Here is a 144,179-nt window from a genome sequence, read left to right as displayed (position 1 = left end):
ATCTACCAAACCCCACTCCTATTACACCCTATGTTTACTTGGCCAATATAACTTGGGGTGTACCATCATAGTGTGGCCTCAAGATTTGACCATGTGACAAAAAATTGAGGTCCATGCTAAGGATCATCATACACATTCAAGGCCCATGTCAAGGCTATGGGTTTGAAGCTATTCAATCTGTATGTTTACTCAGTTAAGATAACATGGGTTGTACCAGTAGCCTCAAGATTCGACCACGTGTGGCAAAAACTTGAGGTCCAGGCCAAGGAGTGTTAGACCAAAACCTACATCCCTCTATGTACAGTAAGCACAAAATAAATATATGAAATTTATATACACATAGGCATGTAATTAAATATAGATATATGGGCATATATGCATTGACTAATGGAAGGATCTTTTTGAAATAAATAAGTAAATAAATATAGGTGTGTATATGTATGCGGACATACTGGCACATATGTATGCATACGCATACATACATTCATGCATATCATACTAGACTATACAATATTGATATTTATATAAATATATAGATATAAATAAATAAATACACACACATATGCAAAAACACATTCATTTCTACAGCTATGCACATTTACATATGTATTTTAGACACATATATGTATAAATATGTACACATACATGCATAGCATGCATAACACACACACACACATGTGTGTGTGTGTGTGTGTGTGTGTGTGTGTTTGCATATACATATCAAGGTGAAAACACACCTAATCTATGGTCCTTATATATATATATATATGTATGTATGTATGTATGTATGTATGTTCCTAAACGGTCACCTTTTGCCCAACACTGTCTCTTTAAATGTCTACATCAACATGAACTAGTGTGCGCTTTTGTCTTCTTGCAAAAATTTTAGCGCAAAAAACTTATTGTTTATGCTGCATACCAAAAGCCTCCCATTTTGTAGTAAGAAAATTGCTTGGGAACATCAAATCAATGCATTTATTGCACTTGATGATTATTAGGTCAATGATAGATCCATTTTTTTATCATGAGGAAGGTAGGAGAGCATTGTGCACGTGACCTAGCCCTATGTTGAACGGTGGACTCAAGTTGCAACGACCCCGTATCTAGTAATAGGAAAACCACTATATAAAGAGATGTGTGTGTGTGTGTGTGTGTGATTAATGAGGACTAGATATTTCTTGGGAATTGATGACTTTGAAATCAGGGAGTATGGGTCTTTTCACTTCTAATGAAACATGGAACTGTTTGAGGACAGATCAAACGGGCACCCAATTGGTCGGACACGTAGCCGGACGCCACATTTGTAGTTTATTATTTTGCCGAGCTAGTGTAGTAATACTCTGTGTAAATCCTAATTCCAGAGTAGCAGTCAATTCCCTGAGTTGTAATTCTGTCATGACAATTGTAAAGGTCCGTGTGAGCTAGCCAGGCTTATCTTTAGAAGAAGAAGGGAGCTCAAAAACGTACGCTCAAGCTACGAGCTGCTCCAAACTTGTAATCGACTTTTCTAATGATTGGGTAATCCATTTTCAAATCCAAAACTTGCATTGTGTTCCTCTCTCTTTGCTCTTTAAATTAAGTGTAAGTATTGTCAGTTTTGTTGTGGTTCGTGACTGCGTGTCTATGAGCTATAAGTGTAGATTTGAGTGCTTAAATCACTATTTTTAGTCGTTTTGGCCATAGGAGAGTGTTCCTAGACCATAGGGCGACCTTTTTGGTATGTTCTATTGTAGTTTTTAGGACCTTTTTCATGATGGATCGTGATTTTGGTACCTTGTCGGATTGCGTCAAGATTTGCTAGGATAGTGCCCCTAGGTGTCCTAGACCTCCTCCTAAAGTTTCGTTGCATTTCAAGTTCGTTCAAGTGCCTAAATGGCGTGATGACCTACAGCTGTGAGAAAGGATATAGACAGATTTCCCTAATCATTGAGTGTTGGTTTGCTTGTTGAGCTAGTGTGTTTGCTTGTTAAGGTTCATTTAGTGAGATTGACGATCTCATAGAGTCTCCGTGCCCCATCCGAGTCACTTTCCCTGAGTATTGACATTATGTTAGTGCCAGAAAGCTATGCTGCAGACGTCCATCACGGTGACCCGCTAACAATGGCGCCGCTGCCGGGGATATGATCCTTAGATGGTGAGTGACCTAGTGCGTATTTAGAGCGTTCTTTTTCTAAATATCTGTCCTTCCATTCCATTTACACTTTAGCAGTGAAGCAGCTAGACACGGGGTTTAGTGGTTGATAGAGTCTAGAAGTCGAGGACTTGCTAGATCTATTCTTGAGAAATAAAGAGGGCTATGAGTGAGGTAGCCAAAAGCATTTCATTCTTCGATTTTCTCTATGCTTTCAGAGTGCTGTATCGTTTTCCGTTTTGACTTTATTTTATACCATTTTATTTGTTTTTGTTTCATGTTTCATTTCAGTACTTAGGAGTAGGGTAAGTAGAAACTACCACCATCAAATTTGGGCTAAAAGATTGAGGGTAAAAAGGGTGAAAACCATATTTTGGCCAAAATAACAAGCTCTGAAATTCTGAACATTTGATGGTAGAGACTTCAAAAGTGATCCAAATTCAAAAATTTGTGGATCAAGGGCATCAACATACTCTCTAGAATCAATCTGGAAAGTTTGGCAAGAATCTGTGGAGGAACATGGATCGCGATCCATGTACCCCAAAAAACCATCATGAAAATTTTTGAAATTTCTTTGGCTGAGATTTGAGCAGTAGGTAGCTGAGACATAGACAAACACTTTGCCCAAAAGAACCAAATGCAAAAAAATTGTGAAAAGTGGTCCAAAGAGCCAAAAACAAAACATTCTCTAAACTGTCACAACAGACTGTAGAAGTCAGTTATGGTTGGGCAAAACTGATCCAAATCCAAAACTTTTTTTGGAGCAAGCTACAAACATCACAAGCTATTAGCACACCAAACTTTCAGATCCAAAAGTGGTGGAACATGGATCGCGATCCATGTACCCCTCAGAAAATTTTGGACATAAACTTTTCCAGCCTATAGCGGAGACTGTTGTGAGCAAGTCCCCAAAGAATTTTTGTCAAAAAAGCCAAAAAGTGGGTAAAAAGAGCCAAAAACAATTCAAAGAGGAAGACCCTAAAACATACCAGGGATTGACTTTTGCCTGACCTAAACAATTTCAAATCACACAAAAACCATGTTGTAGGGATCAATGGACCAAGGGGAAGCTGTGTGCCAAGTTTCAGTGCAATCTGACACATAGGTACATGATTTGCAATCCATGTTCCTTTGTCACAGACTGATACCAAACTTGCACCATAGCTAGAGTACATCACAAGGAGTCTAGTGGTCTTTTCAAAAGTGAATTTGGATATCAAAAACTTGTCCAAAAGCATAGAACTGTCAAGTACTCTGTGCAAGTGCTAGAACTGACCTAACTTTCAATCTAGAGGTCAATATTCAAAAAATTTGACACCATAGGATCTTCTAATCATGGTGAATTTGCTGATACCAAGAGAAGTCAATTTGGGCTCCAAACATGGATCGCGATCCATGTACCCATAATGACAGCTTGACTTGAAACTTTCTAGATCAGTAGTCCATACATAAAAAAACATATCCCCAAGTCCAGTTTTGAAAAAATGGAGAAAATCTAGGTCAAAATGGAGCAAAACAGGTGACACCATAGGACCTTCTAAGAATGGTGAATTTGATGATACCATGAGAAGTCAATTTGGGCTCCAAACATGGATCGCAATCCATGTACCCATAATAACAGCTTGACCTGAAACTTTCCAGATCAGTAGTCCATACATAGGAAACATATCTGCAAGTCCAGTTTTGAAAAAAATGGAGCAAATTTGGGTCAAAAGGGAACAAAACAGGTGACATAGTTGACTATTTGACCTATCAAACCAAGTCCAAATCCAAAAAGATTTGAGATTTAGCTTGTGGACATAGAGTGTAACAAGCTGCCAAGAGATCAAGTCCAGATGTGGCTGAACATGGATCACGATCCATGTACCCTCAACCTCAAAACTTGCTGAAAATTGGTATATAGCTTGCACATGACCTTGTCTACACACAGTCAAAATTTGGGAAAATTTGGAAAAAAAAAAATATGACAAGGAACATGGATTGCGATCCATGTACCTCTCAACATAGTGGGGGTATTTGACTTGGTGATCTTGTAGATATACTTGAGTACCTCCCAAATCTCAAGTTTGAGCTAAAAATACCTTCGGGAGGCCAAGATACAAGCCAAAGTTCCTATGTTTTGGTCTTGAGACTGTTTTAAGTGCTGTTTCAAGTGCAGTTCACTAAAAGTGCTCTAACTTTTGATAGACAACTCCAAATTGAGTCAGGTATAGCTAGGAAGAAAGCTTGCGGGCAACAGCACACACCTAGACCTGAATTTAGAGCTGAATTTTCCCAGGTTTTCTAAATCCAAACTTTTAGGGTACCCCAAGACTAGTTTCCAGAAACCAAAAAAGTCACAAATTCTTGACTTTTGAGAGACCTGACCAAGGGCAAAAAGAGATAAGTTACATCAAGCCAAAGTGAGCTTGTCAAGGACTATCTTGAGACTTTTGAGTGATCCTTAATCATGACAAATCATTCACCACCAGGGTTTTCTACTCCACTCAGAGACATGAAAAACATTGCAATGCGCACAACAGGGGGATTCAGAGAATACATAAAGGAGAGACATCCTCTGATCAACAAACCGAACATGAGATTCATCAAAGCCAATGAATCCTTGAAAGTGCTTACAAATTCTTCTCATGATGACTTATATAGATTCACAAACGAGGATCCATACATCTTCTACAGGTGTGTAGAGCCCAATGCTAGAGAGTTGACCACACATAAGAACCTCTATGCCTTCACATATACAGATGTCAGCGAAGTGCAAGTTTTGACGGTAGATAAGTATGGACAAGAGTACAAACTTGTCGATCCAATTGACTTAGAGAGATACACATACAAGGGTACTCCGATTCCTACTTACTTTCAACCAAAAATGATGCCAAAGCGCATATCAGAGAGGATTCCGCTAGGATTTTCTCCAAGAAGAGAGGATCAAACGAGAGATGTCTTTCCAAGAGACAAAAAATTGGGTAGATTAGTGACTAAACACCAACAATTAAGACCATATCAAGTGGCTCAATGTGTCAAGACAAAGTGCAGTGGGTCAGGGGATCCATATGCTCATGTCTCACTCTTCAAACAAGTTTTGAGAGCTAAACAGATTGCGGATTTTCATACTCAATATGAGGGATTTAGGTTGACATTGGAAGGAACAGCTTTGACTTGGTTCCAACCATTGCATAGGGATGATTTTCCCAACATAGCACAACTCTCACAAGAATTTGTAGAGGAGTTCTCAAAAAGGGGAATCAAACACAACACAGTGTCCCATATCTATGCTTTCAAACAAAAAGCGAATGAAAGAGTGAAGGAAGATTTGTTTCACTTCAAACAATACATCAAGAGATGTCTTACACGAGAGCTACCACAAGATGAGAGATTATCAGTTCTCTTCGTAGAGGGCTTGAGTAATGAAACTCTCAAAAAGGACCTACATTTGAAAGGATGCACGGCGTTTGAGCAAGTCATTAGAGAAGCTCTATATCTAGTTGACAATTGTAAGGACTACGAAGAGGTGACTGAAGATATAGACAGCATGAACAATAGTGTCTCATCTCCGAAGAGAAAATCAACAACAAATAGAGATGTTCAAACTTCTTGGGAACCAATCATTGATCAAGTGGTCGAGGGAGTGATTAGAAGAATAAACCAAGGCTACATACAGAACCCGATTGTATGACAACCTCAATTGAGGATATGTAATACTTGTGGAGGGGATCATCCCACTCCATGGTGTAGGACTCAACCAAATCCACAACGTGTGGTAGGGAAACAACCACCTCTTCTGAATAATGGTAGAGTGATAGTTAACTACACTCAGCCAATGTATGTGCCACAACCCATGAGAAATCAGTACTCCATGGATACGAATACGCTCATGTTCATATCCAATCATCATGAGTATGGGTCAAAGAACATTCTTACTAGGCAAGAACAACCATTGGCTGGATCACCGGCTATGAAACAAGAAGGTTCATGCTATGAATGTGGAGGTGACCATTGGACACAAAGTTGTCCAAACAAGGGTCCACAAATTGAATTATTTGTATTCTGTGAACGTTGTGGTATAGACCATCTACGCCAACACTGTGCTAAAAATCAAGACTACAAAGGGAAAGCAACAATGAATGTTGTAGGCGTGATGCCTTCTTTAAGCGGATCCGAGGTAGAACCCGCCATTCCTTTAAACTTGATGACTCGAGCTCAAGCTCAAGAAGCTGCCAAAAACAAACCAGCTGAAAAAGCCACATTGCTTGTTCAAACAATATTTGAGAGCAAATCAGTGAGAACCTTTGAAAGAAGATCATGGAAAGGCAGACGAGACAAAATGAAATTGAAGAGGCTGAAGGAGAAAGCGGATTTGGAAACTAAACTGAATCAAACAAGAGAGCAGCTTAGAAAAGAGCAAGAAAGGAACAAAAATGCAAAGGGACCTAAAGAGTCAAAGACTAACTCGGGAGGTTCAGTCTTGGTCGACAAAGTGTTTGAACCTTTGGATGCAATCTTGAAAGCTTATGAAGCTAGGTTAAAACCCAACCAAACCCAAGAGGATAGATGGCTGACGTATCCTCATCCGGGGTATGAAAAAGAGAGGTTGCAAATGTGCAAGGAGCTGATCCAGAAGGCCCAAGCTCTTATGGAACCAGTTCCAGATGCTCCCAAAATGGAGGTGCTAATCCGCGAAAAAGTCCAGGAAATGGAAAGCCAGGGTATTGTAAACAAAGACGAAGAGTCAAGAGTTGAGGCACCTTTAGATACAAGGGAAGTAGCCAATACCATAGATGGGGTGGGTTCATAAGTGGTAATGCCTATTCCGGAGCCTATTCCGGAGGTAGAAGAACCATGGCCACAATCCTTGTGGGAATCAATCAGAAACCAAAAAGATGGTAGTGCTACTTTACAATTAGCACCCATCCCTGAGATAAACATGGATCACGAACTTTTCCCAAGGGATATAAGATCTCTATATGGGGATGTTGGGTCTGTCACATCTAAAGAGAGTAAACCATGCTCCCTAAAGACGTTGCCATCTTTAATAGGAGAACTTGAAACAAAATTGGAGGTTAAAATGGTACCTTCTGAGTGGAAAGCCACACCAAAAATGATGGATACCAAGAGCTTGCATGAATTGATGTCTTCTCCTATACAATGCACACTTTATCTCTCAGAGCTACTAAAAATTAGACCACATCTATGGAGCCAAATGGGCAAACACCTGGAAAACATGGGGCTGAAAATCCCGTCACATGACCAACTTGCGGACAAAAACATGGATGGAACCTTGCCTAAGAAACCACAAACAAAGCCAGTACCAGTAAATAAGGTGGGTGACTACTATGAAGGAGAAGAAGGAAACACCACCTTACCACTTGAGTACAAAGGCGTAAAGATGGTTGCTATATTAGATAGTGGGGTAGGAACTGCCATTGCAACCAAAGAGATATGGAAAAAATGGGGAAGCCTCGTCTTAGGAAAACTCGAATGAAACTGCAACTAGCGGATGGATACACGGAGAAACCAATTGGAATATTAGAACAAATCATTGTATCCTCGTGTGGCATCGAGTATGAGCACACCTTTGCCATAATGAATTTTGACAAGAGTATCAACTTTGATATCATATTGGGAAGACCATTCATCCGTCAACTCAAAATGGTACAAGATTGGGGCTATGAATATATCTACTTGAGACACAAGGATGTCACTATGAAGATCAGTGTCATGAATCATAGTTATAGAGATGTAGTATGAACCCCGGGGGAAGACTTAAACTCCACAACCAATTTGGAAAGCAAAGTGCATATTTGGATGTACGGAGATCCTGAGAGTGGAAGTCTTAGAAAGAAAGATTTCATCCTAGAGCATTCAGTAGAAGATGAGGCGTATGTAACAGAGCCATTTCTAGAGGAGTTATTTGAACCCTTTGGATGGGATCAAATACTGGCGACTCTTGATGTCTGCGTGAATGAGGTGACCCTTACTAAGTTTTGCGATGAAGATGGGTATGATGTAACTCCCTTATTTACGATAAAGGTGTTGAAGGAAGCTAACGAAGTTTGTGAGTGTGAAAGCAGAAAAGGTGAAACAGATAGCTAAGTTATGGAGCATGATGCCAAAGTGCACATGAAGAAAATAGAGCATCACTGACATACCTGAAGAATCACCAGAAGCTGTTTCAAAGAAGTCGACTACAAAAAAAGTGCAAAGAAAAGCAGATGAAGGAGCAAAGTTTTCAAGTTCAACGTCAAATGTTCAACAAAGGCAAGATCAAAAGAAGAACAGGGACAAGGAAGAAGATCGATTGTCTCCTACGACGATCAAATTTGGCATATGCGAAGAAACAGGACTCAAAATAACATGTTCAGCTGTGATAGATCCAGAAGCAACAAAGAATCTAATCACGGAGCTAGCGGAGATCATGTACACAAGTTCTAACATGTTCAGCTATGATAGATCCAGAAGCAACAAAGAATCTAATCACGGAGCTAGCGGAGATCATGTACACAAGTTCAAAAATTCCAATTCCTAGCTTCGGAGTGGCACAAGCCATACTCAAATTGAGTACCGGGTAGTATAAAGATACTTTCCACATAATCGACTCCCATCATATCAAAGAGAGTTTGATCCTGACAGAAAGCTGGAGGAACATCTTCTTTCAACAACCAGAAGGAAAATATTTAGCAACAACACCATCAAAAACCCCAAAAGCACCTCAAGTCAATGCAAAAAAGGAGCAATTAAGCATTGTAGAAAAAGGTAAAGCTAAGGTAAAAATTGAAGTATACCAACCTCGCAAGACGATTTTACCTTCAACGAGCCTACATCAAACTTCCTGCGAGGCTTCTACATCAAGAGCCAAACCATCAACAATGCAATGGAAACCAAAGCAGAAAGTCTATCAACCAAAGTTTCCATCACAAAAAGAATACAGAAGAAACCGAAGAATGTCAACCAAGTGTTGGTATCCAAAGAGCACATTAAAGTCAAAGACCCAGTTTGGATACATGAAGCACAAGTTCAACCACAACAACAAAAGGTGACAGGGTGGGTAGCATCAAATGAGTCAATCATTGCTCAGGGCTGCTTCCAAGGAAACGCTAATGTTTGGGCCAAAAAGCCTAAAGTAACAGCCTGGATCTACTCGCCTCAACCAAAGAGTTCCACAAAGAGCAAGACGAGCTATAAATGCAAGACAAACAACTCAACCAGGAGAAAGAACTACCACAAAAGGAAAAAGTAAAAATCAAAGCAGCATGGAATGCGATAAGTTTGGGTACCAAAGTCACTCTCTAGTCAAATTACCCAACGCAAATAGGTGAATCAGCAAATGATTCCAGTTAAGCTACAAGCTTCTACCCAAAGGCAAGCGATGATAACCAACAGTCACTCAACAGAAGCCAATTGCAACCCAGGCTGCTACAATCTCTAGATGTATACCTCATCATCAACTCCAAAATCAAGGCTTCTACAAAGGAAATAATCAACTATGGATATCGAATTCTAGTGTCCATCAAGTTATCGATAAAAAGAAGAAAATACCAAAGACTGTTACACAAGGACCAAACACAAGGTGGGTTCCAAAATTGCCAGTAGAAACTCAATCACAAAAAACCCACACATCTCGACAACCGCTTCTCAAGCAAGATAAAGCAAAGGCTACATCAGTCACTCGACAAGCAAGTCAAGAGGAGCCAAATTATGCCAACCTACTCGGAAAAATGGTGGCATCCAAAGACCAACACAATGGAAGAGGCCTAAATTTCCAGAACTTATGGAATTAAGTTTCTGGCCTTGAATTGGTAAGTCCAAGTCGCCATTAAAAATACATGGCATAAAAGTCAAAGTTGGGCAGCTAATAAGCCACTAAATGAGCGAGACGTTAGTCCCAAACCTTCATGTAATATTCTCTGTGGTCTAAGCGTCTTAGTTATTTTAGGTATTGCTCAAGCTGGAAGAGTTGAGTATAATTATGTTGTGTCGCTCATGCTGGTATAGGTGAGCATAAGAGTCAAAGTCATCGTAGTATAGTGGTAAGTGAAGGAGGAGGTCCAAAAGACACTCACGGACTTAGCACAGTGAGGAATGAGTGGAGAAGCTTCTACATCTAAAACCCTTCTTGCAAATGTGGAAGCTATTGAGACGTCTTTTGATGTCACATGTGCTACATTTGTTCCTTGAAGCACCCATCAACTTCATCTCTTACACTGCATGCTTTTGTTTGAAAATTTTCATATGCATATAGAGTGTCCCATAATTATGTTACCATATACATGTGGCAGTGATGTGTGTGAACACACTAGGACCGCCGGGGCATTTTTTCGCTCTTTAGGAGGTTTTTTCCCCCGTGCATTGTATATACGCCCATCACTCTAGGGCTATCTATTTTTCCATTGCACACTAAGTAACACACTCTCTATTGTGTGCCTTGAGCTTCCTTCATCTTCTCCAAGATGTGTGTGTTTCTCTGCAACCCTAATTCCAACAATTGGTATCAGAACAGGTCACGTCCTCCCGGGCTTAGTCGCCAGCTGCTCCAGCACACGCCTGCTCACTTTGTCCGATTTCAGTGAGCTTTGGTAAGTGTTCGCAGGTCAACAAATATTTTGGGTAAGCTCGAAGAGCTTGGTCTGCACAGAATTTTGATTTGGGCTCATTTCGGCCTCCGTTTCCACTACAGGTAGTACTACACAGACTATTTCGTCATTTTGTGCAGAATTTCTGTCAGTGCCGTTTTCTGCATAACAGGTGTCTTACAGTCTTCTACGGTTTGTGCTATATAGCACAGGTTGTTCCTGCTCCGTTTCTCCTATTTTCGGGCAGTTTTCACATCAGGCAACATTTACCATGGCTGACAACAACAACACAGATGTGTTCAAGATGTTTGCTGCTGAGGACAGGTTGGATGGTGACAACTACCCTATGTGGGCTTATATGATGCAACATGTTCTTGTGTCAAAGGGTCTCTGGAACATTGTGCAGGGCATTGATGTACGTCCTGGTTCTGAGGATGTAGGCGATGTTGAGGATGTTGCAGGTCTTGCTGCAAGGATTGCATCTGGTAGAGTTGTTTTGCCTACGACAGAACAAGCTCATTGGGATGTTCAGGATAATGCATTGGTTGCGTTTTCTGTGAAGCGCACCATTGTTCCTCACATCCGTTCAACAAAATCTGCAAAACAGACTTGGGATATTCTAGCAGGTCTTTATGCAAGCCGCAATGAGGCTAAAATTGCTTTGCTGCGTAAACAACTGGAGTCGAAGATTATGCATGAGGAAGATGATATGGACACTTTCCTTGCTAGTGTCAAGGATATCAATGAGCAACTTATTTTTGCAGGTGAAGTCATTTCAGACAGTTCCCTTGTGCAGACTGTTCTTGATGCCTTACCAGATTCCTACCAGACTTTTGCTAGTACTTGGAGACTTATGACCCAAGGAAATCCAGAAGTTGTCAAGTTTGATGCATTATGCACATTGCTGTTGCAAGAGTCACTTTCCAGAAAAAACAGGACTAGGCAGTGTGCAGTTGAACAGGCTTTTATTGCTTCTCAAAGAAAGGGTGGTAACAGCAATGCAGCCACTTCTTATGGTTCTGCTGCGAGTGGCAAAAGGCAGCAATTCGTTTGGAAATTCTGGTGATAAGGGCAAAAAGAAGATGCGTTGCCATTATTGTAAAGCTAATGATCACTTGATCAAGTCATGTCCTAAGTTGAAGGCCAAAGAGGCTAAGAAGAAAGAGGGTGGTTCCATTGCAAATGCTGGTTCCACTACAAATGCAACCATTGTTGAGTCTTCTATGGAAGGAGACTGTGATGCTGATGTTGATGCAGAATGGGCTTTTAGCGTAGAGTGCACTTACAATCTTGTTGTCCATGACTGCATTGCATTTATACGCCCGTATAACAAAAATTATACGTATAAAACGTCAATATACGCCGTATCTCCGAATAATTACCGAATAGCTGTATAAAACATTTTTCGATCGAAAAAAAGTATATATATACAATCGTCGCCGTATTCGATCGAAAAGCATTGTGGACTTTCTTGGGGTTTGGAGAGCTTGGAGCTTCTGAGAGTTTGCCAGATAGAGACAGCGACTTTGATTTACAGCGGTTTTCAAGTATATTTTTTAAATTTTCAATAAATCTTAACTTTTTTTTTTGTGTTGTGCCAGACTTGTGTGGTGCAGTAGTTTCGACTCTCACCACAAAATTGGCTTGCAGGTCGTAGACCACTTCGTGGTGTGTAGCCATAGGCCCATATGGCTCACTCCAGAGGTGTATAGAATATAGTTTTCTTTCCCGTGGTGTGTAGTTATATAACTCACTCCAGGGAAGGCTTAGGGTAAATTTTCGTATGGTGTAGTAGTATATCTCTCACCATAGAGATGAGTTAGGATTAGAGGTTGACTCGTGGAGTGTAGTAGGCATGATGCTACACCTCTCACTTCAGAGTGGCCTATAAAATTTACAATCTTAAAGTAAATCATTATTGATTATTCTACATAGAAGTACAAAAATTAACGTTCGTCATTTTAAGAGTGTAGAGATGCATACTTTATGCCCTCTTCATCTTAATAAGACTTTCATTATTTTTGTGCTTCTATTTGTGTAGTAACATCATTGTTCATCAGCACATGACTTGGTGTTACTCTGAACGTAGATATATACAACAATTGATTTACATTTGAGATTGTTGAGTTGTTTGCTGATGGTTGTGTTGTGCGTGCCACACACTCCATTAGAAATAGCTTATAAAGTTTACAATTTTAGATTAAGTTTTTCTGTCATATGTGTTACATAGAAACACAAGCGTTACCACTCGTTATATTAAGAGTGAAGATATGCATATTTTCATGCCCTCTTCATCTTAATGTGACATACTGGTTACTCGTGTGTTTCATATTCCAAAAGTACATCATTTTTCATCATTAAATGACTTGGTGTTGTTTTGGAAGTAAACACATACGATAGGTAACTTACATCTGCAATTGTTAATTTATCCGCTGATAGTTGTGTTGTGAGTTCCACACACTTTATCAGGGATTAGATTGATAAAAACTATTAATCTATTTTACAACAGCATCCAGGACTTGTGCTGAGAATATCTCACACTAGCTGAGCTGTTCACATATACGATTTTCCAACCCTTTAGATGTAATTTCTTTCATCATCTCACACTTCTGCACATAGCAGGGTCCAGTTCTTGTGCTGAGAGCATCTCACACTCCTGGCCTGTTTCTCTCTCTCTCTCTCTCTCTCTCTCTCTCTCTCTCTCTCTCTCTCTCTCTCTCTCTCTCTCTCTCTAAATTAATTTTCATGGTCGATTCGCACAATGTGGTTTGTAATCATAAGATTTTCTCTTTAATTTGCAATAATTTAGTATTGTTTAATAAATTTGAATCATCATTTAATATATATAGGGTTAACACTCATTATATAATAACTATGTTACTATGGTGTACAATCATTTCGTAAGATTCTTAATTTATAATTTTGTCATACAGATATGGCAGACACGAAGCTAGCGAAACATCAACAAAAGTTCGTCTCCGAAGTGATTGTGAGACACTTCCATTACTCGTCAGAGGCAGAGATTAGGCGTTGTTTAAACCCTGTCGTCCGGAGCATTTTTATCAGCTTACACAGACTCTAACCAAGTCTGTGTTTGAGCAGCTCCAGGCAGAGTTTGCACCAGCTATTTTTGACATAGCCCTCCTGACATCAGGTGCTTTAGTAAACATGGTCAAACAAACCATTGGACAGATCATGAAAACCTTTCAAGAACTGAAAAATCCTGCAATTACTTCCTTGCCAAACATAGCTGAGCGCATACATCTTGTGCAACAGCTTTACACGGAGTTCAAGAGCAAGGAAAAGTTAGAAAGAGTAGCAAAGCGTGCAAGAGTGGAAGCCAGCTCTTCTGAAGCTGCTGTTGAACCAGAAATCATTCTTAGAACAGAGCCTGCAACGTCATCCGTTGCTACATTAGACCTCTCTCAACTACCACCTATTTTACACCTTTTACCCGACACAGCCATCTTCAATATCCAAGCTCCACAGCTAGGAGAGGGAAGATAGGCACATGTGAAGCGTGTGGGTGTCACACATCCCGCTTTCAAAGATCAAGTGTATGCTGCAAAAGTGTTCAAAGTACACTTACATGGGCCCACCATGGAGCAACAGGTCAAAGACGAAGCAACAATTTTGGATATTTCACATCGAGGTATTATCTACCCTCTTGCCATGGTGCGCCACGTGGAGCGACAATGCTCATTTCACGATTTTGGAATGGCGGCCATGTGGAGCAATGGATCAAAGAATGCACTACAGACGGCAGCCAACCTGTCATCCGTGATTATGTACTCACTGCAGGAACAATAGAGCTATTCCAGGAGAATATTTTGCAGATCATCAATGCTCTCCTCCAAACTCTAAAGTATATACATTCGCATAACTACCTCCACAATGATCTACACTCTCGGAATATGATACTGCATTTTGGCGAAAAAGGTGTTTATGCCAGCATTGTGGATTGGGGTTCATGCACCAAAACAAATACCACAGTCGGTTTTCCTCCTCTACGCGATATGCAGATAGAAACTAGAAAACAATATGAGAGAGATTATCCATGGGTAGCCCCCGAATGTATATCTAGTAATCCTCCCTCCTGGACCAAAGCTATGGATATTTATTCCATGTGTCATACATGTAAACGCATTTCACTACAAGAGGCTATTCATATTAGCGACGCTCAAAAAAAAATTTGCCGGCATCGCTATGAGCGTCGCAAATTTCTTTGTAAATTTGCGACGCTCATAGCGACGCCGATTGGGCTAAAAAAATAACAGAGAGCGCCCAAAAACTCAGATCTCAGATCTGAGTTTTTCGGCGCCCTCAAGCAAGGAGCAGGTAACACTCTCCCTCTCTCTCTCTCTCTCTCTCTTTCTTCTCCACACACACACACACACACACACACAAGGAGAGGAAGGAGAGCCAGGTATGCTCCTTCCCTCTCCTCACTCTCATGTTCCCTTCCCCTCTTTCTCTCTCCCTCTCTCTCTCTCACACACACACACATACACACACACACACACATAGTGTTTTTGAGAGAGAGAGAGAGAGAGAGAGAGAGAGAGAGAGAGAGAGAGAGAGAGAGAGAGAGAGTACAAACATAAACAAAAACGCACACACACATACATAAACAAAGAATGCACACACACATTGAGAGAGGAAAAGAGAGAGAGAGAGAGCATGCATAAACAAAAAACGCACACATTGAGAGAGGAAAAGAGAGAGAGAACATGCATAAATAAAAAGCGCACACATTGAGAGAGGAAAAGAGAGAGAAAACATGCATAAACAAAAAAACGCACACACATTGAGAGAGAAAGAGAGAGAAACTAATTTAACGTCGTAGGAAACTAATTAAAATTAAAAGACCTAAAGATCTAGCCGACGAGGAGTTGAACTCAAGACCTATTATTCAAGAGGGAAATGGCATAACCAATCTATCATACTTGGCATGGGTGATAGAAAGGTTATACCATTTATCTCTTTATATTCGCACACACATCCACACACACGCACACACACAAGAAGAAGAGAGTTATAACGTCGTAGGAAACTGTCCTAAAAGACGTTAAAGATTAGGTTAGATGTAGACTTATGTTAAATTAGATTTAGGTTTATTTAATTTAAATTAGATTAGATTTAGGTTTATTTTTAATTAGATTTACGTTTATTTACGCTAGATTTAGATTTACGTTATATTAGATTAGATTTAGGTCTCCATAGACTGCGATGCCTGCATGAAGCGGGTGAAGAAAGCCCTCAATGGAATATAGGGTATTGCTGCCTTCACTCATGGTGGGCCCCGTCGATCCAAAAGTACTGGTGAAATGTCTTCAGAAGATAGGGAAGAAGGTGGATCTTCAGGGCGGCAAGAGTCACTACATCCCCGACACAATGACCATCTAGACAACCTCTAGTCATTCAACAGCAACTTCAAAGTTAGTAACAAGAGCAAGAACGGTCTAAAGGGCCAATTGCTGTCGTCAGATGTGGATGGAGATGAGGTAGCGTCACCGCCGGAAGTTAACTCTCACATCTTTAGTGATGAGAATGCCAACTCTTTCCGAGTTATGTGAAAAATTATGTGTTAAATCAGTTTTAAGGTTCATATAATCCCTGTTAGTTTAGTTCTTTGTTTTTAATCTAACATAATTTACGTTAGATTTAGATTTATGTTATATTAGATTAGACTTAGGTTTATTTAGGTTTACCCACACACACACACACACACACACAAAAGAAGAAGAGAGTTTTAACGTCGTAGGAAACTATCCCAAAAGACGTTAAAGATTAGGTTAGATGTAGACTTACGTTAAATTAGATTTAGGTTTATTTTTAGTTAGATTTATGTTTATTTAGATTTACGCTTATTTACGTTAGATCGAGTCCACGCAAGAATTACTTACGGTTTAGGGTTTAGAGTTAGACGAACAGTGAAAAGATCTGCTGTGAAAAGATGTTAAGATGCTGTGAAGTGCTACAGCTAGAGAAGAGGCAAAGGGGTTTTGTCCACTACATGCAGTATCATGTAGACGTGGGTCTGTAGATTTCTTGTACCCACAAATATAGGTATTGACCAATAAAGACGAGATTATAACCCGGTGGTTCTGATCTCCGTGCACCTCTAGACCGAGGTGTGCGGGGATTGGACATGACTAGAGAATGTGAGGTAAAGAGAGAGAGAGAGAGAGAGAGAGAGAGAGAGAGAGAGAGAGAGAGAGAGAGAGAGAGAGAGAGAGAGAGATAAGACGAAGAATGCCAATAGAATATTAAATTTGTTGTCCAGGTTATAAGATTTTTATCCTCATTATGAGTAGTGACAAGGATGTGGGACCGTCCAACCGAAACACCTATCTCTCAACGAGGGTCTTATGTCCTTGTAATCAATGCAAGCATGTTGTGCGACGGACAAGACGTGTTTCTTTGCAGCACGTTCGCGAATTTGGCGAGTTCGATCCATCTATTATAGATCGAGTTGTTGCCAATTATAACTCGTCGGACTCTGACGCTGGCCAACAAGCAGCAATCTTGCAACCCAATAGACGTGTTCGCAGGCGCTTTGGTCAAGCAGCATATGTGAGGCCACAAGATGTAGCCTCTGACAGCTCGGGGGATGATCATGCAGAGCACATTCCCAACGAGGCAATGTTTGATCCCGAGATTGATGAAATGATCGAGACGATCATGGATTCAAAAAGGCTTATCTATGATGATATGAAAAGTGAAGCCGATACGCCATTGTATAATGGATCACGTATGTCTAGATTGAAAGCACTCCTGGTTCTTCTCAACATGCAGGCAAAGTTTGGATGGAGTGACACTAGCGTCACAGCGCTTTTCAGGTGATCTATTACAATTAGTTTACTTTAATAAAACTCTAAATGTATAATGATCTGATAGATTTTTACACGACTGTATCGTATTTTTATGTTGTGTAGATTGCTTAAAGAGCACATACTACCAGCTGACAATGTGATGCCAGATTCCCGAGATGAAGCAAGAAAGATTTTGCGAAACTTGGGGATGGATTACAATTCTATCCATGCTTGCCCTAATGACTGCATTCTTTTCAGAGGGGAATACATAGACATGGAGAAGTGTCCGAAATGTGATTCCGAAAGATATCGAGTAGATCTCCACGGGACAAAAATTCCACAAAAGGTTTTGCGACATTTTCCTCTGCTTCCTCGCATCAAGCATTTCTTCGAATGTAAGTCCATGGCCGCCCTAGCATCATGGCATGAGGAGAATAAATCTTCGGATGGTGTGCTACGAATTCCTGCAGATTGCGCAGCCTGGAAACATATCGATGGAACATGGTCGGATTTTGCCAGGGAAGCTCGAAATTTGCGCTTAGGCCTGGCTATGGATTGCGTAAATCCATTTGGTCAAAGATCAACATCTTACAGTGTATGGCCAGTTGTCATCGTCAACTACAACATTCCCCCGTGGTTGACTGCGAAGAAGGGGCACCTATGGCTAAGCTTGATTGTGCCAGGGCGATATAAAGTGGGGAATATGGATGTGTATCTTCGTCCACTATTGGAAGAGCTACAACAATTGTGGATTGGCATAGAGGTGGTGGATATGAGCCGACACACAGGACGACGGAATGCTTTGATAAGAGGCATTCTAATGTGGACCATGCATGACTATCCCGGGCTAACAGAATGCTCAGGTGATCTATTGACACTCCTCACTCAGACACTGTAAATCTTGTTTTTTCCCATAGTTGATCTATTATCATGTGTATACATGCAGGGCTTCAAACAAGCGGATATAGAGCATGTGTCACATGTGGACCTAGATTGAATGCACGTAGGGCGCCCTCACTGAAGAAGAAAATCTACTAAGGTCATCAAGCGTATCTTCCAGAGAATCATGTGTTACGCGACGGCTTTTTGGGAAGAGAGCCACCAAGGATGTCTGCACAAGCATGGTTAGAGTAGAAGGAGATGTGCGATGACGGATTGCCTCCAGGGATGAAGAGACTATCTCTATGGTACGAGTTACCATACTGGCCCCGACTCATGATCAATCACTTGCTCGATCCAATGCACATATTTAAGAATGTGGGTAATCTACTATGGGACTCCGCCATCGGTGGCGGTTGTTGTGGGGATTCCGCCACTGATGCCTCCACACCGCCTCGTGTTCGACGAGGCTCTTTACCCTCCCCTTCTTTGCCCGCCCCCACACCAGCCACAGCATCGCCATACACCAGGTTTTTCACGGCTGACTGTTCCTAGCAGCTACACACCTCTACCTACTCCGCCAGGAGCCACCCCACTCGACACTCCTCGCTTTGGGACCCAGACGCCGGTGGAGACACCTGACGTCCGTACCCCCATCGACACGCCGCTAGAGACCCCTGCCGGGACACCCATGTTCACGCGTCACCGGCCAGAGGGCTTGCCTTACTCCGTCGACTTCAGCGGCGGCATCATCATGGATGATGACGGCAAGAAGGTGATCTCGAGCATGCGTGGTCTTTGCTCTCAGTTGTTTAGACACTACATACTAAACAAATGGAGTGAAGTACCAAGTGATTTAAAAAATAGAGTCTTCAGCATACTTCATGATGAGTTTCCCATTCCAACACGGGATCAACGCTTCAATGAAGACCTGATGAAGATTCAAATGCACGAATACTGCAAACACAAGTGTTCCGAAGTGCAAAAAGCAATCAAGCATGGGTGGAGCAGGCCAGATTGGCTGGCCAAAGAAGATTGGAAGAATGCGAAGAAAGCAGCGCGCGAGAATCCCGACAAGTGGAAGCAACAAAAGGATGCATCCAGAGCGCGAGTAGAGGCAGGGAGCTCGCACCACTTGGGGAGCGGTGGATGGGCATCATTTGAGGCCGATTTTGTAAGTGTTTTCGCATTGCTCTTTATGTTCGATAGTTTAGGGTTTATGAGTTTTTTAATTCTAACATAATGAATTCTTTGTATGTTTTGACAGTGGTCGATGACAGGACGTGATCCCACACCGTACGAGCGCGAGTACGCAGGCAGGAAGGGCTTAAATGCCCTGATGGACATTCTCAGTTCTCGCGGCGGCATGGTTAGTATTAGGGTTTACTCTTTTATATTTTTTGTATTGTTTTATAAATGTCATTATATGTTTATACTTACTGAAAGCTGTCTTATTGTCTTTTTTTGCAGAATCCGACAGATACGCCGCTTGGACGCGATGAGACGTCTGACTAGACGACGTCAGTTTAGCTGTAGCTAGATAGCATTAGTTTAGGGTTTCTCATAGCTTATGTATCATGAGATAAATTTTATACGTCTTTTTGAACCATGTATATTATTACATTTGTCACCGCAGTTCATTTTGCCAATCAATTCTTTATGCCTATGATGTTGTACAATTGTCATTATTACATTTTCCAATCAATTCATTTTGCCTATGATGTGTACAATTGTCAATTTTACGCTTGTCAATTTTGCAAACAATGCGTCTTGTGGGTGACTATTTTGGGTCTATTATCTACCCTTGCACTTTTTTTAAAAAGTGAATCAAGTACAATATGGTTGATGGGTGGCAGGGCATTCAATGCCCTGTCACCAAAAAAAATTCTCTCGGGCGTCGCTATATCCGTCGCTATTTATGGCTCTGGAGCGTCGCTATAAGCGTCGCTATAGACTTCTGTGTAAACGTCGCTATAACCGTCGCTATGACCGTCGCTATATAGTGACAGTTATAGCGACGCATATAGCGACGCTCTCGTAGCAACGCTATTAGCGACGGTTTTAGCGACGCCGGGGGTTATAAAAACCCAGTGTATTTCTGTCGCTAACAGCGTCACAAGAGCACACAACCTCTTGTAGTGTTTTGAAGTGCTTACCAGAGCCCCAAGAACAAAGCAAGAGACATTTTTTGAGTAATGTACTTGCTCATCTTGAAACCGGCAAGTGCCTAAACCCCAAAACCCGGCCTAACGCTTTTGACCTCTCCTTATGTCTAAATGGTGCCCATAGAGTGGGTTACAACATTGTAATGACATCTGGCTTACGACCAGCTGATGATTAATGAAAACACAAGTGTCATGATTTCATCATTGTTTTACTTTTGGTGTCAGATTTAATTGTATGTTTAATTGAACAAAATATCTATGTTTGTCATTTGATATATTGTCCAATGTCAAATTAATTGAATGGGTATTTAAAAGTAATGACATGTTCACCTAATATGTAGATATGGAAGAAGAACTCAACCACGCTGAAGCTCAGGAAATTTTTAAAGAAGAACAAGTTAGATGTGGACAAGCAGATCTTTCTACTATTGAGAACATTGAAGAAGATGAATCTGAGCTGCGGGGCGAACCACTAACCCTTAAAGAGTGCAAAAAGCTTTGCCCTAATCACTTTGTACGCCATCAACTATTTCAAATAAGTGGCAATGCAAAAGATACAGCTCCGTTAAAGCTCTCTGATTTGCAACATAAAGGATTGGCACGTGTATTGCTGCAAAGGTTTATACGACAAGAGAGATGCCTACCAAACAACAACCAAGTAGCAATTTACTTTATCCAACAATGCTATGTTCGATATGTTTTGCTGAAGAGAGTGGATTGGTCAGATCGTCCAGGCACCGCTGGCGTTGGACGTGGACGCATTGCAGAAAAGGTGGTACGCAATGCAAATAATCCAATGCCTCCTCGCAAGCGTCCTATTGTTTTACTTCCTGAAGAGTCAGAAACACTGACTGAATTAGCCAGCCAAGGACAAGACCTTGCCAGCCAAGGAGAAACACCGGACATGCTTCGTGGCTGTATTCTTGAGCTTGAAATAGAGTTAAGTGATGCACAAGCAAAGCTTCAATGATATGAATCATTGTATGGACCTTTGTCAGATGATACTACCACTTCACATAAAGATGGTGCTCAACCATCCCCTGAGCTAGGAATTACAGATTTTACCATAGACCATCTTATAGCAAATCTATCAAACTCATAAGTCACTCACAAGCTTTTTGTAATCTCAAAATTATATCAAACTCTTGTCGATTGAGTAATTTCCCAGAACCTTGTTGTAATTTCAAACCTACATCGACTTTATGTAGTTTTTATTCGACAAGATATTATCGGCAATTTATATTTGTGTGTGAGTAAATATGTGCGTATGAGAGAGAGAAAGAGAGGTTTTGATGTGAACGACAACGAGATACCACTTTCTTTCATCATATGCAAAAAGTTGTTAAGTATTACAATGGTACTCTCACAAATCATCTCCATCTTCAAAAACTGCAACCATATCATCTACTTCGTCCATATCTGAGCATTCTGAAACTATCTCCCATTCCATATCATCTTCATCATCAACTTTTGCAGAAATAGCTTCATGCGTTTGAAAGACTCCATATTGCTTTTGAGCGGCTCTAGTTGCAATGTTTTGAGGCTTATAAATAAGTCTCATATTGCAAAAAACATACACCAAATCAGCAGCCCGTTTAGTATGAGGTCTGTTTCGCTTTTTCGTGTGCACAAAGTCGAATGCTGACCAATTTCGTTCACAACTTCCACTTGATGCAGCTACTGATAAAACTCTAACTGCAATGTGTTGCAACTCCACTTTCTCTCCACCATAAAGGTGCACTTGTTTTGCCAATGGCATCTATATGCCACGGATCCTGAAACATACCAGTTCTGTTGGCATAATCTACTCGCTGATGAAAAGCTGTTTTTCCATCTTCGTGCCTTAAGAGTTGGGAGCACACTGTTTTGAAGTCGGACATAACTTCTTTGTTGGCAGATTGCTGATGCATTTGAAACTTAGGATCCAATACAAAAGATGCACCATGCAATGGCGTATGCAATTGTACCCAACACTTGTTAACAATTGTAATCATGGTAGCTTTATCCTTTGCACCAAAACTGACATTTTCTCTTAGCTTGCGTATAGCCTCTGACATATACCAGTAGACCCGAACAAAAATAAAAGAATCTGTGTCAACTGCTCTCAAAAGATCTACAAATGGCTTAGACACAGTTACTATTCTTTCTACATTACGCCAAAAGACTAGCGAGTTTACTATTTGTGCACATCAACCAGCTGCTTCCTGATAACTTGGATACTTGTTGAGCCATCCATCCCATCTTCTGTCTGCTAAGGTTTCCATCAATGCAGGCTTCAACTCTTGCAAAGCAGCAAGAACATAGTATGTCGTAGCAAACCTTGTTGCGCAAAATATTTGCAGAGCTTTATTTGGTGACTTGGTTCGAAAAAGAGCATACGAAAATTGATGCTCTCTAATGAATTTCACCACATGATTTGCATCCAATAAAGTTTGCTTCACACATGCCATTTTACCAATATCTTTTAAAAGCAAATTTAAAGTGTGAGCTGCACATTGTAGACATGTAGTAGTGTTAGTGTATATACGCGCTTCACCAGGGGCACTTTTCTCCCACTGGGTTTTTCCCCCTGGACATCTGGTGTGAAAGGACACCTTATCTCTTAGGGTCTCATATAAGCTTTGTAGCTCTGAGTTTGTATATACTCTATTATTCTAATACAGAGAGATAGACTACAGAGATCTCGTACACAAGCTCTGTGTCTTCTCCTTCTCCATCTTCTTCCTACTCTAAGTTGCTGTCTTCCTTCTGTTTCCTGCTTCATCATCTTCAACAATTGGTATCAGAGCTTGGTGATTTCCAGAGCCTCTACTTGCGTTTTCGCGTCCGCGCGCGCAATATCAGTTTTCAGGCAGTTTTCGGAAAATTTGCTCGTGAGAGCATCCTCGACGTTCCGGGAGTATTCTGAATAGGTGACCTGAGGTTTTACCCCCCTTTCGAAGCCGTTCGAGCCCTCAAAATTTTTTTCTGAGCAGCGTAGCAGAAGTTACTTTTCGGAGGCGTTTAGATCAAGAGGGTGTGCGTTTTGATAGATTTTCTTCAGGTAAACAGTTATTTTGGGAAGCAGCTTGTCTTAGCTTTGTGCTGAGATTTTGTGTAGGGTTTTGCTTACATTGGAGAGGAGATTTTTGAATCTCTTGGAGGTTCTTTTGCTCTCTTGTGTGCATCCACAGTATGGCTCAATCTACGGAGAAAGAGATTTTTGGTGCGTTTACATCCGGAGACAAATTGGATGGTACCAACTATTCTCTTTGGTCTTTTATGGCCAAAAATGTTTTGGTTGGTAAAGGATTGTGGGATTATGTATCTGGAGATGAAGTTCATCCAGGTAGCATTGCACCTGCCACGCCTGGTCGTGGTGCAGCTGTTGGTGCAGGACCCTCACAAGTCACTCCAGAGCAAAAGAGATGGGATACTAAAGATGCACAAGCTATGGCTGTGATTGCCTTAACCATAAAGAGGACAATCACACCACATATCAGATATTGCAAAATTTTTGAGAATTCTTGGAACACTCTGCAAGCTATGTTTGGAGGAAGAAACGCTTCCAGAATAGAGTTTTTGAAGAAACAACTTGACAAAATACAGATGGACGAAGGTGACGATATTGTCGAGCATCTTACAAAAATCAGGGATCTTAAAGAGCAATTGCTTAGCATTGATGAAGTGATTCCAGAGAAGGACTTGGTTTCCAAAACACTAAATTCACTACCACCATCTTATCTGACTTTTCAGACTTCTTTGACTCTATCTTTGCGAGCTAATCCTGAGCCTCTTCATTTTGAAGAGTTAGTGGCTTTGCTTTTGCAGGAGGATCAATCACGTAAGAACAAGTCTTTACAGGTGGATGGTATGAATCATGCTATTGTTGTACATAACAAAAACAAGGGTAAAGAGAGTGCTCATTACTCCAAGTCTGGTGCAGGACAGTCTTCAGAGAAGTCTAAAGGTGATTCCGACAAGTCCAAGAAGAAAGGTAAATGTCACTACTGCAAGAAACCTGGTCACTACATTAGTGAGTGTAAAAAGCGAATTGCTAAAGAAAAGAAGAAAGAGTCAAGTTTGGTTGTTTCAGCTTCTGGTGATTCTTCTACAGCTAAAGAAGAGTCTGCAAACTTTGTGCAGGATTCTTATGCTTTTGTAGTATGTTCAGATTTTTCTGCTTACAGTGTTGACGAGACACAAATGATTTGGTACTTTGATAGTGGTGCATCCAGGCATATTACTTCAAGGAAGGATTTGTTTTGTTCATTGGATGCAGCTCCAGCAGGAAAGAAGGTGACATGTGCAAATAATGCTTCTTATCCAATCAAAGGCGTTGGTAAGATTTTGATTACCATTTCAGAAGGTTCAGATTTATGCTTGCCAGATGTCTTATATGTTCCAGGGATCAAGAAGAATTTGTTGTCTGTATCCTCTCTTGCAAAAAATGGTCTTCGGGTCATTTTTGAGGATGACAGATGTGTTGTACGAGATCGAGAGAATGGTTATTCTCTTATCACTATAGGTACGCTAGAAAATGGACTATTTGTGCTAGATCGTTATGAAAAGCAGATTCAGGTATGTATTGCAGAAACAAAGACTCAGGCCATGTAGGATGCTGAGTTGTGGCATGCTAGATTTGGGCATGTTAGTTATGGCAGTTTGATGACTTTACAACGTCATAATATGGTGCATGATTTTTCTTTATTGGAGATGCCACCAAGACATGTATGTGAAGGTTGCGTTCTTGGAAAGATGCACAGATTTGCATTTTCGCAGGATGGTTCAGTTAGAGGGACACGAAAGTTGCAGCTTGTACACAATGATGTATGTGGTCCTATGAGGACGTCATCTATAGGAAATAGCCTTTATTTTGTGACCTTCATTGATGACTTTTCCAGGTTTTGTTGGGTGTATCCACTCAAAGCAAAGTCAGATGTGTTTGCAATTTTTCAACATTATGTCGCCATGGTTGAAAATGAAACAGGTTGCAAAGTACAGACTCTTTGTACCGATCGAGGAGGTGAATACATGTCAGGTGCATTTAAGGATTTTTTGGGAAAGAAAGGCATTAAACACCAATGCACTATGCCATACACACCACAACAGAATGGTGTTGCAGAAAGGAAGAACAGGTCCTTAATGGAGACGGCTAGATGTATGCTCAAGGCTAAGAGTTTGCCTCATAAGCTATGGATGGAGGCAGTTGCTTGTGCAGCACATGTTTTGAACAGGTGTCCTACTCGTGCCTTGAAGACCATTACTCCATATGAAGCTTGGTATGACAGAAAACCTTCAGTCAGTTATCTTCGTGTTTTTGGTTGTCTTGCTTATGCTCACATCCCTCAGCAGTTACGTGGGAACCTTGATGATAAGGCAATCAAATGTATATTTGTGGGGTATAGTAGTGGAAGTAAAGGTTATAGACTTTACAATCCTGCTACAAACAAGATTTTTGAAAGTCGTGATGTAATTTTTGCAGAAACTACTGCTCAACCTATGGTTGCTTTTGATGTACCTCATATGCAGACACATGATGTATTTGAAGGTTTGCTTCCTTCTTTTGTGGAGAATCAAGAATCACAACAGGTTGATAATCTTGATCAATCTTTTGATCATCATGTGACACCTCATGATGTAGAGGAAATTATGCGTGAAGAGCAAGAAGTTCTCAAGGAAGAAAGAACCTTGCCTAAATGGGTTCAGAAAACTTTGCAGGATAGAAAGTTGGATGCACCGTTGCCACGAAAAACACGTGCTGGTACTACTTTTGGCAGAGAGCAAGTAGATTTGGCTTGCTTTAGGACTCTTTGTGATGCAGATGAACTTGATTCATTTGAACAAGCTTTAGAGTGTGTTCAGTGGAAAGATGCTATGCAGCAAGAAATTGATTCTATTCATAAGAATCATACATGGGATCTAGTGGACTTGCCTACAGGTAAAAAGACTATTGGTACAAAGTGGGTTTTTAAGGTAAAAAGGAAACAAGATGGTACTATTGACAGGTACAAAGCAAGGCTTGTGGCAAAAGGCTATGCACAATAGAAAGGCATAGATTATGATGAAACCTTTCCTCCTACTTCTCGTGCGTCCACAGTTAGATTACTAGTTGCAATTGCTGCTCATCATGGTTGGAAAGTGCATCAGTTGGATATCAAAACTGCTTTTTTGAATGGTGATTTGCAGGAAGAAGTTTATGTAAGTCAACCAAGTGGTTTTGTTGTAAAAGGTCAAGAGCAAAAGTTATGTAGATTGCGTAAAGCTTTGTATGGTCTCAAACAGGCTCCAAGAGCATGGTATGAGAAGATACATACTTATTTGATTGGCCAGGGATTTCAGAATAGTCCAACAGAAAGTACTTTGTATGTCAAAAAGAGAGATGGAGTTCTCATTATGCTAACACTTTATGTGGATGATATGCTTCTTACAGGCAATAATGCAAATGAAATTGAAGCGTTTAAAGATGCTTTGAGAAAAACCTTTGAGATGTCTGATCTTGGTTTGCTACATTATTACTTGGGTATTCAGTTTGTGCAATCAGAGGATGGAATATACATGTTGCAGGCAAAATATTTGCATAAAATTTTGGACAAGTTTGGTATGCAAAATTGTAAACCAATCTCTACACCCGTAGAAACTGGATCAAAGTTGAGCATGCACGATGCTGGAGAACCTTTTGATGTACATACTTATGCATCAGCAGTTGGTTGCTTGATATATTTGGCAGGCAACACTCGTCCAGACATTCAATTTGGGGTTTCACAAGCAAGCAGATTTATGCACAGTCCAGGTATGCATCATTGGCAGGCTGTGAAGCGCATACTTCGTTACCTTTCAGGTACCCCTAATCTTGCCATGTTCTTTCCAAGGGGGGATATGTATGGAAAGCACAGTTCTATGCAGCTTCTTGGTTACAGCGATTCAGATTGGGCTGGTGATTTTGACACACGACATTCCGGAAACAAGTGGCAATTGTTTTTTCTTAGGAAATGCATGTATATCTTGGCTAAGCAAGAAGCAACCCACAGTGGCTACATCAACTTGTGAAGCTGAGTACAGGGCAGCTTTCATGGCAACAATTGATTGTGTATGGATACGCAGGTTATTGGTAGATCTTTGTGAGTGTCAATAGGCACCCACTACCATTTTCACTGACAGTCAGAGTGCTATGGCAGTTGCAAGGAATCCAGTATTTCATGCAAGAACAAAGCACATAGAGGTTCACTACCACTATGTCAGGGAAAGGCTACATGCAGGGGAGATCACACTAACTTACTGTCCTACACAGGATAACATTGCAGATCTATTTACAAAGGCGTTATCACGAGAAAAGATTGAAGCTTTCCGAAAAGATTTGGGCTTACTCTCATACACATGATGATCTGCTACCTTGTACGGATTCACACTATCACTAGAGGGGGGATTTGTAGACATGTAGTAGTGTTAGTATGTATACACGCTTCACCAGGGGCACTTTTCTCCCACTGGGTTTTTCCCCCTGGACATCTGGTGTGAAAGGACACCTTATCTCTTAGGGTCTCATATAAGCTTTGTAGCTCTGAGTTTGTATATACTCTATTATTCTAATACAGAGAGATAGACTACAGAGATCTCGTACACAAGCTCTATGTATTCTCCTTCTCCATCTTCTTCCTAATCTGAGTTGCTGTCTTCCTTTTGTTTCCTGTTTCATCATCTTCAACACACATGGTACCCAAGAAATCTCCGGATACTTGACTTGAATAGATCTTCCTGCTCCTTTGTAGTTGGCCGAATTATCTGTGACAATAGCAGTCACATTCTTTGGTCCACCTGCCTTTGCAATTGCACACTCATACACCCCTGCTAGGTAGGTGATAGTCTTCTCTTTCAATGAGCTGTCAATTGCTTCCACGAACATAGCCCCTCTAGGGTTAATAAGCATTACATTGATTAAAGGTTTTTTTTACAGTTAGTCCATCCATCCAATGCTATGGTGCATCCATATGCTAGAACAAACTCTAGGACTGTGCGTTTGAGAATGGCTTCAGTACTGTCTTTGACTTTATCAAGATATTCAGTTCCCATCTTGTTATAGTCAGGAAGCACAAATCCTTTTTTGGCTATACTCATCAAAGCATCTTGAAATATTGGATTGCACATAACATTGAACGATATGCCACACGCAACAAATGCTTGTGTCCATTTTAAATGCAACTCAAGCAACCATTGTTTACCTAATGCTTCAGGCATTGTCTGTCCATTGGATGACGCTCTGCCAGATTTGCTTGTGCTAGGAACTCCTCCTGATGTAGAAGCATGTCCATGAAGAGGGTTCAATTGAGAACTTTGATCATTTACTTCAGTGGTACACACCTCTTCTGTTGCCTCATTGCATACACTGTGGTTCAATATTCGCATGAATATCTTTAGAAACATCACCTTTATGTTTAGCTGCAAGAATCAACTTTACTTTGCGAGAATACATGGCAAATTTTTCATGAATATCTTTTGGTGGTGCCCCGCACTTTTCAACATTGCCAGGGACTTTAAACAAATGCTCTTTAATTCTGGTTGCATTACCACTGAACTCGTGGCCACAAGATTTACATTTAAGTCGAGATGTATTTCTCCCAGCTTTCAACTCATGCACATAACTCCACTCTTGTCCTTTCACCATGATGCACAAAAATAGTTTTCTAGTAAAAACAAAGTCAATGATCATTTTCATAATCAAAATCAATTAAAACATTAAATTAATTTAACTAACAATGATTGAACGAAATTAAAATAATTAAAAACAATGATTGAACAAAAATACAATAATAAAAAACAATACCATTGGATTACATATAAATTGCATCGATTTATCTAAAGTGTAAGCTTGTATCTTTAACACATTACGATAATCAATAATTACAATTAAATCAAGTATTAAAATGATTATCATTATAAATTACTATACATACAAGAGCTATAAGTGACATTTTTAAATGTCAAAACGATAATCACTTACAATACTTGATAATTATCGTATCTATGTAAAGTGCGAACAAAAAGTTCTTACACTTTACCATAGATTTTTAAGCGATTATCTATCTACAATGCGAGCATATGTATGCTCTCACACAGTACGGTAGATTTTGCAGTCCAAATAAAGATAACAGAATATCATTATTTTTGGACATGTTTTTCTTAAATTTTTACTCTAGTGAGAGCATAGCAGTGTGAATAGCTCTACACAAAACGTAAAAATATAATTTTGTTTCATTATATTCATTTTGAAGTGAGAGAAAATCTCTACACATCAAAATCGAACTTTAAATTACATAAAATTAATTTTTATGTAAATATATTTTTAAACTAATTATCTCATGTGAGAGTACACTCTACACACAACGATAATATCTTACTTTTTTTTTATTAGTCACTTTCAAGTGTCAATTAATTGAACACATTGACAAGTGATTCTTATAATTACAGTTTGTATCAGGTGAGAGATTAAACTCTTCACAAAATACAAACTTTCAACTATTTACTAAGTTTTTCAAAACATATTCATATATTTGAATCACAAAACTTAAAATTCTATTGAATTTTAATTTTTATTGCATTCAAATTGTTTTATTTTTTTACAAATTACATTTTTTGATCGTTTGGTGAGAGTACTCACATGGAAAACACTGACTTTGAAAGCTGGTATGAGACCTTTCGTGTGTTGCTATATATACTAACATATTCGATCGTTATAATTTTAGATCGAAAATACTTTCGTTCAAAAAGTTTTTCGATCGAAAAATTAAGAATTTATACGATTGGCCGTTTCTGTTGATGTGGCGCCGTATAATACGGCCGTATAATTTAGATAAACAAATAATACGCCCATTATTCGCGTATTATACGTCTCCCGAATAACGAATAATGAAACTTAGGTCCATGATTCATGCTTGTCAATTGCTACAGATTCACATGTGTGGTATTTCAACAGTGGTGCTACAAAGCACAGTATCTCACATCGTGAATTGTTTACCTCTCTCGAGTCTGTCCCTCATGGGAATTCAGTCACTTGTGCCAACAACGCCTCTTATCCAGTTCTCACTGCTGCTAATGGCAGTTCCTTCACACTTGTTGATGCACTTTATGTACCTAGGATCAAGAAGAATCTCTTGTCTGTATCCGCACTTGCTAGACTTGGACTTGTAGTCAAATTTGTGGATGAAAAATGTACAATTCATGATCTCAATTTTGGTGATGAAATTGTTGCATCTGGGCTTTTGTGCCGTGGGATGTATAAGCTCACTTTGTATGACAAGTGTGGACAAAATTTTTCAAATGCTATTGTAGATTCAAGGGCTATTTCAGATGCAAAACTTTGGCATGCACGTTTTGGTCATCTGAATTTTGCCAGTTGCTGCGTTTGCAGAAATCTAATATGGTTGCTTCTTTGCCACCTCTTGAAGCACCTGTCAAACATGTTTGTGAAGGCTGTATTTTGGGTAAGATGAAATGTTCTAAATTTCCAAAGTATGGTTCAATTCAGGCCACATGCAGGTTGCAGCTTGTGCATAGTGATGTTTGTGGGCCCATGCAAACTCCGTCCTTGGGCAATTACCTGTACTTCGTGAGTTTCATTGATGATTACTCCAGGCATGCATGGGTATTTCCTCTTAAAGCGAAGTCCGAAGTTTTTATGAGCTTCAAACAATTTCTGGCTATGGTTGAAAATGTCTCGAAATGTGCTATGGTCACCCTCCATTCCGATCGAGGGGGGGAGTATATGTCTCATGAATTTAATGCATTTTTGGCTAGTCGTGGGATAAAACACCGATGTAAAGTGTCTTATACACCTCAACAAAATGGTGTTGCTGAGAGGAAAAACAGGTCACTTACGGAAATGGCACGATGTATGGTCAAAAGTCAAGCTTTGTCGCATTCTTTTTGGCTTGAGGCCATCATGTGTGCCACTTATGTACTTAACAGGTGTCCTACGAAAGCTTTGCAGTCTATTACTCCATATGAATCATGGCATGATAGAAAGCCTTCTATTGAGCACATGCGTGTTTTTGGTTGTTTGGCATATGCTTTGGTGCCACAAGTGCAACGCAAAAAATTGGATGATAAGGCTGTCAAATGTATTTTTGTTGATTATAGTACTGAAAGCAAAGGTTATAGGTTGTATCATCTGCAAACAAAACGTATTCTGGTTTCTCGGGATGTAGTGTTTGTGGAAGATTCTGTTCAGCCCTTGCTGTCATGTACTAGAGACAGTAATGTAAGCTCACAAGACATTTATGACACTTTGTTGCCTCTTTTCAGTGGTGGAAATACGAATGTAAGTTCCAATGAGGCAAATGTACAGCCTATGGGGGTTGCATAGATTATGAAGAGACTTTTGCTCCCACTTGTCGTATGACTATTGTACGTTTTCTATGTGCATTGGCAGCTCATTTTGGTTGGGATGTACATCAATCAGACATTGTTACTGCTTTCTTGAATGGTGACATATTTGAGGAAGTTTATGTAACGCAGCCTCACGGTTTTGTCATAAAAGGACAAGAGGACAAAGTGTGCAGATGTAAGAAGGCTTTGTATGGGTTGAAGCAATCTCCTCGTGCTTGGTATGAGATAGCTGACACTCATTTGGTTAAAAGAGGCTTTCGTGAATAGTCCAACAGAAAGCACATTGTATGTAGAGCGTGAGGGTGATGTACTTCTCATTGTGGTTCTTTATGTTGATGATTTGTTGATCACTGGACCAAATGAGAGACATATTGCTGAATTTAAGGCCGATTTGAATGCTACTTTCAAGATGAAAGATTTGGGGCTGTTGCATCGTTACTTGGGTATACAGTTTAAGCAGTGTGATGGTGGTATTGCCTTGTGTCAGAAAAGTTGCATAGAGACATTGCTATGTAAGTTTGGACTTGAGGATTGCAAACCTATTGCCACTCCCATGGAAACAGGTTTGAAGTTGAGTCTACATGATGCTGGCGATCCTGCTGATGTCACTCTTTACCAAACTGTTGTTGGCTGCCTCATTTATGTATGCAATACGAGGCCGGATATTCAGTTTGCAGTCTCACAGGTCAGCAGATTTATGCATAGCCCAGGGTCTAAGCATTTGCAGGCTGTCAAGAGGATTTTCCGCTACCTTAGTGGCACTTTACATCTTGGCTTGTTTTATCCCAAGGGGGGATCATTGCCGCCAGACTTACATGCTTTTTCGGACTCAGATTGGGCTGGTTGTTTTGACATGAGAGTGTCCACAAGTGGTTTTTGTTTCATGCTTGGCAGTTCATGTATATCATGGTTGAGCAAGAAGCAACCTACTGTGGCCACTTCGAGTTGTGAGGCTGAGTACAGGGCAGTCTTCATAGCTACGGTTGAGTGTGTATGGCTCAGACGCCTTATGGATGATTTGGGTGTTGGATAGGACATTGCCAACACTATCTACACAGACAGTCAGAGCGCATTGGCAGTTGCGAGGAACCCAGTTTTTCATGCTCACACAAAGCACATTGAGGTGCATTACCATTATGTTAGGGAGAGGCTCTCAGCAGGAGAGATCAGCTTGGTTTATGTGCCAACACAGGACAACCTTGCAGATCTTTTCACAAAGGCATTGTCTCATGAGAAGCTTGAATCTTTCCGCAAAGCTTTGGGCTTACTCCCCTTTGTGGACTGATCATGTCCTCAGGGCATGGAACTTCCCTTTACTCATGTGCCAGCTCTCGTTCACCGCATCACTCCAGGGGGGATTTGTTACCATATACATGTGGTAGTAATGTGTGTAAACACACTAGGACCGCCGGGGCATTTTTTCCTTCTTTAGGAGGTTTTTTCCCCCGTGCATTGTATATACGCCCATCACTCTAGGGCTATCTATTTTTCCATTGCACACTAAGTAACACACTCTCTATTGTGTGCCTTGAGCTTCCTTCGTCTTCTCCAAGCTGTGTGTGTTTCTTTGCAACCCTAATTCCAACAAATTAGCACTTGCATTAGGCACTCTTCCTTTGTTTCTCCCAAGCACTCACCTTGCATGACAGTTACTTCAAGTCCAAATGCTCAACTACAATAAGAGCGTTACCAAAGGCACTGGTTTTTCCCTTTGGTCATCCAGGTTTTAAGACCCTAATCTAGAAACCCTCATCATCAACTTCTTGTATATATTCCTTCTACATCAACAATAAGGAATTAGCTACCCAAATCAATCGTCAACAACTTAGAGCAAACATAGCAAGTCTCCATATGCTTATCAAGAGCATCTTCTATCTTCAAGGATGACAACAAAGCTCCATCAAACAATGGCAAGTCAAAGAATGGCCTACAATGACAAGCAATGAAAAATTCAACAAGCGAGCTATCCACAACAACCATACGTAGCTCACACAGTGCTTCAACATTGGCTACCTATCGTGGAAAACTCAAATTGCAGTGGACCTTGAAAGAAAATCCATCGTAAAGTCCATGCAACAAAGCGGACCGATTCTACAAGCTCAGACACATCAACTTCCATCTCTACGGCGACTCAAATTGGCAACGAAGCGGCGAATGCGCAACAAGAAGAAAAGTGGCCGCAACAATCAAGCTCAAATCACGAATCAAGAACACAACAGATATGAATCATTCAAGGAAGGGGGAAGCGTCATAAAAAACAAAGCGCTTCCCAAGCTGAAGACCAACCTTGAAGACAAATCTGAAGATAACCCTATGAGACTGCACAAGGTCATGTCAAGGGATGACACGAATTAGGAAGGGGGAAATGTTTGAGGATAGATCAAACGGGCACCCAATTGATCGGACATGTAGCCAGACACCACATATGTAGTTTATTATTTTGCCAAGCTAGTGTAGTAATACTCTGTGTAAATCCTAATTCCAGAGTAGCAATCAATTCCCTGAGTTGTAATTCTGTCATGACAATTGTAAAGGTTCGTGTGAGCCGGCCACTGGTCATTTAGAATACCCTAGGTATAAAGGTTAATAACTTTAATGTGAAAGGAAGACTTATCTTTAGAAGAAGAAGGGAGCTCAAAAAATGTACACTCAAGCTACGAGCTACTCCAAACTTGTAATTGACTTTTCTAATGATTGGGTAATTCGTTTTCAAATCCAAAACTTGCATTGTGTTCCTCTCTCTTTGCTCTTTAAATTAAGTGTAAGTATGTCAGTTTTGTTGTGGTTCGTGACTACGTGTCTGTGAGGTGTAAATGCAGATTTGAGTGCTTAAATCACTGTTTTTAGTCGTTTTGACCATAGGAGAGTGTTCCTAGACCATAGCGACCTTTCTGGTATGTTCTGTTTGAGTTTTCAGGACCTTTTTCATGATGGATCGTGATTTTGGTACCTTGTTGGATTGCGTCCAGATTTGCTAGGATAGTGCCCCTAGGTGTCTTAGACCTCCTGTGAAAGTTTCATTGCATTTCGAGTCCGTTCGAGTGCCGAAACGACATGATGACCTAGAGCTGTGAGAAAGGACATATACAGATTTCCTTGATCATTGAGTGTTGGTTTGCTTGTTGAGCTAGTGTGTTTGCTTGTTAAGGTTCACTTCGTGAGATTGACGATCTCATAGAGTCTCCGTGCCCCATTCGAGTCACTTTCCCTGCGTATTGACATTAATTTAGTGCTAGAAAGTTATGCTGCAGATGTCCATCACAGCGTGTTGGACGGATATGCCGTGACGGACGTCAGCATAACGAGAACTCACCTAACATATAATGTCAATTGAAGACAGAGCTCGACCCGCAGGCACGTGGAAGCAAGCATAGGGTGTCAATCTACACTCGACCGACTCCTGACTAATTCCTACAGAGGTCTCTACCCAATGTCTAAGCTACAACCTTCAAGAGTTCTTAAGAAGAGATTTCCTCCAACACTTACAAGAGCCAAACACCCATCAAACAGTCTTAAAACGCCACAGAACGTGAAGGAGACCCTACTAACACCAATAGGTCGCTCTCCCTAAGGTCCATGAACCAAAATCTCAACCCAAAACACCCGATGGAAAATCGCGTAGGATGTCTGGCCGAAATTTTTAGGTCGTCGTTTCCGAAAACTAAAGTGCCTAATGTGTAGCTCTACTCAATGCAAACGCGTGGATATGCTGAAATGCAGAAATGGACAACGTATGCTCATTGAATCACCAGATGAAGCTCGTAGATGGAGCTCGCAAAACTAGACCGTACGCGTGCAACCTAGGTATTGGCGCGTAGCTCTCGTCGGGGGCAACACGCTACACTTCTCCGCACTCGATTCCGACCACTGGTACGCGCGTAGGGAAGCTCTCACTCTCTCTCGTACATAGTACGCTCACTCACAGACAATAGATCAGATTATTAGAAGTCCCCTTACAAAGCTTTAGGTTTTGGCTTATATACTAAGCCTTAGAAAACCTAATGTCCGACCAAATTGACCTTATTTGTCCCTAAGCTTCTATAGAGATTAATTACAACACCGTGAGCTGGCTTTGCTCATTATATTCATTTTGAAGTGAGAGAAAATCTCTACACATCAAAATCGAACTTTAAATTACATAAAATTAATTTTTATGTAAATATATTTTTAAACTAATTATCTCATGTGAGAGTACACTCTACACACAACGATAATATCTTACTTTTTTTTTATTAGTCACTTTCAAGTGTCAATTAATTGAACACATTGACAAGTGATTCTTATAATTACAGTTTGTATCAGGTGAGAGATTAAACTCTTCACAAAATACAAACTTTCAACTATTTACTAAGTTTTTCAAAACATATTCATATATTTGAATCACAAAACTTAAAATTCTATTGAATTTTAATTTTTATTGCATTCAAATTGTTTTATTTTTTTACAAATTACATTTTTTGATCGTTTGGTGAGAGTACTCACATGGAAAACACTGACTTTGAAAGCTGGTATGAGACCTTTCGTGTGTTGCTATATATACTAACATATTCGATCGTTATAATTTTAGATCGAAAATACTTTCGTTCAAAAAGTTTTTCGATCGAAAAATTAAGAAGTTATACGATTGGCCGTTTCTGTTGATGTGGCGCCGTATAATACGGCCGTATAATTTAGATAAACAAATAATACGCCCATTATTCGCGTATTATACGTCTCCCGAATAACGAATAATGAAACTTAGGTCCATGATTCATGCTTGTCAATTGCTACAGATTCACATGTGTGGTATTTCAACAGTGGTGCTACAAAGCACAGTATCTCACATCGTGAATTGTTTACCTCTCTCGAGTCTGTCCCTCATGGGAATTCAGTCACTTGTGCCAACAACGCCTCTTATCCAGTTCTCACTGCTGCTAATGGCAGTTCCTTCACACTTGTTGATGCACTTTATGTACCTAGGATCAAGAAGAATCTCTTGTCTGTATCCGCACTTGCTAGACTTGGACTTGTAGTCAAATTTGTGGATGAAAAATGTACAATTCATGATCTCAATTTTGGTGATGAAATTGTTGCATCTGGGCTTTTGTGCCGTGGGATGTATAAGCTCACTTTGTATGACAAGTGTGGACAAAATTTTTCAAATGCTATTGTAGATTCAAGGGCTATTTCAGATGCAAAACTTTGGCATGCACGTTTTGGTCATCTGAATTTTGCCAGTTGCTGCGTTTGCAGAAATCTAATATGGTTGCTTCTTTGCCACCTCTTGAAGCACCTGTCAAACATGTTTGTGAAGGCTGTATTTTGGGTAAGATGAAATGTTCTAAATTTCCAAAGTATGGTTCAATTCAGGCCACATGCAGGTTGCAGCTTGTGCATAGTGATGTTTGTGGGCCCATGCAAACTCCGTCCTTGGGCAATTACCTGTACTTCGTGAGTTTCATTGATGATTACTCCAGGCATGCATGGGTATTTCCTCTTAAAGCGAAGTCCGAAGTTTTTATGAGCTTCAAACAATTTTTGGCTATGGTTGAAAATGTCTCGAAATGTGCTATGGTCACCCTCCATTCCGATCGAGGGGGGGAGTATATGTCTCATGAATTTAATGCATTTTTGGCTAGTCGTGGGATAAAACACCGATGTAAAGTGCCTTATACACCTCAACAAAATGGTGTTGCTGAGAGGAAAAACAGGTCACTTACGAAAATGGCACAATGTATGGTCAAAAGTCAAGCTTTGTCGCATTCTTTTTGGCTTGAGGCCATCATGTGTGCCACTTATGTACTTAACAGGTGTCCTACGAAAGCTTTGCAGTCTATTACTCCATATGAATCATGGCATGATAGAAAGCCTTCTATTGAGCACATGCGTGTTTTTGGTTGTTTGGCATATGCTTTGGTGCCACAAGTGCAACGCAAAAAACTGGATGATAAGGCTGTCAAATGTATTTTTGTTGATTATAGTACTGAAAGCAAAGGTTATAGGTTGTATCATCTGCAAACAAAACGTATTCTGGTTTCTCGGGATGTAGTGTTTGTGGAAGATTCTGTTCAGCCCTTGCTGTCATGTACTGAAGACAGTAATGTAAGCTCACAAGACATTTATGACACTTTGTTGCCTCTTTTCAGTGGTGGAAATACGAATGTAAGTTCCAATGAGGCAAATGTACAGCCTATGGGGGTTGCATAGATTATGAAGAGACTTTTGCTCCCACTTGTCGTATGACTATTGTACGTTTTCTATGTGCATTGGCAGCTCATTTTGGTTGGGATGTACATCAATCAGACATTGTTACTGCTTTCTTGAATGGTGACATATTTGAGAAAGTTTATGTAACGCAGCCTCGCGGTTTTGTCATAAAAGGACAAGAGGACAAAGTGTGCAGATGTAAGAAGGCTTTGTATGGGTTGAAGCAATCTCCTCGTGCTTGGTATGAGAAAGCTGACACTCATTTGGTTAAAAGAGGCTTTCGCGAATAGTCCAACAGAAAGCACATTGTATGTAGAGCGTGAGGGTGATGTACTTCTCATTGTGGTTCTTTATGTTGATGATTTGTTGATCACTGGACCAAATGAGAGACATATTGCTGAATTTAAGGCCGATTTGAATGCTACTTTCAAGATGAAAGATTTGGGGCTGTTGCATCGTTACTTGGGTATACAGTTTAAGCAGTGTGATGGTGGTATTGCCTTGTGTCAGAAAAGTTGCATAGAGACATTGCTATGTAAGTTTGGACTTGAGGATTGCAAACCTATTGCCACTCCCATGGAAACAGGTTTGAAGTTGAGTCTACATGATGCTGGCGATCCTGCTGATGTCACTCTTTACCAAACTGTTGTTGGCTGCCTCATTTATGTATGCAATACGAGGCCGGATATTCAGTTTGCAGTCTCACAGGTCAGCAGATTTATGCATAGCCCAGGGTCTAAGCATTTGCAGGCTGTCAAGAGGATTTTCCGCTACCTTAGTGGCACTTTACATCTTGGCTTGTTTTATCCCAAGGGGGGATCATTGCCGCCAGACTTACATGCTTTTTCGGACTCAGATTGGGCTGGTTGTTTTGACATGAGAGTGTCCACAAGTGGTTTTTGTTTCATGCTTGGCAGTTCATGTATATCATGGTTGAGCAAGAAGCAACCTACTGTGGCCACTTCGAGTTGTGAGGCTGAGTACAGGGCAGTCTTCATAGCTATGGTTGAGTGTGTATGGCTCAGACGCCTTATGGATGATTTGGGTGTTGGATAGGACATTGCCAACACTATCTACACAGACAGTCAGAGCGCATTGGCAGTTGCGAGGAACCCAGTTTTTCATGCTCACACAAAGCACATTGAGGTGCATTACCATTATGTTAGGGAGAGGCTCTCAGCAGGAGAGATCAGCTTGGTTTATGTGCCAACACAGGACAACCTTGCAGATCTTTTCACAAAGGCATTGTCTCATGAGAAGCTTGAATCTTTCCGCAAAGCTTTGGGCTTACTCCCCTTTGTGGACTGATCATGTCCTCAGGGCATGGAACTTCCCTTTACTCATGTGCCAGCTCTCGTTCACCGCATCACTCCAGGGGGGATTTGTTACCATATACATGTGGTAGTAATGTGTGTAAACACACTAGGACCGCCGGGGCATTTTTTCCTTCTTTAGGAGGTTTTTTCCCCCGTGCATTGTATATACGCCCATCACTCTAGGGCTATCTATTTTTCCATTGCACACTAAGTAACACACTCTCTATTGTGTGCCTTGAGCTTCCTTCGTCTTCTCCAAGCTGTGTGTGTTTCTTTGCAACCCTAATTCCAACAAATTAGCACTTGCATTAGGCACTCTTCCTTTGTTTCTCCCAAGCACTCACCTTGCATGACAGTTACTTCAAGTCCAAATGCTCAACTACAATAAGAGCGTTACCAAAGGCACTGGTTTTTCCCTTTGGTCATCCAGGTTTTAAGACCCTAATCTAGAAACCCTCATCATCAACTTCTTGTATATATTCCTTCTACATCAACAATAAGGAATTAGCTACCCAAATCAATCGTCAACAACTTAGAGCAAACATAGCAAGTCTCCATATGCTTATCAAGAGCATCTTCTATCTTCAAGGATGACAACAAAGCTCCATCAAACAATGGCAAGTCAAAGAATGGCCTACAATGACAAGCAATGAAAAATTCAACAAGCGAGCTATCCACAACAACCATACGTAGCTCACACAGTGCTTCAACATTGGCTACCTATCGTGGAAAACTCAAATTGCAGTGGACCTTGAAAGAAAATCCATCGTAAAGTCCATGCAACAAAGCGGACCGATTCTACAAGCTCAGACACATCAACTTCCATCTCTACGGCGACTCAAATTGGCAACGAAGCGGCGAATGCGCAACAAGAAGAAAAGTGGCCGCAACAATCAAGCTCAAATCACGAATCAAGAACACAACAGATATGAATCATTCAAGGAAGGGGGAAGCGTCATAAAAAACAAAGCGCTTCCCAAGCTGAAGACCAACCTTGAAGACAAATCTGAAGATAACCCTATGAGACTGCACAAGGTCATGTCAAGGGATGACACGAATTAGGAAGGGGGAAATGTTTGAGGATAGATCAAACGGGCACCCAATTGATCGGACATGTAGCCAGACACCACATATGTAGTTTATTATTTTGCCAAGCTAGTGTAGTAATACTCTGTGTAAATCCTAATTCCAGAGTAGCAATCAATTCCCTGAGTTGTAATTCTGTCATGACAATTGTAAAGGTTCGTGTGAGCCGGCCACTGGTCATTTAGAATACCCTAGGTATAAAGGTTAATAACTTTAATGTGAAAGGAAGACTTATCTTTAGAAGAAGAAGGGAGCTCAAAAAATGTACACTCAAGCTACGAGCTACTCCAAACTTGTAATTGACTTTTCTAATGATTGGGTAATTCGTTTTCAAATCCAAAACTTGCATTGTGTTCCTCTCTCTTTGCTCTTTAAATTAAGTGTAAGTATGTCAGTTTTGTTGTGGTTCGTGACTACGTGTCTGTGAGGTGTAAATGCAGATTTGAGTGCTTAAATCACTGTTTTTAGTCGTTTTGACCATAGGAGAGTGTTCCTAGACCATAGCGACCTTTCTGGTATGTTCTGTTTGAGTTTTCAGGACCTTTTTCATGATGGATCGTGATTTTGGTACCTTGTTGGATTGCGTCCAGATTTGCTAGGATAGTGCCCCTAGGTGTCTTAGACCTCCTGTGAAAGTTTCATTGCATTTCGAGTCCGTTCGAGTGCCGAAACGACATGATGACCTAGAGCTGTGAGAAAGGACATATACAGATTTCCTTGATCATTGAGTGTTGGTTTGCTTGTTGAGCTAGTGTGTTTGCTTGTTAAGGTTCACTTCGTGAGATTGACGATCTCATAGAGTCTCCGTGCCCCATTCGAGTCACTTTCCCTGCGTATTGACATTAATTTAGTGCTAGAAAGTTATGCTGCAGATGTCCATCACAGCGTGTTGGACGGATATGCCGTGACGGACGTCAGCATAACGAGAACTCACCTAACATATAATGTCAATTGAAGACAGAGCTCGACCCGCAGGCACGTGGAAGCAAGCATAGGGTGTCAATCTACACTCGACCGACTCCTAACTAATTCCTACAGAGGTCTCTACCCAATGTCTAAGCTACAACCTTCAAGAGTTCTTAAGAAGAGATTTCCTCCAACACTTACAAGAGCCAAACACCCATCAAACAGTCTTAAAACGCCACAGAACGTGAAGGAGACCCTACTAACACCAATAGGTCGCTCTCCCTAAGGTCCATGAACCAAAATCTCAACCCAAAACACCCGATGGAAAATCGCGTAGGATGTCTGGCCGAAATTTTTAGGTCGTCGTTTCCGAAAACTAAAGTGCCTAATGTGTAGCTCTACTCAATGCAAACGCGTGGATATGCTGAAATGCAGAAATGGACAACGTATGCTCACTGAATCACCAGATGAAGCTTGTAGATGGAGCTCGCAAAACTGGACCGTACGCGTGCAACCTAGGTATTGGCGCGTAGCTCTTGTCGGGGGCAACACGCTACACTTCTCCGCACTCGATTCCGACCACTGGTACGCGCGTAGGGAAGCTCTCACTCTCTCTCGTACATAGTACGCTCACTCACAGACAATAGATCAGATTATTAGAAGTCCCCTTACAAAGCTTTAGGTTTTGGCTTATATACTAAGCCTTAGAAAAACTAATGTCCGACCAAATTGACCTTATTTGTCCCTAAGCTTCTATAGAGATTAATTACAACACCGTGAGCTGGCTTTGCTCATTTAACAAGCATCAGTGGCCAAAATACAATTGCCGACTTAAAATATGAAGTTCCCGTAAACATTACAAAAGTGGCCGTAATGGCTCAAAATAATAATAACAGGATATTCGATGATGTCCATGAGCTTGTATCTTCACATTACAACATTCATCTTCGTCTTCATCACTTCATCAGCATCTTTATTTGAAATATTTGAGGAATATTCATGGAATCTTTGTGGAAGCGTTGTTGAAAGGTTGACATGTCAACAGTCTCCCCCTTCGAAGTCTTGTCGTTCCCGACAAGACCCTATGTTTGCAGTGGCCTTGACAAGTGCTTCATGTTTTGGTGTTGGTTGAAGCTTTTCTTGTTTGAGTTGCTTCTATTAGATGCTTTGTATGTTGTAGAGTTACCTTTTTCTTGTACATGTAGTGTAGTTGAAGCCATAGCTCTTCTCCTCCGATTGGTTGTTGTAGCGTGAATAGGTTGAGTGAGGTTTGTTGTTGCAGCAAGTCATTATCTTGGCAGCTCTGTATTGTTTGTTCTTTGGGTGTCATCCTGCATGTGTACCTGTAATCTTGAAGCCTTTTTAAATTTTTTCTAGGCCGTTCCCCTTTGATCTTCTAGTTGATGAGCATGTAGTTGTTTGGGGATGTCGTTGGTCTGCTTTTCTGTGTTTTTATAAGAAAAATGAAATAGTAAAAATAAAATGTGGCGTATATTACAAAATGAAGGTCTTGGATACCTAGATAGGACTAAAGGGAAAAACCGAGTGGGAAAAAAATGCCTTTAGTCACAATTAATGTGAGGCTATATGTACTTATGTTTTGATGTAACCAAGTTTTGTTGAGTTAATACCGCTTCGTCATCGTCATTTTGTTGTGTAAGTGCATGGGTGGAACACAAATTGTGTCAAATGCAAATGTCCAATGATGGGACATTGTATATGCTTGCACAGATAGATGCATGGGAAACAATATGCTGTGCGAGAAGAGTTTGAATGGGTGCTTCCAGGAGTGAACGTAGCTAGAGAAGCAAAAATATATTTGACTTCAAGAGCTACCATTATTCACAGGAAGGGTTTTGGTCGACGAGTTTTTTTTCACTCTCCTCACTGTGTTCATGTGCGTGGGTGTTTTCTGGACTACTCCGCCACTCCACCATTTAAAATAGTAGACTTTGACTCTTATGCTCACCTCTTCCAGCATGAGTGACATGACTTTATGTACGCTCAACTCTCTAGCTTGAGCTTATATCTATTAGCTAGACTCATAGACCACAGAGAAAATATTAGAATTGAAGCTTGGGTCTGACACTTTGCTCATTTAGTGGCTCAGCTGCCCGATTCTAGACTCTTATGCCATGTATTTTTAATGGCAACTTGGACTTACCTGATCACGTCCTGAAATCCAATTCCATATGCTATTGAGGTTTAGGCCATTCTCTTTGGTTTGATTTTGTGATGCCATTTTGTCAAATACATTGACAAATACCTGCTCTTCATGCTTTGGTAGCACACTGATGTTGCGTGGTGAGATAGGTTTTGTGGTTGAAGCAATGGTTGATGAAGTCTTCTTCCAGAATGTGTTCTTTAAAACTATGACTTCTTCTTGTATCCCTGCTTTACCTTTGTTGATAAGAGGCTGTAGACTAGTTGTGGGCCTCTGTTGTTGAGTTCTGGCTATAGGTTTTGGAATCCAAGTTTTCCTTGGTCCTTGTGTGACCTGCTTTTCCACTTGCCTTGTTGCTTGTTTGAATTGATGGTCCTTTGGCTTCAGTGTCCAAATATTGCTGTTACCTTTGTAAAAGCCTTGCTCCTGTAGTAAATGACGAGGGATCCACCTTGGAGTGGTAGCAGTCATGGTTGCGTAGTTGGGTTGTCGTTGTTGGGCATGTTGTGCTACATGAGTTTTCTTCATGATCTTAGGGGAAGCTTTAATCTTTGGCAACCAAATTTGAGTGTTACCTGTATAGTATCCTTGTGCTTCCAGTAGCTTGACTAGGATCATTCGTTGCACTGCTTGCTGTGTGACCTTAGCTTAACTTTGTGGGGTATTTTCATCGCAGAGCTCTGACTTTGGTACCCACAACTGCTTCAATGTTTGTTGCTTGGAAGGTCTTTGCTTCTTCTTCCTGTACCTGTTTTTACTCCTGTATGAACAGTTAGAACTGCGCTTGATGCCCTGTTGATCTTGTTGTGAAGAGATACCACATGTTGGGTATGTCCAAGCTGTTACCTTTGGTTTTTTGACCCATACTTTGATGTTCTTGTCATAGTAGCCTTGAGCAGTGATTGAACTGTTTGATGCTATCCAACCTGTGACTTTTTCTTGTCGTGGTTCTTTTGATGTTGGTACCCAAATTGGATCTTTGTCCTTGATGTACTCCTTGGATACTAACACTTGGTTGACCTGTTTCTTTCTTTTGTGGAGGCTTTGTTGCGATGGAAACTTTGGTTGATAGACTTTGCGCTTTGGTTTCCATTGTGTTGTCGAGGGTTTGGCTTTTGATGTAGAGGCTTCTTCGTGTACGTGAATTGGATGGGCTAAAAACTTTGACTGAAGTGAAGGATTTGGGTTGCAGAACACTGTTTCACTTGCTTTAGCTTTTTCTTTGTCGATAGTGGCCGAAGATCTTTGAGTTGTCGTAGTCTTAACCACCGTTGAAGATTCAGGTTCTTATTCAAACATTTTCGCCCATTGCTTGGACAAAACCAAGTGTGTACTCATTTTTTGAGAGTCCACCACTAGGAATTTGTCTTTGATTACCTTTGACCGTAGTGTAAGGGTACTTTTGCAAACCCTAAACTTGTGACGGCTATTCCATGTGATATAGGAACCTGTACCGGAATTTCATACAGTTCTGGTTTATTGAGAAGTAACCATAGCCCATAAGACATGACATTAGTCATGGCAGTGCAATCTATGTCTGCTGTAAAATTGAATTTTAGTTTCTCATGCACATCCAATGAGAATTTAATCTTCTTGTTGGCTACCAAGTAACTGATGTCCTCTTTGCTTTTGGTACTTTTCTTGGACTTTTGTGCCTTGGAAGCTTTGTCATCCTCTTGTATGTTGAACTTCTTTATCATTTGACAGGTTGTAGCATGTCCCAAGTGCTTACTATCTTCTGATCTATAGCTTTGGGGAAGGTCTATAGCCTGAGCAGCTTGTTGGTCTTTATTGCTAGTTTTTTACTGTGACGCCTTGACTCTTGATTTCAGAAGCTCTCTGACACTATTTACTGCTTCTAGCACTTGAAGGTAATTCAATGGTGACTTTTCTTCTTGGAAATCTTTTGAAGTTTGTGTAGCAGGATGTTGAGGTTGACTCTCTTCTTCTGATGCAATGGTCGCCGTGGCCTTTGGTTTCCATTGTTCCATGGGTTTTTGTAGAGTCTCTTCTTGAAAATATTCATTCATATCCTGTATTGCTTGTCCATAGTAGTCAATATTGGACTCAGTCATTTCCTGTTCTTCTGTGCATTCTATGTCTTCAATTACATCTTCTTTTAGCTTTTCATACTCTTTGATTTGTTCAATCACCAATGAGGAGTCCACAATAGAGAATTTATTTGGTAGACGTTCAGCTTCATCCATTGATTCTATTTGCATGTCTTCCACTTGTGACGTGGCACTCATATTTTTTGTTACCACTGCCACCTCTTCTTGTGTTGTCTCACTATCGTCAGAATCTTGGCTTCTTTTTCTCTCGACCCTTGAACTGCGAGCTTCATCTTCATCACCTTGTGGATGCTTTGACTTGTCCTCACTGAGGTTCTTTAAGCGATCTTGAATCAGCTGATTCAATTGATCTTTTTTGAAAGCCTGATTCTCTATGATAAAATCGTTGACACCCTTGACTTCAAGCAACTGTGTCTTGAGCCTATCTTTTGTGCTCTGCGACAAGATCTGCTTCTTTTCAGAAGATCTCGTTGGGGATTCTTGCTTTCGTTCCCTTGTTGTCACTGTCTGAACTTTGCTATTGGATTGTTGCTTCTTCTTTTCCATGTAGAGCTTTGTTGGGTAGTCCTTCACTAAATGACCAATGGAACATTGGTTGCAGTATGTCGCTATCTCAATATGTGCACCCTTTGGAAGAGGCAGCTCTCCATAATACTGCTGATAATGGTTTCCTGTGGTATCTAGATACAGATATGACCTCTTCTTTGCATGCATGAACCTGTAGATTACGACTGACTTAGGTGTATCCACTGGCTTCATCTCTTTATCCTTCATCGTCTTCTCCTTGAGAAGCTGAAAATAGCTTCCATTATTGCTTGCATACAAGATCAAATCACTATCCATGCTTTCTAGCATGTGTAATGCTAATTCTTCCATCAGTATATGGTCTTTGTCGTGAGGCTTCTACATAGCCTTAGGGCTATGTTTTCGAGTTGATTTTGGCGAGGTTTGCACCGAGGGTGAAGATCGAACCAAATCTTTGTTTTTCATTTCCCTGGATGGTGCTTTTGGACGGGGTCTAAGTATGTGACTTACAGGTTTCCCACAAATGCTAAACTCATCCATATTTTTCACATCGGCTATTTCATAGTGCCTATCGTATTTGTCGACCACAATGACATCTTGACTTGACCTTCTACATTGGGCATTGTGAATTTCCAGTGGTTTCTCCTCCGGCTTGGAATCTTCCAATGATTCTTGAAACTCCACTTGGGTTCCTAAAAAGGACACTGCTTCTTGTAAAGTTGGACTTCTTAATCCCACTCTTGAAGATATAGGGTCTCTTTGTTGAGTTTGAACTCCCCCCATCTGAGAGGCTTCCATATCTGATGTTGGCATCTGTTCAATGCCTGATGATATGACTTTTTGTGCTCTGTTAAGTAGCTCTTGAGACCGAGCTAGCTCTTTTTGAAGTTGTGCTATCTTCATAGCTGGTACTTCTAGCGTATTCACTGTTTGTGCAATTTGGTGTGTTTGTGCTTTGTCTTGTGCTGGTGCGGTGCACGAGACTTGTGCAGTGTCTTTCCATGTTGTGCCTTGGGTTGTGTCACCCATTTGTGCAGTGACAGCTATAGTTGTTAACTCTTCTAGCTGCATATCAAGAGGTAAAGCCATCACTAGATGATAAACATTACCACCTTCAGATTTGTAGTCTTCCCCTCTTGATCCAAATATTTCAGCTGCAAAATATTGGTTACTCTCTGCAGGAACTTCTTGATTTGTGGCAGCTTTGTAGTAGCGACCGTCCTCATCTACATTAAGGGTACCAATTTGCCGTTTCCCATCTTGAGCTTTGTACAGAAAAATACTTGGAGGATATGTGTAGAGTTCTGTAAGTTGATCCTTGTGCAACATTTCTATCTCATTGTCGATGTATTTTCCGTGCCTCATGTAAATTGATCCCAGATAGTCTTCCATGAAATCTGGATGTGGGTGTAGTACATTCTTCGCTGTTTCAACTTCCACATATTGAGATGTCCGAGTTTCCTTTGTATCTTTCTTTGTCTTGATGTACAAATTCCGATTTATATCCTCAGAGCATGGCAATCCTTTGTAATGGCCAATTAAATAGAGCCCACTTTTCTCTCTTGTAATTTCTGATGTACTTAAAGCTTCGTCTCGGCTGGTCTGGTTCCTTTGAGATTCCATTGCTTTCTTCTTGACTCCCTTGTTGTACCTGTTCAGTGATAGCTCTTATAGCTTGCCTCAAAGCTAATAAAAATTATTAGCACCCTTGTGTCGGTCTTTTTCGCTTGAGGTCCTTCAACTTTGTGGATGCCTTAATCTCTGAGTTTTCTGAACTGGGCTTTGCTTGAACTTCTTAGCTCCCTTGCTTGCCAAGGCTGATACTATCTTGTTTGGATACTTGCTTTGCCTAAAGCTTTTTAGCAGTCCTCGATCTATTGGAAGCACTGTGATAAGTTATGCAACTTACCACTATACTACAACAACTGGTCCCTTCGTAGATATTCTTGATTCGAGCTAACCTGTGTTCACTTTAGCACACAATCTGTAACATTTAATGGCCTAATAATTTATGTGTAGCGGAAATTAGCATGAACATAGTGGGCATTTCATTAGAATAGATTCCTAATGAGAATTACAAGAGTGCTTGGGTGAAGAGAGAGCAACAAAAAGCATAACACCTAGTTAGATAGCATCGACAATACTTTCAAAAGAGAGAGAAATTAAGCTATTGACAACAGTTGAGGACCGGATTTGCATGGAGCCGGTCCCCCCTCCAAAAGGCTTTGTATTATGGTTTCTCCCATCAAGAGAGACATTGTACAATACAATTCTTTGTGTTCCTTCAAGACTAGCTAGTGCAATGAAGATGGAAACTTCATGCACTAAGCAAAACACTTAACAAACACAACTGGAATTATCCCCGTTCTCAGACCCAAGACCTCACACACCTTCGAAGATGGTGAGAGCTAGCAGGGTATGAGAGTAGATTGAGAGGAAGAAGAATTATCTTACGAGAAAGATGTACATCTCCTCACATAATCACTCATATTAGCATAGCTTAGCTTAGTAATTAGCTTGGTAGAGGAGATGAGCATGCATTGAAGCTTGGCTTTTGGTTGGATTTGCATCCACATGCCAAGAGAGTGTTGATGTAGGCTTCTATCTCACAAGCTTGGAGTAGGTGATGAGTTCTCCATTAAAGCTTGGGAAGAGATAGTCTTCTCTTTCTTCACACATGAGCTTGTGTGAGTGTGTGTTTGATAATCCTTGCAAAAATCAGCCCCCTCTCTCTCTTGGGCGAGCCCTCTTGCTAATTGCTCTTCTTGAAGCCTCATTGGCCCTCCCCAAGTCAAGCCAATTACAGTTAAGCAACATAAGTGATAGCCTTCTGACATGTGTCCCCCTTTCCCCTTTTGTGAGAGCTTTAGGTAATTAAATAATTAAACTAAACTTTCATTGGACCCCTTTGCCTCCTGGCCATAGGAATCAGGCAAGCCATGGGGCTCCTAAATGCTCATTGGACCCCTTGGGAGACTGCCCAATAGTCTTCTAGGAGACTTAATTCTCATTGGTTTCTTTTATTAAATGTTTTTAAATTAATTAAACTAGATTTAATCTAGCTTAATTCTCATTGGTCCACTTCAAGGGTCATCCAATAGAAATTGGGCACACCTTGTGGGCATCTGGCCTAGGGAGCTGACATGTGTCCCTCATTCCCTTTGTGTAAAGGGAGCCTGTGTGTGTGTGTGTGGCTTTCTCTCTCATCCCCTACCTTTAGGGCTCGCCCCCTCCCATGTAGGGATGTGCAAAAACTTTTAGGGCACACACAAAGCATCCAATTTTCCCTAGGGTTGACCTTTGGACACAACCTCTGAATTTTGGAACCTTAGCATTTTGGAAGTTTTAATGGGCTGAACCTTAAGGTCTTTTTAGCCCATTGTTGCACATGGCTCTTTTGCAGATGGCCCCCCCTTTGGATCCCTATTTTCCCTCCTTTGGATCCCTACTGTGGCCGGTTTGCTAGCTTAACCAATATTCTAGCTTTTTCTCCCCTGGCACTTCCCCACATTAAATGATCAGTTTAATATGAGAAAATCATTTAGGAGAATTAGATATTGATTATTATGACACAATCTGCAAAATTCTATTTAGCTGACAAACTTTTTCACAATGAAGCAAAAATTCTTGATGTGCCTTTGACGGCCACACCTGTTCCGTGGGCTAGAAAGTGACTTTCAAGTTCGCTTTTAGTTGAACTAAACTTAAGCTAGCACAAGAGAATTATCCACAAGTTGCAGTGATTTGCTAGCAAAAATCTTGTGTTAAAGTTCTCCAAAACTTGCGACTGTTGTTGCAAAATCAAGAGTCCTTGTGTATGGTCTTACTGCTACCAGATTTGTGTATGGACGTACACTAGGCCGTAGTTAACTTTTACACCTTTCCACGGGTGACCAATGGTTTTCCCAAAAGATAATTTCAATCTGCTAACTTAACAGTCTTCAATACCGTGACAGTTTTCTCACAATTCTTTCGAATTATCGGTTTTAGACACTCCTGACTTCCGAATGCATTTTGAGGCCTTAAACGATGTTTTTTTCCGATCCGATACCGTTTGTGAAAGTTATGGCCAAAATAGTGAAATGTAGTTTAGAATGGTCAAAATGAGTCCAAATTCAATTTTAAAAGAAGATTTGGGATCTTTGTGACACTGTGAACACTCCTATATGGTCAAAATTACAATTGGACCCTAAAACTGGCCTAGAGACATCCTACGCGTAGGATGTCTATATGCTCAGGATTTTAACAAAATTTGGTCTAGAGACTCCCCTTAAGTCCAGCAACACAATGGTATGATCAGAATTTCATTTGGACCTAAAAATGGCCTTGAGACATCCTACGTGTAGGATGTCTTTTTGCTCAGAATGACTTGAAATTTTCACCCCAGCTTCTCCTTGATGTGCTGATCACAGTGGTGTGCTCATAGGTTGGTTTGGAGTCCTAAATCAAGCTGGAGACATCCTACGCGTAGGATGTCTAACTGCTCAGATTTTGTCCAAACTTGATCCCAAGATTCTCCTAGTGCTCAACAACCCAATGGTATGCTTAGATTTGAGTTTGGATGCCAATAGGTCAAGATTAGTGCTGCATAAGCTTCTAGTGCACTCCAAGAGTAGGATGTCTGACAATTCTTGTCTTTCCTTGGTAAATAGGCCAAACAAGGTCTAAATTCACTTTTGAAAAAAAGATCTGGAATCCTTGAGACACTTAGAACCTCCCTAAATGGCTACAATAGAATTTTGACCACTTTATGACCCTGGAGACATCCTACGCGTAGGATGTCTTTTTGCTCTGTTTCAGCTCAAACTTGCACTGTAGCTTCCCCTTGATGTGCTAAACTCACAGCTATTTTTTCTTTTTGATTCTGACACCTATAGGTTGGTCAAATGATCAAGAATCTGTTCCAAAAGCCTGATGTCTGTTGTGATGAATTCCCAAGTCAAATCAACTCCAAATTGGACCAAATTTTCCTAGGAGGCTTATCTAAGGCTATATGACAGCATGGTATGGTCACAGGAGAATTTTGGTCTTAGAATCATGCAATAGACATCCTACGCGTAGGATGTCTTTTTGCCCAAAATGAACCCAAACTTGGACCAAAGATTCCCCTAGTCTTCAACAACCCACTGGTATGCTTAGATTTGAGCTTGGATGTCAAAAGACCCCAAAACTAGCTATTCTTGCCTTTTGTCTGTCCAAAAACGCTAAAGTCTATTCAATCTTCACTTTCACTGACCCAAATGAGATGAAATTTATCACATGCACTCAATACAGCATTTAGGACATGCCTATGGAGTCATCCTATGGTTTGGTCTCAAAATTAGGCCTTGGACACAATTTGGGTAGGATGTCTAGCAATTCTCGTCTTTTGGCTTTAATGTATCAAAATTTGGGCAAATTTCCACTTTCCAGGTGAAAATAGGGTAGAACCTACCTTCTAAACACACTGGTAACCTCAATTTTTCCAAAAAGTGCCCAAATCACCCTGTAGACATCCTACATGTAGGATGTCTACTGCTTATTTTTTTCAGACTGAAGTGTCTCTGATGCTTCCTTATGCTCTCAGCAAGTGCAAGTATGCTTCACATTTGCAAAAAAAAAAACAAAAATCACTCAATGTAAGCCTTTTCTGAAATTTTACATTTTCTGACTCCGCCTTTTGGCTTATGGTCAACAAAAATAGGGAAAAACACTCAAGTCAATATGTTGCTAGGGTAAAACCTACCCTTTGAACCCACCGGTAACCTGAGTTTCCCCAAATTCCCTGTCAAAAGTGCCCTAGAGACATCCTACGCGTAGGATGTCTACTGTCTTAAAATGCAATTTTTTTCTGGTAGTAGTACTCCCTATGCTCTATAGAGCTCTCAGCAATAATCAAAGAAACTTTTGGACTTCAAATCAGCTTCCAAACACAATTTACTGTCTTTCCTACTTAGCGTTTTCCACTTCTCTGATGAGCCTAACAGCAAATAATGTTAGGAAATAAGACGTAGCTAAATAGATAATTGAGTAGATTACTTAATGGAGAGAGACAGATTTACATACACGAGATTATAGAGTAGAGAGAGAGAGAGAGAGAGTACACACGATATACGTGGTTCACCCAATGTGGGCTACGTCCACGGGAAAGCAACCACTCAATGGCTTTAGTACTTCAAAACAAGAAGTAGTTTACAAAGGGATTATACCCTTAATGCAGCTCCCGCCTTGCTTCACTCTCACCACCTCACACTCACCTTGTTGCATCAACTTCACACTATGAAATGTGTGTAGAAATGGCCTCCTTTTATAGGCCAAAAGGGCTGCCCTCTCTTATGAGAGACAGCCATGTGTAGCCGCCCTTGTGCGAATAAGTCCAAATCGGACCCTCCAATCCGCCCATGTGTGGCCGCCCTTGAGAAGACAAGTCCGCTTTTGAATTCGGCCACCGGCCATTGAATTTGGCCACCGGCCACCGGCCATTGACTTCCGACCACCGGCCACCGGCCATTGACTTCCGACCACCGGCCATCGGCCAACCGAACGGTTGTTTTCCGACTACTTTCCGGCCGCCGTCCGGCCATAATATTCCGGCGAAAAAGAATATTCCGACGAAAAAAAAGTCTCGGGGGCCTCAGCCCCCGAGGCCTTTAAAGTTGCCCCTGATTCTTGTCCGTGAAAATTTTGGTTTCCGGTGAGTGATTTTCCTTCACGCACGATGGCTTCTCCTCATAATGGGGGCCTTACAAATGTGCGATTTTACCACAGAAAATTACAAGGGTAAATCAGGCTCCATACTTAACAATCTCCCACTTGGAGACTGATCTCCAAACCAAACCGGTGACTGCTTTCCATTCTGGCTTCTTATCCTTGAATGCCGATTGAAGATGAGCAAAAGCTCAACTTCTCCTTGTTGACCACCTTTGTAAACATGTCTGCAGGATTTTCACTTGTATGCACCTTTCCTAGCTTTAGTTGTCCCTCTTCCAAAAGAGTGCGTATGAAGTGATATCTCACCTCAATGTGCTTTGTCCTTGAATGAAAGGCTGAGTTCTTCGCAAGATGGATAGCGCTTTGGCTATCACTGTACAAGACACAATTGTCTTGTTTGAATCCAAGCTCTTCTAAGAATCTGTGAAGCCACAGAATTTCTTTGCTTGCCTCCGTCATTGCTACATACTCTGCTTCCGTGGTAGAAAGTGAAACCACTTTCTGCAGCTTTGAAGCCCAGCTTACTGCTGTGCCTCCAACCGTGAACACATAGCCAGTAGTGCTCCTTCGAGTATCTTTGAAACCTGCCATATCTGCATCAGCATACCCTTCTAGAAAAATATCAGTTCCTCCAAAATACAAAGCATTTGTTGTTGTCCCTTTTAGATACCTAAGTATCCACTTCACAGCTTGCCAATGCTCTTTACCTGGGTTGTCCATGAACCTACTCACAACTCCCACTGCATGTGCAATGTCTGGCCTTGTCCAGACCATAGCATACATTAGAGAACCTACCGCTGCAGCATATGGAACTTTAGACATATAGGCTATCTCCTCTTGTGTCTTTGGACACATATCCTTCGTTAGTTTAAAATGACCAGCCAAAGGTGTAGAAACTGGTTTTGCATTTTGCATTGCAAACCTTTCTAGTACCTTCTTGATGTAATCTTCTTGAGATAGCTTTATTGTCTTCTTCGTCCTGTCCCTTGATATTTTCATACCAAGTATCCTCTTTGCAGCACCTAAATCTTTCATTGAAAAAGATTTGGACAGCTCCTCTTTTAGGTCTTTGATGTCCTGCATGTTAGCACTTGCAATCAACATGTCATCAACATACAACATTAGGATGATGAATTTCCCATCTCCCAAATTCTCCATGTAGACGCAGTGATCCGAGTTGCATCTTGTGAATCCATGATCCAACATCCATCGATCAAACTTCAAGTACCATTGTCTTGATGCTTGCTTTAAACCATACAAGCTCTTCTTTAATCTGCAAACCATTTTCTCCTTACCTTTTACTTCATACCCCTTTGGTTGAAGCATGTAGATTTCCTCCTCTAAGTCACCGTGAGGGAATGCCGTATTTACATCCATTTGCTCGAGATTTAGATCATGAGCAGCCACAAGGCTTAAGACAAGCCTAATTGAGTTCATTTTTACAACAGGAGAAAATATTTCATTGAAGTCAATACCTTTCTTTTGAGAAAAACCTTTTACCACAAGCCTAGACTTGTACCTTTTCTTCCCACCTTCTTCTTCCTTTAGCTTGTACACCCATTTGTTTTGAAGTGCCCACTTACCTTTAGGCAACTCAACCAACTCCCATGTTCGGTTGCGATGTAGTGAGTCCATCTCCACTTGCATGCTCTTCATCCATTCTTCTTTGGATTCATGTTGCATAGCTTCTTCATATGATTCCGGCTCTCCAGAATCTGAGATCAAGAGATGGTTGAAGGAAGGAACAAACCTTTCTGGAGGTCTACTTGCTCTTGTAGATCTTCGGGGAATAGGTTGAGGCTCCTCATTTGGTTGACGTTGTTGCACATTGTCACCGTTTGCAGTCCTTGAGTCTTCACCGTCCTCAAGCTCCATGTACTCATCACCTGTTTCTTTTGTTTGTTTTCTTTCCAAGTAATCTTTGTACATATTTTTTTCGTTAAAAATTACATCCCTACTCCTTAAGATTTTACCACCTTCAGGATTCCATAGGCGATACCCAAAGTCTCCTTCTCCATAGCCAATGAAGAAAAACTTTTTGGACTTTGCATCTAACTTTGATCTTAGGCTTCTATCTATGTGCATGAAAGCCTCACACCCAAACACTTTGAGAAATGCATAATTCACCGGTTTACCTGTCCATGCCTCTTCTGGAACTCCCCCATCCAATGCCGTTGAGGGTGACCGATTGATTAAGTACACAGACGTACTTACAGCTTCCGCCCAAAGCTCAAGCGGTAGGCCTGCATGTAGCCGCATGCTTCGTGCTCGTTCCATGATTGTCCTGTTCATCCTTTCTGAAATCCCATTTTGTTGAGGTGTCCTTGGGGTTGTCCTTTGCCTCCGAATGCCATTGCTAGCACAAAAGCTTTCAAAAGCTTGGCTGCAATATTCGCCTCCATTGTCGGATCTAAGGTATTTAACCTTGGTACCTGTTTCATTCTCCACAAAGGCTTTCCATCTTTGAAATATGGAAAATACATCGGATTTATTCTTCATGACATAAACCCATGTTTTTCTAGTCGCATCGTCTATGAATGTTACATAGTACAATGAGCCACCAAGTGATGGTGTACTTGCAGGACCCCAAACATCAGAATGAACCAACTCAAGTTTTTTATTTTTTCTTTCATTTCCTGATTTTTGAAATTTTACCCTCTTTTGTTTACCATAAACACAATCTTCACAGAACTTTAAGTCCACTTCTTTCAAACCTGGTAGAAGCTTCTTTGTTTGAAGGATTTGCATTCCTTTGGCACTCATATGCCCAAGTCGGTAGTGCCACACCGCACTGTCAACTTCTGTAGTTGCTGCACAAGCTGAAGGTTGCGTGCTAACAGTACACAAGTAAAGTGTACCGACTTTTTCACCCTTGGCAACCACCAAAGATCCCTTTGAGATCTTCCACCGTTTGTTTCCGAATGCAATGTTGTGACCTTCATCATCCAATTGTCCTGTAGAGATCAAATTTTTACGAAGAGAAGGAACATGCCTAACATCTTTAAGCTTCCATTCATTTCCGTTAGCAGTTTTGACAGAAACTGTACCTTTGCCGACAATCTCACAAGCTTCATCATCTCCCAAGTATACATACCCAAAATTACCTTTGGTGTAGTCTTGGAAATGTTGCTTGTGTGGTGTCGCATGGAATGAAGCCCCGGAATCTACTATCCAGGAATTAGACACATTGTCTAATGAGAGAATTAGAGCATCTTGCTCTACTTTACCTGCCACATTGGCCTCCGATGTTGGCTTATTGTCTTGAGACTCTGTCTCCTTCTTCTTCTTGGACTAGCAATCCTTCTTGACGTGGCCCTTCTTGCCGCAGTTCCAACATTCAAGAACTGACTTTGTGCGTGACTTGCTCCGCCTTGAGCGATCACGACCCTTTTGGTTTTTGAACCTCTCCTTAAGCCTTCCTCTTGTTTCCACTGATAGTGCAGCACTTGATGATTCTCCTGTGCTTCTCCTTCGCATTTCCTCGCTTAGGAGAACACCCACAACATCATCAAACTTAAGAGTATTTGTGCCAGAGATAGAATTACTTACAGCCATCGCAAGGCTGTCCCAACTATCCGGTAGAGATGATAGTATAAGGAGAGCTCGCACTTCATCATCGAAATTGATTTTCACTGATCGAAGTTGACTTATGTTTGTGTTAAAGTCATTTAGGTGTTCTGCAACTGAACCATTCTCTGCCATCTTTAGATTGAACAAGCGCTTCATAAGAAATACCTTATTGGATGCCGATGGTTTCTCGTAGAAGTCATCAAGTGACTTCATCAAGTCCTCCGTGGTCTTCATCTCCGAAACATTGAAGGCCACCGTTGACGCCAAGCTTAACCGGATTGTTCCCAGTGCCTTTCGATCAAGGACAATCCATGCTTCATCTGCCATTGTTGCGGGCTTCTTCGCAAGACCGCCTAGTGGCAAATAGAGGTCCTTCTGGTAGAGATAGTCTTCAATCTGCATCTTCCAATGTTGGTAGTTTTTGCCGTTGAACTTCTCAATCTTGAGCTTCCCTTCCTCCGCCATAACTCCCACTCAATTCAAGGAATCCTTTCCTTGAGATAATTTAGCTACGAGCAAACCTTGCTCTGATACCAGTTGTTAGGAAATAAGACGTAGCTAAATAGATAATTGAGTAGATTACTTAATGGAGAGAGACAGATTTACATACACGAGATTATAGAGTAGAGAGAGAGAGAGAGAGTACACACGATATACGTGGTTCACCCAATGTGGGCTACGTCCACGGGAAAGCAGCCACTCAATGGCTTTAGTACTTCAAAACAAGAAGTAGTTTACAAAGGGATTATACCCTTAATGCAGCTCCCGCCTTGCTTCACTCTCACCACCTCACACTCACCTTGTTGCATCAACTTCACACTATGAAATGTGTGTAGAAATGGCCTCCTTTTATAGGCCAAAAGGGCTGCCCTCTCTTATGAGAGACAGCCATGTGTAGCCGCCCTTGTGCGAATAAGTCCAAATCGGACCCTCCAATCCGCCCATGTGTGGCCGCCCTTGAGAAGACAAGTCCGCTTTTGAATTCGGCCACCGGCCATTGAATTCGGCCACCGGCCACCGGCCACCGGCCATTGACTTCCGACCACCGGCCATCGGCCATTGACTACCGGCCACCGGCCAACCGACCGGTTGTTTTCCGACTACTTTCCGGCCGCCGTCCGGCCATAATATTCCGGCGAAAAAGAATATTCCGATGAAAAAAAAGTCTCGGGGGCCTCAGCCCCCGAGGCCTTCAAAGTTGCCCCTGATTCTTGTCCGTGAAAATTTTGGTTTCCGGTGAGTGATTTTCCTTCACGCACGATGGCTTCTCCTCATAATGGGGGCCTTACAAATGTGCGATTTTACCACAGAAAATTACTAGGGTAAATCAGGCTCCATACTTAACAAATAAAACATGCATAAAGTACTCTAGATCAGCAATCAAGATATCCTACTTACCCTACTCCTACTCATCATGTGAGATGGTGATTTTGATGTTTTGGTTGCTTCCTGGCCTCACACGGATTCTCAAGTCAACCTACCACCACATCTACCACTCCAACTCCTACTCTCTACACCACAACCTACTACTACCTAATACTACCTAAGACGGAAGATCTAAGCTAGACACACGCTCCCTAGACTCCTCTTAAGACGCGTAGCTCTCGTTGGGAGCAACACGCTACACTTCTCCGCACTCGATTTTGACCGCTGGTACGCGCGTAGCATCAAGAAGAAGCTCTCACTCTCTCTCGTACACAGTACACTCACTCACAGACAGTAGATCAGATTATTAGAAGTCCCCTTACAAAGCTTTAGGTTGTGGCTTATATACTAAGCCTTAGAAAATCTAATGTCCGACCAAAATGACCTTATTTGTCCCTAGGCTTCTATAGAGATTAATTACAACACCGTGAGCTAGCTTTGCTCATCCAACAAGCATCTATGGCTAAAATACAATTGTCGACTTAAAATATGAAGTTCCCGTAAACATTACAAAAGTGATCGTAATGGCTCAAAATAATGATAACGGGATATTCAATGAGGTCCATGAGCTTGTATCTTCACATTACAACACCCATCTTCGTTTTCATCACTTCATCAGCATCTTTATTTCGAATCTTTAGAGAATCTTTGAGGAATCTTCATGGAATCTTTGTGGAAGCGTTGTTGAAAGGTTGACCTGTCAAGACGGCGACCCGCTAACAGGAGCATTTTTTTAAAGATCAAATTTAAAACTCCCTCTCTCTCTCTCTCTCTCTCTCTCTCTCTCTAGCATCTTTCCAAGGCTCAAATCAAAATATGGCTGCTAAATGTGAAGGATTTTAGTGTAAAAACTGGTATAACCCCTAAAAACTAGTAAAAACCGACCGTAGGGGTAGAAGTAATGTTCAGGAAAAATGTTGTGACTTAATATTATGCCGTTTTCGATTTTAAAAATGCCGATTGAGGGCAAGTCCAAAGGAAGAAATTATGCCCCGAAATAGAGAAAATTAGTGTTGAAATAGTGTAAAAAATCATAAAAATAGCTTAGCTTTTAAAAAATTTCTCTTGGCAAAAGCTATTTTCCCGAACACTGTGTAGTGTGGCGTACCCCTAGTATTTGGGAAAAATGTGTCTTGGTTTCATATTGCCGTTTTCAATTTTAAAAATGTTGGTTGAGGGAAAACTTGCAATGCTCGAAAAAAACCTAGGTTTAGTGTAATCCCACGTACAAATTTTGAAATTTACCTCTAAATTTTATATTTAAAGGTGAGAAAACCTACAAAATTTTAAATGAATTAGTGTAATTTGGTGTAAAAACCTTCAAATTTTGTCAATTTACCTCTGTTGTTTCATTGTTTCTAAGATGTAGGTTTGCCAAGTTTTTGGGGGAAAAAAAAAATCAAACACCAGGGCAAAGGGCAAAGGGAGAAATTCCGCTCCAAAGTAGAGTAAAAACCCACAAAATAAACCTAATTTTCTAAATTTCCTTCAAGGAAACGAATTTTGTATGTTTCCCACAAAATGAATTTTCCCGACCACTGCACAGTACCTGCAGACGATGCCGTGGCCCTGCTATTTTCGTGCAGCTCGAAGAGAGTATCCTACTACCCTAGTACCCGCTATTATCTCGCAGCTCGAGAGGGAGGAATTACTCTCAGCCTTAGTAACGCTTGAGGACTTTTGCAGGCTCCGAGGATAGTGCAGGTAGTGGTGTGTAGCATACGGTGTGTAGAATACGTTCAATTTAAATCTATTTGACTTTCCATGGAAGCCTGTGCAGGTCTCTCTCTCTCTCAGCAATGCCAAGCCGCCAAAGTTGTCTCTCTCTCTCTCCCCAAAAACCTTGCGCAGACTCTCTCTCTCTCTCTCTCTCTCTCTCTCTCTCACTCACTCACTCTCACTCACACACACACACGTCACACACATACATACAAGCCTTGCCCTCTCTCTCTCTCTCTCTCTCTCTCTTGCACAGGTTATACTCTCTCTCAGCAAACCTTCTGTGATCTACCCATGCACCTCATGCGCCAGCACCACCATCTTCGCTCCGCTCTTTTTGCTACACACATAGTTGCGCTGGAGCACATTCTAGATATGGCAAAGGCAGGGTCTCTCCATTACACATATGGGTGGTCTCTCTGCCTTGTGCAGGTTATATTCTCTCTCTCTCTCTCTCTCTCTCTCTCTCTCTCTCTCTCATTTGCGCAGGTATTGTTCTACAACAAGCCTCCAGTTTTGAACTATCTGATGCTAAATGGCATGACAGTCATCATAACATTAGAAACTTTTAGTGCATTGTTGGAACACATAGCTAATAATAAGTAATGGAATGAGGAGTGTAGAAATAGCGGGCATTCCAAGCCTCCAAGGCCTTGTGCAGGTTGCAAGGTTGCAGGTTCTCTCTCTCTCTCTCTCTCTCTCTCTCTCTCTCTCTCTCTCTCTCTCTCTCTCTCTCTCTCTCTCTCTCTCACGGATTCTCTCATGCTAACACACACACACAAAGCCAATTAGGTGAATCAAACAATGACATCAACATGCCCCCTATTAATGGCGCCTAAAATTTATATGGATGTTTTGCTAAGACCATAAATCTGGTCGTGTTCAAACTCTCTCTCTCTCTCTCTCTCAACCATCCGTGACACAAGATGGGGAGCCTTAATCAAGATTGCCAATGGAGAAACTCAAAAGAGAGAGAGAAATTGATAGACACTTCACAAGCTATTGCCTTGTCCACCACATACAAGAACTGTTTTCAAACTCTTCTCTACCTCTCTCTGTCTCTTTCATGCTTGCAAATACACACACAAACAAACATAGCATGCGTTAGTTTTGTGAAAGCAACCCCACATAATATTGATTAAGCTTTCCTAATTTTTTTCAAGGTTGTGCAATAGCTATCTTCCTCCGGCCAACACACGAAATTGATCATTCTATCAAAGGTATCATTTCAAACTTAACTAATCAAAGTAAATAAACAAAGTTTGAATGCAAATGAAGAGAAGGTAGGTGATGACCTACCTTCAATATTGATGTTGGATCCCTCCATGTTTGTTTGAAAGCATGTTGCATGCGTCATTCATAGCTGCTTGGTCCGAGTTACGTGCATGAGTTGTTACTAGCCTAAAAATGTGAAGGCGTTTAACTTACTCCATCAAAGGGTCAAAGGTATTTGTCTTCATCTACAATTTTTCTTTATTTTGATCATGTGAAAGCATAAATTCATACTGTTTGTCTTTATATATAACAAGTTTAAGTTTCTGGAAAACCATAACACAAAATTTGACCTTATGGACAAATTTTTGTACAATGTGATTATTCGATTATTATGTGTTTGAGAAAAGTGTGCCTTAGCTTAACCTTGAGCCGGTTGAAAAACCAAATCAACCGGTTGAAGAGAGGCAAAGAATCCGAATGAAAAATTTAAGAAAATAGAATCAACATATAAAAAAAATTTGCTATTTTTAAATTTTCCTCTTTGAATCTATCCTAAAGGGAATTTTGTACTTATTGAGCTACACTTGATTCCAAATAGCATCACACATTGCATATGAAAATGTTTGACCATGTGTTCAAAACAAATCCTATTGTGTGAGTGACCATGCGATCTTGTCCACATAAATTTGACTATTTCCCATATTGAAGAATTCTATATACACTGTTGGCAAAAAACGAAGAGTTTTGGTGAAAGAAACTAGAGAAGTATTCCAATTTCAAGATCTAGGAATGTTTTACTCATATGGATAAATCTATTCAAGGTTTGATTGCAAAACATTCATTTGTAAGCCAGACTTTTCCATCATGACAAAACAACAAAACTTGTGATTGAAATAAGCTGGGGGAGGCATAATTTAGTGTCTACAATTTGAAAGCTAGGTCCAACTCTGTCCAATACCACCAAGTAGTTTAATAGAAGAACAAATTCAACATCAAAGATTTTATCCATGTGGAAAAATTTCACACTTTGCTCCCTCTCCTTGCATTGAGTTTTGTCCATGTCTTTCTCATTCTCCCTGTAAATCTCTCTCTCTCTCTCTCTCTCTCTCTCTCTCTCTCTCTCTCTCTCTCTCTCACACACACACACACACACACACACACACACACACACACATACTTGTTCAAAAGTATTGCTTACAAAAAAAAGAGGGTCTATCATAAATAAGAGCAGATAAAACCGCTTTGGTTCCTCTTACATCACGGTTAAGCCGTCCATTACATGATCACACAAACAACTATCGCAATAGAAACATATGGGTGGTCGTTCTGTATGGAGCAAGATACGATTAGCTAATGCCATGCTTAACACTAGGTTGGTAATGGGACACTTTTATGTCCTGTTAAGTGACCATTTTCCTTGAATTATGTCAAGAGTTTCAAAATGGATTTTGAGGTGCTATCTATCTAGAAAGTTGTCTCATGAGCTGAAAAAAACTTGACATTTTTTTGGAATATCAATTCCATCTTTAACCTTGTCCTTGCACAACATTTCACAACCTAAACTGTGTGAAAAAGCGGGTCCTGTTTTTGGCTTTTTTCAACTTTTTGCAGCTATACCACTCTAGAATTCATGTTTGTGAGGTCTATAATGCTAGAGAACTATCTTTAGTTGTCCTCAACATGTCCTAATGCTTCTAGGAAGAAATAAATGTTAAAGTTGTAAGCTATGACCAAATTACAAAAATTGTCAAGTCCTGTTTTTTAGCCAATTTTAGCTCTTCTATGATTTTTTTGGTGGCTTTCATGATATCCAAATGTAGTTTTGATTTTCTATGTCCCATATTGTAACATAAAGCTAATATTCCTTGAGTTTTGGGGCACCTAATACCCTATTTTGCATAGTACACAACGATGGTTGATTTTTTCAATTATAGAAGAAAACGAAACATTCTAGTATATCAAGTATAGCTTTTTCAATATTGCTAGTTTCTTGTGACAACTATATGCATTTTGTAGATAGTAACCATATCTAGTCATAAGGATAAAATTTGGCTAGATATTCAATAGTTTCTATGGGATTCTACAACTCATAATGTTGAACCCAGTTTTTTCATGTTTGTTGTATTTAGCACTTCATCTTTGTCCCCAAGATTCCCCTTGGTAAGAGATGTATTATTCTTTTGACATGATCCATGGCCCCTTATGAACCTAAAGGACAATAGGGGACTAAGAAAACATTCATATATTATTTGTATTCAGCGTGGCATAGAAACTTTGATGATAGGTTTGCAGAATGGTAAAAATTCAACTTTTTTGTACCTATTTCTTTTGGCAAAACAAAAAATAGTGAGTGAGAAGCAATCATATGTTTAGATCACCAACCCATTGAAGTTAACTAGGGAATTTATCTAAAGTCCTACAAAAATCCCTAATCTTATTTTTATACAAAAAAACGTAAGAAATGGTTGTTTCGATGAAAATGTACTGGTCCGTCAACTTTGGAGGCTTGGTGTGACCAAAAGATGAGAAATTTTACATGTCTCTTATTTTTTCCATGTGTAGTAGGCCTTGAACTATAACCTCATGAAAGGATTTTACAAAATGAGTGGATCTACTATGGTTTTGGAGGTTTTTTTCAAAACCCTGAAAGGACACTTTTATGTCCTGTTAGGTTACCAACCTAGTGTTAAACCTCTAGTTCGGGGAGAATAATCAAAGTATCCTCGTATGTAGGGACCAAAATGAGGACTTAGGAAGAGCTTGTGATGAGGAATAAATTGTGCCAGTAGGAATAATCGCTCTGAGAACCCGCACTTCATAGACTGCTTAACGTAATAGTACTTCGGACCTAAACCCATGGCCTCATTACCATTGCCAGACTAATGTTCTTCTTGAAATTCTCTCGACCCCATAATGTTACTTTGGTGAGTTTATCTTGATATGTCCACCACTGTGTTTAGGCTACAGTTGTCCCCTGGTTCGGAAAGAGAAGGCTGGCATATTTTTTGACAAATGATATACGAACTAACTCAGGAGTCTACCTGCAGGTGTTGGACTGCAATAGCTAATATCAGATCGGTGTTTAAATCCATAAGGTATTAGTGTATAACACACACTAAACTTCGTATACTATTGCCACTCCAAGGCTTCCTTACTCTTATACTAAAAGGGATGGTACTGTGGCTATGATCCAACTCAGGTCTAAACACCAAACAGTTGGTATATGGAGAATAGGACCTATCCATGATAAATATAAGGAATAATGGTTTTAGTTCTCAGAATACCATGCATATAGTTGCTTATGAAATAGTATAATCTAGCATATATATATATATATATAAAAAACCCTTCATCTTGTACAGATGTACTAATACCACTCCAGGCTGAGCTTTGTACAAATTGTGAAAATACTTTAAAACTTTTTTTCAACCTAGAAAAAACACCTAAAACATGGACGATATGGAATTTTTTTGCCTATATATAAAGGGTACCTAGAAAAGAGTACATTACTCCTTAATAGCCTAGGGTTGGAATTGACTAATCGGCTCTTAATACCTATTACTGCCTTTACAATTTGTTTGCATGCCTGGCTATAGCACCCCTTGTCTACCTCTCGGAACCACTGACCCGTGGGATTGAGGGCCTGGCATAATGTATCCTTCTTAAGTTGAAATGGGACTATTACTTCCTCAGGCAAGTTTCGATCTAGCTGGTGGTAGGTGTTATCATCTTCCTTCAAAACACCTGTTTCTGACAAACCTTTCCTTACACAGTTGCCTGGCTCTACACGCCAGACCTCGGCGGCGATTGGGTGCATTCATCTGCTTTGGCTGGGTGGTATGCATCTATATCATCCTCTCTCAATGGTGTGACGGTTTGCATCTCCTGGGGGATCTATGTTCTGGATGAATCTGATCATAACAGTACGCGTAGGGAGGACACCGATGTTACCATATACATGTGGTAGTGATGTGTGTGAACACACTAGGACCGTCGGGGCATTTTTTCCCTCTTTAGGAGGTTTTTTCCCCCGTGCATTGTATATATGCCCATCACTCTAGGGCTATCTATCTTTCCATTGCACACTAAGTAACACACTCTCTATTGTGTGCCTTGAGCTTCCTTCATCTTCTCCAAGCTGTGTGTGTTTCTCTGCAACCCTAATTCCAACAATTGGTATCAGAGCAGGTCACGTCCTCCCGGGCTTAGTCGCCAGCTGCTCCAGCACATGCCTGCTCACTTTCTCCGATTTCAGTGAGCTTTGGCGAGCGTTCGCAGGTCGACAAAAATTTTGGGTGGACTCGAAGAGCTTGGTCTGCTCAGAATTTTTATTTGGGCTCATTTCGGCCTCCGTTTCCACTACAGGCAGTACTGCACAGACTATTTCGTCATTTTGTGTAGAATTTCTGTCAGTGCCGTTTTTTGCATAACAGGTGCCTTATAGTCTTCTACGGTTTGTGCTATATAGCACAGGTTGTTCCCGCTCCGTTTCTCCTATTTTCGGACAGTTTTCACATCAAGTGCAACATTTACCATGGCTGACAACAACAACACAGATGTGTTCAAGATGTTTGCTACTGAGGACAGGTTGGATGGGGACAACTACCCTATGTGGACTTATATGATGCAACATGTTCTTGTGTCAAAGGGTGTCTGGAACATTGTGCAGGGCATTGATGTACGTCCTGGTTCTGAGGATGTAGGCGATGTTGAGGATGTTGCAGGTCTTGCTGCAAGGATTGCAGTTGTTAGAGTTGTTTTGCCTACGACAGAACAAGCTCGTTGGGATGTTAAGGATGCGCAAGCTCATGCATTGATTGTGTTGTCTGTGAAGCGCACCATTGTTCCTCACATCCGTTCAGCAAAATCTGCAAAACAAGCTTGGGATATTCTAGCATGTCTTTATGCAAGCCGCAATGAGGCTAAAATTGCTTTGCTGCGTAAAGAGCTGGAGTCGAAGATTATGCATGCGGAAGATGATATGGACACTTTCCTTGCTAGTGTCAAGGATATCAATGAGTAGCTTATTTCTGCAGGTGAAGTCATTTCAGACAGTTCCCTTGTGCAGACTGTTCTTGATGCCTGACCAGATTCCTACCAGACTTTTGCTAGTACTTGGAGACTGGGTACCCAAGGAAATCCTGAAGTTGTCAAGTTTGATGCATTATGCACATTGCTGTTGCAAGAGTCACTTTCTAGAAAACACAGGACTAGGCAGCGTGCAGTTGAACAGGCTTTTATTGCTTCTCAAAGAAAGGGTGGTAACAATAATGCATTCTTATGGTTCTGCTGCGAGTGGCCAAAATTCTGTTCGTTATGCTTCTGCTGGCAGTACTTCGTCTGGCAATTCTGGTGATAAGGGCAAAAAGAAGATGCGTTGCCATTATTGTAAAGCTAATGATCACTTGATCAAGTCGCGTCCTAAGTTGAAGGCCAAAGAGGCTAAGAAGAAAGAGGGTGGTTCCACTGCAAATGTTGGTTCCACTATAAATGCAGCCATTGTTGAGTCTTCTATGAAAGGAGACTGTAATGCTGATGTTGATGCAGAATGGGCGTTTAGCGCAGAGTGCACTTACAATCCTGTTGTCCATGATGCATGCTTGTCAGTTGCTGTAGATTCACATGTGTGGTATTTCGATAGTGGTGCTACAAAGCACATTACCTCACATCGTGAATTGTTTACCTCTCTTGAGTCTGTCCCTCATGGGAATTCAGTCACTTGTGCCAACAACGCCTCTTATCCAGTTCAGGGAGTTGGAAAGATTGTGCTCACTGCTGCTAATGGCAGTTCCTTCACACTTGTTGATGCACTTTATGTACCTGGGATCAAGAAGAATCTCTTGTCTGTATCCGCACTTGCTAGACTTGGACTTGTAGTCAAATTTATGGATGACAGATGTAAAGTTCCTGATCTCAGTTTTGGTGATGAAATTGTTGCATCTGGCCTTTTGTGCCGTGGGCTGTATAAGCTCACTTTGTATGATAAGTGTGGACAAAATTTTGCAAATGCTGTTGTAGATTCAAGGGCTATTTCAGATGCAAAACTTTGGCATGCACGTTTTGGTCATCTGAATTTTGCCAGTTTGCTGCGTTTGCAGAAATCTAATATGGTTGCTTCTTTGCCGCCTCTTCAAGCACCTATCAAACATGTTTTTGAAGGCTGTATTTTGGGTAAGATGCAACGTTCTAAATTTCCAAAGGATGGTTCAGTTCGGGCCACATGCAGGTTGCAGCGTGTGCATAGTGATGTTTGTGGGCCCATGCAAACTCTGTCCTTGGGCAATTACCTATACAACCTGACTTTCATTGATGACTACTCCAGGCATGCATGGGTATTTCCGCTTAAAGAGAAGTCCGAAGTTTTTATGTGCTTCAAACAATTTCTGGCTATGGCTGAAAATGTCTCGAAATGTACTATGGGCACCCTCCGTTCCGATCGAGGGGGGGAGTATATGTCTCATGAATTTAATGCATTTCTGGCTAGTCGTGGGATAAAACACCAATGTACAGTGCCTTATACACCTCAGCAAAATGGTGTTGCTGAGAGGAAAAATAGGTCACTAACGGAAATGGCACGATGTATGGTCAAAATTCAAGCTTTACCGCATTCTTTTTGGCTTGAGGCCATCATGTGTGCCACTTATGTACTTAACAGGTGTCCTACGAAAGCTTTGCAGTCTATTACTCCATATGAAGCATGGCATGATAGAAAGCCTTCTATTGAGCACATGCGTGTTTTTGGTTGTTTGACATATGCTTTGGTGCCACAAGTGCAGCGCAGAAAATTGGATGATAAGGCTGTCAAATGTATTTTTGTTGGTTATAGTGTTGAAAGCAAAGGTTGCAGGTTGTATCATCCGCAAACAAAACGTATTCTGGTTTCACGGGATGTAGTGTTTGTGGAAGATTCTGTTCAGCCCTTGCTGTCATGTACTAGAGACAGTAATGTAGGCTCATGGGACATTTATGACACTTTGTTGCCTCTTTTCAGTGGTGGAAATACGAATGTAAGTTCCAATGAGGCAAATGTACAGCCTATGGGGGTTTTTGAAAATGTTTTAGATCAGCCTATTACTGATGCAGATGTACATGATGTACTTGATGAGGAAAGGGCTGAAAATGAGCAAGCTAGAGGTATGCCAAAATGGCTGGTGCACACTTTGCGTGACAGTAAATTGGATGCACCTTTGTCTTGTTGTACTCGTTCAGGCTCTCGCCATGCATCTTATGCATCAGATTGTTATGCTTTGGCTGTGTCTAGCTTACATGATGTTGAGGAGCCTCTAACTTTTGATGAAGCACAAAATTCAGAAAATTGGATGGCTGCCATGCAATCAGAATATGATGCACTTATAGAAAATGACACATGGACTTTATGTGATTTGCCTCTTGGCAAAAAGGCCATTGGTACGAAGTGGGTTTACAAGTTGAAACGCAAGCCGGATGGGGAGATCGATCACCATAAGGCTCGACTTGTTGCAAAGGGTTATGCACAGCAAAAAGGCATAGATTATGAAGAGACTTTTGCTCCCACTTGTCATATGACTACTGTGCGTTTCTATGTGCATTGGCAGTTCATTTTGGTTTGGATGTACATCAATCAGACATTGTTACTGCTTTCTTGAATGGTGACATATTTGAGGAAGTTTATGTAACGTAGCCTCGCGGTTTTGTCATAAAAGGACAAGAGGACAAAGTGTGCAAATGTAACAAGGCTTTGTATGGGTTGACGCAATCTCCTCGTGCTTGGTATGAGAAAGTTGACACTCATTTGGTCAGACAAGGCTTTCGTAACAGTCCAACAGAAAGCACATTGTATGTAAAGCGTGAGGATGATGTATTTCTCATTGTGGTTCTTTATGTTGATGATTTGTTGATCACTGGACCAAATGAGAGACATATTGCTGAATTTAAGGCTGATTTGAATGCTACTTTCAAGATGAAAGATTTGGGGCTATTGCATCATTATTTGGGTATACAATTAAGCAGTGTGATGGTGGTATTGCCTTGTGTCAAAAAAGTTACATAGAGACATTGCTATGTAAGTTTGGACTTGAGGATTGCAAACCTATTGCCACTCCCATGGAAACAGGTTTGAAGTTGAGTCTACATGATGCTGGCGATCCTGTTGATGTCACTCTTTACCAAACTGTTGTTGGCTGCCTCATTTATGTATGCAACACGAGGCCGGATATTCAGTTTGCAGTCTCACAGGTCAGCAGATTTATGCATAGCCCAGGGTCTAAGCATTGGCAGGCTGTCAAGAGGATTTTTCACTACCTTAGTGGCACTTTACATCTTGGCTTGTTTTATCCCAAGGGGGGATCATTGCCGCCAGACTTACATGCTTTTTCGGACTCAGATTGGGCTGGTTGTTTTGACACACGAGTGTCCACAAGTGGTTTTTGTTTCATGCTTGGCAGTTCATGTATATCATGGTTGAGCAAGAAGCAACCTACTGTGGCCACTTTGAGTTGTGAGGCTGAGTACAGGGCAGTCTTCACAGCTACGGTTGAGTGTGTATGGCTCAGACGCCTTATGGATGATTTGGGTGTTGGACAGGACACTGCCAACACTATCTACACTGATAGTCAGAGCACATCGGCAGCTGCGAGGAACCCAGTTTTTCATGCTTTCACAAAGCACATTGAGGTGCATTACCACTATGTCAGGGAGAGGCTCTCAGCAAGAAAGATCAGCTTGGCTTATGTGCCAACACAGGACAACCTTGCAGATCTTTTCACAAAGGCATTGTCTCGTGAGAAGCTTGAAGCTTTCCGCAAAGCTTTGGGCTTACTCCCCTTTGTGGACTGATCCTATCCTCAGGGCATGGCACTTCCCTTTACTCATGTGCCAACTCTCGTTCACCGCATCACTCCAAGGGGGATTTGTTACCATATACATGTGGTAGTGATGTGTGTGAACACACTAGGATCGCCGGGGCATTTTTTCCCTCTTTAGGATGTTTTTTCCCCCGTGCATTGTATATACGCCCATCACTCTAGGGCTATCTATCTTTCCATTGCACACTAAGTAACACACTCTCTATTGTGTGCCTTGAGCTTCCTTCGTCTTCTCCAAGCTGTGTGTGTTTCTCTGCAACCCTAATTCCAACAACCAAGCCTATATAAACCTGTGAGTAGTATTACTCACTTGGCATATTGTTATTGTATGAGGTAATGGAATTTGTAAAAAAAAATTTACATTGAGTGGTGAGGAGGGTTCTGCACTCTGTTGAAACGGTCTTCTACTGTCATGACGAATGGGAAGGAAGTCGTCGTGGGGGCTGTTCTACCTACTGCTCCGAGTTCACAGGTCGAATAGTTAAAAATATATGTATACGATGAAAGTATATATTTTCTTTGGTACTACGTTTTTTTCTGACGTGGAATGAATCTCTTCATATCTATTTTGTTGCTAAAACCTGCAAAACTGAGTGACATGATAGTTAAATATGGTACCCTGTGATACTTTTTTGTAGTGGGAATATCCCCTGACATGTGACAGGTTCTGTTCTGATGCGGATTTGATCTCTTTATAATTTGGTTGCTAACCAGCAAAAACTATGAGAAATAGTTGGTAAAAAATGGTACCCTATGGTAATTTGTGACTATAGGGGGAATATCCCATGGCTTGTTACTGGTTCCTGAGTATAATAAAATGTAAAAAGATGTTGTGTTTCATGTGCATGGTTGGGTGTTTGGTTTGAGTATAGGCCTGGGGAATGATGATCCGGATACTAATGTAGTACTTCTTAGCCTGATGTAAATCCGGTATAGAGAGTATATCCCTAGTGCTGGTCGTATATGGCTGCGACTGGTTGACTAGTGGTAGAATGGTATCTCTACCTCTGGTCATATTTCTATGACAATGTTTAGTTTGATTGGTAAACTAAATAGTTGGTATCCTTTGATATTATGTATTTGTTTTTGATACTATGGGTTGTTCTGGGCGGGAAAGATCTTTCCATACTGGTCGTTCAGGTCTAACTGGCTGCTAAATAATTTCTACATATGGTGCCCTGTGGTACATATGTGTACAAATGGTATAACTCCTGGCATATGAATGGTTTACTGACAGGTAAAAACTCTAAAAAAAACTGCCTCGATTCTCATAATTATGGGCGTACTTTCTGGTTTTGGCAACAAACCTTGGTGATGTGGTTCCGAAAAACACACCGTATTATGATTCTTCAATGCCTGTTGAAATTCTTGGGTAAAGGAAGTATCTCCACTTCAAATCATAATGTGCCGTGTTCTTTTTGGCTTCTGAAAATCTACAGTAAACACTTATCTAAATGGCGTAGCATGTATGCTAGCTGTACATATTTTGTCTACTAGAATTAATGAAGTGGTTTTTTTTGGAGTGAGAATGAGGCTTGTATTATATGGTTCTATTTCCATGATATCTACTAGTGGGTTTCTCACCATGTATTTAACTATAAAAAAAAAGGGGGGGGGGAATTAATTTCATGGATAGGTGCTATATTCTCTTTAAACCAAAAAGACCTAGCATCGGGATATTCATTGATAGTTTGCAGTATGATATCTCCGACCACGTAACTTGGTTCATAAATGTTAAAAAAAACTATAAAATAAGGCTTTACTTTCATGATTAGGGGCACTTTTTTTGAACAAAACAAAGGGATGATGATCCGAAAACTGTATATTACTTCAAGGTTTGATGATTCTGGGATTTGGTTGCTTATTTGATATGATATCTAGATCGTCTACTTGGGCGGATTATAACCATAGTGATTGATATTGGGTTTTCAAATTAACAAAACCTTAAGGCCGGAGTATAAATGAAAGATCAAAATACTAAACTTTTATTTATAAAAAAAATACCTCTCTTCTATCACCTCAAAAAATGAGTATTTTACTGCATAATTATCTATGTGGTACCTTTGGATCCATATAAAAGTAAACAAAAGGTTTTTGAAAGTGTGCTTTGAAGAAAAAGCATAAATATAGAATCAATTTTAAAAAAAGAAAAAAATACACTTAAGGATTGTTTGTTTTATCATTGTGACATGGATAACAACTGGGATGCCCATGCTTCACCTGTATACGGTAAACAATTGCTAACCGAGCGTTTTCTTGTTTACTATGGATGCAGGTGAGGGCTACCTTCTTTGAGTAAAACAGGCTATTCTTTATGTTTTGAAATTGATGCTCGTTCGAATGGGGAGCAGCTCTATTACCATCCTTTGGGATTGTAATTTCCTATGATGTATTCTCGGTTGCTGATACCATGTACAGAATTTATTTTCAAACATGCAAATAATTTTTTGTGCATAACCCTTATACTTGTCTAGGATCTGGTTGTCCGTGAACACTTGTGTTCGTTTGCATATATATGTATTTAAAACAGCAACACACACACACACACACCCAAAGTAGTATAATATCATAACATAAGAATGGCCAAGGTTATTACCATGTGGACAAATTTTATTGTCTATTTTCTATCTCCCTCTCTCGCTCCATACTTGAGTTTTTTCAACATGGTCAAAACTCTTTCTCCCTCTATCCTTGAGTTTTGGCCACATTGTTAAAACTCTCTCTTCTTCTTTCTCCCTTTGTCCACAAGGTCAAAGCTCCTTCTCCCCCTTTGTCTTTAGAGAGAGGCCTTGTATAAATGTTAATAACATCTCTCTTTCCATCCCCATGTTTTGTCCACATGATCAAAACTCTCTCTCTCTCTCTCTCTCTCTCTCTCTCTCTCTCTCTCTCTCTCTCTCTCTCTCTCTCTCTCTCTCTTCCTTTCTTTATCAGTCCCTCTTTGTGGCCACTGGCCTTCCATTCACTCTAGTATTAGATTTCTTATTGATTTGTCATTCTGCCACAGTTTTGTCCACATGGTTTAATGTGTGTGTGTGTGTGTGTGTGTGTACCTCCATACATCCCTAAGTTTTGTCCACATGGTCAAAACTCTATCACCCACCTCTTAGTTTTACCAATGGCCTCCTCCTCCTCCTCACTCTTTGTCTCTCCCATCCCTCACTTTTAGCCACATGGTCAAAACTTTTGTAAGAATGTTTTTGCACTATCTCGTAATGAGTGTGGCTTTTTCCACTTAGTCAAACCTATATCAATGAATTTGGTAATCTCAAACATTCTCTCTCCCCCCACTCTCCCTCTCTCCCTTGTCTCTAGAGAGAGACCTTGTATAAATCTCTCTCTCTCTCTCTCTCTCTCTCTCTCTCTCTCTCTTCTCCTAAGTTTTGTCCACATGGTCAATAGTCTCTCTATTTATCTCTCCCCCCCTCTCTATCTTCCTTTATCTCTCTCTCCTCTCTCTCTTTGGCCCTAGATTTCCCATGGATTTGTCACTTGGCCATCGATTTTTTCCACATTGTCTCTCTCTAATTTATGCATGCAATCTTTCGCATCTACCAAAAAGTGATATGTCAACTACGTATGGGAGATGCAATTTCAGAATTTCAGAATCCCCAACCCTCTTTGGGCTACTCATTGATGAATTGCAATGCATGGTTCTTGATTTTATGCAACAAGAAGGCATAGAAGAGGTTAAGATTGGAAATGCGGTGATCATGCTATTGCTTTATGCCGATGATGTAGTGCTCTTGGCACATACCTTAGAAGATGCACAAAAGCTTATGAGTGTCTAGGAACGCTTTTGCCTGCATAGCGGGTTGATCGTGAATGGATCCAAAACCAAGGTTATGCTTGTAAAGACCCTCAATGATCCATGCATTGTATACAACCATGAGCAACTTGAAGTTATAGATAGCTTCAAGTACCCTGGCCTTGAGATTCCATCCAATCATAGATGGAAGGATTGCGCAATGCGTCGCTTGGAAGCCGGAAAGAGGGCTTATTATGCATTTGAGAACATGTGCAATGCTGGAGAGATCAAGTGTTGGGCTCTCAAAAAGTACCTCTTTGACACATTGGTGACACCGGTGCTTCTTTATGGAGTGGAGGTGTGGGGTGGTAGCATCGGGAAGTCTACTTGGAAAGAGTTTGAGAATGTCCAATAGTGTTTTCTCACCAACATTTTCCAAGTCAAGACACAAACACCCTACATGCTCTTACTTCTTGAGTCCGGATCGCTTCCCATTGAGGTCTTGGGCATGCAAAGGGTTGTGGAGTACATGCTTAAGACATAACATAGCCCTTTGTATTGACTTCCCAAAATCACATATGAAGCAAGTCAAAAGGTCCAAAAGACATGCAAGAGCAAAATACTAAGTTTGGGGTGGATGCTTGACATCAAGAAATGGTTTGGAAGATGGGATGCATGTCACTTGGTCAAGGATGCGTCGATTGATTCCCAAGTTAATGAGGCCTTCTTACAACACCAATGTATCACGGCTTAGGAGAAATCCGGAGGTTCTCGCTTCAGCCATTACACCACACACATTGCCCCAAATTACAAATCTCTCTTCTTCTCCGAGCATGGTAATCAAACCCATCCCTACATCCTTGAGCCCATCCCATTGAGTGCGATCCGCACCATTGCCTCCATTCGTCTTAGCTCGCATTCTCTACTCTGTGAGACAGGACGTTGGGGCACTTGTGAGGAGTCTCATCGACTTTGCACCTTATGCCCTCGTCAAGTGCGAGAGAGTGAGTACCACACACTACTTGAGTGCTCAACTTTTGACCACATTAGGTCCTCTTTTCTCCATATATTCAGCCATGAGCTCTCCCTACATACCTTCTTCTCCCAACCACGATGTGGACTCTCTAGTGCGACGCTCATTTCAACCATTTTTTAGCATCGAAAGTCAATTATGGCCTCCACTCACACCATGTGACATGTTCATTTGGTCCCATAGGTCATAATTTGACCTTCGAGGATGATAATAGAACTATCTCTCTCTCTCTCTCTCTCTCTCTCTCTCTCTCTCTCTCTCTCTCTCTCTCTCTCTCTCTCTCTTTGTGTCCCCAAAGTTTGTCCAGATGGTCAAAAATCTATCACCCCCTCTTAAGATTTGTACTTTCTCTCCCCTTTCTCTCTGGCTCTGCTAGTTTTACCAATGGCTTCCTCATTCCTATATCTCCCCCCTTCATTTCTCACTTCTAACCACATGGTCAAAACTTTTGAAATGATGTTTTTACACTCTCTCTTAGTGAGTGAGCTTTTTGCACTTGGTTGCATCTATGTGAATGAGTTTGTTCCTCTCCCTCTCTCCCCTCCCCCCCCCCCCCCCCCCCCCTCTCTCTCTCTCTCTCTCTCTCTCTCTCTCTCTCTCTCTCTCTCTCTCTCTCTCTCTCTCTCTCTCTCTCTCTCTCTCTCTCTCTCTCTCTCTCTCTCTCTCTCTCTCTCTCTCTCTCGTGAATCAACCCTAAAACCGTGAGCGAAGTTCTGCCCACGCGATGAGGGTGCGTGGGTGGGCGTTATCTATATCCCTCAGCACGAGCTAACCAGTCTGAACCTCTACCATTTGTCTCCTCCTCGTGCCTCTTCTCATTTGCCTACTAGAACAACCCCACGAGGCGCGCTCATACAACCCGCTCTCTGCTCACCTCCACAGTCGCGTACTAAAGCTAACCACCAATTAAAATGGCAACAAAAAGAATGCCAAACAAAGGTCAACAGCCACATGTTCCCATGCCAACACACAACGATGCAGTCGGCTCCCTTAGTTCAACACTGAAAAGAGCCACCCCTAGTACACCCTCTTCCAACCCTGTCATCTCTGGTGGGAGAAAGTCCTTTTCATCTATATTACAGACCCCTAAGAAACCGGTCGTCATACGAACCTCGGATTGGGATGCTCTCCAAGTACAAATCCAAGCATTACAAGAGGAGAACCTCCTCCTTCGACAATGCTTAGATACAGCTGAAGCACGTCTCACGAACCTCGAACAAAGAAAATTTATCATTGAAGCCAGGATGGAGGCAAAGGCCTTAAATATCATTCAAGCACAAGTTCAAGAGATCACCACAAGTCTTCCAGTCCAGATCCAAACTCACGTCAACAAGGTGATACGCGAGCTCAAGCGTCGAGATGTTGCATCCCTTAATCTTCGGATTGGAGGACTGCCTCAAGAGTGGTACACAACAGGTAATTTCCATGCTTCAGTACATCAGCTTGCTAGCTTAATGCCAATAGTTAAGTGGGATATAGTGCTCGATACATCATAGGTTCAATCCATAGCCTCACATGTCACCAAAAATGGTGGCTCCCATGGAATCATAACATTTAAGTCCAAAGTATCCCGTGACACTATGTTGTACCAATCAAAGAATCTCAAGGACACTGAGTTTTGGTTTGTAGAGGACTTGTCTCCTATGGAACTCTGATGTAAGAGAGAAGAGCTTACCAAGGTTCGTGAATCTAGAGCAGTTGGAAAATGGGAAGTCTATCATGGAGGACGGGCAATCATTCAGGACTTTCGGTCTACCAAGGCAGCCCCCAACGATACCACATAATTAGTAACTTTTCTTTTGCTTGTAAAAATGGAGTTAGACACTGCCACTAAGTCCCTCTAGGAGACGGCTAGTGGTAAGAACTCTCCATTCTAGGTCATGGACACCACCCTCTCATGTGAAGGGGAGACACTTTCCACCCTCTCCTTCTAGAGAGGAGAAATGGTTTTGTATACATTTTTTGTCCCATGGGTCATATATGACCTCAGCGGACGATACTAAATGTGTATATGTGTATGTGTGTGTGTGTGTGTGTGTGTGTGTGTGTGTGTGTGTGTGTGTGTGTGTGTGTGTGTGTGTGTGTGTGTGTGTGTGTGTCCCTCCTTCCATCCCTAAGTATTATCCACATGGTCAAAACTCTATCGATCCATTTGTGAATTTTATACAGTATGTGAGTTTTGTCCACATGGTCAAACATTAAGCAAGTACCTAGGTATATCCAAGTTACAATAATGTGGATTAATGTGGACTAATGCTTTAATGTTGTATATATTTATAGACTCCCAAATGGCAAAGAAAGACAAAGCTCCAAAGAAGGGGCTTGAGGTGATTGATGGGGTTACTAAAAAGTTTTCATATTTATGGTATATTGATGTCTATGATCTATAAGGACAAAAACACTCAGATTTTCTCTTATTCATAAAGGAAGGTGAAACATTAGGTTTTGAACAAAATGGGGTGATAGACAATATTACAGAGGGGTGTGCTGGCAAGGAAGGGGTTCCTTGTAATGATATTAAGTTAAGGGACAATATTATGTGCTACAAGATTGACCCCATGGCCTTTGATGCTACATGGATGCAGGTTGAAGACAACTTCTCTCTAAAAAAATATGGGGTGGGATGTTGTCTTGGCATTTCAAAACATTCAACACAATGAAGAATTCCTCTCTTTAGCAAAAGGAGATGATGGCCACTTGAAGAAAAGGCCGAAGCTTCATACATTGCCTCGCGAGGACAATACTGGAAAAGAAACCCCTACTAGCGAACACTATTAACGTGAAGGGTCGGAATCTTCCATGGGAAATGCACTTGTTGTAAGTGTGGCCAACACACTTGTTGATGGCTCTCCTACATCCTTAAGTCTTGCAGTTTTGAACCCCAAACCACTTGTTATTCTTCACATCAAGGGTGTAGAGATGACGTTTGATTCCCCAGGGTCAAGCAACAAAAAGGGAAAGCAAGAATAAATGGGTTTCACATGTTTGAAAAGCTCTTTCCATTTGTGTCCACTTCACAATTTTCCATTCCAGTTGGTAAATGTGAGGAGGCACCTCCACTTTATACATATAGAACCCTTGCATGGGATTATGTGGAGACATTAACAAAACTCTTTGTTAGTAATCCTATGGCTCTTTCCACCTCAACTTACCTAATGCCTTACATTAGGTAAAATGGGGAATCAAGACCACTTACGAGAAATGAGGTCAAGGAATCCATGTTGAGTACATACTCTTATTGAATTATATCAGGTCTACATTCCGTACATGCAGCAAAAATCTATATCCAAAGCACAACACCACGTTGCATGGCAACCAAGCATTTATATGCAACACAGAATGCTCGAATGCTTGTGGAATGTCCAGGAGCAATGTGTATAGAGTTATCCCGCATGACAAACAAAGAATCACATAATGTCATGAAGAATGCTCCTTATATTGAGCAACTCAAGCAGTTGAGAGACCAATGGATGGCATTTGGATCTCCATCCAAATTCTCAAAAAGGACTTCCCAAGTCTAGCACGCTACGGCTACCTTGGCAGGTAGAGCATCACATACTACATTTTTTGCTTTTATGAAATAGCACGTTTGTTATGTTTCTTACAAAGTTGTTGTCTATATATGTTTTCAAGGTTTTGTTGATTACATTGGGGATAAATGGGCATCAAGGGACTATCAAATGATAGTAAGCTCCCAAGAATTATTTGATGGATGGGTTTCAATAATGAAACAATATGCCAAAGGTGAGTTATTATCTCAAGCAGAAAGACCTAGAAAGAAGGGAAGACAAGCATCACCGGCTACCTTTTGTTGCTTATGATGGGGCTAAAGGATGGAGAGATTAATAGGTTGCAAAATGAAATCAATGAAGGGAAAATTTTACATCTTAGAAATAAGTGGGATAAGTAAGATCTTATAGATATGGAAACAAGGGCAAAGCAGCTAAAGCAAGACAGGGTGCTAAAGGAAGAGTTGGTCACACTTTTCAATGCATCAATATCAACCAACAACATTGTCTTGAAAACATGGGAGGAGCTAGTTAATGACTACAATATCACAGAGGATGTTTACTCAAAGGTTGTAGGTGTTTGTAGTGATTGGTTGTCAAAAAAACTAGCACATAAGGCTGATCCAGGTCCACTACCCAATGGTGCAAGAGACATAGGGAATTTATTTGTTGGAAGAAAGGAGACCCCTCAATCTTGTAGCAACTTTGCTTGGTCAGTGTATGTTGTTGGGTATGATTTAGAAGCCCTTGATCTAATATATAATGTGTACAAAGATCCAATTACCATTGGTGTAGCTATCTTGGATGTTGCACATGGAGTAGAAGGAATGAATTGGGATTCCTCCAAGTTTGAGAGGCTTGTCTCCTATTTTCTAAGGATGACTTGTGAGCCTAAACAATTCATCCTACTATCTTTTCTTACTCAGAGGCAAATGGCTGCTTTAGAGGATGGTCTTCTATACATGAGCATAAAGTTCCAGATGCTTGTTGGTAGCATTGATTTCTTGCCTTTAGCCAACAATTTTGCTTCTAGAGCCATACACATTTGTGGTGTTAACATTAATGAGCATGAGCAAAACTTTTGTCAACCTTGACCGCTATGTCAACAATACAAACAAGCCCCTAATATGGGGCAATGCACACATTGAAGTGGAGGGGACTGACAAAGATCTTGATGATGAAAAACAAGTGGCCAAAGCAATAGCGAGAAGGAAGAATCAAGTTATCAACAAAACTGTGAAGGCATTCAATGACCAGCATGAGGTTGCCCTTGATGTGGTTGCAGGTGGTCTTGCATCAAAGGTTGTACTCCTGAATCGAAGAAAAACCATCGCAATAGTTTGCAACTCGCAAGAGCAACGTGAAGTTGATGGAATTTGTTCTAGAGCACATGAAAAGGCTAAAGAAAAGTCTCATCCAAAAGACACCAAAGAAGATGAACCATAAGTGTCTTATCTACTAGAGGAAGGTAGTACAGGAATCTAACCAAGATGTCATGGGCCTTATCATGAAAGAGAAAATGAAGGCCACTTCAGGTGTTTAATACCTTGATTGCACTAAAATTTTTTGAATTGCGACATGTTTAAGTACTCTTTTTCCTTGTAATTTTGGGAGTGATAAAGCCTATGTACTACTTGTTACTATGAAAGTGTTTTCCATATCTCTTTGTCTCCCCCTCCATCCTTTAATTTTTTTCATGGCTCTCTCTCTCTCTCTCTCTCTCTCTCTCTCTCTCTCTCTCTCTCTCTCTCACACACACACACACACACACACACACACACACACACACACATTTTTTGTCCACATGATCAAAACATTAGTAAGGTTATCTCTCCTAGTGCTCTTCACTCTCCCTAAGTAAGCTCTCTCTCTCTCTCTCTCTCTCTCTCTCTCTCTCTCTCTCTCTCTCATTTTTGTCCACATGGTCAAAACATTAGTGAGGCTATCTTTCCTAGTGCTCTTCACTCTCCCTAAGTAAGATCTCTCTCTCTCTCTCTCTCTCTCTCTCTCTCTCTCTCTCTCTCTCTCTCTCTCTCTCTCTCTCTCTCTCTCTCTCTCCCCCCCCCCCCTCAATCCTCTTTTTTGTCCGCATGGTCAAAACATTAGTGAGGTTATCTCTCTCTCTCTCTCTCTCTCTCTCTCTCTCTCTCTCTCTCTCTCTCTCTCTCTCTCTCCCCTCAATCCTCTTTTTTGTCCGCATGGTCAAAACATTAGTGAGGTTATCTCTCTCTCTCTCTCTCTCTCTCTCTCTCTCACACACACACACACACACACACACACACACACACACACACAGTTATGTCCACATGGTAAAACATTTGGTGAGAATGTCTCTCCTAGTTTTTGCTAAGTGATTAAGTTTTCAAAGCCTCAATGATTACAGTTGGTGCTCTCTCTCTCTCTCTCTCTCTCTCTCTCTCTCTCTCTCTCTCTCTCTCTCTCTCTCTCTTGTCCACATGGTCAAAATATGAGTAAGGATGTTCTCCTTACTCTCCCTAAGTGAGTGAATCTACTCGTCTTTGTGTGTGGGGGTGTTTAAGTATGAAAATCCCCCCATAATTGAACCATACTTAGACAATTGTATTCAATAATATATTAAATAACAATATTTTAAAACAAGATGTCATAAACCTCAATTATCATTTCATATACACCAATACAACATTCTATATATAATGGATAATACAGTCATTTAGATCAAAAATTTGATCTTTGATCACTACAAATTGATATCTTAGTGTTGTATCTCTATGTGCCCACCCTTTGGGATGAGCTTCCACTACATCTATATGGAGAAGGATCCAACTGGTACATTGGACGATCTTCTATTATTGTTGCAGTTGTTGTTGTAACCCCAAGGAAAGAATTTCTTACCTGTCACCATCCAAGAAACACAAGCCTATCAGAACTGGCATTACTTGGGAAGACAATTGTCAACGAATCCCTCCCCTTATTATTGGTGTCAAAAATTAAAACAAAAACTAACACCGTAACATGGATCAAATATTAAGTTTAGAGAATGAGTCCTTAATTTACAATAATGTCTTCTTCTTTTAATTCCAAAAAACTCGGACATCATCTCCTTTGTATTTTGAATTAATTTTCAAAAGTCCAGTCCACTGCCATCTCATGCGAGACCCTCACATGAGGATTAAGGATTTATTTAAAAACATTGGAGTATGTTCAAAGTAAAGCACTAATACCAAATTCAAAAGTTATGCTTCTATTTAACAAGGAGAAAACGTGTTGAAAAGCAGTTCCCATTACTATATTATTCACAAGGTGAATATACTCAGTTACAGCCATACGCTATAGTCATACACCTACCACCATAAATGTGAAAATGCCAGCATCAACTGCAAAAAACCATATGGTGACTAGAAGTTTGAACCAAGTAATAAAATTTTACCAAGATCTTTCGTTATCCAAATGACAAACTTAGTTAGCAACCCAGGCAAATAATAGTGCCAATGCATCCCCAACTCAAGTCTACCAAAACCATATTATGAGGCGAATGTTTAAATTCTATACAATCAGCCTGTAATTATTATTAAAACCTAAGAGAGGTAGAATTATAGGACCCAGAAAGTGCATCAAAAAGTACAAATACGCAAACTTTGTCGTTACAGCCTGGTTATCAAAAAATTCATATGAGAAATACCTAGCAGCTTATGAGCATACTACCAAAGTATTAACAATAAGCATGTCTATGTGTGCTATGAATCGCTTGTTTATGTGTCCTTATACATCTTTTAGCAGTGACCTATTCTTGGTACATTTCATTTGTAACTCAAGAGGGACCGTATGTACATGTATGTACATGGCTTGTGAAGCTTCATGTATGCATGTGTGCGAGGAGCATACAGGTAGCCAGATGATGGTAGTCTGAGTTGAACATGTAAGAGAGACATAACATGTCAAGCATCATCGCATAGTACTACAACTCAACTCAGCAAATTGCAGCCCAGTGGTGTTATGTAAGTGAGAGGGAACCCTAATAATAAGGCACGACAATCAAGGCAGTGAACATGAAGTGTGAAAGATGTCCAGGATAACTAACAACCATTATAATAGAAAAACTAGCATTCAGTTGTTCTTTGATCCGATTTTCTTTTCCAGAAGTCCATCATTTGTTATTTTTATACAGACCCTTCCCTAGGTTTTGAGGCATGATGTTTATCATGTTTTTCATAATAATCCATCATTAACATATCAAGCTCAAAGGTTTATGGCATACATTTGTAACAAGCCTGATTAGCTCAGGGAGATAACACATCAACAATAACCATTAAAAGACCAGAATTTACTGAGTAGGTTTCTCGGCAACATAGCCAGATTAACTATCTAAGCTCAATCTTTTGAAACCACTTCAACTATAAATGAAGAACTATAGCTTGATCTTTTTTGATCAAACTATAGAATAGTAAAGAGCTCAAAATGTATATCTATAGTTCCATGTACCATTTATACTATTATACCCACAGTTCCTACAACATACCTATGTCCAAGATTACCATGTAGTAATCCTCCGACTGACCTTAAAACAATGTAAAAATAGTTATAAGCTAAACTATGTAAGAGAAAAAATTTGCCAACATTTCCTTTGTTTATGCTCAGTTATTTCAAAAAAAACCTGTCAATGTCATCTCCCATGAGACCCTCACATGAGGTAGTATGCAATATAGATGGTGACAGTCATTACCACAGACAAAGGTTATTTTTTCTTTTTGTTCTATCCAGTCATATGCATTCAGGTCAAAGAATCAGTCTGGTATACCATCTGACCTCTATATAAATTGCATGCTATGAGAAAATACCCACATTTATCATTAAGTTTTAGTTGATTAGATGTCAAAACACAACGCTTACACTTTCTCCAAATCATGATTAAAAAAAGGCAATGTATTAAGAAAATCAAACCACGTACTGAGTAGGTAAACACAGTGATCATATATGTCTATCCTCCATTGAGAGTAAACATTAAATAAACTGATGCATCATAATTAGGAATTTGTATCATCAATCAAAACAAAGTTAAACATATGAGTAAAAGACATTGTTTTAAAACCTTAATCATCCTGAGTAGGTGCAAGTGCACCTACCTGAGTGTTCTTCTTCCATTCTGACATAGTCATGCATTTGTAATCAATCAAAGTTGGGTACAATTCCCCATCACAAGGGTAGCATTACTAGCAAGGTCCAATGTCCAGCCTTCCATTTGTTTATGTGAGTAACTGCTCCACGGCTAGTCCAAAAATGTTGCAGATCCTCACGCGGAATGTAGTCTCCCTGCTAGGGAAGGATTGAAGTTCAGCTTTCGCAAAGTAGATCAAGGATTAGGGCCACTTTTGTTGATCCCAAAGGAGATTAACCTTCCATTTGAAGATCACAAAATAAAGCTATAGGTGCCTTCATATGACATTGTGTGTGTGTGTGTGTGTGTGTGTGTGTGTGTGTGTGTGTGTGTGTGTGTGTGTGTGTGTGTGTGTGTGTGTGTGTGTGTGTGTGTGTGTGTGTGTGTGTGAGAGAGAGAGAGAGAGAGAGACTATATATGTGTGTGTGTGTGTGTGTGTGTGTGTGTGTCAGATGAGCAAGAAACGGATCTCATAATTTGACATGGCCAAAGCAGGTGTACACAAGCATGAGTGTGTATGTGAGAAGGAGACCAGAATTTCCATTTATTAAAAAACCAGAATTTCCTGGTAGGTGCAAATGCACCTACCTGTGTGTTGACTTCTCTTGTTAGTATACGCTGTCAGGAGTTTTTTGGAGCAAGGGATTGCGCATATGTTCATACACATGCATGATGCATCAAATAAAGGATTGCCCATTTTCCTTAGCCAGGTGGTTATGTGGGGCCCACATGTGTACAGGTAGGACAGGGTGTACATAGTGCATCGATTTTCACTATTACCAGTACCACTGTGTTTTTTCTACAATAAGGAGGAGTTGGTAGCGCGTAAAACTTCTCGAGGAAGCTATCCGCGGGCCGACGACATGAGGTAAGCAGGTGCGTCAAATGGCATCGAGTGGCGTCAGTAGGCCTAACGGGGTCAATATTTGCACGTGGATGAATACGGACACAAAGTGGTGTTTTCTTGTGAGAGTTATGCAGAAAGGTCATCATTAGGACCACTTTCTGGGGCCACTTCACGTGGTGGCAAGATGCATTATTGGAAAAAAGCTGAGTGCCAGGTGTGCGAATGATGCAAAAAGGTGACAACTATCCACTGCGAGGTCAGTTTTTGGCCTGTTCGGGGTCCGTTTGAGGTCATCTAAAAGGCCAAGGGTGCCCAACTAATAAAGCTAAGTGTGGGAACTGAAAAAACTAAGAGAAGACCAGAAAAAACGTGGAGAAGAGAGGAGGAACAGCCGCAGGTGTGTTTTTTGGGTTTTTGGAGCCTGTTTTGGCCGTAAACTGCTCATCCGATGTCGGATTTGAGCACTTTGACATTGTAGACTGGGGTTTTAGGCCGTTCCGGACGCGATGGCGCTGTCCATTTTGCCAAATTCCTCACTCTTTTTCTGCTGTTTTTCTGTGTAATCTTCTCCGGTGAGTGAAGCTTCTTCTCCAATTTGTGATTGTATCTGGTATCTTTTACCCATATTGTGTGAGCTGTTTGCCCCATTGGTGTTGGCCCAAGCTCATTTGTATCTAAACATCAAAAATTCTCCTCTTTTGAGCTGAGTTTTTTGAGTGTGTGTGTGTGTGTGTGTGTGTGTGTGTGTCTGTGTGGAGTGGACAAGTGGATAGTTTCTCTCCTCTCACTCCAGAGGTGTGTTCCCTGTCTCGGCCAGGTGTGTTGTCTAAGCCGAGTGGTGCCCCCTAGTGTGTGTGTGTATCTTCCCAAGAGTGTGTGTCGGGTCGTTATAGAGGCGCTGTGTGTGTTTTCATCCCGCTCACATTCTTTTGGCGCCCCCACGGAGGATCTTCTTCGAGTACCTTCTGCTTCGAGCTTCAAGCTTCGAGATTCGAGATTACAGGTTGCAGATTACAGGTTGCAGGTTGCAGGTTGCAGATTACAAGTTACAGGTTACAGGTACAGGTACAGGTGATTCACACAGGTACAGGTAGCTGGAGTACAGTGATATACTAGCAGTGATGTCACTTGCAGTTGTGGGTATGCATCATTTAGCGCCTGCTTGAGCGCATTGTCTACTGGGTTGTACGTTACTTGTGGAAACTGCCATTGTATGCATTTGCTGAGCCATACTTGGTTGTATTTGGAAGTCCCAGCCATTTCTGAGACTTGGTCTGGAAGATAGTCATTTCTGAGACTTGACTATATGCGATTTGCATTAGCCTTCGTGTGAGGGTCGATAGCGTGAGGTTTTTATTGAGCTGGGGGATTCTCAAATGTAGAGATCCTTTCGGTGATATAGGTAGCTGGAGCACCTTTTTTGTGACCTCGCCATAGGCTATGTACTAGTGAGTCCTACTTGATGCTCGGGTTCTATTGTTGACAGTTTATGCATACATAGACAGTCTATATTTTGGGTTCCTACTGCTCTATTTCTGGGGAAACTCTGCCAAAATTTTTCCAAGTTATGATGGCTGGTTTTTTGGTATTGTGAGCCATTTATGCTGTTATGCTGCTGAAATTTTGGCAAAATCAGAGGTTGAGTCAGGTGTGCCTTCTTGGGAGCTTCATGGTTGGCTTTAATGGATGATCAAAATGGCCCTCGGTTCACTCCTTTTCATTTAACTCAAAGAATTCAGATTAATGTTCATGTGTCCAGGAAGATCTTTTTCCAGCAGCGCATAGTCTTTATGTTTGGGCCAAGAAGATTGAGAGAGATCCTGGAATGTCCTTTGCCTGTTGTAATTCCGATGATCAACTATGAAAACTCATTTGATGTGCATGTGTTTGTTCTCATCTAAAGCTGAGCTCCATTGAAGTTTCTGGGGATTGGGTAGTGAAAAGTTTTGGGTTCTTGCACGTGTGTTTGAAGGGGTTCTCTAGTCATGGCTTTCTCTTATCCGGAGTTTCATGGAAGAAGTGATGAAGATGTGGAAGAATTTTTGGAAAAGATGGAGGTTGCATGCATTAGCAACCAGATTCATGACCCTACGCAAATGTTACGCCTTCTCCAAATTTGTTTGAAGAGTGATGCACGAGTTTGGTCCAAGGCATTTGAAGAGGAGTTGCGTGCAGCAGATCCACCTATAAGATTGAGTTGGGACAATCTAAGGCATGGATTGGAAGTGGAGTTTGTGAAGATAGAAGATCCTGACAAAGTGTGGCAAGAAGTACAAGGTTTGGTGCAAAAGGAAGGTGAGCCAGTAGATGCGTACATACGTAAGTTTTCATTGGCATGGGAGCGAATGTGCAAGGCTTTAGCACCACAGGTACCCCCGCCTGACATGATGAAGAAGGACAGGTTCTTGGCTGGTCTTTGGGAGAATATACGTTGGAGAGTGGAGCTAAAGAAGCCTAGGACATATGAAGATGCACTAGAGGTAGCAAGGAACAAAGAGTGGAAGCTGAGGAAAATGAGCCAATTAGGGGTGGAGTCTTTGCCAATGAGGTCTGAATTTCAGCCTATGGACTCTTTACAAGGTCGTATGTCAGGGGTTCATCATGAACCCGTAGTTCCTGTTACTACTCAGGTTATGCCAGCAGTGGTCACTACAGCAGTGCAAGATGATGGCCTAAGGCAAGACATGAGGCAAATGGTAGATTTGATGAAGAATCTCAGCCTAAATATGCTAGGTCAAGTGGGAAATAATCGAGGTCGAGGGAGGTTTTCAAATCAGCCAGGAGGTGAAGAAAGGCCTAGGAATGGTGTTGGACAAAGCAATGGTAGATTTTGGAGGCAGACGCCCACATGTTATAATTGTGGAGAGTTGGGTCACATCAGCCCGCAATGTGATAAGCCACCAAGGATGGGGGGAGACATGTATCCATTGCCAAGACAGGTGCTAACTAGGTCAAATGATTATGGCATCGAAATCAAGGGAGACGAAGGAACCAGTGGACTGACCCAGGAGGAAAAAGGGAAGACAAAAGTGCTAAGTGTAGTCACCTTGGAGAAGGCATCAAAGCTAGAGGATACATTAGTGATGCCTATTGGGAAGAGGACCACAGAGGAAAAGGAAGGAAGAAGTGCCCCAGGTCCTAGTAAGAAGAAAGGAAAGAGCCATGAAGGCGAGGATGTCAAGACCAAGAGGAAAAGGAGAGCTCGTCGAAAGTTTCATGTTTCAGATTTTCCACTAGGGGATGGGCAATTAAGCTATGACTTGAGGGAGGATCTGACGAGCAGGAAGGCAGATGTTACTTTTGGGCAGCTTATAGAGATGGTGCCTAAGCTAAAGCGACAGTGGAAGAGGATGGTTAACCCAATGGAGAAAGAGCCAGAGAGAGGTTCAGTAAAGGTGTTGGCAATGGATGAGCTACCAGACATTTGTCCAATAGTAGATGTGTGGCATAAAAGGAAAAATTTGGGACTAGGTTATGTGGATGGCGGAGCCCAAATATGCGTCATAACACACTCATGCGTTGAGAAGATGGGTCTCACAATGGCTGGGGTGTCAGGGTTTCGGATCAGATTGGCAAACCATCAAAAAGTAAAATGCTTGGGTGTTGTAAAGAGCTTAGAAGTGGAGGCATATGATGCAAAGGCAGTGGTTGATTTTCATGTGATGCCAGCAGGGTTGGGAGCATATCCTATTATACTGGGCAGACCATGGTTACGTGCAGTGGGAGCTGTTCAAGATTGGCGACATGGTACGATTAGCCTCTATGGAAAGACAGGTACCAAGAAGCTTTATAATATGGACACAAGGAAACGATTAGAGGAGCTTTATGAAGATGAGGATGAGTCTAGTGATGAAGAATCTTCCACGGTGACATAGCACTACGAGCAGTGATGAGGATGCTGATGTTGCATTTCTTTTGATGGACAAAGAAATATAGGAGTTTGGTTTAGTTGCATTTGCGAATGAGGTTGAAGATGAAAGTGAAGGGCCTTATGAAGTGATTGAAGGGCTGATGCAAACCAAGGTTGAGTTGTCAAAGAAGCAGGAATTGATGACGCAAATGATTAGTGGAGACCTCTCAGCTATGGAGAAGGATATATTTTTGCATATGCTGGCTAGTTTTCCTGATTTGTTCATTACTTCATATGAAGAGATCAGAGGGTTCAAGGGTGAAGAGATGCATATAGAGCTGAAAGAAGATGCTAAGCCAGTGCGGCAAAGGCTAAGAAGGATGGGTCAAGAGCAAATGGAATCCTTGCGGGTAGAGGTGGACAAGTTATTGAAGGCAGGGTTCATAGTCCCTGTGGAGACCACAGAATGGGTGAGTCCAGTTGTAGTCAGTCCAAAGAAGGATGGGAAGTGGAGAATTTGTGTGGATTTTAAACCCTTAAACGCAGCCACTAAGAAGAACCCATATCCTCTTCCATTCATCGATCAGATCTTGGATTCAGTGGCAGGTTATGAGAGGTACAGTGTGTGTGATGGTTTTTCAGGCTATTTTCAATTGAAGATTGCTCTTAAAGACCGCACAAAGACAACATTTATTACGCCATGGGGCTGCTATTGCTACACAGTGTTGCCATTTGGGTTGTCAAATGGACCATCTTTCTATCAAGAAAGAGCAAATTGGGTGTTGGAACCATTCATTGGTAGTTGTGTTAAGGCTTTTATGGATGACTTCTGTGTTTATAGCAGTAGGGCTGAACACCATGAGAAGCTGCAGATGGTATTGGCTCGATATGATGAATGTGGAGGACAACTAAATCCAAAGAAATGTCATCTAGCACAGCCAAGGGTGAAGTTATTGGGCCATATGGTGTCAGAAAATGGCATTGAGGCTGATCCAGATAAGGTTAAGTCTATTATTCTTCTTCCATCACCTATGAGTACGAAGCAATTGGCAACCTTTATACACAAAGTGAAGTACATGGCACGGTTTATTCCATTGTCTTCGCAGCTTCTTTATCCATTACAGCAAGTGGCAAAGCATGATCCATTGCAATGGGATGACAAGTGTGAAGAAGTGTTTCAAGAGGTGAAAGAGGTGTTAGGGGGGTTGTCAGCCATGCAGGCTCCTGATTGGGAGAAAGTTTTTTATGTAAATCCATCAGTAGGGGATGATGCCATTGGAGCCATGCTATTGCAAAAGGTGAAGGGCAGCCATTATATGAGGCCAGTGTATTGTGCAAGCCGAGTGAAGTTGGTAGCGGAGAGAAAGTTATCGGAAGTAGAGCTAGTGATGGCCAGTGTAATATTTGCTTGTCGACGATTTTGGCATTACTTGCTACCACGGCCTTTTGTTTTCTTGACGAGTTATGCCTTTTTGCCACAATTAGTTAATGGTATTAACATGTCAAATGTGGTGAAGAAATGGGTAATTGAGCTGCAAGAGTTTGAGTTCTCTTTTCTAGTGGAAGATAGTACAAGGGCTACCCTAGCTGATTTGTTGACCTACAAGGAGAATCCCCTTATTGTTAAGGAAGAGGTGGTGAGAAAGGTAGTTGAAGAAGTGCCACAGATCAGCAATGCACATGTGTTGTTCTTTGATGGTTCATACAGAAAGAGCCACGATGCAGCTTCAGGGGGTATAGCACTTTATGATCCAGAGGGGAAGCTAGTATGCAAGAGAGGGTTCAAATTGGATGCGCATAGTAACAATGAGGCTGAATATGCTACATTGGAAGCCGGATTACACATTTGTTTGAAGCATGGGGTTCGAAGGTTGAGCATAAAAGGTGATGCCTTGTTAGTGGTGAAGCAAGTGCTGGGTGTGTGGAAGAGCAAGAACACCTCATTGAAGGAAATGTGCTTCAGAATTAAAGGCCTGTTAAAAAATTTCGAAGCATGGAGCATTAGACACATTGAACGTGCTCTAAATGGAGAGGCACATGAAGCAGCTCAAGGCATGATTGGGGAGCTATTCGTGTTGAGGACCAATTTACCTCTTTATCATGGCCGGGAAAGTTTGGCTCAAGAAGAGGAGTTTTTGCTAACAGGAATCATTCCAAAGGAGATTCAGAAGTCTAAGAAGTATGGCTTTGTGCGTAGAGCATACAGGTACAAATTGATTGGTGATGTCTTATACATGAAAGGGGCTGATCTCGTGTTGAGACGTGTACCTTGGCGGGAGGAGCTTTACAGAGTGTTGGAAGAGAATCATGAAGGCGCATGTGGTGGCCATTTTGCTCTAAAGATAACCTTGCATAAGATTTTGCAAGAGGGGTATGTATGGCCTAGTTTGCACAAGGATGTTCACCATTGGTGTAGGTCTTGCAATAGGTGTCAAGCATTTGGGAAGAGAGTGTTGAAGCCAGAGCTACGAAAAACCATTATGGCATTTGATGTGTTTGAAAAGTGGGGGATTGATGCAATAGGCCCGTTACCTATCACAAGCAGGGGCAAAAGCTATATCTTGACGGCAGTGGACTATCTCTCTAGATGGGCAGAGGCTATAGCAGTAAAACAAATCACTGCAAAGGATGTGGCAAAATTTGTGTATGATGAAATATGTTGCAAGTTTGGGGTGCCATTAGAGCTACTTTCAGATAAGGGGCCAGGATTTAGAGCTAAACTGCTAGACTTCTTATGCACAAAGATGAAGATTAGGCACCAGCATACCACTCCTTATTACCCACAGTGTAATGGCTTAAATGAAAGATTCAATGGTGAGTTGGTACAGATTCTTTCGAAAGTGACAGAGCACCAAGGAAAGAATTGGGATTTGGAATTGCCTAGTGCATTATGGGCTTACCGTACTTCGGTGAAGACAGGTACAGGGTTTACTCCATTTCATTTGGTGTATGGAAAAGAAGCACTATTGCCTGTGGAAGTAGAGTTGCCTGCGGTCAAGATGTTAGAGAAGTTGCTTGGGCCGCCTAGTGATGCTTTCAAAGAGAGGCTCTTGCAGTTACAAGAGGTCCAGTTGGATAGGATGAGCGCATTGGAGCATTATGGACAGATGCAGGATAAGGCTTTGGCAAAGATAAATGAAAAGGTTAAAAGTAGGGTATCAAGAAACATGACTTGGTTTTGCGCTACAACAGTAAGCTGGACAACACCTTCCAAAAGAAGTTTCAAATTAAGTGGGAAGGCCCTTTCAAGGTAGTGGAGTGTTTTCCAAATGGCACATATCAGCTGGCTAACCTGGATGGTGTTCTAAATAAGTCAAGGGTAAATGGGTTGCGTCTTAAATTGTATCATGTTAGATTGATGATGGTGGAGCAAGATGAGCTGTCTGTGGATCAAGCAGTGTTGGTGAGGGATGAAGAGACCTGTGATGCGGCGAGTCTCATATCTCTCTTTGCTACTGCTAATCATGAATAATCTAGCAGGCTAGGGGATGGGCAAATTATGTCAGGAGTTTTTTGGAGCAAGGGATTGCGCATATGTTCATACACATGCATGATGCATCAAATAAAGGATTGCCCATTTTCCTTAGCCAGGTGGTTATGTGGGGCCCACATGTGTACAGGTAGGACAGGGTGTACATAGTGCATCGATTTTCACTATTACCAGTACCACTGTGTTTTTTCTACAATAAGGAGGAGTTGGTAGCGCGTAAAACTTCTCGAGGAAGCTATCCGCGGGCCGACGACATGAGGTAAGCAGGTGCGTCAAATGGCATCGAGTGGCGTCAGTAGGCCTAACGGGGTCAATATTTGCACGTGGATGAATACGGACACAAAGTGGTGTTTTCTTGTGAGAGTTATGCAGAAAGGTCATCATTAGGACCACTTTCTGGGGCCACTTCACGTGGTGGCAAGATGCATTATTGGAAAAAAGCTGAGTGCCAGGTGTGCGAATGATGCAAAAAGGTGACAACTATCCACTGCGAGGTCAGTTTTTGGCCTGTTCGGGGTCCGTTTGAGGTCATCTAAAAGGCCAAGGGTGCCCAACTAATAAAGCTAAGTGTGGGAACTGAAAAAACTAAGAGAAGACCAGAAAAAACGTGGAGAAGAGAGGAGGAACAGCCGCAGGTGTGTTTTTTGGGTTTTTGGAGCCTGTTTTGGCCGTAAACTGCTCATCCGATGTCGGATTTGAGCACTTTGACATTGTAGACTGGGGTTTTAGGCCGTTCCGGACGCGATGGCGCTGTCCATTTTGCCAAATTCCTCACTCTTTTTCTGCTGTTTTTCTGTGTAATCTTCTCCGGTGAGTGAAGCTTCTTCTCCAATTTGTGATTGTATCTGGTATCTTTTACCCATATTGTGTGAGCTGTTTGCCCCATTGGTGTTGGCCCAAGCTCATTTGTATCTAAACATCAAAAATTCTCCTCTTTTGAGCTGAGTTTTTTGAGTGTGTGTGTGTGTGTGTGTGTGTGTGTGTGTGTCTGTGTGGAGTGGACAAGTGGATAGTTTCTCTCCTCTCACTCCAGAGGTGTGTTCCCTGTCTCGGCCAGGTGTGTTGTCTAAGCCGAGTGGTGCCCCCTAGTGTGTGTGTGTGTGTGTATCTTCCCAAGAGTGTGTGTCGGGTCGTTATAGAGGCGCTGTGTGTGTTTTCATCTCGCTCACAACGCGTAGCCAAGCCTGATGCAGTCAAAACTTGATTATTGGTTGCAATCTCTTGCTGTACTCCAGAATATCCATTGAGTGTGTGAAGATGTATGCAGAAGGAACAATAGATATGCTACACTTGATACGGCAGGTATCTCCTCTTCTTCTTGCAAGGTAGATTCGTAGTACTCCTGAGCACGAATGGCGTTGGGAACAAGTATGAAGAAAACTGTGAGAGCCACACCCGCTCACTAGTGTGTACCAGCCAAACCAAATTCGTGATTTGTGAGCATCGAGTCCCATATCAAAAGCATCCTATAGTGGATGCACTTGTCATAAACATAATACAATGAAAAAATCATTCTATGAAAGTGTATTACAGGCTCTTCACAAAACCAGGATTAAAAAACCAGTACATGCTATTATCCTGCATATTTTTCAACACAGTGATACATGCCAAATGTTCATATTTGATAGTATACATTGTATTATATTAGTAAGCATACAAACATATGGTATATTACTGAGAGATCAAACCTGGAGACTTGTGATGGTGTTTGCCTTCTTTCCAAAGGCAGGGGCTGAGTATATTAGAATTATTCCATCTATCTGTATGCAAAACGTTCGAAGAAGTGGAGTTGCAAGCTTCAGATAGAGCACTTCCATAGCTACTTTGAAGGTGTAACCTAGTACATGGTGTGAGAATTTGATCATACAAAGGATGTCAGTATCAGCTACAACTGTTGGCAATGACTCGGGCTTGAGGGTTGTGAATGCAGGTCCCTCATTGAGGGCAAGCTAGTGTATGTACGTTCGCAGTCTTTGCTGATTTAAGAGCAGTGCTAAGTGTACCTGATGTTGGCAAGGAGCATCTACTACTCAGAGTTTGGGGGAAGATCCTTGCGTGTAGGAAAGTTACATGCCAAAGATCGAGAGCAGAAGAGGGGGATAAGGGGAAAGCGATTAAGAAGAGCGTGTAACCAAAAGATGCACAACTCGCTATTCGAAGGATGGATATCGATTTTTAAAGCTTTGCTCTATCTTTAGAAAAAAATGCTGGTATCACTAACTTATGCCATCTAAAGTTAGCAGGCAAGTAGGTAGGTATAAATCCAAGGGGGTTTGGTAAGCAAGTGCATGAATTAGGAAAGTATAAGGAATCCAAGGACACTTCAAATCCCAGAAGGACATAGCTAGATGTTGAAAGTTATGAGGCATGTTGTCTACTACACAACTATGTTCATAAAATGGGTTCTGCGGGGATATGCAAGGTGACTCTGTGACCGCTCTATACTCAAATTAGCAGTCCCGACTAGGTATGTTGAAGGTAGTAAGCATTCAATGTGTATGATGCGAATGTGGATCAAGAAAAGAACAACCTTGAGGTAAACTATTTAGTGAAGATGTTATGTACCTAAACGGAAGTAATTATGAGCTAAGCCCGCCCAAATACTAGATCTTTTGAATTTTTTTAGTTAGTCATTACATGGCTTTGTAAAACCATTTAAACCTTATCATGAGTAGGAAAATGTACTATGTATGTGCACAAATCAGATCCAAATGTCATCAAGCAATAAACCATATGATATTTACTAAGTTAGAAAGTGTGTGTGTGTGTGTGCGTGTGTGTCCAAAACCAACCCCATTCTCTAAACCTTGAAGGTTATGTGTATAACAGAGGCCATTCTAAAACATGTAGGCATGAACCCATGTCCAAGACTAAAGCACCAAAAAGCGAAGCTGTCAGCCAAGGGTTAGCCAATGACTTGTCAGCTAGATAAGTGTGTGTGTGTGTGTGTGTGTGTGTGTGTGTGTGTGTGTGTGTGTGTGTGTGTGTGTTTTCATCATTCTCTCTCTCTCTCTCTCTCTCTCTCTCTCTCTCTCTCTCTCTCTCACACACACACACACACACACACACAAGTGTGTCCCTTAAGTTTATGTACTATTTCATACTACAAATTGGTTTGCAATACATCTTAATGGGTCGAAAAAAACGTCTTAAGGTAGTGGCTCCAATTTGTTGTTAACCATAATCAAATGGCAGCAAAAGCTAAAATGGTAACTATTGCCTATGAATTCACTTTTGTTTGTTTCACACCACTCAAAATAGAGAGTTTTATAGGATTCAATGGCTTAAGTTTTATTTGTGCAAGTGTTTTACCCATTTACTTAAAAATCCACAAGCTGAAGAAGTGAAAATGAATGATCTTGTCAAAAGCGTTCAGATGAATTTCTAACTATATTTTTCAAATAGTATATTTCAGATAGTATTTTTCAAACATCAATATTTGTAAGGTAGTGAAGAAAAATTAACCACATGCTCAAAGGAGAATGCAATGGTAGGTAGATATGCTATTTGATTAGTCATCTTAGGTATATGAGACATTGCTTACCTCTTGTAGTCATGGTGAAATGTTAGTTTTGACCTTATGGTCAAATTCTTTTACTATGTTCAATTGCAATTTTTTTTTTAAAATAATCTCCTTCTCACAATCATCAAATTATGTGTTTACCAATTGAAAAACTCACTCATCGGTTTTGAACATGTGGAAGAGCACATTCACCTAGTTTTTGACCATGTGGAGAGAGTAGTGGCACTTCAAAAAGAGAGTAGTTGATCGTGTGGAGAGAGTAGCTATTGCACTTCAAAAAGAAGATACACTCACTCATAGGTTTTGAACATGAGAAAGAACACACTCACTTAGGTTTTGACCATGCGGAGAGAGTAGTTATAGTTCAAAAAGAGTGGTCAAAAAACAAAAGAGAATGTTTGAAAATGTTTTTACCACGTGTTGAAAAGCTAAGCAAGTGCATTTTTAAATGTTGAAATGTCAAAAGAGAAACTTTCCCCCCTATCAACACAAGTGCTCGTTCTGACCACATGGTCAAAAACTAAGTGAGCAAGTTTTGTCCACATGTTCAAAACCTAAGTGAGTGTTCAAAACACAAATGAGCAATTTTGATCCACATTCTCAAAACCTATGTATTTGGTATTTAACCAAGGACTTTTTGACACAAATTTCATCTTCAAAGATGAAAGGGATTTATTTTTCAAGTAGCATGTTATACCTTCCTTTGTGTATGAGGTATAGGTTTTCAATAATCAAGCATGCTATAGACTTCATCATGCTTCATGCCAAACACAGTTGTCATACATGTTGTGGTCATCCATGTAAAACTTAGTGGAGAGTAAACCTCTATGTGTATGAGTGAATTTACTCCTTAAGCATTTTAAAGCTCTATGTACACAAACACATTGTCACACATTGTTATTTGTATGTTATTTCCATCATTTGTTCTTGTATCTTGTCTCATTAGTGAACTAAGTTAAAAATCATATTGTACCTTCTTTTTTGCTTTAGACATCTCACAATCTTGCTAATATAGTTTGATGATGATTTTGGGACAATATGAAAGGACTATAGTAAACAATACGCATGTATTAAGAATTCTAGAGAGACATGACATTGCTTGGGCTTGATCAAATAGTTCAGCGCAAAAACAATTCTCACGATGTCAAACCTACTCAACAATGGATCTCATGGAGCTGAAGTGATTACAATGCATTTTGGGTGCATTTTCAAGTTGCATTTGATTTAAAGATCTATATTCTTTCTAAAAGTTTTCTCTACACATTTATGATAATAAGTTAATGACACGATTCAAAGATACAACAAGTAGTATCTCATCGACAATTTTTTATGGTTGGAAAAAATAATGATGATTGAAACACGTAGCAAAGTACTATATCGTGGATAAAACTTCACCACATTTACAAAATGGGAACTAGGAGATTCCCAAATTCTCTAATATGGTGCTCTTTTGTCTTTGGTCAATTCTATTGGTATATGGCAGAGGCATTACGTAATGTAAGAGAGCATGTTGGCTTTGGTGCAAAGGACAAAGATTCCATAATCACAACTGCCAACAAGCAATGGGTGCAATTGCATACGTTGTTGCATGGTGCTGCATTTGTATTGGATCCTAAATTTCAAATGCCCCATTAGTCGGCCAATAAAGAATTCATGAGTGACTTCAAAATAGTGTGCTCTCAACTATTAGGACAAGAGGATGGAAAGACTGCTTCTCATCAGCTAGTCGATTATGCTAATAGAATTGGCATGCTCCAGGATCCATGGTATATGGATTCCATTGCACACGCAAGTGCACTTCTATGGTGGAAGGAGTATGGTGGGCAGAAAGTGGAGCTGCAACACATTGTTGTTAGAGTTCTATATGTTGCTGCATCAAGTGGAAGTTGTGAGAGAAATTGGTCGATTTTTTACTTTATGCATGCCAAGAAATGAAACCAGCTTCATCCTAAGCGTGCTGCTGATTTGGTTTATGTTTTTTGCAACATGAAACTTATCCATAATCCAGTGAACATTGCTTCAAGAGCAGCACAAAAGCACTATGGCGTCTTTTAAACTCATGAAGCTATAGCTGTGGAAGTAGACACTGACGATGAAGTGGAATGGGAGATAGCTTTAGAATGCTTTGATATGGATGAAATAGATGATATGATTTGTGTGTTTTATGGAGATGAAGATGTACGACTAAAGGCCTATAAGTAATTATGATACATATCCATTTTACACTACAAGATGTTCACACCTCTCTCTCTCTCTCTCTCTCATGAGTTACTTTTGCAATAAGAGTCATAATTACAGTTAGATACAATACAATCCAATATGTTTGATCGAGAATACAAAAATGGACAACTGAGGGGATAAATGACAAGCTGTGATTACAAAAACTATAGCCCTTTGCCAAAATAGATAAGGGCAAAGTGAGCGAAGTGCTCAAGCCAAAGATAGAGTCAGCTCATTGAGTAGTTCATCTATGTCAAACTCAATACTTTCAGGCGCAAGAGATAGGCCTGGAGGTTCTTCGGAGGGTTCACTTTCTAGTACCTCCCTATATAACGTGTGTTCGTGGGGTATTAAAAAAAACCTTCTTTTAACATGTTTGAACGAATAAAATGACCCCTTATTTTAAGAAATTTTTCCAAAATTAAATATAAAAACCCCTTATTTTTATGCATCTCTATTAAATTGTCTAAAAGTTTTGCATTTCAAAAACCCCTCCTTTCGAACTCACGTTGTTGAGAAATTTGCGGTCTTGCCAGGAAAGCACCGGGCTTTTGGCTGTGAGAGTTTGTGAGAGAACTCAAAAAAAAACTATATGAAGGAGTTAAACCATAGATGCCATGAAGACTAGGGTTTGGAAGGAAGTGCAATCAAAGAAGCCCCACTCTTTCTCTCTTGCACTCACACACACAAAGAAAGAACACAAAAGAGAATATCAAAACAACACAAACATGCTACGAATTGTTCTTTGTTTGTGCTTACCATAATATATATGTTTTGTCTAGTGATAGGGATTAATTGTGTACAAATCCTCTTAGCTCATAGCAAGATAACTACACTTAAATCAAAAGAACATTTATAGTCTATAAGAGGTAGTATGATGGGATCCGGTGAAAGAACTATTTCATTGAGCCTTTTTGAGCCAAAGAGAAACACTATACGTTGTGATCCGAGCCTATCACAAATTTTTGTTTATCATATTTTGTTGGTTTTCCTTGCTTCTAGAGGTTTACAATAAAAGAAAGAGTGAGAACAACCTCTTGGAAAAAATTTTAAAAAAATGATTTTTTCTTGACTAGTTCACCGGAGGTGAAAGGTAGAGGGAGAACCTAGTGGTAAAGGGAAGGGAAAATATGTAAATGTGAAAAGAAAAGATATGATGTGGTTGTGGAGCCATGCACCCATGATTCAAGGGTCATGAGTGGCTCATATCATCATGGCTTTGGAGCCATATGATGATTCAAACAAATGGGACCCAAGTGGAAGACTTGGTAAAGGAAGAAACCATACACATGATTTTGCTGAATTTTTAAAAACTACTTCCACTCCGATCCAAGAAAAGTTGTCTTCATCAAAGTTGTAGCTGATGAGCTGGAGATTCTGGCCATATTTGTTTTATAATTTTTGCATCTACGGTCTAGGAGATATGGCCAAAATGGTGGACGCCAGTTTTTTCAACTGTGGTGGAGACCACCCCCTCTACCTTTACACACACACACCCTTCCTTTTCCACATTGAGACCTTCTCTAAAATCAGCCATTAGTCTTCTCACCCTCCTCTCCTTCCTTCTCTCTCTCAAGCTCAAAAACCCATCAATGTTCCTCTTCTAATCACCTCTCAAGTCATGCTTAATCTTGTTGTAATTCATAAGTTCTCATTCAACCCCTTCCTATTATTACTAGATATGTATTGATTTTATGTAGATTCTTTACATTTTAAAATAAGGAAGCTCTTGGACTCAAGCTATGGAGGAAGGAGTGAAGACAACACAAGTGATGATGGAGCTAATTGGTCAACAAATCACTTGGAAGGAGCTTCTTCATTGGTTGAATGTCCCTAATCAAGCTTCATTTGTACAAATTACACTTGGATCTTAACCTCACTCCTAATCACTCTCTTTCCTATATAAAGAGGCCTTCCCCTTTGTAATTTCAAGCCTCCCTCAGCCCCATTGAGCCTTTGTATCACTCACCATGAGCCCATAAGCTCATTCATTCACTCTATTCTTGCACATCCTAGAGTGAAAATTGTTTCATGCTAGTAACCTCTCCTCCTCTTACTTATGTTAATTAAGAGAAATGTTTTATATGTGTGTGAGAATGCTTGATGTGATCTTGGCTAATCCTTGAGTGATTGTTTGGTAATCTATATGCTATTTGTGTTGGGAGTGTTTGAAGTCATCCATTCCTTGTACACACACTACGGTTAATGCTTCATTCATAGTGATCTCTCTCTCTCTCTCTCTCTCTCTCTCTCTCTCTCTCTCTCTCTCTCTCTCTCTCTCTCTCTCTCTCTCTCTCTTTGTGTAGCGGTCCTAGTCCACGCTTCCAAGACTAGGTGGTGCCCTCATCTCATTTCCCTTGTGGCGCAATGGAGTTTGTTTTGGTGTAGAGGCCGCCATTCCAAATTTCCTTCGTCATAAATTGGTGCCCCCACTGAGGAGTTCTCAAGCAGCGCTCTATCAATCCTATGAAAGAAGATCCATCAAATTCTCCGAGACTTCCACTATGGTCTCCCCAAGAAGCTCGAGAAAAGAAGCGTCTTTATCGACAAACGGCACGTATGCGGGTAAAGAGAGTTCACTACACACACCCTTCTTTGCTTCAAGGAAAATCTTGTAGTCATCAAGTCCCTAGGTCAAAAAATTGTGTTGAGTGCTTTGTGGCTAGTGTGAAGACACTTCCTTTGAGGCCTCGACTTCAGGTGGTGAAAGCACTCTCAAACTCAGGAATTAACAAGTTTTTGGAGGGGGAGCTACACATCAATGGGGTGCGGTATTGGCAAGAGGCTACATATGGTGATGCACTCCAACTACTACTAGCAAGAAGGCTCAAGGTGGTTGAGAGGGTAGCCATCGAACCCTATGAACTCTACAAAGCTGAAGATGGTCACACCAAAGCTAGGCTAATCACTGGTGAGAAAATTCTTCGCATCTCTCAAATGGTGGGATCCAAGAGAGCTCAACTTCAATGAAGTGCTTCATGGAAGTTTGTAATTAATGCACCAATGAATAATCCCATTTTCTACAACTTTCAATCAGTTCAGAATATTAGGGTGAATGTACGCATTGATAGAAAGATTTTTTTCCAACAAAGATTGGTCTTCTATTTTGGAGCTGAGAGGTTGAGAGAGATATTGCTGTCCCCTGACCCTATAATATTTCCTATTTTGGAGTATAATGTATCTTTTGATGTTCACATCTTCATCTTGCTTTAAGCATACTACATGAATCATAGGGATTTATATGGACCTTTCCAACCTCTTGCTAGACAAACTGTGCATATAATAGCTAGCACAAAGCTTAGGTTCCAAAACATCATAAGGGACTTACTAGGCCCTCGTCGTCTAGCTGAGATTAATGCATCTATCAATCCATTTATTCTACCCTTAATAAGATATGATTTGGGCCTAGACGTTTTCATCTTTGTGCTGTATTGAGAGGAAGGCAACCCACTTTTATGATGGCTTTCCCAAATTTTTTTGGGCGTAGTGGGGAAAATGCTGGGGATTTTTTGGATAACTTGGAGATGGCTTTCCTTGTCTCTGGGAGGGATGACGAAGCATTGAAATTGAGAGCTTTTCCTTTGGTGCTCAAAGAAGAAGCTAGGGTATGGTTCCAGGCTCTAGATCCAACCCAAAGAATTGATTGGGAGGGATTGAAGGTGGCTTTCCTACGAAGATTTCAACGAGCCAATTCGGCAGAAGAACTATGGCAACGGCTTCTGTCCCTTCATCAAGTTGACCCTCATGGTTATGCAACCTATGAGGAAGGTTTTTTGAAACTTTGGGGCCAATGGTCAGACTCACTAAACCCTGGTGAGCGAGCTCCCAATTGCCTCCAAAAGGATCGATTTATCTCAGGTTTGTACCCCTTGCTAAGGGAGAAGGTAAAGAGCGAATTTCCAAATGCTTTTGAAGATGCCTTAAGAATTGCTAGGGAAAAGAATAGAAAGATTCTCTATCAAGCCCAAGCTGGTCAGCTAGCTTTGGGAGGCAATATCACAACTATGGAAGCTTCTCACATACCTCCAAATGTGCCTAATGCACCAGACCTCAATAGAGGTCAACAAGAAGATATGCTCCAACAAATAAACAATCTCACAAACCAGCTAGAGGGGTTGAGAGTAAATCTTGTGCAGGGTGCAAGAAGGCCTATTGAGGGAAATGGTGGGAATCGGCCACCAATGCGACGTCAAGCAAGGGAAATGTTGTGTTACAATTGTGGGGAAATTGGCCACGGCATGTATAATTGCCCTCATCCCAGAAGATATGACTACCCTGTCATAGGTCCTCGACAACAAGTAAGTCCACCCCGTGCTAGAGCTCAAGCACAAGAGCAACCGCAACCTCAAATTTTGCAGCCACCTCGTGCTCAAGCTCAAGCCCCTGCTACTCAACCAAATGTGAGCATCATAAGGATGGAGGAGGTCCTCAAGGGCAGAAGCAACCAGGAAGAAATAGCTAAAGGGAAGATGAAGATAGATGAAGTGGCTACAATGCCTATCAAACGTGTGCGTGTCCAAGAAGAAGTAGGTAAAGAAACAAGCAAGGATGCAAGCAATGAAGCAAGTACATCTCGGGCAGCTAAAGATGAAGCCAAGAAGAGAAAGACCCGTACTAGGTCTCAAATTGACATCTCTGATTTCCCTATGGGATCTCGGACACAACCTTATGACTTGACAGCTGATGTGAGTTCTCAAGGACCAAAGATTACTTGGCCACAACTACTTCATATCTCCCCAAAGCTTCGACGACAATGGTCAAAAATGGTGAGCACGAGGGCAAAGCGAAGTAAGCTAGTAAGTGTAATCAAAGCATATGGTCTCAAGGATATAGTGCCTTTGGTGGAGGCTCAAATCAAGGGACAACGGATTCCAAAAACTTGCATTGACAGTGGAGCAGAGGTTTGTGTCATGACAGAAAAGCTAATGCATCAATTGGGTTTAGAGGTAATGGAATCATCAAACTTTAGGGAAAAAATGGCCAATAATGTCAATGTCACTTGTGTGGGTGTAGTGAAAGCTTTGAGAGTTTCTTTTTTTGGAATCACTACAGAGGTTGATGCTTATGTGATGCCAGTAAAGGGAGAAGGATACCCCCTTATTTTAGGACGACCTTGGCTCATGGGTATAGGAGCTAGGCAAGATTGGGCAAGAGGAGACTTGGAGTTGAGGCCTCGCATGGGTGGCCATAGTCGGAAGGTGGTTTATAACCTAAAGAATGGGCGACAAGAGAACCTTGAACTAGAGACGTCAGCTGATGAGTGGAGCTCAAGTGGATGCTCCTCATCTATGGACGAGGAAGAGAGTTCAAGTGAAGAGAGTGATAGCACTCTCGAAGTCATGGGCGTCACCATAAAGGAAACTACCTCATCAGAAGACAACCCAAGGATCCAAATGGAGAATGTGTCGGATGCCAGCCTAGAGGAGATGTTATCCAAGGATATAAAGGAAGAAGAAAAGGAGGGTTATGTAAATGTTCTCAAGAAGCATGCATCATTGTTTATTTCTGATTACACTCACATTACAGGTGTCACTGCAGTGAAGCATCATATCCATCTAAAAGAAGGGAGCAAGCCAGTAGTACAAAAACTAAGAAGATTAGGAGTTGTGCAACAAAATGCACTGTTGTCTGAGGTGAAGAGACTCTTAGAAGCAGGATTCATATACCGAGTAGAAGATTCAGAATGGGTCTCCCCAGTAGTGGTGAGGCCAAAGAAGAATGGTAAATGGCGAGTGTGCGTGGATTACAAGCCACTAAATGCTGCAACAAAGAGGGACCACTTCCCTCTCCCATTTCAAGATGAGATTCTAAATGAAGTAGCAGGCCATGAGAGATACACAGTGTGTGATGGCTACTCTGGCTAATTTCAAATACGCATTGCAGAGGAGGACCAGAAAAAGACTACTTTCATCACACCATGGGGATGTTTTGCATTTCGAGTCATGCCTTTTGGTCTCACCAACGCTCCAGCCACCTTTCAACGATTCATGAACATGGTCTTCCAACCTTACTTTTGTAAGTCCATAAGGGTTTTCATAGATGACTTTTGTATTTACAGCTCCAAAAGTATGCATCTCGGCAAGATTGATGAAGGATTTACTCGTTTAGCTAAGCTGGGTGGACAACTAAACAAGGACAAATGTCACATTGGGGAAAGCAAGGTTACACTATTAGGGCATGTAGTGTCCATTGATGGAATCGAGGTAGATCCTGAAAAGATAGAAACATTGCTAAATCTACCTTCCCCAACTTCCATCAAACAATTAATCTCCTTCTTGCAAAAGCTAAGATATTTGAGTAGATTCATACACTTACTCTCCCAAGTGATATTTCCTCTACAACAGCTGACTCGTCAAGAGACGCTTGTTTGGAGTGAAGAAAGTGAAGGGCATTTTAGAGAGATTAAAAAAATGTTAGGGTCACTCCCTATAATCCTCCAACCTTGTTGGGAAGAAACATTCTTTGTAAACCCTAGTGTGGGAGAAGAAGCCATTGGTGCTGCCCTCCTACAAAAAGATCCAAAAACATCCTTTATGAGGCCCGTGTATTTTGCTAGCCGCCTCATGGAAAACACAGAGAAGGCCTACACCCTGATGGAACAGCTAGTGTTAGCTCTCATGTTTGCGGTAACCAAATTTCGGCCATACTTGCTGCCGAAGAGGTTTGTAATTATCACTGTGGAGGATATGTTTCCCTATGCACTACAACATATGGAAATCTCTAACAAAATAGCAAAGTGGGTGGTGCAACTTCAAGAGTTTGATTATACAATACAGGTTGAAAGAACAACTCGAGCATGCTTAGCTGACATTTTAACAAACAAGTGCTATGAAAAAGTTTTCCATTTGAAGAGAAAGGAACTTCCACCACCTCTAGCTCCAGAGGCTTTGGTCAATGCTTATAGCCTCTACTTTGATGGAGCATACAAGAGAACCAAGGATAAGGCAGCTGCAGGCATTGTGGTCTTATCTCCATTGGGAGAGAGGATCCATGGTGAAGGGATCACTCTAGAAGATGTCCACTCCAACAATGAAGCAGAATATCATGCTCTAATTCATGGCCTTTGTTGGTGCCTCGATAATTCAATTAAGAGATTAAACGCTTTTGGTGACTCCATGCTTTTGGTAAGGCAAATGCAAGGTACATGGGCTTGCAAAAATGTCCGTCTCTCTACTAAAATGAGAGAAGCCAAAGCTCTTATGAGGAGATTTAGAGAGGCACAAGTACATCATGTGCCAAGAGACCAGAACAAGGATGCAGACCACCTAGCATCATCAAAGTTAAATGAGTCAATAGTGGGAGCAGTGGCCATCAAACTTCCACTTCAACAAGGCAAGGAGGACTTGGAAGATATTATGCACATTCTGGAGCAAGGAGAGGCTCCTAAACACTTGAATGCAGGGGAAAGGCAATGGTTAGCTAGGAAGGCTACCAGGTATCGCATAGTAAATGATGACTTGTATTGTCTTGGTAAGGATGGTGTGCTTAGGAGAGTGCCTTTGAAGAGTGAAATTGAAGAGATTTCAAAAGCTTGTCACGATGATATGTGCGGAGGACACTTTGCACACGACGTCACTAGTAGAAAGGTTCTACAAGCTAGGTTTACTTGGCCAAGTCTTCATCGTGATGTCAAATACTGGTGTCAAACATGTGATGAATGTCAGAAAGTAGGACCACGACGGCTCATAGCTGAACCTCAGAACCCAATAAAGGTATATGGGCCCTTTGAGAAGTGGGGAATTGATGCCATAGGGCCTCTACCACGCACTCAGTCAGGTAAAGAGTACATCATCATGGGAGTAGACTACATGACTAGATGGGTTGAGGCTATGCCGACCAATAGAATTACTGCTAAGGATGTGAGTCAGTTCATCTTTGACCACATCTGTTGCCGGTTTGGCACCCCTCTTGAAATACTATCTGATAGAGGACCAGGGTTTAGAGCAGACTTGGTAGGAGAACTCATGAAGAAGCTAAATATTCAGCATCAACACTCTACTCCTTACTACCCTCAGTGCAATGGTTTGGTGGAAAAAGTAAATGGAATCATTTGCAAAATTCTCACCAAACAGGTACATGCCAGGCGCCAAGATTGGGACAAACACCTGAATGGAGCTCTATGGGCCTATAGAACCTCCTTCAAAACCACATTAGGGTACACAACCTTTCATTTGGTTTATGGAAAGGAGGCGCTTTTGCCCATTGAAGTGAAGTTAACAAGTCTTCGAATATTGGGTAGCCAGGTAGGCTCTCAAAAGGAGAAAGTACATCAAAGGATCATGGATCTAGAGAGGCTGCAATTGGATCGTGAAGAAGCCATCAACCACTATTCTCAAGAAGCAGAGAAGCGCAGAGAAAAGTTCAACAAAAAGCTAGCATCCAAAGACATCAAAAAGGGATCTCTGGTGCTTCGATATGACAATCGCTTCGACACTCGTAAGGATGGAAAGTTTCTTTTCCGATGGGAAGGCCCGTTCTTGGTCACCAAAAAGTTCAAAAATGGCTCTTACAGACTTCAAGACATTGATGCTAAAGTGCACAAGACCAGGACAAATGGATGGCGTCTAAAGCCATATCACATCAGGATAAGGTCAGCTCAAGATCAAAGAAAGTAAGCTAGAGGCATAAATACCCCTAGCCAGGTTTGGGGGGGCTATGATCCGAGCCTATCACAAATTTTTGTTTATCATATTTTGTTGGTTTTCCTTGCTTCTAGAGGTTTACAATAAAAGAAAGAGTGAGAACAACCTCTTGGAAAAATTTAAAAAAAAATGATTTTTTCTTGACTAGTTCACCGGAGGTGAAAGGTAGAGGGAGAACCTAGTGGTAAAGGGAAGGGAAAATATGTAAATGTGAAAAGAAAAGATATGATGTGGTTGTGGAGCCATGCACCCATGATTCAAGGGTCATGAGTGGCTCATATCATCATGGCTTTGGAGCCATATGATGATTCAAACAAATGGGACCCAAGTGGAAGACTTGGTAAAGGAAGAAACCATACACATGATTTTGCTGAATTTTTAAAAACTACTTCCACTCCGATCCAAGAAAAGTTGTCTTCATCAACGTTGTAGCTGATGAGCTGGAGATTCTGGCCATTATTTTTTTATAATTTTTGCATCTACGGTCTAGGAGATATGGCCAAAATGGTGGATGCCAGTTTTTTCAACTGTGGTGGAGACCAGCCCCTCTACCTTTACACACACACACCCTTCCTTTTCCACATTGAGACCTTCTCTAAAATCAGCCATTAGTCTTCTCACCCTCCTCTCCTTCCTTCTCTCTCTCAAGCTCAAAAACCCATCAATGTTCCTCTTCTAATCACCTCTCAAGTCATGCTTAATCTTGTTGTAATTCATAATTTCTCATTCAACCCCTTCCTATTATTACTAAATATGTATTGATTTTATGTAGATTCTTTACATTTTAAAATAAGGAAGCTCTTGGACTCAAGCTATGGAGGAAGGAGTGAAGACAACACAAGTGATGATGGAGCTAATTGGTCAACAAATCACTTGGAAGGAGCTTCTTCATTGGTTGAATGTCCCTAATCAAGCTTCATTTGTACAAATTACACTTGGATCTTAACCTCACTCCTAATCACTCTCTTTCCTATATAAAGAGGCCTTCCCCTTTGTAATTTCAAGCCTCCCTCAGCCCCATTGAGCCTTTGTATCACTCACCATGAGCCCATAAGCTCATTCATTCACTCTATTCTTGCACATCCTAGAGTGCAAATTGTTTCATGCTAGTAACCTCTCCTCCTCTTACTTATGTTAATTAAGAGAAATGTTTTATATGTGTGTGAGAATGCTTGATGTGATCTTGGCTAATCCTTGAGTGATTGTTTGGTAATCTATATGCTATTTGTGTTGGGAGTGTTTGAAGTCATCCATTCCTTGTACGCACACTACGGTTAATGCTTCATTCATAGTGATCTCTCTCTCTCTCTCTCTCTCTCTCTCTCTCTCTCTCTCTCTCTCTCTCTCTTTGTGTAGCGGTCCTAGTCCACGCTTCCAAGACTAGGTGGTGCCCTCATCTCATTTCCCTTGTGGCGCAATGGAGTTTGTTTTGGTGTAGAGGCCGCCATTCCAAATTTCCTTCGTCAGTTGTTGAAAGTGAATTTTACGGCTAATCCATACGTTAATTCTAATAGATCTCACAGAGTGAATGCGATAAAAATTCTCATCATGTGGATTATTCATCTAGGATAATATGTGAGAAATGTAGATATGAGAGAAGTGAAGAGATGAGAATTTTCCTTCCCAAGCCCTTATTGCCCGTAGGCAATAAGGATACTGCAGGGAGAGATGTACTTGTAGCAAGGAGAACCTAGAACTTGTAGAGAGAATGAATTTCTAAGAGAGAGAGATAGGTTTTGTTAAGGAGATAAGATTAGATATATATATGTTGGATTAGAGATGAAAGTGAAAACAAGAAGAAATCAACAAAATATCAATGTAGAACACATCTTACTTGTCAAACCCTTCGACACCATTTCTGATGGAGAAAGAAGAAGAGGGAATAATTTAACTTTGATTGATACACCAAGTCCAAGACCTTCTTCGATTAGAGTTGATCTTTCAAGGATAGTTTACAAGAATGGCTAGTCTTCCTCTAGGAGAAAGTGTAGGCTTAGACTTATGTTAATGGCTAAGTACAATTAGGCATTACTACTCACTCCCTCATGAATTCCTCTCATCAATGGCTTGAATGCTTCAATGGTTTTAAAGGAAAAGAGGTCCCCTTTATAGGTGAAGGGAACCCCCAAGGGTTTACACAAGAAGAGAAGAGCCAGTGTGAATAGAAACTGGAAAAGTTGGAAATGAGTTGTCCCTGCATGATGTGGGCAAACTGGGGTCCAGTATTTTGATCATATCTCCTCAACCGTGGCTCCAAATAAAAACGTAAAAATATGGACAGACAATTCAGCTCATTAGCTACAACTTTCATTTTATATGGATTTTCCAATTCGGATTGAAACCTTGTGTAAGAAAATCATCAAAATAGGATACAGTTTTGGCAGCAAAAGTCTTCTTGTGGGCCCCTTAGCCTAGACTTTCATTTGATTCCAATGGACACCTCATGCAATATGAAAGCATGATATTGCTCCTTGACAAAGTTTTGTAATCATGTTTGCAATAATGCATTAATATAAGTGTATCTTTGAAATCATGCCACTTAGTGTCCCACTAGGATTTGATTCCCTCCTAGTACCTATTTAAAAGAAATATAAGAAAAATACATAGAATATATATATATTGGAAATTACCTTAGATATAGGATCTAGCTAGGGTGGGAGATAATAATGAGATGGTAGAAAGAAAGTATCAATGCTTTTTGCCCCAAGTTTAAGAGACGGAGCTATAGACGCTTTTCCCATAGTACTTTTTGATTGGTAAAGTAAGAATATGTTACCCTTGAGATAAATAATAGGATGAGATAGAAAGGTTATTATTATATTTAGATATGCATATGTACATTATAAGAAATATAATTATGTAATCAAAAAGTTACAAGATAGATCTTGTAGCATGCGTTCCCACTATGTACGTGTTCCAACACGACATTCACCCCCTTTATACCTGCACATCCTCCGGAATGTGCCATATTCTCTCTTTGTAAGATCAGCCCTCTTGTACATCTTCCTTGCTTTCTTCTTCATTAGATGATTCCAAAGCTTCATCTTCACTTTGATCTTCACTTGTGTTTTGATCTTCCTCCTCGTGAACATCTTCTGGATCATTGTCTCCTCTTCTCTTAAACATTTTGATCCTTTTTCCTGCGATGGGAATCTTTACTTCTATACCATCTAGTTCAGACAAGGCTTAAGTAGCATTTTCATGCACATGCTTACAACATATCGTCCAAACCATATTTTTAAAAACTTACACATGACTGTGTACTGATTATCAAGGCTACTATCATATACTAAAACCCAGTCACCTTTGTCAATTGCTTTGCTCCTGAGCCGATGTCGCTTATCAAAGTAGTCCTTCTTTTTCAACCTTGCATTTTTGAGTCGTTCTTTTGCAGCCTCAATGTCTCCAGGTCTTCTCTCTAGTTGCCTTATGTGTAATGCAAGGAGACCTTCCCTACTAAGCCCCTCTTGCCAAGGTAGTACATTCCATGTGGGAATTGTATCTTCAATTGGTATCACTGGCTTTTGACCATACATTAGCTCCATAGGCATGTAGCCAGTCACTGAGCTATGTGTTGTACGATCAGCCCATAAAGCATATGGTAACAATTTTGGCCACTCACCAACTCTTCCTTTGCAAGCCTTGTCCAAAGTTTTGATGATAGGAGGATGCCCTCTTTCACTCTTTCCATTGCCTTCAGGGTTGTAAGCTATAGTAAGAGAAAGCTTGATTCCTAATCTAGAAAAGAACTCCCTTGCTTCCTCGGCATCCAGCTCACCTCTGTCTGCAGTGATCTTTCCCACACAACCATAATGGCAAATCACCTCATCAAGAAGGAATTTGCACACAGCTTCTATGATTTTAGCTCTTAATGCTCTTCCTTAGCAATTTCTAGTATTGAGCAGCTCGTAATCATCCCAAGAAGTGGTAGACAATTTGTTTCTACAACCACACATGCACCAATTAGGTACTCTTTCCCACTTTTCAATGTTGTAACCATACCCCATAAGTCTCTCTTTATCTATGGATAGTTTCTTTGGCGAGCACTTAGTACCTTTGCTCCAAATCTCACCACATACCTATGTCCTTCTTCGTCATCTTGCCCTATTGCCCACCCAATCCCTGTAGGACTGGTGTCTACTATCACAATTACTTGCCTTTGACACTCATAGTCTACCTTTCTCAAAGTTGATGCTGACTGGAGCAACTCCTTTATCTTTTTCATGAATTTTACATGTGCTTCTATCCATTTAAACTTTTGATTCTTTCTAAGCAACTGATAAAGAGGATCGGCTACATGTGCATAATGTGGAATCCAAATAACATAAAAGACACTGCTCCCAGAAACCTTCTAACCTCAATGATGCTAGTGCACATTTCTTTCATTCTTTGGATGGCATCTACCCGTGTTGGACAAGGTTTCCTACTATATGGTCCACACATGTGCCCCACAATGAGCACTTCATTGACACCAAACATGGACTTTTTCCCTGACAAAGTAAGATTCACTTCCTCCAACCTAGATAGAATTTTATCACAATCATTTACCACAAACCTACGACATCCCTTGAGATCCAAAGCTTCATCTTTCTCACTTTCTTCACATCCTTTGATATGCAAATCATCAATGAAAGGCATTGTAATTTGAGGAATAAAGTCACGTAAGACCTTACTCATCCCATTCATCATATGTGCAACCGAGGTGGTTGCTCTTTGTGGCAAGGTACACATCCTTATCAAACCCAAAGGTGTCCTCATGGTTGTCAAGTCTCTGCTTTCAATTGCAAAGTGAAATTGATCATACCCTCAGTAGAGATCCCTCATTGAGTAGATTTCCCTCCCTGAAAACGCCTCTGCAAACTCATCCACAATTGGACCTGTACCTACATTTCTAATTGTCACCTTGTTCACTAGTTCCATATCTTGGATGAAGCATAGAGAACCATTCATCTTTGGAACTGTGAACCACCTGTTTGAGTATGGAGCACAAGAAGGCTCCAAGATTCCCATTTTGATTTTCTCTTTCAGTAGCTCTACTAACTTTGGAAAATGAGCCTTTGGAACTGGAATAGGCCGTAGATTCCAAGGCACATGAGGTATTGTGAAAATTACCATAGGAGCTACAATAGAAGGATCAACGCATCCTATCTCATGTGGCTCAAATGGAAAATCCTTACCATGCTTTGAAAGCATTTCTTTAGAGTGCTTTGTCTCCTCATGTGTTAGAAACTCCTCGTGACCAATCTGAAAGTCTTGGAAAGACTCCTTTGTGAAGGTATGCCCAATCTTTTTAGGATTCCTCAAACTTGTTGTAAAGAATCCTATTCAATATTTTCCCTCTTGTTGGGTGGTAAGGGTGAAGCTACTGGTTTCACCTCCTTTGCTACACTCTTGTATTTAGTTTCATCATGGACTTCTGGGCCAACTGTTTGGTTTTCTTTAAAGGCTTCTATTACTTAATACATTTCCATAGAGCAAACTTCCACAACTTCATTTTCAAGATGCAAACTAGACCCCATTATAGCATCAAGCTCACCCATAGTATCTACAAAAAAAACTTGCTCACACAAACCCAAAACATCTTCCGTAGGCTCTAGCAACCCACTCTCTTTCATGCCTATTTGTACATTATGTATATATTGCCTCTCACATCTCTTCAAATATTCAAGTTTTGTAAAACATACTAATCCATTCCTTGTTACCAAGGAGCCCGTTGAGAACGTTTCACCTATTTTTTGGATCAGGCCAGACCCTTTTTTTTTCTGTACCATTGCAATCCCGCTTTACAATGGTACTTGGCGAAAACCCATCATTTCCCTTTGGTCATGAAACTCTTTGCTCACCTTTGGTAGAGGATGATCTCTAAGGTTGTCATAATTTCTTTCATGGTTTACACAAACTGTGAGAAATTGGACAGCACGTTTACCATGTTTGCTGCATATCCTAGCATATGTTGAACCATCATCAATCACCTTTGTTTCCATTTTGACTCCCACAATGTAGGGATGTCCAAGGATGAGATGATATGAAGATGTATCCTATACAAAGAAGTTTTGGTCAGTTTTAATATCACCTATTATCACCTTCACACCTGGACATGCTACATACAATTCACTGGATGAATTGTTTGTCACTTTTACCATCCAGCCATGATATGTGTACATCGGCCATTTGCACTTGTTGTAGAGACTCTTTGACATTCTGTTTATTTCTGAACCATGGTCAATCAAGGCAACAAATGGCTCTTCAAGATCGCCTACCTTGACCAAAGTTTTTGTAGTAGCCCTTGCCCAGTGACTTCGTGAATAGTAGCTCCTAGGAATAGCTCCAACTTCTTCATGATCATTTGAGAAATGCACTTTTGCTTCACTCTCCCACTAAATTGGTAGCATCCTCCCACAGCTCCATCATCCTCCTTATTTTGCAACTGCATCCCTTGTGTCTTCAAGGTTACTCCGTCAACCTGTGGACGAGCAACCTCAGCAAGAGTTTGCCTCTTTCTCTTGATGATGTCAATGATCTCCTCGTGGAATTCACGCTTTGCAATGCCAAGGACTTCTCCCAGAGTGTACTCAATCTTGCTATTCAAACTCCTTTCCTCCAAGACTTTCTTTAATTCTGTAGCAACCTCAATATCATATTGTAGTTTATAAGTTGGGCCTTTTGTCTTACCTTTTGTTGGCTCTTTCTTCTTTCCTGTTGTAGACTCCTCCATGAGTACTTCAGGTGGAGATGCTCCTTGTGTCGGGTGTGTTTGAGAAGGAATTGAGTCGCTTCTTCCCCCACTTCTAGAAGCTCTTTTTGACGGTCCTTCATCAGCATTCTCACGTTTGCGCTTCTCTTCTACAATAGCCTCATGTTGTTGGCATTTTGTAATGTAGGCATGCACTGACAATAAGTCCACTGGATCATTCCATCCTGTTTCTAAACATATGCAATCACCTGCTTCATGTAGAATCTCTTTTGTAAGCTTTTCCTTTTTAGCTAATTGCATGACATTTGGCCAAATTTGACCATGATAATCACTCACCTCTTCATCACTAAGATGCTCAATTTTTACTCCATAAGTAGTTGCCTCAACTGAAGAGGTGGCATGGTTAGTTGCCATATCTTCAACTAAGGTTTGCATTCCCCCCTTCCCAAAGTTAGTTCTCAAGGGTAGACCTATCTCTCTTAAGTGGATTCTACCATCCTTAAAATATACAACATCTTTTGACAAAGCATCACTAAAATCATCACAATCCCTTCTTACATGGTCTATACTATCACACCAAATACATCTATTAACAAACCCTTATTTGGGTTGTTGTCTTTGCCTAGGAAGTGGCCCTGATGGTTGGCCTCTTTCTTCAAGCTTTGCAAGCTTCACCTTCCAGTCACGCATTCCCTTCACAAGCTCATCTAGCATAGACTCATCAAACTTAGGAGCTATAAAAGTAGGCTTTTCCATTTTGTCAGAAGTTGAGGTTGAAGGACTTGTAGTGTTTACTACCATCTTGTCCCTTCTTCTTTGTTTTTTGGCAAGCAATAAGACAGCACCTTCAACTTCATTCCAGTCGGTCTTTAGTCCTTGCTCAGCATCCTTATCTTCAAGAAGAAGCTCCAAATTTTCTTGAAACTCTTTACCTGCAGCTTGTAAGAAAAGATCTATCTTCTTTGCATCTAGTGTGGCCCTTTCTGTCTTGGTGAGTTGTGCATAGCACCGCTCAAATTCCCTAAGTAGCTCTATTATTGATAGTCCTTGCTTTGGCTTGACTACCCATTCTAAGAATGTCCTTTTGGTCACTCTCTCAGAGTCCTCCATGAAATATTCTTCCTTTAAAGCTACTATGAGTTCTTCTCAATTTCTCCCATGCCCATCTTTAATTGCCCTAACATGTTCCCTAATTTTTGGAGCAACAACTAGCTCAAAGCTTTGAATCATCTCACCTTCTGACACATGATATAGCTCCATCTCCTTCACATACTCACATAACTACTTGGTTACATCTTTGCCATTGAACTGATCCATTCTGTTGACGACTGCTTGTATGGCCTTAGTTGCTGAAATCTCCCTTCTTTCAGTGGCATGTTGTTGTTGCATGAACATTGCAAATGCTTGAAACATTTGCATTTTTGTTGGGTAAAAATGCATACCCTGTTGCTCAACACGATCACCCATGGTTACCCAAAAAACTCTCACCTTGGAAGATTTGCGTCAGGTTCACCAAAAATATGTCGAGAAATTTGCAGTCTTGCCAGGAAAGCACCGGGCTTTTGGCTGTGAGAGTTTGTGAGAGAACTCAAAAAAAACTATATGAAGGAGTTAAACCATAGATGCCTTGAAGACTAGGGTTTGGAAGGAAGTGCAATCAAAGAAGCCCCACTCTTTCTCTCTTGCACTCACACACACAACACAAAAGAGAATATCAAAACAACACAAAGATGAAAACATCAAGGCTATGGTCATATCGTATCATGGGTAATATGAAAGGGTTAATAGATGACTTAATGGCGTTCAATCTTTGTTGACCAAACATGCTATGAATTGTTCTTTGTTTTTGCTTACCATAATATATATGTTTTGTCTAGTGATTGGGATTAATTGTGTGTACAAATCCTCTTGGTTCATAGCAAGATAACTACACTTAAGTCAAAAGAAAATTTATAGTCTATAAGAGGTAGTATGATGGGATCCGACGAAAGAAGTATTTCATTGAGCCTTTCTGGGCCAAAGAGAAACACTATACGTTGTTGAAAGTGTATTTTACGGCTAATCCATACATTAATTCTAATAGATCGTACAGAGTGGAAGCGATAGAAATTCTCATCATGTGGATTATTCATCTAGGATAATATGTGATAAATGTAGATATGAGAGAAGTGAAGAGATGAGAAGTTTCCCTCCCAAGCCCTATTCTTGCCCGTAGGCAATAAGGATACTACAGAGAGGGATGTACCTGTAGCAAGGAGAACCTAGAACTTGTAGAGAGAATGAATTTCTAAGAGTGAGAGAGATAGGTTTGGTTAAGGAGATGAAATTAGATATATATATATGTTGGATTAGATAGGAAAAAGAAAACAACAAGAAATCAACAAAATATCAATGTAGAACACATCTTACTTGTCAAACCCTTCGACACCATTTTTGATGGAGAAAGAAAAAGAGGGAAGAATTCAACTTTGATTGATACACCAAGTCCAAGACCTTCTTTGATTAGAGTTGATCTTCCAAGGATAGTTTACAAGAATGGCTAGTCTTCCTCTAGGAGAAAGTGTAGGCTTAGGCTTATGTTAATGGCTACGTACAATTAGGCATTACTACTCACTCTCTCATGAATTCCTGTCATCAATGGCTTGAATGCTTCAATGGTTTTCAAGGAAGAAGAGGTCCCCTTTTATAGGTGAAGGTAACCCCCAAGGGTTTACACAAGAAGAGAAGAGCCAGTGTGAATAGAAACTGGAAAAGTTGGAAATGAGTTGTCCCTGCATGATGTGGGCAAACTGGGGTCCACTATTTTGATTATATCTCCTCAACCGTGGCTCGAAATAAAAAAGTAAAAATATGGACAGACAATTCAGCTCATTAGCTACAACTTCCATTTTATATGCATTTTCCAATTCGGATTAAAACCTTGTGGTAAAAAATCATCAAAATAGGGTACAGTTTTGGTAGCAAAAGTCTTCTTGTGGGTCCCCCTTAGCCTAGACTTTCATTTGATTCCAATGGACACCTCATGCAATATGAACGCATGACATTGCTTCTTGACAAATGTTTGTTATCATGTTTGCAATAATGCATTAAAATAAGTGTATCTTTGAAATCATGCCACCTAGTGTCCCACTAGGATTTGATTCCCTCCTAGTAGCTATTTAAAAAGAAATATAAGAAAAATACATAGAATATATATATATATTGGAAATTACCCTAGATATAGGATCTAGCTAGGGTGTGAGATAATAATGAGATGGTAGAAAGGAAGTATCAATGCTTTTTGTCCCAAGTTAAAGAGACGGAGCTATTGACGCTTTTTCCATAGTACTTTTTGATTGGTAAAGTAAGAATATGTTACCCTTGAGATAAATAATAGGATGAGATAGAAAGCTTATTATTATACTTAGATATGTATATGTACATTATAAGAAATATAATTATTTAATTAATAAGCTACAAGATAGATCTTGTAGCATGCGTTCCCACTATGTATGTGTTACAACACGACAACGTTATACATTAACATGATTACATAGTGCACCCCCCGAGGAAGGCTCTTGTTGGGAAGGACCAGCCTGATCTGGCTATGGTCCATAGAGTGTTGCATACTATTGTAGCTTGGCTTGGGCCTCTGATAGATCCATCTCAAGCTCAAGGATTCTGCTGTGCAAAATATCAGGTGTCTCTCCTTGGCTTGCAAGATCTTGCCCTTGGCTTGCCAATGCAACGAGCATCTCTGATTTTTCGAGAAGCAAAACTATGGGATGTTTGTGTGCAGGCATTGGATTATTGGCATGAGTTGCTGCAACTTTCTCTTCAATTCAACCATGTTCAATGTCATAAATCTTGGGGCGGTCTGACCAATCTACACGCCTCCCAAGGATGTCATAAACATAACATTTTTGTATAAAGTAGAGTGCCATTTGGTTATTGTTTGGTATCACTCTCTCTCGACATATGAATCTTTGTAGCAATACTCGTGTGAGTCCTTTGTGCTGCAAATTTGATAGCTTTACAAGAGCTCATTCTTTGGCATTGCTGCTGATTCAAAATAAATGTTGGTGTACAAAGTGGCTAGGGCATAGCTTCCTGCACTCCTTAAGGGTGAGAGGTTTGCCTTGCAACCCAGACTCATCCTCTTTGATTCACACAATAGCTTCGAGGTCTTTCTCTTGGCCATAACGCTCTCTCTCTCTCTCTCTCTCTCTCTCTCTCTCTCTCTCTCTCTCTCTCTCTCTCTCTCTCTCTCTCTCTCTCTCTCTCTCTCTCTCTTATTTGTAGATGGCATGTGCTTCAGTGTGGTTAAGTTCTTCTTTCATGTTTGCCAATCAAGTGAGTATATCATCATTAGAAAGACTTATCCTAAAGTTAACAAGTTATTACTTTCAAATCTTCAAAGGAATAGACAGGATAACTTAATCATGCTGCAAGAAAGAGACATAATATTTATCACCATGTCGTTGGAAAGAGACAAGATAACTTGATCAATATATAATTTACAAGCACAACATGAGGACAATAAATAATTCATCACTTTAATCATCAGTTGCTCGTAGATCAGAAACATTACAATGTCATAGCCCACTCTATGGGCACCATTTAGACACAGGGAAAGATCAAAAGCGTTAGGTCGAGCTAAGGGATTGTTTTTCTTGCCACTCTCAAGGTGGATAAGTACATTGCCTAAAAAATTCCTTTTATTTTGCTCTTGTGGCACTTCCATGCACTTCAAGAGCCGTTTACAAGTATGGTACATGCAGTAAATATCCATGGATTTATTCCAGGGAGGGGATTAGTAGATATGCATTCTGAGGCAGCCCATGGAAAATCTCTCTCGCTCTGATTTCTAGTTTCTATTTGCAAGTTGCGGAGAGGAGGAAATCATTCCATTGTGGGGGTCTTTGTACATGACCCCCAATCCACAATGCCTGCATAGACCCCCTTCTGTCCAAAGTGAAGTATCATGTTGCGAGAGTGAAGGTCATTGTGGAGATAGTCATGCGCAGTAGATACATTATGGTCTAAAGAAGAGCGTTTATTATCTGCAAAATGTCATTTTGGAACAGCTCTATTGTTCCTTCAATGGTTACATAATTGTGAATGGCAGGTTGACTGCCATGTGGAGTGCACTCTCTTATCCACAGTTGCACAAGTTGTGTGAGAGTAGCTATGCCTGGAAAACTAATGATTTCAATATTTTTTAGATCCTGAAAAATCTTTGCAATCTGTCCAATAGACTGCTTGACCATGTTCAATAATGAACCTGATGTCATTAGAGATATGTCAAAAGCAGTGGGCGTAAATGCATGCTAAAGCTGCTCAAATAATATAGACTTCCTAAGGCCTCTATGAACTGGTAATAATGTTCCGAGTATAGGGGTTTAGGCAACAATGAATTTTAGGCTCTGGCATGTGATGAAAGTGACGTACTATCACTTCGAAGGTGAATTTTTTTTTATGTTTTGTCAGCTTAATATCCGCCATAGCTGCAAGATATAATTTTAAAACATAAACGTTGTCAGAAGGGAGGGGAAACTCTCAAAATCATGTCATGATCCTAGTCCATACACAATTGACATAATTCATAGCAAACGACAATAAATTATGATTGCAATACATAAAATGTACAATGGAGATGAGAATACACAAAGAGAGAGAGAGAGAGAGAGAGAGAGATGGAGAGAGGTAAACAGGCCAAGAGTGTGAGGGACTCTCATCACAAGAAGAACTGGACCCTTTTATGTGTGTTACATAATACACGTAAACAATCGGAGCGTGAATGTGAACAACCGAGCTTGTGTGAGGTACACTCAACACAAGTCTTGGACGTTGACGTAATGTTGATTGATAGTTTAATCAATCTAATCCCTGATGAAGTGTGTGGAACGCAAAGCACAACCATCAACATATTTCTATGTAGTAAGAACAATGATATGACTTAATCCAATCCTTGATGAAGTGTGTGGAACTCACAACACAAGCATCAGCGGACAATTACAATCTCAGATGCAGGCCAAATATCGTATGTCATCTAGTGATGAACAATGATGTGTCTTTGGAGTTCAAAACATAAGAGTAAACAGTGTGTCACACAAAAATGAAGAGGTCATAAACTATGCATCTCTCCACACTCTACTTGAAGAGAAAAACTCTTGCATTTCTACGTGATACAAAGTTTGATTTGAGACAATCTAAAATTGAGAAACCTATAGGTCACTCTGAAGTGACAGGCGTAGCATCATGCCTATTGCACTCCACGAGTTGACCACTAAATTCTAACTCAGCCCTGTGGTGAGGGATAAGACTATTGCACCACACGAGTGAGAATCTAAGTTCGTCCTAAAACTCTTCTTTGCGGTGATCCAAGTGGCTGCACAACACGAGAAAAGTGACTAATTTCCACCCACTTCTGGAGTGATCTGGATGGCTACACACCACGAAGTGGCCTATAACCTACAAGCCAACATTGTGGTGAGAGAAAAACAACTACACCATACGAGTCTGGCACAACACACAAAAACAAGTTAGAAAAAATATTAACTTCAAATTATACCTTAAGTTGTAGCTATCTAATGCTCCTTCTCCTACAGTCCCTGGTTTTGATCAAAACCGGCAACGGTGGTTATATAAAAAAAAATTGATTGAAAGATTTTTCAAACAAAAAATATTTCGATCGAAAGATCTTTTGATTGAAAAAAAATAAAATGGCTATTCGGTGATTATTCGGGATTTCGGTGTATAATGACGTTTTATAGGTATATTTTTTTTGATATGGGTGTATAACTGCAACACAGGTGCCCTTTTCACAAAGGACGCATGCTATTTAGTGTTGAAAGAGTTTGTGTTGAAGCTTTGCATGCAGAAAAACTTACCATCAAAGCTTCTTCTATTGGCAACCATTGCAATATAGGTTCTGTTGTGCAATAAGTTTATGTTGTTAAAGCCTTTTTTGTTCACTGGCCTCTCACATTGTCCATGCTCTTGTGAAACCTGCCAAAACCAGTCCGCACCGGTGCTGAACGGTTCCAGCAGGTTCACCATATGTATAAAATCATTGAGCAGATTTATATCAATAATATTTTTTTCTAATAGAACCCACCCTAACCTCATGGACCCTTCCCCTCCCTAGTCTGTTGCTGCAACCAGTCCGCATCGGCATGGACTGGTTGCAACAACAGACCAGGGAGGGGTAGGGTCATGAGGGTAGGGAGAAGACTAGGGAGGGGTATGGCTATTGCAGCTCATTTCTTTTTTTTAAAAACGGTTGTAAGAAGACTACAGAGGGTAGGGTCATGCGGGTAGGGAGAAGACTAGGGAGGGGTAGTGTCATATGAGTAGAGTCATTTCTTTTTTTTTAAATGTCAAGCAAAATAGGGATGTGTTGTAGCATGTGGTGCCAGTAGCAAAGAAAGTGGCGCATTAGGCAAAGAAAGTGGCACCACGGGCATGCAAATAATTCAATCATGTGGCTCTTGGGAAAAGGATGGAGAGACGACATGATGTTGACGACAGTACCACGACACTTGCAATGCAAGGGCTTTTTTTCCATGATTAAAGGGACCGAGGCATTGGATTGCAGCCATATATGTCAGTGTATAGAAGAAACAACTATGCACTTGTTTTGGTTGCTCTTGTTTACGTGCTGCTAGAAAGGATCCTGGAAGGCTTTGGAAGCTTTAAATTGCCATTATGTGAGTGAGACAAGAATGGATATCTTAGTGAGAGCACTCACTGGATAGGAACTTTTAAGAAAATGTTGCTTCATGACTTTACCTATGCATCCTGCATGCAAATGCACTTGATACTTGGGCCTTTTTTCTGCAAAAGAACTTGCATTTGGCTCTGGGTCAGATCGCTTCTGTTCAATGATCATGATAGACTCGTTAGGCAAGAAATTGCCCTCATGCTGCAAAGTGGTTCTAGAAGCAAAATGATCAATTCAAGCAGCCTTTTGTAGGTCCCTGCAAGGCACCTATTCAAGATTTATTTTATCCCTAAAATTGCAATTAGAGAGTTTCAAATAATTAAGATGTAGCTTAGAAACCAGTGTTGCACAAGCTGCCAGGGAACTTAAGCGAGGCGACAACTTTTGGTAACTAGTAAACTAAAGCTTGCCACAACTCTTTTACTGCCTCCTCTCATCAAAATACCTTCAGAAGACAACAATCAGATCCATGACAGCTAGACTTGTTAACCTCTCAATCAATTTAACTTGCATGTACAATTACCTGCTAAATTCTTTGAAATGAACTCTGTTTTACTCAGATTTTCCAATATAACTATGATTGTATCAATTTTTCTCTCAAGCATAGATATCGAGTTTCCTTCACAAGTACTAACTTCCAAAGGAACACTCTCAATGTGATGCAACCATTTTGAAAAGAGCTAACAACCTTCTATGCTTCCTTGGTTGATTTCTCCCCTTTCATGGTCTTGTCTATACATACAAGCCCAATTTTCACTTGCAAGCTTCACTTAAGAATTTCATTGTCTATAAATCTGTTTGAGTAAAAGAGACTTTAGAAAAAAATCAGCTTTTTTCACAACTAAGCAAAGAAACAACTAAACATCTACCTATTTCACATGAGCCTCATAGAATGGGCCCTTCTCTTGTGCTCCTAGCAGATCTCAACATGGATTAATTGTTAGTCAAGTCTGGTAAAAAGTGGTAGAAAAATCATACCTCAAGAATCTTGTTGAGATGGTCATGAGGCAGTTTGGTATGCTTGAGCTCATCATGCATTCATTGTGCACATCACTTTATCATTGCCACTACATATGCCATCGATGCAGTTGCAGCGGGTGCATCTACACCTTACTGCTCTCATTTCCTCCATCATTTTAGTGTCGATCTAGCACTCCGAAGCTGAGAGAGAGAGAGAGAGAGAGAGAGAGAGAGAGAGAGAGAGAGATTGTTCTTGCTTGCTTTAGGCACTTGTTTTTTCTTGCTTACAAAAGTGGAGTTGTTTATGCTTTAGGAGGTTTTCGGATAGTATTGTAGGCTTACGAGGTTACTTTTTTGCAAATCTAGGCGCAAACTCTTTGGTGGGCTATTTTTGAGAGGATGTATACCACATGGAATTGAATTATATATGTTTCAAGTATAGAGAGATTGCTTGTGTCTCTGGTATTCAATTTTTATAATGGTTTTAAAATCTCATCAATTAAGTGTCAGATTTGTGGTAGTGAAAGTAATGTGCATGGCATAATTTTTGTCTTTCACCATTGTTGATCGTGTATCAATTTGCTTGGATTTATCTTCGCTCGGTTTTTTTGGCTTGGTGATTAGAAACCCCCGTTATTTTATGTCTGGGTGAATAGTTATTAGTCAATATTTAGCATTCAAGAAATCTATAAATAAATACATGCAATAGGAAAATGCTCACTCTTACACAGAGGATATTCCCACTGCTTTGTATATCTGTTCTTCTCTCCTCTCACCTCTTCCCTCTTCATGCATGCAGGGATTTCACTGATGTGATCACGATCATGTGATTACGTTAATAACGTGTGTAATTACACATGAAAAAGACGTAATCAAGTTAATTATTAACGTGATTTTGATGGTAACCTGCAAAAACCACTAGAGCCGGTAAGCCTGCTGGGTCTTTCTTTAGCCCGCGGGCTTCTTCATTTTCTTGATGAAAACGAGGAAGCCTGGCGGGCTAAATTGTATATATTAAAACATGTATTAAATTTGGCATTTTGACTAGGCAAATCCCTAGGGAGAGTATCCGAGCGCCGAGTACAATTATCTCCTTGTGAATTGACCTAAGGTTATAGTCACAGGTCCTTTTTTTGGGCTGAGTGTGATTCTTAATACGAAAACCATTTCTAAAAAGATTTAAATTCTTCACCGAAAACAAAGGTACGAAGCCAAAGCAATTGAATCTTTGGAGAGTCGTGCTCATTGCAACAAAGCCACTGGTCCATAAAAGGGCTGAAGTTGGTTTTAGAAGATAAGCATATTTAAATAACAAGTTGATAGTCAAGGGTCGGATTCCCTGTACTAGTGTATTGAGTATATAAAGATCCTTAAAGTCTTGCATTTTACACCATCATAGGTTTGAACTGATATACATTTTCATTGCACAATATGAGACTTATAATCATTAATTGGGTAAAAATAGCTTTTATATATTAAATTGGATACATAAGGGGGCTACAATCCTTGATTGGGTACAAGTAGTCCTCAATTGTGTAATTATTGAAGATTTTTTTGTATACTTGAGTACATCGCAAATCTCAAGTTTTGTGTAAAAAATACCTTCTTGAGACCAAGATACAAGCCAAAGTTCCTGTGTTCTGGTCCTGAGACTGTTTTGAGTGCTGTTTCAAGTGCAATTCACTAAAAGTTCTCTAACTTTTGATAGACAACTCCAAATTAAGTCAGGTATAGCTAGGAAGAAAGCTTGTGGGTAATCCAAATTTTAGAGCTCAATTTTTCTAGGTTTTCAAATTCCAAACTTTTAGGGTACCCCAAGACCAGTTTCTAGAGACCAAAAAGTCACAAATTCCTGACTTTTGAGAGACCTTACCAGGGGCAAAAAAGGATAAGTTGCAATAAGCCAAGTTGGGCTTGTCAAGTACTATCTTGAGAGATTTGAGTGATCCTTAATCATGATAAATCATTCACCACTAGGGGTTTTCTACTCCACTCAGGGACATGAAAACCGTTGCAATGCCAACAACAGGGGGATTGGGAGAATACCTAGAGGAGAGGCATCCTCTTATCACAATAAACCAAACGTGAGATTCATCAAAGCCAATGAATCCATGAGAGTGCTTACAAATTACCCTCATCATGAGGGCATATATAGATTCACAAACGGGGAGCCATACATCTTCTACAAGTGTGTAGAACCCTATGCTGGAGAGTTGACAATCCATAAGAACCTCTATGCCTTCACATATATAGATGCCCATGGAGTGCAAGTTTTGATGGTAGATAAGTTTGGACGTGAGTACAAACTTGTCGATCCAATTGATCTAGAGAGATACACATACAAGGATACCCCGATTCCTTCTTGCTTTCAACCAAAAATGATGCCAGAGTACACATCAGAGAGGATTCCACCGGGATTCTCTCCAAGACCATAGGAGAGAGTGAGAGACATCTTTCCAAGAGACCATGAATTGGTTAGATTAGTGACTGAACCACAACGATTAAGACCATATCAAGTGGCTCAATGTGTCAAGACAAAGTACGATGGGTCAGGGGATCCATATGCTCATGTCTCTCTCTTCAAACAAGTTCTGAGAGCTGAAAAGATTGGAGATTTCCATACTCAGTATGAGGGATTTGGGTTGACATTAGAAGAAACGGATTTGACTTAGTTTTAACCACTAAATAGAGATGATTTTCTCAACATAGCACAACTCTTACAAGAGTTTGTAGATGAGTCCTCAAAAAGGGGAATCAAACACAACATAGTGTCACATATATACGCTTTCAAACAAAAAAAGAATGAAAGAGTGAAGGAAGCTCTGCTTCGCTTCAAAAAGTACATAGACAGATGTCGTGTGAGAGAGCTACCGCAAGATGAGAGACTATCAGTTCTCTTCATAGAGGGCTTGGAAAATGAGACTCTAAAAAAGGACCTACATTTAAAAGGATGCACAATGTTTGAGCAAGTCACTAGAGAATCTCTATATGTAGGTGACAATGGCAAGGCCTATGGAGAGGTGGTTGAAGATACAAATCCAAAGAGAAAATCAACACCAAAGAGAGTTGTTCAAACTCCTTGGGAACCAATCATTGATCAAGTGGTTGAGGGGGTGATTAGAAGAATAAACCAAGGCTACATAAAGATCCAAATTGTACGACAGCCTCAATTGAAAAGATGTAATACTTATGGAGGGGATCATCCCACTCCATGGTGTAGCACTCAATTGAACTATCAACAAATGCTAGGGCAACATCCACCTCTTCTGAATGATGGTAGAGTAGTAATCAACTACGCTCAACCAACGTATGTTCCACAACCCATGAGAAATCGGTACTCCATGGATACAAATACGCTTATGTTCATAACCAATCAGGAGTATGGTTCAAAGAACATTCTTACCAGGCAAGAAAAACCATTGGCTGGATCACCACCTATGAAACAGGAAGGTCCATGCTATGAGTGTGGAGGTGAACATTAGGCACAAAGTTGTCCAAACAAGGGTCCACAAATTGAATTATTGTATATTGTGAACGTTGTGGGATAGACGATCTACGCCAACACTGTGCTAAAAATCCAAATTACAGGGGGAAAGCAACAATGACGGTGTAGGCGTAATTCCTTCTTCAAGCAGATCCGAGGTAGAACCCACCATTCCTTTAAACGTGATGACTCGAGCTCAAGCTCAAGAAGCTGCTAAAAACGCAATAACCCGCATTGCCTGTTCAAACACAAATTGAGAAGATATCGGTAAGAACTTTTGGAAGAAGATCATGGAAAGGAAAACGAGACAAAATGAAAGCAAAGAGGCTGAAGGAGAAAGCTTTAGTATAGTGGTAGGTGAAGGAGGAAGTCCAAAAGACACTCACGCACTCAGCACAGTGAGGAATGAGTGGAGAAGCTTCTACATCAAAAACCCTTTTTGGAAACATGGAAGCTATTGAGACGTCCTTTGATGTCACATGTGCTACATTTGTTCCTTGAATCACCCATCATCTCCATATCTAGCACTACATGCTTTTGTTTGATAAATCTCTCATGTGCATATAGAGTGTCCCCAAGCACTCTTCCTTTGTTTCTCCCAAGCACTGACCTTGCATGACACGTACTTCAAGTCCGAATTCTCAACTCCAATAAGAGCGTATACCAAAGGCACTTTTTTTCCACCGGGTTTTTCCCTTTGGTCATCCAGGTTTTAGACCCTAATCTAGAAACCCTCATCATTGACTTCTTGTATATATTCCTTCTACATCAACAATAAGTAAGCGCAAAGTTTTTTCACAACCATAAGTCAATAAAATCTTCTATGGTACATACAATCAAATTTGTAATCACATTGATGAGGAATGTGCTAGCTATGACCTGCACAATTGCCAAGATGATCCTTACCTACATCAAAGCATTCGAGGACATTGACAAGGCTGAACACCCTTGGGAGGTCTTCCTAGAAGGAAAAGACGGCATCAACATGAATATGAGATAGAATCCCCCTCAAAGAATATTATTATGGGGATATATGCGAGGTTGATGTTTCTATCGTCCCACTATATGAAAACGTTTGAAGAAGCCTTCATGATGGGATTTTTTTGAGATGGACTCTACCACCTTCAACCTGCACACTAAATATCTGCAAGCAAGGCACATGGCATACCAAAGCACATTGTTAAACAACCCATTTAGAGATCTCTCAATCAAAGTAAAAATTGTTGCCAGTGCTGCCAAGTTCAACAAAGTTGTCAAGACTTTAGAAAAGAGGAAGTTCAACTACTAAGAATCCTCCATGACTTGCATGACGGCATGCAATGGCTATGGAGGGGGAAGAGTTTGGTGGATGCAAGTAACGAGCACCCTCCTAGTCAGCCACACCTTGTTGAATCCCTATTTTTTATGCAATTTATCCTATTTTTTTCAAGAACCCTTGTAAGAAATTCTATGTACTTTTGATCCAAGAGATGTACATTTTGAGTTGTAATATTTTTTCATGAGCCAAAGCCATGTGAGCCGTCCATTGGCCATTTTAAAAATCTTGAGGTATAAATCTCAACAACCTTAGCTTGAATAAAACTTGGTAACCTTATCTTTGAGTTTTGAAAGAGCTTTTGTTGTACAACTGTAAGCGAGTACTGAGCTAGGACTCGTAATCCATTATTCTCATGATTTGGTAATTCAAATTCAATTTTGAGAGGTGCATTGTGTCCTTGTCTCTTTCTCTTTCAATTAAGTAGTATAAGCATTTCAAGTTTTGTTGTGGTTCATGACTACACATCTGTGAGTCTTAGCTGCATATTTGAGTGCCAGAATCATTATTTTTGACATTTTGACCATAGGAGAGTGTTATTAGACCTTAGGCAACCTGTTTGTGTTGTTCTGTTGAAGTTTTCATGACCTAGACCATGATGAATCATGATTTTGGTTCCTTGTCATATAATCAACAGACTTTCTCCTTAGACGTAATACAGCTTGTTTTAAGGTCTTGGGACGATCCAAGTTCGTTTAGTCAATGAAATGGCATGATGACCTAGAGCGACCAAATAGGACATAAGAAAATTTTTTGATCAGAGAATGGTGGTTAGCTTGCTGAGTTGATATGTTTTCTTTCTATGTTAAATTCTTCAGGACTATCAATCTGCGTGCCCTATCTAAGTCACTTCCCTAAGTACTAACATATTATGTTAGTGCAAGATAGCTATGCTATAGACGTATGTCGTGGAAACCTGCTAACATACTTTTATCAAGTGGGACAAATCCACATTACGTCATAATCTACAAGCTTCACCTATATTTAGAATTATCAAAATATGATTTATGAATGAGGATTTTTTATAAAATTTGGCTAGATAAAGTGTCGTAGTCAGAATTTCCAAACATTGCCCCTTCCTAGCTTGTGTCATCCCTTGACATGACCATGTGCAGGTTGGTTGTCTTTGGGTGAAGAGCTTCAAAACTCCTTTTCAATTGATGACACTCTCTCTTGCCTTGAATGATTTCTTCCTTGGTGTGTTCTGGTTGGTCCATGTTGTCAAGGAATCCTCTAGAGATACACCTAAAACTAGCCACAAACAAAATGACTAAAATTTACTTCTTTCTTTGATGACCATAACTAGAACATATTTTAAAAAAATTGGACATAACTAGTGCCATTTCAATCCAAACTTGACCAAACTTCATCTGATGACTTAGGCTACCCCTAGGGACAAGTGAACAAACTAGCAAGTGAAAATGGGTTTGGGGTGCATGGATTGCAATCCAATTTTTTTGGCAAATTTACTTTTGATAATATGGTTTGGATCATAATGATTAGTACATCATTTGGGCATGATCCTTTTAAAATTTAGATCACTAGTTTGGATGTTAGGTGGGATTTTCCAATTTTCAAAGTTGTAAGTCAAGATTTGGATTTTGGTTGGGTTTTTTACTTCAAAACAAGAAAGTATCATATGGTTGGCTTGTCTTGACACTTTAGATCAGGGTTGTAGACCAAATTTTGGAAAGGCTGAGGAACATAAATCACGATACATCACAAGAATACAAATCAGCCCCAATTTTTTCTTCATGACCATATCTTCCATAATTACTGTTTTTGGCATGTTTTGTAAGAAATTCCGCCATCTCTGATTCCAAATTTTTTACTTCACCTCAAATAGAATTTTGATTAACTAGGAGTGTCGCTAATTTAATACTTTTAAATTAAAACATGGATTACAACTAATAGGTACTTTGAGACTTGATAGATGATCTAATAAATTCAAAGTAAAACATGTATTAAAATTGATAGCTTCTTTGACGCCTATAAAACATATACAAGGGTAAAAATTTGTAAAATATATCCAAGGCTAATAATTTTTTTGTCTTATCTATATAGATGTAAGTGAGAATTGTATCTTTTCTTAATAGTTTAGCTACAATCCAACCTTGAAGATGAAGGCCTATTTCATCATTATAAACACTTGCAATCTTGATGTATAGGATAATTGGAATTATTCCTCATTCTAAACATATTGTATAGAAATAATGAATATAGAATTTTTTTGTGAAATGGCCTTCCTATTGTCTAAATCCAGTTGTCTTTTGAAAATAGCATTCTTTTGTACATAAGTATTATCTTTGATACAGCAATATACATGAAACCATTTCTAACACACCTGGATGTAGACATTCAATAATGTCTCTCTCTCTCTCTCTCTCTCTCTCTCTCTCTCTCTCTCTCTCTCTCTCTCTCTCTCTCTCTCCGTCCGTGTGTGTGTGTGTGTGTGTGTGTGTGTGTGTGTGTGTGTGTGTGTGTGTGTGTGTGTGTGTGTGTGTGTGTGTGTGTGTGTGTGTGTGTCCCCCTCCCACCATACGGTATAAGGTAGAGATTTGGAAGGAAAGAGAAAAAATATTAAACTCCATATTTAAGAACACAAAGATAGAATAACAAAGAATCTTAGAATCTTACACCCTATTGGTCTTAAATCCTAGCCCCCAAAGTGTATGATACACTATCGCTCTTAGGCATTTAACAAAGTTGTGCCAAAATAGATGCCCCTTTTTTTACAAGTAGCTATTTTCATGTGAGATCTCATCCACAAGAATTCTAAAAAAGGGTTCTATATTATTAGGTTATTGCCTAGAATAATCTACCACAAATTAATTTATTGAGAATCACTGACAAAAACGAATGATTTGGGAGTCAAGCCACAACACAAGCCTCCTTCACAATCTCCAACCTACAATCCTCAAGCTCACACATTAGTTAAACCACTAATCATCAAGACAACAATCAAGTAAAGCATTGTAAGTTTAGCTATCCCCTAAAACATATGCCAATGCTAGACCACATACAACATGGTGATTTCCTATGTTGACAAGATCATAATCTCTCTCTTAGTAGGGATATTAATCATTCTTAATGATGAAATATGGAGAGAAGATTAGAAAAATCTTGCAAGAATTTCTCAGGCATCCAACAAACGTCTTCTTTGGGGTGACCTTGGAATGTTAAGATGCATCTATTGTACACTTTTCTAATCCAAGTAGTGGTGGGCTCATGATCTAGCTATCTTTCATTAGGAAGAGGATGGGGTGTAGGAGGGCCTCTTTATTTTCCATGAGCTTATGGAGGTGATTAACATTTTGAAAAATAGGTATACGTCATGTGTGCAAGAATGGTGGGTGTGTAAGAGATGTAAGAGTGGTTAAAGGATGCACTTTTCTCCCAAAAAAGGAGGTGGAAAGTTTTATGTTTTGCGGCCTTCCATAATTCCCACATACAACCTCCGATTTGAGCGGAGATCATAGATCTACAATCTACGCGGCGAGCTCGTTCTATAGATATGCTACGTGATATGGTTTTACCCACTAGATTTTAAATTCCATTTTGGGAGAAACTTTAAATTCAAATAATTAACTAGTTGTTGCACTTGTTTGAATTCAAAAGCTATCCTTTGATTACTTTCTTAATATAAAAGGTTAGACTTCCTTAAACTTCCAAATAAAGCGGCCCTCCTAGACCCAATTCTCTTCCTAATGCCCAGTAATATCTTTCCAGGCAGCAATTGCTCTTCTTTGTCTACATCCGTTTACAAGTACAAGTGGGTTTTCATAAATTGTGTGTGATAGGAGGGGCCCTTTAAAGGGTCTCAAAATGCTGATGTGAAAAGTATTGTACATTTTCAACGAAAAGGGGGAATTTAGCATTAAAGACATCTTACTAGTGACCTTTGCTAATGTGAAAAGCATTGTACATTTGCAAATGAGAGGGGAAATTTTGCCTAGAACAATCTACCACAAATAAATTTTTTGAGAATCACTTACAAAAGCTAATTATTTGGGAGCCAAGCCACAACACAAGCCTCCTTCACAATCTCCAACCTACAATCCTTAAGCTCACACATTAGTTAAACCACTAATCATCAGGACAACAATCAAGTAAACCATTGTATTTAGCTATCCCCTGAAACATATGTTGATTCTAGACCACATACAACATGGTGATTTCCTATGTAGACAAGATCATAATCTCTCTCTTAGGATATTAATCATTCTTAATGATGAAAGATGTAGAGAAGATTAGAAAACTCTTGTAAGAATTTCTCAGGCATCTAATGAACGTCTTCTTTGGGGTGACTTGTTTTCCTAGGCTTTTTACTGTTTTCAAAAACAGGGCAAACCACTTTATTTTGTACACGCACTCTCACTTTTCTCTCAAATTTTGTCATTTAATTTAGCCGCAAAATAGCATCTTTTACTTGCTTGTTTTGAGTCTTATGTACTATTTATAAGTTTCCCCCTTTTCTCCCCAATTGCTACCTCTTCTCAAATCTACTCACATTTTTATTCTGCTTTAACAACTAACTTACCCCTGTACAATATCAAAAACCTAATCCACCATTGTTCTCTTTAACTTTATTAGGTCCCTTATAATTCCCATTGCACCAACCTGACCCAACTAAGAAATAATGAAACACATTTTTGAAAAGTTAACATTTTAAAGATCTAAACTCACATTTTTCATTGGTTTACCTCCTTGACCCTCAAGCTTTGAATGAGTATACACACCCTTATCAATCCATTTCCCTTTTGGCACATCAAGTTCAATACTTGCAATACAATATGTCTGCACTACAGTATGATTTCGACCTCCAGGACCTATATATCTCCTGTTTATTACTAACTTCATGTTTATATATCTGGCAACCTCCTACACAACTGACCCTATGTTATGTTTTCAAAGTTAATCACATCACAAGTTGTTAATCTCCGTATGTTTATTTCTTCTACAATATTCAATCCAATAATTTATCTTAAATTGCATTTTATTATTAACCTTCTTTAACATGTTCAACTACTAAATGATTCAAAAGAGCTGGATAGAACATCAAGTGACAAAATACTAACCATATTGTATCAAATAGTAAGCTATATAACTACTCTTATAATCAACTATTTATATGTACTCTACTCCTCAACTATACACCAATTTGGTCTTCAACAGGTTATAAATGTTTTTTAATTTCTATGTCTTGCATGTCCATTGTCACATGCACATAGATTTGCCAATTTAGGCAGTGTGTAGATATTCATCCTGGTATAGATTTACAGATTTAGACAGCACACCAACAAAAAACAATTTCAATTGTTTACACAATAATAGTCAGATTCATCGATTTAGGCAGCACCAGTGCAGATGCGCCGATTTAGGTAGCACGGTTCATTGGTGTTGATTTGTCAATTTAGGCAACACCGATTACAAAATCATGTTGCAGTGGTTGGTCATCATTGTCCCTAGTATAATTTTGTTACCCGAGTACACAATGAAAGTGATTTGATTTGGAGTTATATTTGAAATTGGATTTGGACTTGGTATATGATGACTTTTTGTCACGATAGTGTTTATAAGATTGGACTTGAGATTTATGAGAATTTCTTTACTGGATGATGAGTGTGACCAACGATATTCTGATTCATCAGGGTATGACATATACTGTTTATTCTTGTGGTAGATGAAACTAGAATATGCAATATGTGGATGACAACAGGTATAAGCATGTGCACGTCTGTCGCACGTGTCAATGCAAGGAACTTGCCAATACACTGTGTGCGAGCCACAAATGGCTCCAAGCACACAACAAGCCTAAACTAGTAAGTTCAAAGATGGCGATGGTGTGTCACTCACCGCTCTACGCTTCTTGTCGTGGACGATCCCTCGCCGCGAAGAAGAGGGAGACGCCGTTATGCCGTGCCTCCGTAATGCTCGATTGCACGCTCTCTCTCTCTCTCTCTCTCTCTCTCTCTCTCTCTCTCTCTCTCTCTCTCTCTCTCTCTCTCATGCATACAGAGACACACAAGGAGATGAAGAAGAAGAAGATGGAGATGGAGCAAGAGCACTCTTCAATTGCACAAATGAGAGAATGAGTGAATTTTAGGTTTAGTTGACTTTTATATGAGCTCTCCCCATTCACACTTGGGCGCCCATGCTTAGCCAACTAATCCCTTGAATGTTCCAGTTAGAGTGCGCCTCTCATCGGTGATCACTCTTACCCTTTTCTTATTGGACCGACAAGCCCGGTACCTGACTCTACAAGTAAATAATACAACGTCCGTCGTAGGTGATAGGGTGTCCATGAGCCGTGAGGGTTAACATGCCCCCCTTCCTGATGTAGATTCCGTCCTCGAAAGCTATTGAGTTGAAGCGCGTTTGTCGAGGTGGAAGAGCTTTTGAGATGAATGTCCTTAGCCTCCTTCAGCCACTACAAAATCAAACAACATTGGCACAGTAATTGCATTCTCATAAGCAATTAAAAAGCAACTGCATAGACAATTTGATTGGTAACAAAATTTTAAACCATTTGTCAGCAATAATAAACATTAAATTGCAATATAATCAAACGCATAAACAGCTGTAAAGGCAAAAACTTAAACAAGTCTGGTGTCGCTAATTTAACGGTCGAAAGGCACTAAAGATCGACTATTAATACCATGGGTAAGCTTCTCAATTTCCTCTGGTCAATTAAGTTGTTTAATCGTGAGAGCCAAGTATTTCATGTTCGAGGGCTGACTAAAGGCTATACCTAGAAGACCTTGTAGTTAAGCTACAATAAAAGGAATTTCTCACGAAATCATCGCCTGACTGATTACTTTTTCTTTGACCCCCCAAAGTCTTTTCACATTTTTTCAATTTTGATGTGTGTGCTTATTTTGTATGCCTCGGGTTTTTTTCTTTTCAAGGAAAAGCGCCCACATTGGGAACCTCTAGGGCTCTAGTACCATAGGCGATACATGTGAGTGGAGTACCAAATCAAGCTGAGGTTTCTCTTCCAGCTTAAGATTTTACATTGTGGCACTTTGATTTTTTGTTTGTTGATTTTCAGCCTTTTGATTTTGTAACTTTGGGGGGTCATATAACACTCTTACCCTCCCCAGGCTCATCACACTAGTAAACTCCCTTTATAATACTTAAGCTCAAGGTCAATAGGGACTAAGCCCACTAGAAATCCCTAGTATATTCCACACAATGCTGCCTAAATCGGATTAAGAACCTAAGTAACCATAGATTATTAGGAAGGCATTCCCCATGGTATTAAGAGAAGATCTGTAACACATAACTTGGTCAAACTAGCTTAGTCGGATTGCTTGCTTTTTAAACCTAGAAAAGTGATTATGATAAAAAATTACATTGAATTTAATATTTGATACTAAGCAAATGCGCTGAATATTATGCATCACAATTAAAGCAGACAAACATGGATGCAAAATAGATAAGGGGCAATGCTAATGGACAAGAAACACATGTTTGTGTCGATGGTCGCGCTTGATTTGAAGTGTGAACGAGAGAAACATCCCATGAAGGTCCAATTCCTAACAACAGCAACGCGTTCCTATACACACTAAGAAACACAAAGAATACCTCTAGGAGGCACATCAGTGGGAAAAGATACCAACACTTATTGAACACAATTAAAAAACATAAGGAACCCTAACCTATTTATTTGCACTCCCCCTAGAGAGTCAAGGGAATAGAATATTGTAGAGATTGGGGGGAAACCCTAAGGCTAAACCCCTGTCCTCGTCGTCGAGATAAACAAAGTCATCATCCATGAGACCATATGTCCCATCCGTGTAGTCATATAAATCTTCTTCTTCATCATAGGTACCCATGTTTACTAAGAAGGTCACTAGACACCTATAGTCATCTTGGTCGAAAGGGTAGGCTTGTGCAATGGAAGAAACGCTCTCTACTAAGTATGGGTCAGTCGTGGTCAAGAGACGTATCAGCTATTCTAACTCCTCGAAATTCCTCTCACATGCTAGCGTACCTACCAAATCATTCACATGCAAGCACCGGAAAGACCATGTGGAACATTTGTGAAAAGTAACAAGGGTACCTCTCACCCAAGGCAGGAGTGGATGACTCTAGCGTACTAGCCATATCTGTACACGCAAATAGATGATGGTTAGAGTGCAAATATTACAAGGGTCGCGTGTTCTTGTGCATAATGTGTTTTTATGATTTTGTGTTATGGCTCTTGCTCTTTTACTTTTTTATCTTGTTTTTGTGAGTATAAGGCTTTATATATACATTCCCTAAGATTGGAGATTAAGAGGTCAGGGAGGAAGGTTGAGGGGGAAGCAAGTGAATGATGGATGTCAGCAAACACTCCCCCCTTCCTTGGGTAGATCATACCTTTTTGGAATGATGTCGTCACCTTTTGAAACCAATTGTTCCAAGTTGTTATGGGTGAAGGCTTTAACCAATAGTTTCGACCACCCTATGAGTTTCATCTAGTTGCAAGGGTGGTAAGGTACTCTCCCATGATTTTATTTGCAACATTGTTGTAGGTGGTCAACTTACAATGAGAGGTGCAAACTCCTTTTTTCTTGTATGGATATGTACAATGGTAGGTGGAGGTTGTGTTGAAGCTTCTATTTCCATATAGGAACTACAGGAAGAGCAAGAAGCTTCATTTGATTTCGTTGTTCTTGAGCTAGGTGGAACAAATCGTTCTTTCTTTGGTACCCAGACTAGCTTTGGAGCGGGTGTGTAGCATTCTGTGATTTTTTCCTTTCCTCGATCGTCAATTTGTTTTGGAGCTACAAGATTAGACTCACATGGGTTAGGTGACAAGTAAGAACACAATCTACGTTTTGGCACCCACATTTGATCATTTCCTTGATAGTAGCCTTGGGCTTCCAATAGTCGTTTAGGAATCCAACGCAACGTTTCTTTACATTTCTTGGGGTGAATGGGACGTCTCCTACCCGGCTCCTGTCTTTTAGCATTGGCTATGGTTGCTAAAGAAGCTTTAGGGACCCACTTGTATGTTTTCTTTGTTATATTGGGATGGGTTTTGTGTGTCTCAAGCTTTATTTCAACTACATCAGTTGAAGCTCTAGAGAGTTGGGCTATGGGGATATATGGTTCAACCTCTTGGACATGCAATGTTTTGGGTTTTATTTCCTGAAGAGGCAATATCTCAGGGACTATGGCTTAAGTGGCAGGGCTAAGAGTTGGTTTCAGTGTTGTGACACCCCCTGTCCCCCAATCAATAGTGCATTTGGTGGCTATCATCCACGTGCGTCCTAGGTTTATATTACCCTCCATAGTTCCAACAGGCATGACCAAAAAGTCTTGAGCTACAATCCATTGTCATAACTGACAGAAGTGTGCCAGATTCCAAAAACCAAAGTTTTTTTATTGTTGACACCCTTGACTTGGATAATACTCTCAGATAGAGATGGCTTCCCTAACTGACACCACACCCCATATGATAGCAGATTATATTTAGCACCCGTGTCCAATAAGGCATTATATAGCACTTTTCCATAGGTGTTGTTTAGCTCAATAGGGTATCGTAGAGGTGTGTCAGAGTCTAACCAATCCTCGTCGATTTCAACGTGGAATGCATGTGTGACTCCAAGGTTAGCCTCTCGTTTTTGTCTTATGCGTTGTTGTCGCTCCTTAGCCTCAGCTTGAGCTTATATCTTCTTGAATTATGTTTGTGCCTTGGCTGCCTTTTTTGTATGGATGGCACGTAGCTCCTCGTGGCTTAAAGGATCATAGTATCTTTTAAATTTGCTCCCATTGAGGAATCCAATGGTTTCAACTCCATCAAGAGTCTCCACACGAATGGTTCCTTGTGGGGTGATCTCACATACTCTATATGGTCCTTTTCCCGCATATTTCAACTTTTTCTTTTTGTTACGCACTCCATACATAAGGACTTTATCACCAACATTGATATCTTTGTTCTTTAGATGACGGTCAAACCATTTTTTCCTCCTATCTTTCTCCACAAGTGTATTTTGCACAACTAATTCCTCTCTTCATCTAGCCTTTCAAGGATATATAATCACTCAACTAAGGGTTTACCATCCCAACCTTCTTGAGAAGCTACTCAAAGACTAGGAATGACAAACTCCCATGGAATAACCACTTATTGGCCATACACCATCTTAAATGGTGTGTAGTTAATGGCAACTTTGTACGCAGTATGATAAGCCCATAGAGCTGATGTAAGCTTTAAATCCCAATCTGTGCGATGAGCTTCCACCGTTTTGGTCAAGATAGAGATTAAGGTCTTATTGGTGCTCTCAGATTGTCCATTTGCTTGTGGATAATAAGGTGTGGACTTATGGTGAGCTATCATAAAGTTGGTAGTGAGTTCTTTATCACTCCATTTATAAAATGAGTACCATTGTCACTCACAATCTCAAAGGGACAACCAAATCTTGTAATAATGTTCTCAAAGATAAACTTGGCAATTGACCTTGCATCAGCCTTACGTGTCGCCCTGGCTTCTGCCCACTTTGTCACATAGTCAGTGGCAACGATAATATATCGAGATTGAGTGCTACGAGCTGCCGGACTAATTGAGCCTACAAAGTCCAAACCCCATTTTTCAAATGGTTGAGTCACTTTAATAGGATGTAAGGGCATCCTATCCTTTCGTTGTGTGATCTTGTAACGTTGGCATTCATCACATCCTTTTGCAAAAAGTGATGCATCCTTAAATAAGTTTTCCCACCAATAGCCTGATTGCAACACCTTTCTAGCTGTTAGTTCCCCTGAGAAATGTCCTCCGGCTATACCCATGTAGGCTTCTTGCAGTATGTATAAATATTCATCCTCACGGGCACAACGTCTAAGAATATCATCCTTCCCTAGCCTGTAGAGAGTTCCTGCAATGAGAGAGTAAGGTTCACATTCTTTTAACAGTTTTTGAGCTATGTCTTTACGAAGCTCTTTGGGTGGAAAACTATTAACTAGAAAGTTCACAATCTTCTCACTCCATTTAGGTATGGTTTCGACTAGGAATAGAGAAGTATCAGGACTCATCATCGGCTCCAGTAGGGGCTTCACCATTGGGTATGCGAGACAAATGATCAGTCATGACATGTCTTTTACCAGGTCTCACCACAACGGTAAAATCAAACACAAGGAGAATTAACAACCATCGTGTAATTCTTTCCATGGAACAAGGTTTATTTACTAGATACAACAAGTCTTGATGATCAACATAGAACACAAACTTGTTGGCCAGAAGGTAGTAGCGAAATTTCTTCACTACATAAATCATACCTAAACCTTCTTGCTTTGTAGTGGTGTAGTTTCTCTTGGCATCAATCAATTGACGACTTGCAAAGCTAATGGGGTAGTCCAGTTTACGTTCTCCTGGTTGAGTTAGAACACACCCAATAGCAAAGTTTGATGCATCAATATGCACATGGAAAATTACGTTCCAATCGGGCACTCGTAGAATAGGAGCACTAGTCAATGTCTTTTTCAATGACTCATAAGCATGGTCACACTCCGCAGTCCATTGGAACTCAATAAGAAGCTTGTACAAAGTACAAGCTATCTCAGCAAAGTTTAAAATAAACCGTCGGTAATAACCAACATGGCCCATGAACCTTTGAACTCCTTTATAGTTTGTAGGTGGTGGCAATTCAACAATAGATTTAATTTTGCTCTCATCTGTGGAAATCCCATTTTTGGACACTATATGCCCTAAAATGACTCCATGTTTAACCCAAAATTGGCATTTGAAAGGGTTTAAGGAGATGTGATACAATCTACACTTCTCAAACACTTTTCGTAAGCATGATAGATGTTCTTTCCAAGAGGAATAAACACAAGGGTCATCTAAGAAAGCTTCACAAAACTCCCTCAAATATTCTCTAAAAGCAATGTTTATTGACCTTTGAAAGGTAGCATGGGGCATTGGTTAAGCCAAAATCCATAACACGAAATGCGAACACTCCAAATTCGGTTATAAAGGTTGTTTTAGCTTGTTCCTCCAGCGCAATTGTGATTTGATTGTAGCTAGAGTACCCATCTAAAAATCTATAAGCTTCCTTCCCTGCAACTCTTTCAAGCACATGTTCTGAATATGGCAAGGGGTAATGGTCCCTCCTAGTGGCGGCATTGACCTTCTTGAGATCCACGCACACTCTGAGTTTCCCATTCTTCTTTGGCACAATCACTATTGGAGACACCCATTCTGAGTGCTCAATAGGGTATATGAATCCGCATTCCACAAGCTTTTCAATCTCTTCTTGAATGATTTTTGCATGTTTAGGATTCACTGGGTAGGGTTGTTGTTGAACTGGTTTAGCCATGCTATTCATGGGGATTGTGTGTTGCACCACGGAAGGTGGAACACCTTTCATATCATGATATGTCCAGGAAAATATATCCCTGAATTCCTTGAGAAGTTCTTTAAGTACACACTCCTCATTCTCTGTCAAATCTTGGGCAATGAAAACAGGTTTGGACTCTTCTCTTGGGTCTGCTAACTCTATTTCCTTAACTATCGTTGGATCGCCATAGACTCCATTGCTCCCATCGATAGGTTTTCTTTGAGCCTTTGTATACACAACCTTACGTTCCTCTGTGGTATAGGATTTGAAATGTTCAGGTGTGCAGGGTGTAATTTTGTGGGGTCTTGTTGTTCTGTGGACTGTGATTTCACTTCTGATTCCTTTTGTTGTTGAGCTAACTCTCGATTTTGTCGTCTCCTTATGGAACGGCTCAACTTTGGCTTCTCTGTAGCCTCTAGTTGTGCGATGTCAATGGGTTGTGGACTACACCACATAACTCTTTAAAGGTATTCACCCCAGTTATCTACCAACTTCCGATGAGCATCACATGTCCCTATATAATTAAGCCATTCTACGGTAGATTTCTTTTCATTTATTCTAGCACGCACATTTGCTCGATATCGTCGCCTCTTATATCTCTTACTCTTCTTGTTTAATTCTCGATTACGGCCGATCTCTAGTGAAGAGTCACTAAATGAATCACTACTTATGTCTTCTACTCCCTTGGATAGATTGTCATCTAGGTTACCACTGGGCCCTGAATGGTTTGTCCCCACATTTGCACTAAGATTTAACTCATATTATTTGTCCTCAGAGTCAATTTCAATTGATGATTCTGAACCCAAATCAGGTGGGCTATAGTCTTGTGAGGCGCTACTGGTTCCAATGCCAGTCAAACTTCATCTTGTAGGTCATCAGAAGCTATATGCATTGCTTCTAGCATATTTAAGGGTACAAGTGGTGGCATTTCATCCCCCTCAGGTGTTACCCAGGTCATCCCCCTATTTTCCCAAGTGTCTATGGTTGCTGCTAGGTGGACCCAATCCACATTGTCCGACTCAGTCATCAGGTAGTACATCCATATAAGGAGAATCTTCCCAAACATCAATGTCCGCTTTACACGTGTAACAATACTGCAATGGGGCCGAGTGAACTGTGGTGTCAGATCTATGATCAATTATAAATTTGTTTCCTATAGGATGTGCTCGACCAGTCACAAGATCCACTCGAATGACAGAATCTTGGAACTGCAAGTAGACATGGTTTTTAGACCAGTCATGCACCATTTTTGTTTCCCTCATGAAAGGACATCCTAAGATCATCTCCGATGCCATAGTGTGTTTGGAGAAATCCATAACAATAAAGGTAATCCTTATTTTATGTCCAAAGACCTTGATCTTGAGATCTTCTAGCATCCCAATAGGTTTAACAATAGACCCATTGGCCATCTTCACTACTATGGTTGTGGTCGCAAGGTGAGGTCTTCCCATAGTTTCCCAGTAATTTTTAGTCACAATGCTAACCCCAGCACCACCATCAAGGACTCCCTTCACAGTTAATCCCTTAGTAGTGATTGGTATGGTCGCATTGGATTCATCACCCTCAAAGTATTGTCCCAACTTGTTAACAGGTATTTCTACAACAAGGTTCTCATCTAGGTTGGGTTGTGGATCTAAGTGTTCCTCCTCTATTGACATCTCCCCAGCTCCATCCATCTATGCAAATTGTGGTAGCCCAAACTTTAGTTCTCCATTGAGGAAGGCTCGAAGAGCTGAGACTAGCTCAGGGTCTTTATATAGTTTGGACATGATGGTGGTTCTAACTTCTGAAGACATGAAATCCATCAATTTGGCAATGTTTAACGGAACCTTTTAGCCTTGAGTCCCTTGACGTGGGGAAGATGGGATCTCCATTTCTTCGATAGGATCAAGTAGTCCCTCTGTAAACATATATTCTTTCCATCAAGAAGTGAGTACACCCACTTTCCCATGACTTTAAGTCACTTTCTTCTTGGATGACACTAGGTATGGCTAAGGGTCTATGGACTTGGTGAGGTTGTTGTTGCGTAGGGAACACGGTGTTTGTAATCTGGATCTGCCTAGGTGCTGGTTCTAGATCCCTTTGGGTATCTTCTACCAAACTCCTTAATTGCTTGACTCGCTCAATCTCCTTTGTAGGGTTTGGATAAGTTCTTATCTTCTTCTTGGATCCTGGCCATTGTGGCTCATGAAGATCTTCCTTGTTGGTTTCTATCTTAGTGGTCGTTTTGGTCTCCATGGTTTCACCTGAATCAGAATCCTCTTCAACTTCGTTCATATATACGGGGTTGTCACCAGTCCCTATGTTGGTCTTTGAACTGGGGTCTGAATTCGCTGTTTTTTGCGATCTCTTCCTTTGTGTTTTCTTTTTCTGAGATTGGGCAATTGATGTCGTGTCTCTTTCCTCAAGAATATAATTTTGTTTTTGGAGCATCGATTGTTTACTGGTACCACAAGTGTACTTTGTGATGGCTCCTCGGTAACTTCAATCAAGTTTAATGGTGTGATCTTCGGTGCATTTGGATTATTTGGACCTTGGGCAATCAAATGATCTATGCCACATCGATTACGCATGAGTATCGTCATTGTAGGCGTGCTCGCTTGATTGGTTTGCATAAGTGTGGCGTTCTTTTGTAGCCTAATAGGACACTCGGCTACACGATGTGGACCTCCACACTCATAGCATTGAAGAGGTGGTCTCTTAGCAGTGTAATTGATATTTTGGCCTCTTGTAGCAAGAGCAGCTACTTGATATACAGGTTTGATTTGTCCCCAATAGTCCTCCATGTAGTATTGTGGACTTTCTTCAAGCACATCCATTCCATAGGCAATATTAGGATCTATATCTTCCTCACAGCCTTCCAAACAAGCAATAGATGACTCACAACCCACTTGATTCACAGAAGTGATTTTGGGATGTGGTGGTTGCGGTCCTAGCACTGGAGGTGGTAAGGGTGTTGTTTGGACAACATTTTGGGCCCTAGGGACCATGTGTTGTGCTCTTTGTTCAAGAGGTGGGGCCGGCATCAATGCAGGCACTCAAGGTGTGTCTGTCCATGCTAAGGTTGGTCTATTGGCCATCGCACGATTGAATACTATGCAATCCTTAGCTTGATGACCATACCTTCCACAGGCATTGCAATTCCCATTGAATTTTACTCTAAAAGTAGGACATTCACTGGTACTATGCGGTCCATAGCATACTGAGCACCATTGTTGCTCCCTTCTTGGATACATATGATTGTTTTGCGGAGCACGATCGTCTCTAAGACTCTCTTGAATAGCCTTGGTGAGATCTGCTAAAGTCATCCCAGATATCTTTGGCTCCTTAGAATAGGCTTTAAGGTCATTGGCTGATGCCCTGATGCTTGTGAGCTAATAGATTTAGGCTCAACCGACACTCTTTCTCCTTGAATCATTAAATTATCCTCCAATTGGATCGCATTGGTGGTGACTGCTTCCCAAGTGGTGATACCTCTAATGACTAGGCCATTGTAGATATCCTCATGTCGTAATCCCCCAATGAATCTATCGAGCAATTGGTTATTGTTGAAGCGTTCATTTGGATTACAACGAGAATTCAAATGCTTGAAGCGACTAATAAAGTCTCTTACCAACTCTCCTTCCTCTCGTTGGGCTTTCTGGAGCTGAGAGGCTACACCCCAAAGCACTCCCTCTCGTATGTATTCTTTCAAGAACAGTCTCCTAAGAGTAGGGTAAATCGTTTTGTCTTCCTCCCTTAGGGTTCTATACCAATCCCCTACCTTCCCACTTAAGGTTAGGCTTAAAGCATTACTCTTATGCAGGTCATTGTGTTCTCCTAGAGAATCGCATATTTGTTCAAACACTTCTATATGCTTTCTCACATCCCCGTCTCCACTAAATTTTTGAGTGAGCTTGGCTATTTGTACTGCCTTACTTCTAGGCTCTCTATCATGCGTGTTACGCATATTCTCAGTAATAGATCGACCAATAGCTTGAGCAAATGTTGCCAAGCCACCTAAGTGAGTAGGCACCGTGGATGAAGGCGCTCCAGAGACTACATGTGGAGTAGGTATTGGCATTGGGCTTGGCGCATAGGAAGCCCTTGGGTTCCACGTTGGGTACGATGTTGTACCATGTGGTGGCCCAAAGTTCATATGTGTGGCCCTAGGCATAGCAAATGTCGGATGTGACATGCTAATGCTAGCCGGTATAGTCCAATGGAAATAAGAACTTGGGTGTTGTGGTTGTGGAGCATAGGTAGTTGAAACAATGGGAGGGGTAGGGACTACATGAGTGCGATGACCCATAGGTGCATACGATTGGTACACACTTGTAGGTACTATTGCAGGAATTGAGCTACCATGTAGTGGTGCTTTACTAACAAATGAGGTCCATGGCATGTCTCTTGGCATGCCCATCATTGGGGTAGGCATGGTAGACGTGGTGTCATCAAGGGAAATATGAGCTAGACTTGGAAAGGTAAAGCTATCACGTAGGCTCAGATTGCACTGAGACCCCTGGCGAAACAACATATGGGGGATCCATCGGACTTACCGAGGGAGTCTCCATTTGCGATAAGGTTGGTTGTTTAGCCTTCCCTGTATCCAAGAATCTCATGAGACCCGTTGAAGGCATGTTGATCCCCTTGTTCTATCTCTCTAACTCAATGACCCTATGGATGACCTCACAAACTCTTTGTTGTTGATCCTCCACACTAGTAGTACCCATTGCGGATTGTAGGACATCTAACCAACCCACGTCATAGGTGTGACGTGTGTATACGTTCGTCAGAGTTTTCGTTTGTAGTTCGTACTCCCATTTCTCATTTAAGAACATCTAGGATTGAGGCGCTAGCGGTGTCCTTTGAGCTAGATGCAATGTTGCTTTCTAGGGGTTGGCCCTTAGCGGTTGCTAAGTCAGGAGCACTTGATTGCTCTCTTAGCAAGGATATTGGCATAGGAGCTTTCGATTTTAACTCTTTTTGTTGCTCCGCCTTGCGTAAGATCTCGATTTCCTTTTCCCTTGCTGCAAGGATATATCACTCAACCTCTTGCACTTCGGCAAGGCTTCTACCATCGGGTGATATGACCTCGGAGGGGAATAGCTCTGAAGATTCAGGATGTGCAGTGAATGAAGTATTTAGTTGCACATTCTCTAAGGGCATAGGCTCTACGTTGGTCATGAATGGAGAATTTACTTCCCCACCCCCCTCATTTACATCATTAGCTCCATGTTCGGAGCGAGTGGCTCTACTAAAAGTTTCCTTCAGGCGGCTAAGCACGCTCGGTCCGGACCGTGGGCCCATGGCATGCATGTCTTGGCTTGAGCTATCGGGATTAGGCATTGGAAAACCCTCCATGACATCGTAGTCAGAGGAAGAGTCACTAGCCGCTATGTTCATGCCTTGGTTTGTACTACTTTGGGTCCCCGCCGAGGGCCCGGAACCTAAGGTAGGTGGATAATGAGAACTCGCGTAAGTCGAAATTCTCTCTAGTTGCTCCGTCTCTAGCACACGACCAGAGCGCAGATCCATGTGCCTTTGGCACCCTACAAGCGTCGGAGAATAACCTCGAAGGTTAACCGCTTACTTTTTTAGGCGTTCGTTTTCACTCGTTTTTTTTATGTTTTTTAATGATCGATTTTTTTTATTAAAGTGTGTGATAGCTCAAAACAAGCGTATCACTCAGAGGGTTGCGGTGTGCTTTACAGCACAACGTTCGATTGCCTGAAGCTCCGTTGGTCCTCAAAAAATCATTTTTTAGCTACGTGTGAAGCTAAAATTCATAATTTTAAAAGGCGATAGATGCCTAAGCCTGAGCGTGAGCTTGGGCTTGGGTCTGGGAGATATTCCCGATCCCGGTCCTACCTTTTAAAAAATTAAAAATGTAAAAAAAATTCCAAAAAAAAAACTTTTAAAAGGATAAGGTCGTCGTGGCCTGCGCGAGAGCACACACACACTCTACCTACCTACTTCCAACTAATACACCTACTATTACACTCTAACACACTCTATTAGCTCTCACAGATCTACTTCCTACTTACTGTACATTACATTACACAGAACTAACATCCTTAATACTAACACC

This window comes from Adiantum capillus-veneris, chromosome 19 (assembly GCF_014529385.1).
Source record: "Adiantum capillus-veneris isolate H3 chromosome 19, ASM1452938v2, whole genome shotgun sequence".
Taxonomy (NCBI): domain Eukaryota; kingdom Viridiplantae; phylum Streptophyta; class Polypodiopsida; order Polypodiales; family Pteridaceae; genus Adiantum; species Adiantum capillus-veneris.
Note: the sequence above shows the minus strand (reverse complement) of the source record.